General features: G+C 48.6%; 1 protein-coding gene across 2 annotated transcripts; it reads right to left on the bottom strand.

The window, feature by feature from the left end:
* Window positions 1–25,431: 25,431 nt before the first annotated feature.
* CAPN13 (calpain 13) lies at window positions 25,432–105,677 on the bottom strand. 2 transcript variants are annotated; one of them, XM_059188698.1, is made up of 23 exons: window positions 105,499–105,677; window positions 86,437–86,669; window positions 76,525–76,603; window positions 75,854–75,969; window positions 71,085–71,221; window positions 65,651–65,822; window positions 64,705–64,779; window positions 60,717–60,802; window positions 57,046–57,120; window positions 55,706–55,851; window positions 53,923–54,062; window positions 50,225–50,236; window positions 47,852–48,051; window positions 46,810–46,846; window positions 46,389–46,445; window positions 43,073–43,130; window positions 42,912–42,970; window positions 41,320–41,388; window positions 39,643–39,718; window positions 37,561–37,689; window positions 36,503–36,558; window positions 35,883–35,940; window positions 25,432–25,916 (listed from the first exon to the last, which is right to left on the bottom strand). In XM_059188698.1, exons 2-22 carry the CDS (start codon window positions 86,632–86,634, stop codon window positions 35,914–35,916), a joined length of 2,004 nt encoding a protein of 667 aa, XP_059044681.1. In that variant the 5' UTR covers window positions 86,635–86,669; window positions 105,499–105,677; the 3' UTR covers window positions 25,432–25,916; window positions 35,883–35,913. The 2 variants fall into 2 exon arrangements, with proteins under 2 accessions (XP_059044681.1, XP_059044682.1); XM_059188699.1 differs by lacking the exon at window positions 25,432–25,916 and adding an exon at window positions 31,045–31,283.
* Window positions 105,678–106,155: the final 478 nt, after the last annotated feature.

Genomic DNA, 106,155 nt, shown 5'->3' with positions numbered 1-106,155 from the left:
TTCAAACACACATCTACAACAAAGACTTTTATACAGATACGTACAGCAGCATTATTTGTAATAAATGCCCATCAACAAGTGAATGGATAAAGAAAGTATATCCACAAGAGGGACTACTACTCGGCAAGGAAAAGGAATGGACATGAGTCAATCTCAAAATAATCACATGGAATGAAAGAAGCTAATCCATATCAAGTACATGATCTATGATGACATTTACAACAAATTCTAGAAAGCACAAACCAACCTATAGTGATTAAAAAACAGACCAATGGGGAAACTTTCTTAGAGATAGGGATTAGGAAAGGCAAGAAGGAGGAATTACAAACTAGAATGGGGAAACTTTGAAAGTTACGAGGACTCCGGCTTTGGAAATCTCTACAGATGTAGGCCCTAATCCTGGCAGGGGTGGGGACCAGCCATGTACCCTCCTGCTCCCCCACAGTAGGAGATGATCACATCAGTGGGACACATGCTCCCAGAACACACCCCAAGACTCATTTCCTTGCATGGCTCCAGCAGCAGTCAGAGATAGCTTTGGATCTGCTGCTTAGCCAACATCATCCCAGCCTTGGAACAGGCCAGCATCCTTGACCTGATGCAGAAACTCAAGGATCCAGGGAATCTCTGACAATCTCCTAACCAGGGAGCAGGGGATGAACCTCTTATCATTAGCTCCACCCACCCACAGAAGCCTTGCCTCCCCTGCCCTCCCCCAGGCTTCTTCCTACACTGTCTGGAACCCTGGCAGGTTGGACTGGGCAGACCGCATGGTGTTTGGTGGGACACAGTTCTCTTCCTGAGTCCGAGGGAGGGGTTGGCACCACTGCAGGGGGACTTCTGACCCAAGAACATGGGATCCTTAGTGGCTTTGACCCTTAGCTTTGGCCTTCTCATTGCATTGAATAAGCCACCTGACGGCTCTCACACTCCATGGGCAGCATCCGGGCGTTAGTGGAGATCCATTCCCCCCCGCCCCGCCCCCGCTCCCCAGAACCAGCGCGAAGCCTGCCCCGACACACATGTCCCTGGAAGCCACGGGTCTAGGCAGGCCAGAGCTAGACGTGGAGGCAAGGAGGCAGGACCATCTCTGCTTGTCTGAGCCAACAGGACAAATGGTATTCCCTCTCCCTAGTGCCTTCCTTCAGGGGGGAGGAGTCCTGTGAGGGGTTGGGGATGGGTTGGTGGGGGCTGGGGTGCTGGCCCCAGCTCAGCCTCTGAACCCTTGTGCAGGCTTTGGACAGGAGTCTGGGGCCTCTCTAGGCTGCTACTGGGGGGGGTGGTCAGGAGAGGGCTGATTCCAGGAAGCCTCTGGTGCCCATCCTTCCTCTTCTTATTCCAGAGCTCTCTCACGCGTCAGCCTTTCACCTTGAGAGGGTTGTGCTACGAGAGTTTGTCCTTCTCTGGCACAGCCTGGTGTAGTCATTCCTCCTGGATGCACTTCTCTGGGGGCCTGGAGAATGGCAAGGAGATGACATCTCCATGGAAACAGGGGTGGATCCCTCCGTTGCCGAGCGCTGGGTGGCAGGATGATGTAAGCAGGGGCTCCGGTCGGTCTCCTTACGGGCTTCGCGTCCTTTGATGGATCTACTCCAGGAGCCCTGCTCATGAGGTTGCTTCCCTTGCTTCTAGCCTTTTTATGTAAAAGGCAGAAAGAGCTGGAGATGGAGCTGTGCTGGGAGGAATGCTCTTGTAAGGAGAGCACTGTAGGGAGTCAGAGGTAAGATGAGGAAGGTGATGCATTTCCCTGGAGACCCACAGCCTGGGGGGAGCCTTGGATGTTGTGTCCAGGGGGTAGCTGCTAGCCAGGGGCCCGTACTCAGTGCTCCCCTCTGTCCCTCGCCCTGAAGACCTCAAGCAGCCCCTGCTCCCCCCGGAGCAGCCCTAGCATTGGAGGCCCGGAGAAGAGAATGGAACGGAAACCTCCACACCAGATCTCCAGATGCTGACAATTATAAGCCCAACCAGCAGATCGTTAAATAAAAGACATTGATCTCCTGTAACCTTGGCAGTGGCCCTCCAGAGATGCCCACGTCTGAATCCCAGAAACCGGGGGGGCACGCTATTTTGCATTACCCTTGTGGACAGAGTTCAGGATGCTCACGAGCTGACTTTAGGACAAGGAGACTGTAAGAGAGATGATCTTTGTGGGCCCCGTGGGGTCCCAGGGTCCTCAGAAGAGCAGGGCAGATTGGTGCCACATGAGAAACACCTGACGGGGCCCCTGTTGGCCTGGGGACGTTGGTGGCCCTTAGAAGCTGAAGAATACAAGAAAACAGATTCTCCCTGCGAGCCTCCAGAAAGGAACACAGGCCTGTCGACACCCAGTCAGTCTTCTGACCTAGGAACTCTTAAGACCATAGCTCTGAGTCAATTTCAGTCACTGACGTTGTGGCAACATGCTAGAGCCCCAGGGAACTGGTGCCACCATCACGCAGGGGTGGCCTGTGGGGAGAGGCACAGCCAGAGGCTACCTCGCCCCGCTGCTCCCTGGCATGGTCCCAGGCCGGGTCTTCTCACCTAAGCACAGAACCCATTTGACTGCTAGAGGAAGAAAATTCATCTCCTCCCTTTTCCTTCCTTCTGTACAAAACAAAACAAAACAAAACAAAGAAAAAGCCCAAACAAACCCAACTAACTAAAACCGTCACCCTAAAGCCAAAGTCAGCTCTCTATTTAGCAGGAGAAAGGAATGCAGCTCTTTTCTGTTAGGAAAGATCCTGGGGCCTACTGGACTGGCCTGCCCTGGCTCAGTGGACCTCCTAGCCCTGACCTTGTTGTGCCTCAGGGTTTTCACCTGCGCAATGGAATTCAGCCAGTGCAGACCCAAGGCCCAAGCACCTCCTCCAGAAAGTCCTCCCCAAGCAAGCTCATGTGTAGCACTTTCTGGCGGTTTCCCTCTCGCAGCCTTATTTCCTTCTCTGTGTATGGTAGCACAGCACGCATACTTAGGAACACTCATCTGTCCATGACTGTTCCACGTCTCCAATCCCCTAACTGGGGAAGCACAAAGCTAGCTACCTTGCCAGTCTCACCAAAACATTGCTGGCCGGTTGATTATCAGTTAAAGCACTCAGGGCTCAGGACAGCTGGTCACATGTTCAAATCAAAGCCTAAAATAACATGTGGAAATTTGGCTTACCTTCTCTGCAGGGAGCTGTTGGGTTCTGTGTTTTCCTAGCCTCGCAGACTCCTTCCCCAGGACCACTGGATCACCTTCATGGGGGCCCATCCCTGCGGTGGTCTCTGGGTGGATTTTTTCCTAAGGAGGGGAGAAATGAAAGCTGAGTGGCTCGGGGAATTGGCCCTGGAGCCCGCCTGGCTAGGCTCCTTTGCTGGCCTGGGTGTCAGGCCCAAAACCGGCTGTCTTGCCTTGGCTAAGGCCTGCCTCCTGTTCCTGGTCTAGGTACCATCTGGGTGCTCTGAACTTTGACAGCTGGCCTGAGTTCTGTTCCTTCTACAACTCATCCTGGCCAGGGTCTGGAGTTCTGCTCCTGAGGCCCCACATCCCCTGTATGACCTTGACATGTCTCCTGCTCTCGGACATCTACTGACGTGCCTGCCAGGACACTCACTCACCCCCCACTGGTGGCCACGCTGCCCTGTCACAGCCTCCTTCCTGTCCCGTCTTCTCTGAATGCACCCTGACTTTCCAATAGCATTGACCTTGTCCTGCTGCTGGCTCTAGGTCTGCCCCTTGACCTCACCTTACCTAGAGCACATATAGCCTTCAGGTGCAGGCCCCTCTTTGCTTGGCTCCTGTTCATACCTCTTCTCATTCCTTAACTTAGCCGTTCACTCAGCCAGTGAGCCATTCAGCAAATGTGTGCCGATGGCCCACTCCGCCCGAGGCTGGGCTCTGCGCTCTAAGCCCACGCAGGACTGACCCCCAATGCCTCACCCTCTGCCCCTCCCAAGCTCCCACGTGATAAAACGATCTTGACCTTCGGATCTGATTGCGATCACCTGTAGAGCCCTCTGAACAATTATAGTAACAACACAAGGCAGAATACCTTATAATGCTAATCCTGATAGAATTCTTTGATAGAAGCACTGGTAATAATACACAAATTAGCCTGTAAAAGCTACATTAATTAAATTTTTAATATTTAATATTTAATTTCTTGTGTCCCGTGAATATTTCAAGAAGTCCTGGCTGAGACTTCTTTACCTCCAGGAGTTGGAAGAGGAAGCCTTTCTCCAGTTACAGGTGAGGGAAAAGGCTGGCTGCAGGCTCACGGCGAGCAGCCTGGGCAGGCAAAGGGAGCTCCGACGAGTGTGCCCGGTGAGGCTCGTAAGCGTGCATCACAGCGTGAAGGTCAGAGTCATGGCGCAGCAGACGGCGCAGCCGCACTTGCTGTTCCTGCCCTCTAGAGCCCAACGAGAAATCCGAACATTAAACATTTTGTAACAAAAGGACAACGCTAATTGCACATGTAAAATAAAGTTTCCTATTTATGATTGCAGCCCACAGCCCAAATGATGGCAACATTTGGCCCTAGCTCAATGCCTCTTACTTGGCTATTCCGCATTTGGCCCAGATGAAGATGCAGGGCACCTTGGAGAGGATGTAATTGAGCCTTTGTGTTTCTTTCCTTGACAGATATTTTATCCCAGTTAAATTTAGCTCTTCACACAAGAGCTGAAAACCGGCGTCTTCTGTGAGCGCTTTCTCACGCTGGTTCTCAGCCTCCTCCTGAATCCTCATCCCTAATTCACGAAGATCTAGGGGAGAGGCAAGCCAAGAAACCCCACGCTTCCTCTGCGGAAAGTGTCGCAGGTGCCTGTCCAGTGCTGTTGAAGCAGGCCCAGTCACGTCTATGCAGCCTGCTGCCCCTTCCAGAACCACCTCCTTGTCTTCCTCCAGCAAAGAGGAAGGACCACACCTCTTGTTCCGGTTGAAGGAAGCCGGCAGTCGCTCCTGGGTCTTCATGTCCCCATCACCTATCAGCAGCCCAGACTAGTTCCCGAGTCTTCCACTCCACTCCACGCTCTAGGCAGAAAATGGGTTTAGAGGTGTGCCAAGGAGGCAGAGGAGGAAGCGGGAATGGAAATCCAAACCTTTCTCCAAAATTATGGTGAATAGGCAATCTAGGTTTTCAAGTCAGTCTGGATTTCAAACACTCGGGACCATTTGCCCAATGAGTTCCTGGCAGGCTTATAAAGCCCTTAGAAATTCCCAGATGCCTCCACCTGGGAATCAGACAAAGTCATGACGCTCTCTAGAACCATCTAGCGGAGTAAAGGGGACAGGTTCCCGAGCTGACTGAGATAATGAAGATAATCTTCCCCCATGCTGAAGCTAATGATGCCATGAAGAACGTTCTCTCCGTTCTGGAAACCTAAAGGAACGTGTGCATGTTGCCCTGGCCAGCATTCAGCCACACACATACTCCTCATCTTCGGGTCCTGGCACATTTCAGAGAGCACTTTGCAGTGTCATCTACCCAATGGGCTGCCTGAGTTATAGATGATAAATCATTTCTTTCCAGAACTGCAAGACTTTCTTTTTCTTTGGGATTACATTTAATCCTTTCCAGGCAGTTTGCCTTTCTGAGATAATGTTCTCAGGGATGAGTAACTTTGGTTTTTGCCCAGATGGTCTTTCTTTCAACTGCTTTCCATATTTTAATGATCCCGTCTTCATATATATATATATATATTTTTTTTTCAAAGTGATACGTTTGATTTGGGGTTTGAGGCTGAAACCCAGCTTTTTACTACAAATTCCTGAGCACATGCCATGGTACTATCTCATATAGGAGCTGACGGGGTTAAGTGGGGCAGTTACAGAGACCATCGGGCACCATTGCTCACAGTAAGGTCTGTGGGACACCTGTGTGCGCAGTCAGCGTGCTTCCTGAAAATGCAGACTGCTGGGGCTGGTTGCAAATAGAAGAATGAAAATTCTCGTGGGGCAGGGGAGGCCTTACAATCTGCATTTTTCTCAGACACAGTGTGCTGTGGAGTCTGAGAACCACTGTCCCAGCTGAAGGAGCTGGTGTGAGCTGGTGTGACCTTTCCAGAAGTCCTTTCAGGTTGCCTTTCTCCACTGATCTCTTCAAGCTGGGCTTGGTTCTTCTTGCCCGCCCTGTAGCTTTCAGTCACTTTCATATGGTTCAGAATCTTGTTGGCCGTGCTGAAGGCAAGCTGCGCTGTTGAAGTGGGACCCCATGGCATTGACTCTGACCACAGGGCCTACCATGGGTCTGAGTAGGCAGAAGGGAGTCCCTGGGAGATGGATGCTTCCCCCAGGGAAGCAACATACAAAAAAATGACGACATTCGAATTGCACGGTGAGATTAACAAGTGAGATTTCCCACGGCTACAAAGTACTGGCCTGGAGGGTCTGGTCTCCCCCAGCATGGTTGGGCACCCCGAGGGCTGAGGAGATGGAACTCTCAGCACACCCATGGCCCGTTTGTTTGGAAGCCCTGCATTAGATCCTTAGAGCTCTTGTCCAGATAAAACATGAATGGTGGCCTGTAGGATTAGCGAGAAGGGGACCACACAGCGCAGATCGAGGGTAGGGAATTTAGATTTTGACAGCTGATTAGGTGTGGAGAACAAAAGGAAACAAAGAAGGGAAGGTGTCAGGGGGCTGTGGGGTCTGAGCCCAGATGGGATGTTGGGCTGCGGACAGAAGTACTGACAGAGCCCAGCCTTGTGGCTGCAGGAGCTGTCGTTCCCTTCTTACCTCTCACCTCCATGTCCTTACCTGAGCCCACATGCTCTTCCCCGGTCATCTGTTCCAGGCGCTACTCCAGGAGGTCTGAGGCTGCAGAAACAGGAGATCACTGTTTTCCCCTCCTGGCCTCTGGGCTCCTGCTAGTAACGGCAAGGGACCTATGACACATTTCCCCATTTTATTTCTTAGTGGAGTGAGGCACGCACAGGCTATGCACCTGTTCCATGATTTGTCAGGGACTGAGGAGGGATTTATCTCTGGCCTTTCCATCCTTCAATCAATGTCTTGTGTGTTTCTGCAATCATCAAGGACATGGACACCTCCGCCCACTGAGAGATAACAGGTACATGTTGCTCTTTCTACCCATCTCGCCCGCTGTGGGCAGGGCAGGCTTCTTAGCTGCCTTCTACAGAGCCTGACTCCTAGGCTTGGAGCTTCTGGGGCGGCACCAAGCCTCCTGGCCCGCAGCTGGCAGAGCGAGGGAGGAGCTCTGCTTCCCTGAGGAGGCCGTGCCCTTCCGCTCAATGAACCATCAGATTCCTTAGCCCAAAGCGCAATGCCGCCTGGGACTTGCACCCCCAAATCTATTTGCCTGTCCCAAACGGGCAACAATAGGAGGGGGTCCACTTCCAGGCAGGGCAGACCCAGGAGACCACCCAGGGGTGGGTTAGGTTTTGTGGAGCCTGACATGTATACAATTTTGAAGCGCGTCTTTATGAAGGACATGCACGCATGCGCTACTCTTGCAAATTTCGCGGAAAACAAGGGACTGCGATGGAGGGGCCCTGAAGATGATGCTTCGTTATCTCCCCAATAACCTGCCCCCTGCGTAACATGCTGAGCACAGGGCACACACAGCCTCTGTCACTTTTCCTCTCTGTTTGCACCTTGCCAGGCGCAAATGCAAAATTATAGCATCTTTGCATATGAAAACAGGCACCGTAATCCCAGAGCCCCGGGGACTGTTCTACATGTCAGGCTAATTATTAGATGATAAGAGAGTGACTCCAGTGTGTGCTGTCTGGCTGAGGCTGGCCACTGCCAAAACACCCAGGAAGGCCAAGAGACAGGCTTGCAAGGAGGGGAAGAATGAAGGGTTTCAGGTCTGATTGGTAAAAACCAGCTCCAAGCTCCTCGCAGTCAGGAAGCTGCCTCAAAGGCAGAGGACGGGAGGGAGGCCATGGCCGTGGCCGTGGCTGGAGGAGGCCAGGGCAGGTACAGACCTCTTCCCCAGAGAAAACATAACAGTGGGAATTTATGGAGCCAGCTCAACTCAGCATGCATTGCTTCCTTTAATTTCCCAAACCACCTTTTAAACTGGGGGTTATCGGGGCACCTGACTGGCTCAGGCAGTTAAGGGTCTGCCTTTGGCTCAAGTCATGATCCCAGTGTTGTGGGCTTGAGTCCTGCATCGGGCTCCCTGCCGAGTTCCTCCCTCTTTCCTGCTCCTGCTCTCTCTCTCTCTCTCTCAAATAAATAAATAAATACAATCTTTTTAAAGAACAAAGTGGGATTATTTTTATTGATTACCATGTGAAAACTGCAACCCCACAACCTATAAGTGACAGAGCGCCCTGTGGTAGGATCCCCTCTCTCTCCTGTTTCTTACACACACACACACACACACACACACACGCAGAGGCCTCACCTCGAGTTTGCGTAAATGACATCCCCTGACTGCAGTCCAGACCTGCCTTTAGTCAGGACCTCCCTCGGGCCGGCCAGTGTGAGGTCGGCTCGCCCCCCACAAGACGACACCTCGATCATGTTCTTCTGGCCCCCAGAGAAAGGCTGCATGAGGTCAGTAGTTTGCAGGTGTGCTCTGTGGAAACTCAGGACATCCAAGGAGCTTTCTAGAAGGGCGAAAGGAAAGGAAGGGCACCTGACTGGGGAGGTGTGGATGGGAGGGTCGGGCAGCTCTCTAACCTCCCTCCCAAATCCGACCTGCGCAGCTGGCTCCGCCCTCGAGGGATGGCCTGGGCTTCCCCTGTCTGAACAGAGGGCTCTGCACCCTCAAAACACTCCCACGCCCATGTGCATCCTACCAGCCCTGCACACTGGCTGGTTGGGTGGGAGGCTTATGCCAGGTTCCCCGGGGGGAAGTGGGTCCTTCCGTTCTTTCTTGAGGCGGTCTGGTGAAGTTGATGAATTGATCTCCAGAGTCAGATGTTTAAATGCATGGAAGAGAACACATCAGATTACAAAGGAAACCAATTACACTGAAATGCAATTATCAAAATATTTTTTAAAAACCTCAGATTTGTGCTACCGTCTTACATCGGCAAGCTCTAGTGACAGGTCCAAAAACCACGGTCACTCTGGAGAGGGGAGGAGCTGAGACAGCCCCTTCAGCGACCTCCAGCAAGCGTGCTGCCTCCGTGATTTCCACCGCGGACAAATTAGAGACCCTGCGAAAACACCCGAGGTCCCTGGCGAACCCTCGCAAGAGCAGGGAGGCTGAGCTCGTGAACATAAAGATGCAAAAACCTTTCCCATCCAAGTTCCCCGAATCCTTGAATTCTGCCCACGGGCCCCACGAGGGTGGGAAGGGAGGTTGGTATTTTCTTCCGGCCCAGCTGGGCCTGTAGTGCTTAACGCTGGGCTGGAAACCCTGGTGACCAGCACGGGGGAGCATTTCTCCAACTTCTCGCTGGATTCTGATCCTCACGCCTTGATCAGGCCCTGAGCCTGTCCCTTAATCCGTCTTTCCCCAGGGAACACAGCGTTGGGAGGTCCGCAGTGTTCAGTCCATCTGTCTGAGGACAATCGCTCCTGTCCTTGTGTCCTCACGCACACAATGCAAGCTCTCTCCCCAGGAGGGAGATTCCAGAAGGAGCCATCAGGTGGCTCTCTCTGCTCTGTCAAAATACCAGAACATCCCCGCTGCAGGGGTGTGGGGTTAGACAGCTGGTGGAGTTTCAGAGGGCTGTTTTGGGTTGACAGGCTTTTCTCTCCCTCTGATTCTTTGTTTTCATACTCATTCACAGGCCGGCCATGGAGGCCACAGGAGTGGAGGGCGGTGTGGTGCTTCCTTCCCAGGGCCATGGCTGGTGAGGTAGGGGAACAGGGCTTGGCCCGCCTCCCCTACTTCTCAGGAAGGAAGCTGCAGGTTGTTAGCAGCTTCTGGGAACACCCATGGGGGTGCCGGACCCCCTGGAGGGTGGCTCACCCTCTGATGGGCTGTGGCTCGGGCAGGGCCTGGAGAAGCTGGCGTCGAGAATGGCAGAGCTGGAAGGAATCCCAGAGGGCTGCTCGCTCCATGGTGACCAGAGAAGATGTTGGAAGCTGGGTCCCTGGGCGTCTTGGGCAGAGCCAGCACTGTCTGGCCAAATCACCCTGGCCAAATCACCCTGTCTCCTCTGGCTTGGCCGGGCCTGATCCTCCAGTGGCTCCCACTCATGAGGGCTTCGAGAACCCTCAGGTGTGCAATAGCTCCTGCCCTCTGCACCCCCCCACCCCGCCCCCGAGTCTCTCCGTGAAGGGACCAGAGATCTCCAGCCGGCAGCTCTCCCTGCCTCAGGCGCCAGGGCCGTGCTGGAACAACATTCTTCTGGGGCTGGTGCTGGAGGGTCTCCCTCCTTGTCCCATCGCCACCCACAGCCAGGGCCTGAAATGCTGAATCCCAAGGTGACTCCCCCTCACCCCGAGGGGGGTGCTTTAGAGTTCAGAGGTGTCCAGCATGGGCCCCTCCCTCCTGCGGATCATGCTGACCCTGGCTCCAGATTGCTCTCACACAAGACCTCCTTCTCGAGCCATCCATTTGGGGCCACCTGCAGATGTCTGAAATTCTGCTCTCAGTGACTCCTTGAGACACGGAGTCAGCTGCTTATTGGAACTGCCCTGGCAGGCTCCTCCCGGCCATCTCTCTGGCCCTCTCCACGCTCCTCCGGACCCTGCCCTGAGACCTGGGAGTAAAGAGTAAATGACCTTTCTCTCAATTCCCCCCAGCCTCCGGAGCGAGGCTCAGTCTGGTGCCTTATGTCCACTTCCGGCCACACCTCCCCACTCTAAGGTCTGCAACCCTGTGTCACCTGGAGCCATTGTCCGCCCGGGCCCGCGCAGTGAGTGGGGACAGAGCCCTTGGGCTAGCCCACTCCCTCAAGGAGAGCCTCACTCGGCCCCCAGAGAGAGGTGCTTGGGGACCGGAAGGGGTCTCAGCCGAGCCAACCTGGGACAGCAGTCGCCGTGAGAGCAGATGGAATGGTTTCCAGTTCCGCTTCCCACAGAAACCACTTGGAATTGGTGTCCCTGAACATCGCGTTCCATGTGCCTCCTCCAGCTGCCCGAAGCCTTTCCCTCCGCAAGGTGCCCTGCCCAGCGCCAGGGAGGTTGGAGCCGTCCCTCGAGACGGCTGGTTCATTGCAACAGGGATTCTCTGAGCCCCCACTGAGAGCCAGGCCTGGGGATGGGCACTGGGAGTCCCACAGAAAGACACAGGCAGCGAGAAGGGCAGAGGCCACGCTTTTGGCCTTGGCAGACTTTTGGCCCTTCAGCAGACCTGCGAGGTACAGATCATCACCCTGTTTTGCAAATGAAGAAAGAGGTGCGGAAGATGAAATAATGCTCCCTCCCCACCAAAGAGGTCCAGGTCCGAATCCATGAAACCTGCAAACGGTTTCCCATACTTAGCAAAAGGTGCTTTGCATCCGAGATGAAGGATTTCGGGATGGGCAGATTATCCCGGATTATACAGATAGACCCCATGGCCTCACCAGCAACTTTACAAGAGGAAGGCAGGAAGCCAGAGTCAGGGGAAGGGGCCCAGGGAGGGAAGCAGAGGTCCCAGTGGTGCCCAGCCACCAGGGAACATGGGCAGCCTCTAGAAGCTGGAGAAGACACGGAAATGGACCATCCCCTAGAGCCAGAGGGACACAGCCCTGCAGACACCCTGATCTTAGCCCAGTGAGACTGATGTTGACACCTTTCCTCTAGAACCGTAAGGTGATCCACTTGTGTCATTGAAGGCACGAAGTGTGTGGTCATTTCAGGAGCAGTAAAAAACAAATCTACAAAACTGCTTGTCCCCAGCCACAGAGCTGGAAGGGGCGGAGGTGGCGTTTGAACCCAGGTCTGTCTCCCGGGGTTCCAAAGACGCTAAGAAATGCTCGCTAGGAGCCTGGAGCCCAGGATCCACAGGGGCCCTTGCTGGGCTAGGTCAGGGAGGTGCCAGGGCGTATAGCCAGGTGGGCAGGAGGGAGGTTTGGGCCCTGGAGGGGGCTCCAGGCTAAGCCGGGAGGTGAGACGCGGTTAGACCAGAGACGCTCACAGCTTCCAGTGCCTTTCTCCTAGAGGACTCCAGACTCTGTGTTGCCACAGGGATTAAGACCCAGGTGCCAGCTGGAGGGAAACAAGCCCGGCTTCTGACTTCTTTCACATGGGACAGCCACAAAGCATGGAGGCCCTCCCTGACCCGCTCAGAGGAGCAAAGCCCAGCTACTATGGCCGACCACGGGACCTGGGGTAAATCACTCCGTGGCGCCTGTCCTCAGTTTCCCCATTGGAAAAACAGGAAGATAATACCTACCCCAGGGCTGCTGGAAGGGTCTTTTGCATGTGGGTCTCAGGGGCGCCGAGTCTCCACTGGGGTGCAGTTCCGTGGGCCTTGTACCTCCCCTTTGTCAAGTGCGGGAGTCCGTCTTGCTCACAGGTGCCTCTGTTTCACCGGAGGCCCAATGATCTTGACGGCACCCGGGGGTCCAAGTCACATGATCTTAGCTCCAATTACCTGCTCTAGTCACGGAACCTGGTGCCCAGGCTGCTGGGGGCTTCTTTCCTGCTCTGAGCCTCCGTTCCCCTGCAACAGAAAGAAGTAGCCTCTCGAGAGCTTTGTCGTGGGGGAGACCTCTGACAGCCCGGCCCCTCTGGCCAGCAGCCCTTTGGAAAGGGGCACACTGCTCCTGCTACTCCCCTTGGCCAGAAGGCTGCGGTGAGGCCAAGCACAGGTGTCCCTCCCCCCAGGAAGCCCTGGGTGGACGGGGGCCCAAGGCCCGGGGGCTGGGAGAGCCAGGGGACAGAGCCAGCAGGGACAGTCTCTTCAAGTGGCTCGTTCTGGATCGTTTTGAAAGTTGCATTTGGTGACACATCTACTTATGTCGCTATATTTATCTGTGAGAGGGGCAGGGTATTTTTGAACGGATATAATTTCTGCCTCTTTCCCTTGAAAAGAAACTTCTCATTCCCATTCGTCTCTCTCTGCCTCTGCTTCTTGCACACCTCTTCTGTATAAACACACACGGATACGTGTGCACCCACACCCGCAGACACACACACACGTGTACACAGACACGCAGACCCTTGGTTTAATAGCTACTATCCCAGGACTCTCTGTGGTCGACTCATGCGTCTCTAGCGTGACAGAGAGACAGGTAGAAAGGCAGAGAGAGGGAATGGAGAGAAAAGTGTGGAAAAAATTGTGGGTTTGCTCATTTTATTTATTTTTTTCTTCCAACTTGACTGCACACTCACTCAGTATGTGGGAAATGGGCCAAGGGCAGGAGAGAAGGCCCTGAGAGCCACCTGCCCGGCTGGGGACCGGTGGGATCGTTCAGGTCCCAGGGAGCAGTTCGCCCTCTGGCTTCATTCCCACGCTTGCAGCTGACCCAAAGCCGAGCACTGGGGGGAGAGAATTTCAGGAGGAACCAGGATGGCCCGGCAAACTGGAGAAACACAACGGGGCCCAGGTACCAGGGTGACACCTTCACTTTTAAATTCAAATAACCGACAGCCAGGAACTAATCAGGGAGATAGGAGCCCGTACATGTGGCTCTGGCTGCGGCAGCTACACTGCAGATGGGTCCCGGGTGCTGTCTCCCGAGAGCAAAGTCACAAGGTTTTCTTGTACGTGCCTTCTAGAAGTCTTAGAGTTCTGTTTTATGCTTAGGTCTCTGATCCATTTTGAGGTGATTTTTGCATACGGTGGCGGGGGGGAGATACGGCTGGAGGTTTGCTCTTTTTCCCCCGTATATGGATATTCAATTGTTTTCTCCCCGTGCATTCAACAGGATATCCTGTTTCCCAGCGCCGTAGCTTCGTGGTTAAGTCTAGGAAGCCTTGAAACCGATAGTGCGTTTTCTCTGACTTTGCTTTTCTTGTTCAAAACTGGTTTGGCTAGGCAAGTTCTTCTGCATGTCCGTAGAAGTGTTAGCATTAGCTCGTCCATCTCTAGTCACAGTTTTGCAGGGGGGCCTTCCTGGAACGGTACTAAAAGCACGTGTTGACTTGGGGTGACAGGCGGGCACTCCAGGTTAAGCGGAGCTAACTGGTTCTGATTGTCTGTTGGGCTCCAGGCTCTGCTTTAAGCTCATTGCATAAATGACCTTAGTAAATCCTCATAAGTATCCCTAAGAGGCAGGACTATTTCCAGTCCCATGCCCGAGAGGAGGACACCGAGGGCCTAACTTCAAACAAGAGCATCTCTCTGACGGTCGCTCAGCGCGGAGGCGGGGCCTGGCTTCTGGGCAGCTGGCCCGCTGCCTGTCCAGACACCACAGGTACATGCCTGGGGCTTCTCCTCGGCCTGCTCTCACTGGGCCCCAGGAGGGAGGAAAGAAGGTAGACTCCGTGGGGTGGGGGGACACGCTGGTGGTCCCAGGCAAGCTCTGGCCCGGACCCACTGGCCACCAGGCCCCAGCGGGACACACATCCGCACATGTGCCTTCCCGGGGACATTTGGGGATGAAGGGATTAGAGGCCACTCGGCCCAAATGTAATTGCTAAAGGACTTCAGTCAAAGGAGGATTAGCTGAGGATTGGGAGGAAGTTTCCCACAAACCCTCGTGGCGGCCGGGGGCCAAGATTACTTGGGGATAGGAAGAGGCCCTGTTGGATGAGGCAGAGACGAGAGGACGCTGCTTTCCCGGGGTTCTCAGCATCCCTCACAGCGTCCAGGCTGGGCCTCGGGGCCGTGGGGGTCTTGACGGAGAGGAAGCTGAGCTCTGCGCACAGGGTAGCTTCTGGGGTCAGGGCCCCAGCTTCTCCACCCTTCCCTCTCTCACAGTCTGCCACGTGGGCTCCCGGAACACCGGCAGGCCCCTGGCACAGAGGACACTGGCCGGGCAGCTGCTGGGGAGACTGGGTTTGCCCCCAGCTCGGCCCCCACTGCAGACCCTTCCATCTGCACCCACTGTCCCTTCTATGCATGAAGCAGACAGCCATGGCCCCCCACGTGTCCCTACTGCTCCCCATGCACCCAGCATGTAAGAGGTCAATCAACAGCCCTGTGGTGACGGGTGCCAAGGATGCCTGCCCCGGCACACTCGGAGAAGCGACAGCCTAAGGTTCCACGACCCCATGCTGCCCCCTGGTGGTCACAGGGAAGGAAATGACAATGATCCAGGAGGATGAAAGGGTGAGGCAGCGGATGGCTGTGGGACGTGGGGCTCTCCCCTGCACACTGTCCTATAACGCTTTCCACGAGCATCTCCTCTGAGGACAAGACACCTAACGTCTCACATCGAATAAAGTGTTGCTGCTGTTTGTGGACATCACTCATGTTCTTTTACTTAATCCTTACTACAATCCTGACGGGTGAAGATTTAGTGTCTCTACCAAAGAGAAGGCAGTGATTTTCAGAGATGTTAAGTAACTTTCCAAGGTCACACAGCAAGGAAATGGCAGCGCTAGGACTGGCACCATTCATGTTTGTTTGTTTCATGGTTTGTTTGGGCCCTATGTGCTTTCTTTCCCCAGAGAGACTCCTGATGCTCTCACGGGGTCTGGGCCAGGGGAGGGGATCTGGTAGGGAGGACAGGTCCCACCATGAGAGAGACTCAGGGGGATCAAGAGCTGTGGTCGGGAAGCATCTCCTTTTGTCCTCGATCAGCCCTGGAGAGATACTGAGCACGAGGTCACACAGCCCTACAATCTTCAAAGTCAGCCGTGCATTTCCCAAGCAAGTGTCCCATGTACAAAAGGTGGGCACAGAAATGTAGATTCAAAGGCACAGCCTGGGAGGAAATGCACATCTCTGCGAACCGTGATTAAGGAAACCTTTTAATTTTCCCATTTATGCTTTGTCTCTCTGTGTGCGGTATCTCTCGCAGAGCATCTGAACTGCATCGTATGGAAAATAACATCACAAGAAAAGACCTTGGAGGTTGTCTGAATGAGAGTCGGCACTCAGTAGTGTGTTCCTTGAAAGAAAGAAGGAAAGAATCCAGGGAAACTGAGGCACAGAGAGGACGACAGATGTTCCCAAGGTCACAGAGCTACCAGAGCTGGGTCTCAGACTTGGGTCTCCCCACACCTGCCTGTTCTCTTTCCACCCCCGAATGGTACCCCGAGTGGCCACAGGGTCAAGCAGGTGGAGGGGAGACCAGTGTGCCAGGCAAAGGCACTAGGGAGCAAGTGAAGACTTTAGAGCAAGGGTGTTGCCAGCCAGAACTATGCCTTTGCCAAGTTGCCAGGTCCTTTCCTGTTCTTTCCTTTGGCCATGAAAAACCTTTTTTTCTGGCGAGAGGGAGGGAGGAACTAACTGATCTTACAAATCCTAGACCCAGGCCTATTATTATGTTTAGCCCTGGGCTGCCCTTGCTGTCCTGTTTCCTGATTTATTAACAAGGTCACTTGGCCCAGTCTGGGTCTCAATTCCTACACCCGTCCCCAGGCCCCAGAGGTCTCCCGAGGGAGATGAGAGGGTGACGTAAGTGAGTCTGGCCTGCACAGGCTTCAGGCGACCCCCCCCCCCCCCGCCCCCCGCCCAGCTACTGTGGGCCTCACTGTGGGCCCCGCGGGCCTTGCTCTCCGACGTCACTGTCTTACTTCATTCTTACCACAGCCTTAAGGGGAAGTTCCCCCCACCCCCCTTCAAACAGACTTTAGCTTTTTAAGCAGGTTTAGGTTCACAGGAAAACTGAAGGGAAAGGACAGAGTGTTCCCTTCCCACACACGGCTGCCCCCAGGCACGCCCACCCTCCGTGGACAAGCCGACACTGACGTGTTGTCCTCTCTCAGGGTGCACGGCTGATTCGAGGGTTCCCCCTCTGTGTCCGACATTCTGGGTTTGGACCAGAGGTGGTGCTTGTGAGTGCCTATTCCCAGAGGAGGGCGGCTGGGTCCGGAGAGCGAGGGTCTGGCCGCACAGACAAGAGGTGGCAGGAGTCTGGGCCTGCGCTGTCCGGTCCATATGGGGCCACAGGGCTTCCTGCCGAGGGCTGCGGCTGGAGAGAAGGCTGGGGAGGGGGAGCTTCTGAGCAGGCTGAGCGGGTGGGGAAGGGGTAAGAGAGGGGAGGAGGAGAGGACAGGGAGAGGGGAGGGGGCACCCCAGAGGCACCGAAGCTAGTCCTTGCAGTCACAGGCCTCAGTCAGTGCATAGCCACTTCCCTGCATCCCGCTGGTGGGGCAGCGTGGAAGGGTTTAAGCTGTCTTCACCCTTTTGTGGATTCAACAGTCTGGCACTTGAGATGGGTCTGAATTGTTCCCCTTCCTGGAGGTGAGTCGACAGGTGACCATTTCTACAGTGACTGGGGAGGACCGACCAGATGTTGTAACAGCCATGGGCCCCACCTTCTGCCGAACTGAGTTACTGTTCCCTAAGGAGCCTCGTCCTCAGCTTCCTCTCCACATCTCTCACCACCAGGATGTCTGGGTACGCCCCCTTCTCTCCACTGGGGCGCTTCCTGGCCTCCTGCAGGTGACGCCGAACCAGCCCTCCCAGGGCAGCAAACACCCACCCCTCTCCAGGACTGGCCTGGCTCCCCAATCCCCTGCAGCACCCGGACCCAGAACTGCCTCGTCTCCCGAGACCACGTGGGCCCATGGAAAGAGCATGGTTCTGGAGTGACACCCCGGGGGCTGACTCTCAGTTCTGCCTCTTGTGTCCGCATGGGCTTGGGCAGGACCCCCGGTTTCTCAGCCGACAACTGGGGGACCACTCCTCCCGGCCAGGCATAAGGACCAGAGATGGACAGGTGCTCCCAAGAGGATGGTCCTATTCCTGAGCCAGAGGGGATTACCTCTGGCCTGAAACACCTCCCATCTAGACAAAGGGGACAAAGGGGACCGGAGCCCAGCCTTCATTCATCCACCTGACAAACGAATCCGCTCCGTCTGGGTTACAGCGTTGACAACTGCGTCACCCAGGCCACAGATTCGGGCGCCCTATTTGATTTTCATTTCAGAAACCAGGTATCAATAGTGACCTCTCCCCGGGGTGTGGGGGCTGCGAGGAGCTTGTTGGAACGAAGGCCCCCTCCCCCATCAGAGGCCAGGAGACTGCTCCTTGCCCCGTCTCGCCTGGTGGAGACGGTGCTCCTCTCTCGGACCGCATCCGACCTCCGGGGAGTTTGTTGGATGTAGAGTCCAGCGTCCCCCAGTCTATTACATTGGAAAGTGCAGAGGTAGGTCCGGGAGGCTCTGTCCTCACCAGCCCTCCCCGTGTCTCTAGTCTGGGGTTCTCTGCTTTGGAGTGTCCACTGGGCACCTGCCTCGCTAGGGAGACAGTCCAAGTAGCAATGGCTGTGGTGTGAGCTCATGGAGGAGGAGAACAGGACCTTACGGTCCATTATCCCTTACAGGAAGAGGCCATGTTTGTGTGGGAGAAACAGACTCCAGAGCACCCCCCCCCCCACCCTCCTCCGACACATCAGGTTAAACCCCAGCTCCCACCCGAGGCTAGTGGCTTAGCCTTCTCAGATAACTCCTAGCTCTTAGTGCCTTCTCAACATTAATATAGGAGAGCTAATATCTATTTCAAGGAACTATGCTTGAGAGTCTATGAAACTCCCGAGGGCCTGGCACAGAGCAGGTGCTGAACTCCTTATCTTGGCCCTGCTTGGTAACTGGATTCTGTAAAGGTGTCCCCTAGGTCAGCTGGTGCAATGCCAGGTGTGGCCAGAAGAGGGTGGTAGAGGCACACTGCAAGGCATACGGAGCAAGAGCTCCCCCTACTGACCCCTCTCTCTCCAGGGTGACTGCAGGTGGCATCTGGACTCACAGATCCAGGAGGGGCTTAGAGTCTTGCTCAAAACTCTCCATGGAGCTTTCCCGGCACCCAGCAGGGGGACCCCTGTGCTCCACATTGCCCCTGCTGGTGCCCCAGTGAACTTTTCCACCACCCAGTGGGCTGCACTCTCTCCGATGTGGTCTGAATCTCATCCAATTGCTTCGTTGCTTCTTTGGGTACTGTCCCTGTGCCCTGGAGGGGCACCTGTCTTCCTTAGAGTCCTCTGTGGTCCCTGTTAGTAGTGGTTAACTACTAGCTACTAATTCTCTGTATTAAGTTGTCTTTGTTCAAACAGCTGGTGTGATTCTTGTCTCCTGATGGGACCCTGACTAGTCCAGTGGTAGGTGTTGTACACTGACGTTCGCCGACTCTCCATCTCCAACAAAGCATTTTCACGGGACAAGGGAAAATTACCACACACCACCAGAAGCCGTGACAACCCAAGAAATTGCATCGCCCACATGAACTAAAGACATCCTTCTTCTAAGGACGGCAGAGTGCTACCACGTTATACTTCCTGGGGACGGCATGGGGGAAGCTACGAGGAATAAAGGGTCAGCATCGTCTAGCATTTTTTGCAGTTTGCATAGCAGAAGAAAAACCAGTCTTCCATGGAAATCATGCACCACTCGAAGATTATACTTTGAGAAAAACGAATAAGCCAAGGACCAAAAGTTGATGATAAAGGCCATGACTCAGGAGGCAGGGAACCTATCTCTTCCAGCACCAAAATGTTGTGGGACTCAGGAAGGACCCAACGAGCTCAGTGTCGTTGTCCTCAGCCATGCCCCAATGGGGTGACACAATCATGCCCCAATGGTATGACCTGTGGGGTGTCTCTGCACACAACCTGCTTCCCACTATTTGTGGTTTGTGGACTAAGTGTAGGGAGGAAGGTGTTAAAAAGAACCCATTTGTATCATTCTTTGGGGACACATGACCCCTACAGACCCCACCAATAGGGCCAGATTTTGGCACCCAAAGTGGGCAAAGCCAGCTGAACTGCCCCCGACCCCCAACAGAAAGTTAGCTCAACAAAGCTTCCCTTCTGGCTGGTTCTGTTACTTTCCCCCACCTCGGCAGCTGGCCGTCAGGAGGGAGCTGTCCTCAGCTTCTGCAGCCTGGTTGTGCCATCCTGTCTCATGGCTGGGTGGAGGTGGGTGTGTGGCAGGACTGGGCATGACCACATGGGTGGAGCCCCCCGGTTCCAGTGGTGAACTCTGGGCTGTGCCCTCCCAATGGGGATATCCTGCCCTTTGCAGGAGAGCCTGGGATCCCTGCCTAGAAGCCATAAACCACAGGGTCTCGGGATCTCAGAGGACGAAGCACTTGGAAGAAGGTTGTAAAGGCCAAACTCCTGACTGAAGTCAGATGGAGAGACAGTTCCAGAACACTGCTCTACTCACGCTGGGGGTCACTACTGCCCATTTAGAGGTGGGGAGTAGAAGACTTGGCATGTGCAGAACGCAGACCAGGGCTGATTCCTGGAGATGGCCACTAGGTGTCACCATCCCACCGCCCTCCTCCGGGGCGATACCAAGGTCAATGGCCAATGCAGGGCGAATGAAGGGGCTTTGGAATGTCCACGCTCACAAAGTTGTTAGAGGAGCAGCGACTCTCAGGCCGACGGAGGAGAGCACTGTTGGGTTTATTTCTCCAGAGAGTGGATCTCAGGAAGAGCTGCTGCTGCCGGGGCCTTCTCCTGGTTATGTGCTGCCCCTGAATGATGATGGTGGATTGGAAATCCTTAGGAACTGGCTCCTTGAGTCTGTGGTGTGGAAGGGGCCTTAGAGACCTCCAGCTTCAGCCCCTTCATTTTATAGAAGGGGGCCCAGAAAGAGAAGGCTGTTCTTTGAAGCACACACATGCACACGCACACACACACAGCTGGCTGGAGGCCGGACAGGTAGTCTTACATTCTGGAGTCCTTGTGCCCTCCACCATGCTCCCTGTCTCTACATAGGCTCACTCTCTTTAGCATTTACTGAGCACTTACTAGATGCTGTTTTCTCTTCCATCCATCCTTCCTTCCTCTTTCTCTCCTTCCTTTTCTTTCTTTCCTTCTTTCTCTCTCTCTCTCTTTATTTCTCCCTTCTTGTGGCTGAACAGAATTGGATACCCTTAAAGAGGTAAGATGACCTGGCATGTCAGTGACCAAAGCAGGATGTCCCAGCCGGGGTTCTGTTTCCTTCCCCTTGGTTCAGACTGTTTGCCAACATCATCTACTCCTGATGCAAAACAGGCCTAAAGGAGACCGGGATTCAGACAACGATGGAGCCGGACGGACGATGGGACAGTGTCACAGAGGTGGCAGCTCACTCAGGTGAGCCCTGCTCCAGCCGGGCTGGCTGGGAAAGAAAGAGCCTTTGGAAGGTGGATGCTTCCGCGCTGCAGCACCACTGTGACCGCCAGGGGGCAGTGTTTCATCACCTCCGGGGCGGTCAGAGCCTCTTTGCCCAGTACTGAAGAAAGTAAGTCTTTTAGGGGAATAGAGACGGGTGTTTACAATAAGAGTCTAAGTGTGGAAAAGAGAAAGAGATATCGTCTGGGCATGAAATGATCTCTCGAAGGCAGTGATTTATTTCATCGTTCTGCCTGTCTCTGCTCTCAGCAGCAGCTCTGTACTTGACACGGATCTAAAGCTGGAGAATTACGTCTCGGGGTCCAGCCCCCTTCCCACCGGCTCTTCTCCCGTGGTCCAGAATTGTTCACAACAGAGGCACTCTCTGGGGACATTTGAAAGGATGGCGTGGAATCGTTTGAGATGTCCCAGCCTGTGGGGCGTCAGGCCAGTGCCCCTGCCTCTCCTGTGAGCTTCTCCAGGCTGCAAAGTCTGTCCCAAGGACCCACCTGCCTCTGTCTTCTCAGATACGTCCCTTGGCTGCTCGGCTGCCGCCCAGGGCTGCTGTGCCGTTATGGCCCGTCCCGCTGGGAAATGAAGCACTTCTGGCTTGGCTGGGGGATGGTTAATCAACAGCCTTGTCAGAGTGATGGATTCTTCTAGGATTATTGCTTAATTAGCTTGTTTGGAGGTAAAAATAACCCGGGATATCAGTTCTCTGGGAGTGGGGAGGAGCGGGAGGAGGCAGCGGGGAGCGGGCAGGAGGGACTCCAGGAGGTGCCCGGTGTGCAGAGTGTGGCGGGGGTGGGTGTGCAGGTGAGGCTTTGAAGCTGGGATTCATGAGGCATCTTAGGGCTACCGCGGCGGCTGGGGCCAAGAGCACGCACCATTCCCTAGAGTCCCAAAAGCGGTGACATCTGAGATGTTTCCCAAGGACTACAGGCATCATTCGGGGAGCTTTCAATAAAGGCAGATTCCCAGGTCTAGCCCTAGACTTCCTGGATCAGAATCTCTGATGCTTAAAATAAAAATAAAAATAAAAAAAGTCATTCCAGGTGAGGCATCTGGGTGGCACAGTCGGTTAAGTGTCCAGCTTCTGTTGTGATCTCGGGGTCGTGGGATCAAGCCCTGTGTCGGGCTCTGTGCTCAGGGTAGAGTCTGCCTGAGATCCTCCCTCACCCTCTGCCCCTTCCCTGTTTGCACTCTCTCTCTCCCTTTCTCTCATGTAAATCTTTTTGGGGCGCCTGGGTGACTCACTCAGTTAAGCCTCTGCCTTCTACGCAGGTCGCCCTCTCGGGGTCCTGGGATGGAGCCCCGTGTCCTCTACTTCTGCCTGCTACTGCTCTTGCTCGTGCTCTCTCTCCCTTTGTCAAACAAATAAATAAAATATTTTTAAAAAATAATCTCTTTAAAAAAAGTTACTCCAGGTGATTTTTAATGCCCACTAAAGTTTGAGAGTTTACAGGCCTAACCCGGATCCGTGTGGGGCAAGTCCTTTCCGCCGGCAGTGGGCTTCCGATGATTGGGCTCCATCGCCAACACACCAGTCCACACCCACGGCCCCGGTGGTCGTCCTGTTCTGATCTCCTGATTTAGGTCTCGTCCTCTGCGTCTCCCATCTTAGCCGTCTGTCTCTGTTGCTCCCGGCCAAGCCCTGTCAGCCCCACGCCCGGCATCTTCCTGCTCCGGGATCTCCATATCCATCTGCTGGTCTTGCTTTCCTCCTTCCATTTCTCTCTCCCGTTGGCACCTGGCCCTCCTCACACCCACTTCTGTCTCCTCTCCTGTCTGGAAGGGGCTGGAAACCTGACAGTTCCCGAGACACTTTCAGTCCCTCCAGTGAGATGCGCTTACGTGATACTGGGAAGAGAGAGGAGGGGCTGAAGCCTTATTCTTCTGCATCCAGCAGGGCAGGCAGGTACGCAGGCTTCGGGAATTGGGAGCGCCGTAGGGCTGCGGGTCCCTGCAGGGTCTGGCTAGGGGAGGGGCAGCAGCCCCTCGGGGTGCCCTGAAAGTTCGTGATAAACCTGGCAGTCACTGGCCACCTTCTCTGGCCTTTGCTCCTCCTGGTCCCTGTGTTAAATCCTGTTCAAACAGGAACAGAGTGGTTCCTGTTTTCCTGCCTGATGCCACCTGTTACGCTCCGTTCTTCCCACGTAACCTCCCCGTATTCCAGGCCCAGCCCCCTTTCTTATTCCCTCTCCTCCCCCCCAACCGGCTGCTCCGTGGAATGGAAAGTTTAAAATGCTTGGTTCTAGTTAAGTTATATTATCTCCATTCTTTTTCTTTTTTTTTTTTTTTTTTAAGATTTTATTTATTGATGAGAGACCTAGAGAGAGAGGGAGAGGGAGAAACAGGCCCCCTGCTCGCCGGATGCCGGGCTCGATCCCTGGACGCTGGGATCATGACTCGAGCCGAAGGCAGATGCTTAACCCACTGAGTCACCCAGGCGCCCCTATTATCTCCATTCTTAATATCGAACATAGGTGAGTTGACCATTCAAGGTCAAGAACTCCCCACTGAACTGAGCTGCCTCTATGTGAGCTTCTCCAAGGATTCTATCGGAGGAGCTCAGGGCCCTTGAGGGAGCAGCGGGGAGGGAGCAGGCGCCGAGGAGGGAGAGCATGGGCCTGATGAGTTCCCTGTGAGTTCCCACCGTAAATCCTGCCTCTGTCCCCCTGGGGCCTGGAGGTGGCAAGAAGCAAGTCGGCAAAGGGCCCATTTCTGCTCTAGATGGAAGCAAGACTGACATCGCCCCCACGCGCGCGCGTGTGTGTGTGTGTGTGTGTGTGTGTGTACGCACGTGTGTATGCACCCCGTGTCAGAGCTTCCCCCTCACCGGGCTGAGCCCCAGTGCCAAGGAGCAGGCTGTGCTCTCCTGCAGCCCAGGCCCCACAGCCACGAAGTGCAGGGATGAGTGTTCAAGTCTAGCATCTGCTACCTGTAATGGGGCAGCTATCTCTTCTTGGGGCTTTGAGGGTCTCAGTTATGAAATGGCGAGGACAGCCTGGCCACCCTGTGTCCCCCGAGGAGTGGCTGCAGCTGTGCAAGCCCTGGGAGTCGGAGGCTACCCCACTGGCTCCGTGATGGCTCCCGCCCCTCCCCGTCCCTCTGTCTGGTACCAGCTGAGCTCTGTGCCCACTGCCACATTTCCAGAATGTCTTCACCCCTCTTTTGTGGGGGGACTTTCTTGACCTTGGCTGTAGGATGTGGGGAGACCTGAGAAGGTGCAGCCTGGGCACAAGCTAACTGGTCGGCTCTGCACCAGGGCTAAGGATCCAGACCCTTCCCCTCTACTGGGGAGATGGGGACAAATCCCCTCTGCCCCCAGCTCCGGGCAGAGAAGCCAGACCCCCAAGGCCATGCAAGCCCTCCAGCCCTGGTGTGGCCACGAGAGTCAGCTTTCTAATTAATCAACTGAGTAAATTCTCCCCTTCTATCCTGTTAGTTTAAAGAGAAAATTAACGACTGGTTCTTGAGCCGAACCCCATGAGGGAGGAAACGGCTCTGTGTCCTGGGGACACCACTCTGGCGGTGCCTGGGGCCGAGGGGTCATGGCCGCCCCTGGCCTGCTGGCCGCCAAGCCTCCATCTGCAGTTTCCTTCCGTAAGAACTCCAGGGTGACTCACAGTTGGGGCAGCAAAGCACGCAGGTCTGTTGGGTTTTCCACCTGGATGTCCCGGTGAAATCCTGACAGAGGGGGCTCATTCGTTCCTTTGGGAACCAGTTCCCCTCACCCCACTTTTTTTTTTTTTTTTTTTTTAACAGAGTTTGTGTTTATCTGTTGGCACCAGGGTTTTGCACGCAGAAAATCTTACATGAGGGACCAGGCTGACTGCCCAGGACTCGAGTCCTCAGGCATTAGCTCTGTCTGCCTCCTAAGTCCATGCTGAGCACCGTGGCTGGCCATCCTGGGTCACTAAGCAGAGGGCCTGGAGGCCAAATGACCCGACCCACGCTTTGCCATATATGTGGTCCCTGCTGGAGTCGCTGAACTGATCATAAACCCTTTGCAGCAGTCCTCTGGGACACAGGTTAGTGAGTTGCCTCTGTTCTTTGTGCCAGGATGTGTCCACTTGCCAAATGTTGACCTCGACCCTGAGCGCGGGAGTCTGCAATGGCGTACCCCTCCCCAATTCTGTCCGCCTTCTGATTGGGTCTGCTCAGAAAGTCTCCGCCCTCCTGTCCCCCTGACACACGTATATTTGTAAGGATCCCCCCACTGGGGAACAGTTCGGGAATGCATTCTCAAACCCAGAGTCTCCTGAGTGGGGGTCTGGCTTGGTCACTCTCTGGGAACTCTTCTACCCTGGAGGGGGCCATGCTCTTCTGGAGAGACCTTTATGGATAAAGAGGGAGGGGGATACCTGCCTTGCTGGCTGCATTTCTCCTTCCCCAAACTTCTTCTTCTTCTTTTTTTTTTTTTTTTTTTTAAATTCAGAATTATGATCCTACTTGTCACAGAGTCCAAGACCTTTATGGGAACTGTTTTTTTTTTTTTTTTTTTTTTTTTGCCATTTGGCTGTGAAACAATCAGGATACAGACAGGGAGAAGTAGGATTATTTTGTGACACCCAGCAGACGGCTCCCCGATCACCCCCAGCACCCTGTGGGTGGGCAGACTGCCTCATTCTGGCTTTTCCTAGAAATGAATTGGACTGGAGGGAGGGGGTCATGAGGAAGCTGCTCCCCTTCTTTCCCACCGTGGAACATCTCCTGCTTCATCTTCCAGGGCATCCCAGGCTGGTGTCCTGAAGTGGTCAGAGGACCTGCTCTGAGACTTCGAGCTGACTACAGCCTGACTCAGCTGAGGACCAGGCCCAGGTTCCTTGAAGACAGCCTTGACTATGTTTCAGGCAGGGCAGGTTTCAATGTTTCACATGCATGGGAGTTCACCACCCGTGGCAAGGAGAGCCAGATTCTTGAGTGGTCGCTGGGAGCTGGTCCTAGAGAAAGGCACAGATGTTCAACTGCAGAAGGCCAGGGGAGAGTAAAGAGGCTTTTCCCTTCTTGGAGTGACCACAGAGGCCTGGACCTGTTCCCATAGATGCTGTCTGGGACCAGCAGATAACAGACGGAGCACAGGGACCCCGTGCTGGTGAAGGTGGACCTGTTCCAACATACCCAAGGCCACCCAGTGGACAGGAATGTCTCCACCTCCTTCTCCAAAATTCCTTGGAGGCATCTATGCACTTACTCCGCCCTTAGTTCAAGACGGCAGCCCCCTGAGCACCTGAGTGCCTGTGGCAGAGTGGTGCGTAAGTTTGGGAGATCTTTTTCTGAGCCCCTGAGCAGGCTGGAAGGACTGAGACCAGGAGAAGCTGGAATGACAACAGCTTTAGCTTCTGTTCCAGCAGAGGGCTGGTCTGCTGGCTGTGGATTCCTATCGAAGAATGGCTTTTCTCAAGTGCACATCTCTTGGACTAAAGCGATGTTCTTGTATGGACATGTTTTTCCACAACCATAATCACCTAACTTTCCCAGCCACTTGAGAAAGACTTGATCCTTCTTCTCTATCCCCTTCTCTTTTCTTGAGTCTTAAATGCCTGTCTCAGTCTATTTACTAGTTTTGCTTATTTATTTTCATAAAAGTCCAGCCTCCTATATATAATTTTAAACTCCAATAGTATAACAAGACAGGAAGAAAAAACAGCAGTCACCTGTCCCATTCATTCCCTAAATTCTGCTCTCCAGACTCTCCAGACTCTTTTCTTTGATGCCTACCTCCGTATTTCCAAGGATAGGCCTGCAGGTTTCTCCCCAGACTTGTCAACGTCAAATGCCTGACTACTTATACTGGAAGGTTGGGCTGGTGTGCTCCTAACCCATTCCATACCTACACTTCTCCCCTCCTTTCTCCAATATATTTATGTCACATCTTTTGGTTAGATCAATATTCAATTCTTATTTTATTATAATTACATATGTACTGTTCACTGCTGAGTGAAAAAATACTCTAGGATCACTTGTCCTTTTTTCTTCTATAAATCTTTGTTCTTCCAGATGTTAATAGTTATCTCATTAAAAAAATCTGCTTATGGGGTGCGATGGCTCAGTGGGTTAAGCCTCTGACTTTGGCTCAGGTCATGATCTCAGGGTCCTGGGATCGAGCCCTGCATCAGGCTCTCTGCTCAGCAGGGAGTCTGCTTCCTCCTCTCTCTCTGCCTACTTGTGATTTCTCTCTCTCTCTGTCAAATAAATAAAATCTTACAAAAAATCTGCTTAGTCTATGTCATTATCCTAATAATTCTTCCAAAACTCTCCAGAAAAATTTTAAAAATCCTTCTGAGCACATTTTACCCATAATGAAGCAATCAGATAAACTACTGGTTCCATTTTCCCCAAAGACCTCTCTTCCTGGCCCCATTGGTCTTCCTTTCTCTTTCTACGGGACTTCCCTAGCTAGTAAAGGGTCCAGGGCTGGATCTTGTTTCCTGGATATCAACTCTTCCTCCTTCTTGGTTTATGCCCTTGGGGTACTGAAGTCACTTTTTCTAGCTGGATACCATTCTCTTCCAAAGCCAGATCTGGAAGGCTGGACACCCTGGGTTCTACAGTAATTACCACCTGTATGTTGGCCAAAGCAGGTAGGGAGTTTCACCTCTCTAGAGGCAAACCCAGGCTCCTAACTCTCAAAAAGGATGTCTCTGGTCTGCAGGATGGGAGAGATAATTTACTTGGATAGGAGAAAACTGTTGTCGGTAGATCAGAAAGATCAGGATCACTGCTGCTCATTCGTCACCTTCATGCAGAGTGGGAGAATGTGGCCCATTCCTCAAGATAGTTCCCGTCCGTATTAGTGCCAAATTGTTATAAATAATAACTTTGTTAGAATAAGACACTTTATTACCACACTGACAGTAGATCAACGTGAATGTAGATGACATTAGCTAGAAAAACTCTCAGCAGAGTGTGACTTGCAGTACATTAAACCTCTAGACTTGGGGCACCTGGGTGGCTCAGTGGGTTAAGCCTTTGCTTTCGGCTCAGGCCAGGATCCCAGGGTTCTGGGATTGAGTCCCACATCGGGCTCTCTGCTCAGTGGGGAGCCTGCTTCCTCCCCTCTCTCTGCCTGCCTCTCTGCCTACTTGGGATCTCTGTCAAATAAATAAATAAATAAATAAAGTCTTAAAAAAAAAAAAGGAAAAACCCCTCTAGACTTGAAATCGATTAAGATCAACATAGCCTTAATTCTCTAAGCACAATATACCAATTCATTGAGCATTAGCATTTTTTGAAGTATGACCTTGATATTTAAAACAATTTTAATATAAACATGGCCAGCAATAGGACAATGGGGGTGCATGCTTCCTTCAAAATGAATAGGTACAATGGGAGGGGAGGAAGAGGAGTTCTCTGGTTGCGTACTTCTATATCCTACTTCACTAAGTGAGAGCAGAACAGATGGGTTGAAGATGAGAGAGAGAGGAACAGAAGTGTTCTCCCAATGGGAGTACATGCCAGCTTGCCTGGTGGATCCAAGCCGACTGATGAGGGGGCTTTAGCAACACCAAACTCTGGGGAGAAGCTCACTTAGCTCTTCTGACAAGGCCTTCACTTGTTCCAGTGACAGCTTCATTGCCCAGAGGGCCAGATGAACAAGGAGAGGGAATTTTCCTCTGGGTTGGATATTGGCCAATAGTGAGAGTCTCTTTGCTAACGTGGGAGTGGTGGAAATCCTAGAAGAATGTAGCTTTGACTTTGTAGTAGCAAAATAAGGGAATGTTGGGGGGGCATTGAAACGTGCCCTGGGGGATGCCTGGGTAGCGCCAGTTGGTCAACCATCTGCCTTCAGCTCAGGTCGTGATCCCAGGGTCCTGGGATCAAGCCCTGCATTGGGCTCCCCTGCTCAGTCACAAGTCTGCTTCTCCCTCTCCCTCCACCTCCCACCCCTGCTTGCTCTCTTTCTCTCGCTTTCTTATTCTTGCTCTCTCAAATAAATAAATAAAATCTTGGGAAAAAAAAAAAAAAAGGAAAGAGAAGTGTGCCCTGGACTCAAGAAAGCAGATTTCAAAAGGGTGAGAGGATCAACAGGTCAAACAATAAGCCTTTTATAAAAAAAAAAATATAGGTCATGATGTATTAGAGATTTTAACAAGATAATGTTAATTATCTGCTTTCCAGTAATCCTGATGGGCAAGAAACTGCATACATAGTCGATAGCAGGAAGAACTGGGTTGAAGACAACATTTATAAAAATTAGGACGAGAACAAAAAAAAGGAAGACACGAACCTGGAAGGGCAATTTCTCTCAGTCATTTGGAAAACTGTTATTGAGTGGTTCCTTTATGCCAGGCTTTTTGCTACATGCTAAGGAGATAGCAACCAAAGACATACCTAAGCTTACAGTCCAGCAGGGAATATAGACATCAAGCAGGTAATTAAAAGTGTGTTGAATCAGCAAACTACAAATAGAGGGGAACTTCCTCAGCTTGACAAATAATATCTATGAAAATCCCACAGCTAACGTCATACTTATTGGTAAAAGACCATTTTCTCCCAAGGTCGGGAACACCAAGCAGACAGGGATATCTGCTTCCTTCACCTTTAGTTGGCATTGTTCTAGAACTTCTAGCCAAGAAAAGGAGGTAAGAAAAATAAAAAAGGCATCCAGATTGGAATGGAAGAAATAAAACTACTTGCAGTTCCACAGATGACATGACTTTGTAGTTATAAAATCCTAAGGAGCCTCCCATAGACCATTAGAACTAATGAATGAGTTCAGCATGGTGGCAGAGTGTGAGATCAATGTATGAAAATCAGTTTTCTTTCTATACATTAGCAATGAAAAATCTAAAAATAAAATTATTTATAGTAACATAAAAAATATGATACGTAGGAATAAATTTAACAAAGAAAGTACAGGATTCCTACACTGAAAACAATAAAACATTGCTGAAAGAAATTAAAGAAGATCTAAAACAATGGAGATAAACCTCATGTTCATGGATCAAAAAGCTTTAGATTGTGAAGTTGGCAACATTCCCCAAATGATCTACAGATTTATGTAATTTCTATCAAAATCCCAGCTACCCCTTTTTTCCACTGCAGAATTTGTCAGCCTGTCCTAAAATTCATGTGTAAATGCAAGGAACCCAGAATTACCAAAGCAGTCTTTTTTTTTTTTTTTAAGATTTATTTATTTATTTATTTGGCAGAGAGAGAGAGAGAGAGAGAGAGAGAGAGATTGATTCACAAATAGGTGGAGAGGCAGGCAGAGAGAGAGGGGGAAGCGGTCTCCCTGCTGAGCAGAGAGCCTGATGTGGGGCTCGATCCCAGGACCCTGAGATCATGACCTGAGCCAAAGTCACCCACTGAGCCACCCCAAAGCAGTCTTGAAAAAGAAGACCACGCTGGAAGACTCATACTTTCTGATTTCAAGACTTACTACAAAACTATATTAATCAGCACAGTGTGGTACTCAAACAAGGACAGACATATAGATCACTGGAACAGAATGGAAAATTCAGAAATAAATCCTTACATCATGCTAAACGGACTTTTAAAAAGGGTGGTAAGACAATAAAATGGGGCAAAGAGTAGTCTTTTCAACAAGTGGTGCTGGGATAACTGGATATATATTTTCAAAAGAATGAAGCTGGACTTCTATATCACACCACATACAAAAATTCCCTCAGAAAGGATCGAAGACCTTAGTGGAAAAGCTAAAGTATAAAACTCTTAGGAGAAAACCACAAGAGGATTATTCATGATCTCGGATGAGGCAATGATTTCTTGTATATAACACTAAAAGTATAAGTGACACAAGAAATAATAGGTAAATTGGGCTTCAACAAAATAAAAAATTTGTGTTCTATAAATGATATAAGCAAGAAACTTAACAGACAATTTGTAGAATGGAAGAAAATGTTTGCAAATCACATAGGTGAAAAGGGACTTATAACTACAATGAATATTATATATATATATATATATATATATATACATATACACACACATATATATTTACAAATATGTAAAGAACTCTTACAAGTAAGTAACAAAAAAGTTAAACGAACCAATTTAAAAATTTAAAAAGTTAAATAAACCAATTTAAAAATGAACAAAGAACCAAAATAGACATTTCTCCAAAGAAGATATACAAATGGCCAGTAAGCACTGAAAAGATGTTTGCCATCATGAGCAGGGAACTGCAAACCAAACCACAATGAGGTATCACTTCACACTCTCTAGGATGGCTCTAATAAAAATGTCAGACAATAGTAAGTGTTGACAAGGATATGGACAAGTCAGAACTCTCATTCATTGCTGGTGGAAATGCAAAATGATGCAGTGGCTCTGGAAAATAGTCCCTGAAAATGTTAACATAGAGTTACCAAATGACCCAACAGTTCTACTCTTAGGTATACGCACAAGTGAAATGAAAACACACAACCATGCAAAAGCCTGTATACAAACATTCATTGCAGAACTATCCCCAAAAGGTGGAAAGCAGAAACAACCTAAATGAGTGTCCATCAATGGATGAACAGATGAATAAAAGATGGTATATTTACAAAATGAAATGTCATTTGGCATTAAAATGAAGTGAAGTCTTGATACGTACTACCACAGATGAAAGAAACTGATTACAAAAGACTGAATATTGCATGAGTCCAATTACGTTACCTGTCCGGAATCGGCTGATTTATGGATTCAGAAAGCCAATTAGTGGCTTCCCAGGACTAGAAGGATGGGGCTAACATAGGAAGTGACTACTATTGGGCATGGGTTTCTTTGTGTGGTGACAAAAAATGTTCTAAAATTATAATGTGGTGATGGTTGCATGGCTGTGTGACTATACTGAAAACCACTGAACTCTGTATATCAAATGGGTAACTCATTATGATGGGTGAATTACATTTCATAAGACCTTAAGAAAATATAAGGAATGGGCAACAATAACAATAAAGAATTCTGAATGTTATGATCTGGCCAGTGTGACAGTGAGTAAATAATATGAGAACCCAATGAGGTGAAGACACAAAGGATCAGGACTTATGTAACTAAACCCAGGACTGAGCAGACAGTAGAGGCAAAGGACCCAAGGTTTGGGAAAGAATGAAACATTGGAGGGAATAAAGGAAATGCTGGTGTGGTGGGAACAGAGCACAGGAAGGAGGAGAGATACGAGGTATGGTTAGGTAAGTGGGCAGTAGGCAGATGGTACATGCCACATTCTTGACTTTAGACTTTTCCCAAATAGCAACAGGAAGACATTGAAGGGTTTTAACCTGGGGAGGGCAATGATTGGATGTGAATTTTATTTTATTTTATTTTATTTTATTTTATTTTATTTTATTTATTTATTTGACAGATAGAGATCACAAGTAGGCAGAGAGGCAGGCAGAGAGAGAGGAGGAAGCAGGCTCCCCACTGAGCAGAGAGCCCGATGTGGGGCTCGATCCCAGGACTCTGGGATCATGACCTGAGCCAAAGGAAGAGGCTTAACCCACTGAGCCACCCAGGCGCCCCTCGATATGAATTTTTAAAAGTGTGCTTAGACTGCAGGAAATTGACTCGAGTGAAGTGGGTGGATATAGGAAAATCAGATAGGGAGACAGTGCAAAGTCAGGGAGAGAGACGGTGTCTGAAAAATCTAAATTGAAGTAGTTTGAAGGGAACGTGGGAGGTGAGGATGTGGAGACAATGAGCTCTTTTATGAAGTTTGGCTGTAAAGGGAGGAGATGGCATTGTGGCTGGAAGGGAATAGGAGATGGAAGAAATTTAAGAGATAAGCATGTTTCAGTGGGAAGTGGATGACTCCAGGAATGAGAGAGAGAGAGAGAGAAATTGATTTAATATTCAGAACAGAGGAGAGAATTCATTCTATTGGGTCCTTGTGAAGGGGGGAGGTAATGAGATCCAGAACATCCTCAGAGACATATGCCCTCTAACATAACAGGAGGAAGGTGGGAGATGGTTATAGATGAAAGAGAGTTTGTAGATTTGGAGGCAGAACTTCTTCACCCTCCTGCCTCCAGTTCTGCACAGCAACCCATCTGCCAAGAGTGGCTAGATCTACTTTAAGAGTATGATGTCAGAGGACCATGATTAATGAGGAAGACAAGGGAACACTCTTACGGATGATGATAGACATTAATGAAAGAGGCTGAAGCACACATAACCATACATCTTATATTATACTTTCTTCTTACATAATGTTCAGAACAGGAAGTACAGAAAGATTGGTTAAGAGGGACTTGGGACCCTGTGTAGGATGAAGGATAATGAGAAAAAGTCCAGTTATTTCAAAAGTTCAAACTTTAGGTCCTGCATCTTAAATTAGCTCGAAGATACAACTGAAGAATCATTCCTGACATTAGAAATCATGCAGATTAGAATAGGAATTAGGCAGACTGAAAATGGGAAATATTCACATGCCCTAATTTTAGAAAGAAATGAAAGGGGAATTCATGACAATACAGGTAAGTCTAAATAACTTTGATCTCTGCAAGTTATGTTAACTTGTGTTCATTAAGAAGCATCAAGGAAATAGTTATGTTAAAATATTTCTTTTCCTTTTTTTTAAGGATTTTTATTTATTTATTTGATAGACAGAGAGAGATCACAAGTAGGCAGAGAGGCAGGCAGAGAGAGAGGGGGAAGCAGGCTCCCCGCCGAGCAGAGAGCCCGATGTGGGGCTCGATCCCAGAACCCTGAGATCATGACCTGAGCTGAAGGCGGAGGCTTAAACCATTGAGCCACCCAGGCGCCCCGCTAAAATATTTCTTTATGGAGAGATTTTTCTCTTGATTTCAAGGTACAGAGTTGGGAGATTAAAGAAATGCTGTTTATAAAAATTATAGGGTACCCAAATATGTTGATCACAGGACAGCTGTCTAGGAGAACTATGTATTTCAAAGGGACATTGGCATAGAGACATGGTCACCAGTAGGTTTCAGATGAGAATCACCAGGAATAAGTAAAAAGAGAGGCCTCGGTGAGGCAGCAGAGCTATCTGCAAGGATGTGAAGATCTGGCTTGTCCAGTCTTTTTTCTGTAGTGGTCCAGAGTAGAGCTGGATGCATGGGTGGAAAGTTCGAGGGAAGTAGATTGTTGCCTCTTGATAAAATAATACCTAACACCCAGAAATGTCCAATCATGAGGAGCACAAAATATCGAGCACCCCAGTCCTGGAAGATTCCAGCAGACTGTTGGGGCTTCTGCTACAGTAGCATGGGGTATGGGCTATGTATCTCTCGGGTCTATTCCCTGAACATAAACATGTAGAAGAAATGCGACACGGGCATTAACTTTTCAGCACACTCGCTAGATTTACAGATGCTGACAGCTACAGATGTGTGCACAGCTGCAAAATGAGGCAATGGTAGAGCCGAGGCTGGACCCAGCTCTCCTCTCCCCAGGCTCTGGTCATTTCTGTTGTTCCACACATTAGCCTTTCCCGTGATGAGTGATTGCCATTCCTCTTTGGAAATTCAAATAAAAAATTCTAGAATGAAATTGGCCTGCTCTTTTACACCATATACAAAAATCAACTACAAAAGGATTCAAGACTTGAATGTAAGACCTGAAACCATAAAACTCTTAGAAGAAAACTTTAGGGGTAAGCTCCTTGACAGGGATTGTGGCTTGGCATGGATCATGGCAATGATTTTTGGATTTGACACCTAAAGCAGAAGTGACAAAAGAAAAATAATCAACTAAGACTGATAGGCATTTTTTCCGAAGAATGCATACAAATGGCTCACAGGTATATGAAAAGGTGTGGAACATCATTAGTCATCATGGAAGTACAAATCCAAGCCACCATGAGATACCACCTCACACCTGTTAGAATGGCCATTTTAGAAAAGACAAGAGATAGCATGTGTTGGTGAGGAGGTGAAGAAAAGGGACCCTTTGTGCACTGTTGGTGGGAATATAAACTGGTGCAGCCACTCTGGAAAGTAATACGAAGTTTCTTCAAAATATTAACAGTAGAACTACCATATGATCCAAAAACTACTTCTGGGTATTTATTGAAAGAAACAAAAGCACTGACTCAAAAAGATATGTGTGTCCCATGTTCATTACTTACAATAGCCAAGACAAGGAAAGAACCTACATGTCCATCAGTAAACGGATGGATAATGAAAACGTATTTTATATATGAAGGAATATTACTAAGCCATAGAAAAGGACATCCTTGCCATTTGTGACAACATGGAGGGCCCCTGAGGGCATTAAGTAAAGTGAAGTAAATCAGAGAAAGAAAAATACTGTATGATCTTACTTCTATGTGGAATCCAAAAACAAAACAAAACTCAGAGATACAGAGAACAGACTGATGGTTGCCGGGAGTAGAGGGGGGGGATGGTGGGCCAAAGCAGGGAAGATGGTCCAAAGGTACAAACTTCCAGTTATAAGATAATTAAGTCCTGGGGATAGAATAGACCACACTATGGCTATAGTTAACAATACTGTATTGTATATGTATTTGAAAGTTACTGAGAGAGTAAATTACAAAAGTTCTCATCACCAAGGGAAAAAATGTGTAACTGTGTGTGATGGATGTTTCCTAAGCCTTTTGTGGTAATCACTCCATAATATATACATCTATCCGATCATTATATTGTATACCTAAAATGAATACATTATTAAATGTCAATCATAGTTTAATTTAAAAAATAAATGAATTAATAAATAAGAGTTCTAAATCCCTCACTCATGACTTTCGGGCCACACTCTTTCATCAGTGTCCCCTGGTCATTCCATCCATGGTTTGGATGAAGCTTGCACCATTGGCCTTGAAATTCAGGGGCCCTGAGCAGTTGAGCCTTGGCTCGCACAGATGAGGGCTCTGAAATCTCTAGGCAGGCCCCTCTCAAGGCAAGAGTCTTGTGTGCAGTTCCTAGAGGACACAAGGAGTTGTGCTAGAAGGAAACGATTCTAGAGCTGCCATGTCTTACCTGGACTCTGGGGTCTTCTCTACTCCTCGCTTCAGTTGTACATGACCAGGTTCATCCACTGAGAAATAAACATCATCATTATGACATAGCTTAAAACTTGTTTGCTTAATACAGAGCAGGGCAAATGGTACCCCCTTCCTTGAAAGACCTCAGTCTAGTCTCATCAAAACTTTCCAGCTAATTCCAACCCAGCAGGGGGTCCCAAGCCCCCATCGAAACCTATCTTTTGCTACTCCCTGAGGAGCTAGGCAGTGAGAGGGATAGCTGAGGTCGACCAGCTGGCTAGGCCAGGAGGCTCTCTCTAAAGCTCACGGGGAGTAAGTTTAATGCACAGTGAGCTCAGCAGGTGCTCCTCAGTTCCCTCTTGGATTTATGACGCCCACATAATCCTCTGCTTTATTAAGCTATTGGAAAAAAATAAAATCTGTCTGCCAAGATCCTAAAGCAGCCTTGGCAGCCCGTAATATATAAAGGCAGTAATTGGAGGCAGCGGGGCCGGCAGCTTGGCCAGCCTTTGACAGACCAGCCAATATCCTCAGGGAGAAAAATGCCCCCTGGAATCAGGAGAGGAGAGGTGGCCTGGGACTGTGCCCCGTGTCTGGGAAGGGAAGGCACCTCACCTCCATTTCTGTCAGGTACAGTCCTTTCCCATCCTTGGAGAGGTTCTGGAAAGTCTCTAAAGAGGAGGAGAGGAATCAGGATAGGTCAAGGGAGATAAAGGCAAATATGGCGACTCTCTGTAAAGCACTTTCTCTCTCTCCCTCCTTGTCTCTTCCCAGCCAGCTCCGCCCCCGAGGGACAGCTCTCTGTGACCGCTCCGGCCCACACACGCCTCTCCCTCTTCTCGTGCCCTTGCACTCTTCATTCACCCTTCCACACATGGCTGAGGGGATGTGTGGGCCTGTCCTATAAAGTATTCTACGGGCACCCTCTGGAGAACCTCCCTTGTCCAACAGAGAATTCTCTGGAGGTTTATGCCTCACCCGTCTCTCTTCTGCTCCCAGGGCTCTGGTCTCTCAGTCTTCCCTAACTGCCTGGCTCAGAGCTGTGGGATTTACAGTGGTGCGCCATGCCAGCGATAGGGTAAAGATTAGGATGAGGCCAGATGCCACTTCTACCTCAAACACAACTCTTGAGCTATGTTATGGCTTGAGGTTTCACATAGGGTTTTCTTGAAAAATAAAGGGCGGGGTGGCTGCTAAGAAGTGTCCAAATATCTGACCTACATGGTAGAATTTCTGGAGCTTTGGGGAAGTGCCCCTGCCCCGCCCCCATCTATCACTTGTGCATGAATTGGCTTCAGCAGAGACCGCATTCATTGCAAGACTATAGTATAGGTTTAAGCTATAAACAACATGGAGAGGGGACGCAGTGAGTTAAATGAACCTCGCTCCTGAAATAGGCACTAAATAGGGTGGTGAAGAAATGAGAGCCTGGGATAGGGGACTATCCTGGACAGAAGGAGTACAGAAGAGACGCAGGAGATGCAGACAGGGTCTACCATTACGCAGGCTAATGTTGGCTCTGCGTCATGGAGCAAGGGGTCCTCATGCAAGACTCCAGCCCACTCTGTTACTGAGGCCTGGCCTAGGCCTGGGGCAGGGGTGCATTCCTGATCCTCTAAAATATTTTTTGGTCGCTATGATGGTCTCCAGGATGTCGCCCAGGTGACACTTACTTGCCATGGCTTCAAGTCGCAACAGGAGGCAGACCAGGCTAGGGAAGCTGACCCTGCCGCTGCTGTCACCGTACCGGAGGGTCATGAGGTCCAGCAGCTCGTTGCTGACGGAGATCCCTGCAAGGAAGCCTGGACCGCGGGGTGGGTTAGTGAGCAGCAGGAGGCTGGAGCAGGTCCTGTCCTCTCACATGCAAAGTCTAAGCAGCCACTCGGGGTGGTGGCCTTCTACCACTGTTCCCTATTCTGTCTGGCTCAGAGGCTAGTTCACTTCAGTTCGTGTTTTTACTAATTCTCCAGTTGCCCCCCTCATGGCTGCTGGGCCCCGGTGACATTGTTCTGGAGTTTGGCCAGAGACCAACTCCAGAGACTCAAGACACTTGAGGACACTTTGGCCTTCACCATCATCGGATAATTCCCATGTGAAGAGGCAGCTTCCGGGACAGCAGGCGTTTGCTCCCAGCCCCGCCTCCATCAGGCCTCTCTCTCGCTCGGTGATCTTGTGAAACCACATTGTTCCCTGACCCCATGACTGCCTGTGGGTCTCAGGTGTGAGCACTCTTAGTGTGAGCAAGTGCGGTCCCTGGAAGTGGGAGCTTCCATCCTAAGTTGGCAGAGCAGGAAAGAGGCTGGTCCTCTGGGAGTAGACCATAGTCAGAAGGTGGCCACAGGTGGGCGAGACACAGGCACCTTGCTCTTTTTGGGTGTGTCTAATTATGAGCTCTGGGAGGCACCAACCCCATAGCAGACAGCAGCAAACTGGCAAACAGCCGTGCCTATAAGCTTTCAGGGGACAGGAGAACCTTGCAAGCCAAACCATCCATCAATGGGGTGAGCCTGGTGGCCCGTTCTCCAGCATTAATAAAATAGGAATTCGAACGCCATTAGACCTTGCGCTCCCCAGCTCGCCATATGCAGAAATTACCCGCTTTTCTTACGGTACCTCCACTGCCCCATTCAGTTATCTGCTTGGTCCCTGAAGGCGTTTTAGTTGGATCCCAGCCATTTCTATCTGTCTGCCTTTTCTTATTCTGGAGTCATCAGTGTGGTCTCTTATAAAATTTCATTTTTTTCTGTAGCTATCCAGGCGTTCTCAAAGTGTGGTCCCCAGACGAAGAGCTTCGGCCTCATGTAGAAACCTCTTAGAACTACAGACTCTTGAGCCCTACCCAAGCCCTCCTGGATCAGAAGTTTTGGACGAGGGATGAGGTGTTTTCACAAGCTGTGCTTGAACAAGCTTCCAGGGGGTTCCGGTGCTCACTCAAGTTTGAGAACCACTGCTCTTGGGCAGGAAGAATTAAGGGGAGGATAGGTGCTAAGGCAGGGAGATGTTTCTCCCTGCTCTCCAGGCTCAGGCCCCGCGGGAGGGAGAGCCGTGGAGTCTCTCCTTCCAGCATTTACCTGGGGGAATCTGAGCTTACATTTTCTCAAGGAAGGCAGCAATTTTCTGACTTAAACTTCTTGTGATCCATTTCCCCCACTGAGACAGGGCAGATCACGACTCCTAATCACAGAGCAGTGGAGACGATCAAGTGAGAAGACAGGAGTGCAAGTTCTCCCTGAACCTTGAAGCTCTTAGGCAGCCTATGCTGTATCCTTGTCATCATCTGAGGATTGAAAGCTCGGACTGAAAGCTCTGGCCTTCTTGAAGCGGACAGATTTCACTTAGCTCCAACCTCTGGGAGGACAGTGTATCCACCTGCTCATAGGGCTTTAACCCCGACAGCTCAGAGGTTGAGATGGAAGAGTCTCGAAGGCCTTGAGCTCGAGCTCTGGGAGGGGTCAATTATGTGAAGTCATCAATTATGTGGGGGTCATTTTAGCACAGTTAGAGCTGTTTGGAGACAAAAGGCAATTGGGAAAATTGACCGGCACACGAGAACTCAGGTTGGGGAGGACAAGGATTGAGTTGTGAGCCCGGAGGCCCACAGAGGCTGGTGTAAGCCCGGGGCGGGGGGCACAGGAGCTCTGTTCTCTCCTGACCCTCAGCCCCCCTGCAGCAGCCTTGCATACGGCATGCAAGGGGTGTGCTCTCTCTCCCACACACGGCCCCAGTCATGATAGGTCCGAGGGGCCCTGCTTTACCTGCATCCCTTACAGCCTTCCACAGATCCAAACTCAGGAAAACTCCGGAGTGATTCTGGATGTTCTGGAAAACTCTCTGATTCAAGAAAGGAAGTAAGAAGTCCAAATGAGTGCTCTCACCCACCTTAAAGCAGACGTCCTGGGGAGAGATCCTGGAAACCCCTTTCTCATCCCTGGAGACCATTTCAATAAACTTTGGGGGGACCCAGCTCAAAGCAGCTCCTCTAAGGACCAGGGAAGGCAGCAGTGAGCACTGCCTGGTAAAGCCGACCACAGTGGCTGCCCGCTATGGAGCTGTGGGGCTGTGGGCCTCTCTCCCAACCCCCTTTCTGCCCTTCCCCATCCCCCAGACTGGCCTCCTGACGCGTGGCCGCTTGCTGCGTCTGGGAGGTGTAGAGCTCTCTCAAGACTTTACATAGGGTGGTGGTCAAAAGCACAGAATTTGCAACCAAAACAGTGGTTTTAAATAAGCATTGACTATCAGCTGTGCAACCATGGGCAAGTGACTTCGTGCACCCTGGACTTTCTGACCTCTCCCCGTTTCTCACCTGAGCCCTGATCAGCCCTGCCCTTTCGGGGCGAGACAGAAGCTCGGGCAGGTGACTTGTGGGGAGGAAGCGTGCAGCTGCCCCACGACTGCACTCAGGCTCCCTGTCTAGGTCTCTGCTCAGCAGCCCCACAGGAGCTGTTTCAAGGCAAAATACCCCCAGCAGGAGTGCGACCCAGGCGTGTGGAGGCAGCGATTACTGTGAAATAGCAGCCCAAGAATGTTTTCTGGCCTTATTTGGCTTTTGGTGAGTATATAGAAAGACCTCAATTGGGAATCACTCACTCATTAGTAATTCATTAGTTTGGTCATTCCCTGGGCATTTTTGAGTGCCTGCTGTGTACGAGGCACAAAGTAAGGCACTGGGCGAAGCAGAGGAACATGAGGGTGTCCTTGCTCTGCAGTCTAATGGGGGATGGGGGACATATCAGCCATTACAGTGCCCTGTGAGTCCCCCAAGTCAGGGACTAGGGGATAATTCCTGAAATGTCCCACAAGAACACCTTATTATTGTGGGTTCAGGGGGATGTAACCGGGCCTGGGGGCAGGTGAGCCTCCTCATGAAGAGATTCCTGAGGCTGGACAGTCAAGGGGGTCGGTCCTGGCTGGACTCTGAGCCTCCCAGCTGGGGCGGAAGGAGTGAGTGGGAGGAGTCCAAGGGTGCCTCCTGGACCCCAAGGCAGGGTCCCAACTCCAGGGACAGCTCTGATGAGCTTAGACCTTGTCCTGAGAACAATAGGGAAGCCACACTGAGGCCACAGGCCACATGTGTGATCTTGTTGAGTCTGGCCAGTGGACAGGAAGGGAATGAGACGAACAGGTACACTGGGGGAATGTCTCAGGGACAGGGAGCTGGGAGCGGGGAACTCGGGGAGGGAATTCTGGCCAGCGGTCTTAGCTGCCATCCATGGTGACCCTCTCTCCTTCCACCTCCTATAGCACCCTTCACCCTGCCACTAGCTCAGGCATTGCCTCCTGTCTTCTAGTGGGGCGTGCAGTCTCCCCGAACAAAATGCGAAGCCTCCTGAGGGCAGGGCTGGGTAGCTCTTCTTTCGCACCCCCCAACACTTTGCAGGTCGGGCACCGCGTAGATACTTGCTGAACGGGACACAAAGGGAACATGCCTGTACCTGGCAGTGGACGAGCCGGTCCCACAGCCTTGCAAACTCGTCTTGCTCAAGCCGCCCGTTCACCTTCAGCTGGCGGGGAGTTAAGAGCGGATGTGCACATCGCCAGTGCACAGCAGTGAGCAGGCCCCGCCCACGGCGCCTGGAGAAGTCCCGCCATCGGCTAGTAGCGCCATCAGGTCAGCCATCAGCCCGCTGTCCCCTGGGTGTGGCCCCACCCCAGCGGGCCCTCTCTTTGTCTGCAGGGGCCCGGCTTAGCTTCATTTTGCAGAGGAAAATGGAAAAATTGGAAGGAGAAAGAAGCCCTGAGAAAAGGAGCCAGCATCACGTGCACCAAGGGAAGAGAGACCCGGGAACACAGCCTGCACTGGCTGGAGGGGGCCCCAGGCAGGGGGGAATGCGGAGGAGCATACAGGGGTCCCTGCAGCCCCTGAAGCAGCACGAGGGTGCAGATGAGTGGAGGGAACCCGTTAGAGCCAGCCCTGGTCACCCCATAGCAAGGGGATGGGTTTATACAGAGCTAATGCCAGGAAAAGCATCTCTCTCTAAGTTGCTGGAGGGGAGCAGTGGGTGGGCAGAGGGAGAGCAGAGCAGACCTGTCTGCTTTGCAGGGCTCTGGCAGATACCATATCCCCCCCGGGGTGAGCTGCCCTGGGCTGTGCAGGACTGCAGGGCCCTTCTGCTTCATTTGTGGGGGACAGACAGTGCCTCCAGGGACTCCAGACCAGGGCCAGCAGACACAGGGCTTGATTTAGGATTTCAGCAAGAAGGGCTCTTGTTCAACAACGGCGGCCCCTCATTCCCGATCGGGTCTTGTTAAGAGTGAAGGAGCCGGGATCCATCTCACTCCAGGGAGGCCAAGTAGGTCCACTGAGGGGAAGGTCCCAGGGTGCAGCTGGGGGCCAGGCTCTCGGCGGCAGCCAGGGGACAAATGGCTCCTGGGAGGTGGCCATCGGGACCGGAGTCGGGAGCCCTGGGTTTGATCCCCAGCCCAGCTGCTGGTGCCCACGGACAGCTGTGACTGTAGCCGTGGCATGGCAGCGCTAACGGGGTACTGTATAGACCAAGGTGTTTTCTCCAAGTTCTGGGGGTTGTTCTCTTTACTGAATTGGGGCTCATTGAACAAGGGATTTTAGGAAGACTCCCCCAGGGTAAGGGGAGGGGTGGGAGGAAATCGGCCCCACTGGTGCTGCCAGGAGGCCCTGCGGAATGAGGTTAGAACACAGATTGGGTGGTTGTAAACTCTTCAAAACCAGGCACAACTTCAGGCAGGCTGTGGGATTACTAAACAGGCTGCCTAGGCTCTCCAAACTCCTCTCTCTCTCCCCGTGTGATGGATCTAGTCTTGGCATGCCACGATGCTTGATAAGTGCTAACCATTGACACCATTGCTGTGATTGGGAGAGGCAGTGAGTTAGCATAGAATCGGCAGGAACCCAGGCTCTTCTGCCAGCCAAGCCCTTAGAACTGAAGAAAAGAAAACACTGCAAAGCGAAAGCATTCCTAAGTCCTAATGAGACCCCCCCAGGGCAGCCCAAAGAGCAGAGGGACCCTTAGAGCTGCCAGAACAGGGGAGGGGGCACAGCAAAGGATACGTCCATCAGAGCCACGATGCTCCGGCACTCATCCAGAGAGAACGTGTGCCCCGGAGTTCCTGGGGAACAGGAAGGATGGACATGTTGGGGGCGGGGGTGACACTGGACTGGTTCAGCAGTGGGAGGGGTGGGGACAGTGGGCTGGTGGGGTCTGACCTTACCTGTCAGGAGCTCCTGGTTGAGAAGGTTCTGAAGCTGGGTGGCATCCAGGTTCAGTTCCTGATCCACGAGAGAGGAAGAAGAGCCCCCTCAGTGCCCAGGAGCCGAGCGGCACACCTGCCTTACGCTAGAGAAGCGCTCAGACTTCCAAGCCCTCAGTTCCCACCCTGTGCCCATCAAGCCTGCCATGAAGCCTTTCCCAGTTGCTCTGGGTCATGAATGTCTGCAGTGCTCATTGCCCCTGACATTCGACACCACCTGTGGGTCGCCTCGCCTTTCTCTCTTCCTTTGTTATTGGACTGAAAGCAGCAGTTGCCTCCCCCCCACCACACCTGGCACTTGGGAACACCTCAGGACAAGGGTTTTGAAGGAATCCACTCAGCCCCATAGGCGTGTTTTCCCATTTGCTTCCAGAAAGGGATGGAGAGAAAATAGGACTCCTCCGTGTGTGAGTGTGAGCACGGGCATGTGCGTACGTGCATGCGTGGAGGAGATGAAAGTGCCAGGAATCTTGGTGCAAAGGAGCTGCTCTGAGAACATTACTTCTCATGAGCCTTCCTAGCCACTGAGGCAAAGAGAAAGACAAGGGTCTCCTTGGATTAGAAACAGGAAGTAGGGGCGCCTGGGTGGCTCAGTGGGTTAAAGCCTCTGCCTTCAGCTCAGGTCATGACCCCAGGGTTCTGGGATCGAGCCCTGCATCAGGCTTTCTGCTCGATAAGGAGCCTGCTTCCTCCTCTTTCTCTCTGCCTACCTGCCTCTCTGCCTCCTTGTGATCTCTGTCAAATAAATAAATAAAATCTTAAAAAAGAAAGAAAGGAAGGAAGGAAGGAAGGAAGAAAGAAAGAAAGAGGAAGCAATGGAGGCTGAGGGGAGAGACACTTTTCCCAGACTGATCTTCTGAAGTTGTAAACTCCATTCAGTTTTCTCCTAGGGACACTGAGCAGTCTGGTGGGGAAGCGCCTTCCACGATGATCCCACAGAGAAGCCGAGTGCGCGGTGCGCAGCCGTTTCTCCCACACAGGTTGGTGAGAGCTGAAGGGGCGATGTGCCATCCGCACTCCGGGAGGGCTCCCCATGGGAGAAGGAGCCAGAGTGGCTTAGCAGAGCGGGGCTGGGTCAGGTGAAAGAAGGGGTCTTGTTGGGTTCTTCCAAGAACACACATCGCATAGACCCACAGACACACTGTCCCCAGGCTTGGCCTCACCACCTCACTGAAAGCAAAAGCAGTCCCTCAGCCTGTCCTCTGGGGAAGACCCCTTGGAACGTCCCTGAGAAGAACATGTGGCCAGTGTTTGAAATTGGCCTCAGGTCATCCCTCTAACTGGCTGGAGTATGTCAGGAAAGCCAGCATTGTGTGTCCACTATTGACAGAGTTTTTTCCTCAAAAGAATCATGGCACCCAACCTGCAGAGCAGCTGGCAAGGAACTCTGACTTATGTGGAGTCACCTCCTAGAATACAAGTAGCTTTGGGAGATGGACCATGTCTCCTTCCTTCTGCATGTCTCTCCATCCTAGGACACTCCCTGACCTGGACCAAAATGTCCAGGAGATGAGGATAGGAATGGAGATGAAGACTGCCTTAAGCAACTATCCAAAGAATTGCACATCTCTCTCCACCACGTCAACATAAGATCCCTGAGGACTGACGCTTTGTGTTCCCAAAGCTTAGCATGGAACTGGGAACGTCCTAGGTATTTGGTACGTTTGCCATTTGGAAAAATGGATAGACGGGCATGATTCAGCTCAGAGGCTGAACATGTCCTTCCTTTCTCCCAGGCAGACCCTGGGTTATAGGACCGTCACCACTGTCATGGCTGATGAAGGTAACTGATGGCAGTGGTAGCACCTCATCACATTCCCTTAAGGCTAAACAGATACAAGAGATCGGGAGACAGGACTGAGTGGGTGCATACACCAGCATTTGCTTTCAACTTTCCTTCCTTTGAGGATACAACCTCTGAGGGTAGTTCACAGATTGTGCAGAATGATGCCAGCTGGGCCCTGTTCAAGGGTGCTCAGCCAGGGGGTGAAAAGGGGGTGTGGTCCAGTCTATTCCAATTCTGAGCTGTGCACCTTGGCGCAAAGCTGCCTGTGACTTTTATTTTAATTCCTACAAAGGCCCCATCTGGGCTACCAGTTGCCCTCTATGAGGAGACATTTGGTGGTTGTTCAGAAAAACCCTGATTAGAGGGAATCTGTACCATTTGTCATATGACAAATTATATTATTTATTTCAGATGTGCAGGTGCCTGAAACATGCCAAGGACTTTGCCATCTGCCCCTGAAGGAAGCCTGGTCTCAGGTATCCTAATTAGGTCCTGCTGATTGCCTTGGGCAGTAAACTTAGTTTGGACATCTGCTCTGGGGAAGCTAATCTGTCTTAATTCAACGCAGACTGACTGAGCACCTTCTCCGGGCCAAGGACAATGACAGATATTGGGGACAAGGAGTGCATATGATGCCATCCCGGCTTTGGGAGCTCCAGACTGGGGATGATCATCTGGGCAGACCTTGTCTTGCATCAAGTGAAGTGTCTTCTGAATCAGCCCAGATGTGGACCTGAATCCTGGGACCCATATTGATGTCAAGGAGGTCCATATTGAGCGGTTCCTTGAAACATATTCCCCTCACGACAGGCACATTCTTCATTTCTCCTTGTTTTTCCCTCTGGGCTCAGGCTTCCTGAATAATTCTCTTTTAAGCTGCCTCCTAGTTACCCCATTAGCCCTCTGAATGACTGGCATCCTTCCTGTCCTTGGCCTCTGCCTGGCACAAGATTGGCAGCATACACATGGCCACATCTATCTATCACTTTGCTCTTCCCAAACCAACATGACTATTAATGGCAAAAGGCCCATCGTGCAGAGCCCTTGGCAGCTGTTTTTATCCTGGCATGTCAAGGAGTTCTTTATAACGGTTTATTAAACCATTAAGAAAATCCTCTGTGCACATAGGTGGCTTGGCAGGAAAAGCACCGTTGGTGCTTTCTGGAGCTGGCCAGCTCCTGGGAGGAATGATGCCAAGGAAGGTGGCAGAGCAGAAGGAAAGATTTCGGGGGGTATTGACAATTACTTGTTTAAAGATTTCAAAATACCACCACCCCCAGCATGAGCCCCACCCTCACCAAGGTCTGCTTTCCAGCCCCGATGTCACCCAGCTACGGTGCCACTTCTCTCCAGTGTTTGGAAGCCAGATCAGTTCTGGAGACATTCAGGGAGAGAGGCTGATAAAATGAACCACCAAGTGACTTTTCTTCTCTGTATCCTGATAAGGGCCCGGGGTCCCTCCATCACTTGTCCCCGTGCTAGGTACTGTACCTGTTGAGCGTATTTGTGGAAGATGCTTTCCTGGGAGCTATGTTTCGGAAGACTCGCCTGGATCAAAGGAAAAATAGTCAATATCAAATTTGTGGGGAAAGAAGCTATCTGTCTAGGGCAACGAAAGCACGAGAGCCATTCCCCACACCTGGATGTGAGACAGAGGCTTCCTCCAGCAATCAGATAAAACTTGTAGGGGAATGAGAACACCAAAACTTGTGGAAAGAAGATGACTGTGGAAAGAAGTTTCCAGCTCGACCTTGGAGGCTCAGTCTTTTCCACTCTGCCCCGCCCCTTGGAGCCTCATTAGCTCATTATGGTGTGTCTGTTTTCATCGGTCAGTGAGGTAAGAAGGAGACAGAAGTTCTTGGAGATAGGATGCAGCCAATGAAGCCTTCTAGCCAAACCTTCACATACCCACCTTTAGTGCCATAAGGTTGAAATTGCTGTCCAGGTTCCTAGAAAAGCAGGGAAACAGTGGGACTCACTATTTAAAGGAAGACTGCAGTGGAAGACAACCTAGGGTGGCATTGGACATTTACACCAAGGATCTGAGGGAAGGGCCCTCAGCACAGAGGGATGTGAAGGGGGCAGCCATGACAGCAGACAGCTCAGCACCATCACCACGTGACCAGTCTTTTGACCAGCCATCATCAGGTCTGCAAACCGTTTAGCAAATGGTTCTTTGGACAACCGGATACACACGGACAGTAACCCCCACTGCCGAGACAGCAGATAAGCTTGGTCTTATGTTCCAACTTCAGTGGAGCAGTGGCTATCTGGCAGACTGGACTGAGGCACCATCCCCGCTCAGCTGAAAAGATGGCCGTGACTGCAGAGATGTCTGCCTCATGACCAACAGGGACTAAGGTGCCCAGCAGGATGTGTACAGTCTTGACCACTGACTTAGCACTAAAGACTCTCCACCACTGGACTCTGTCTTTCAGGCCCATATTTCACTGTCTCCTGGATGCACCCCGCCCCCGCTCTGGTCACATTTCAGACAACTGCCATGACCGCCACGGACAACCTTCCTGCGCATGTGGCTGATGTTGCCTATACTTCAACAGGTTCAACAGGCTCACCCCCGTCCCTGCTTCTGCTCATGCTTTTTTTCTTCTACCTGCACTACCTTTTCCTTTAAACATCAGAATACATTTTCTATCACGGACTAGCTCAAATGCCATTGTCTCCAAGAGACGTTCCTCAATCCCTCTTGCCTGAGGTGGGTCCCTCTCCTCTGTCCTCCCATGTAACTCTGTACTTCGGCTGAGCAATGGCCCCATCCTGTTCATGGTCTCCTTGTTGGGTCACACTTTCTCGCCACCCTTCGCGGTGAGCGTCTTGCAAACGAGGCCCGTGCCATGTCTCCTGCTGACACAGTACCTGCTTCCCAAGATGATGCCATGGGTTTTTATAAAATTAAGCGAAACCAAACATTTAGAAGCCCAGAGTTTCTGTACCTGTTACCATCTGGCATTTTCAGGAAGATTCGGAGCAAAAACTCAACGGTTTCACTGTGGGCAGAAGTGACCGCCACGTAGGTCCCAGGGCTCAGACTGTAGCGCTTAGTGAGGCTGCCCCTGTTTTTGGAACTTATGCCCTCGATAGCATTTCTGAATTTAGAAAAGAAGGTGGGTGGCAACTTCTGGTAGTGCTGGAACTGGAGGAAAACATGAAGATGGTTAGAAAGCCCCATGGGTTGTATGGACCCAGACCCCAAAAGAGACCCACCACCTTCCAGACCTCTCTCCATTCACCAAAACTGCATTACAGGCCCTGAAAAGGGAGACACTGCTTACCTGGGTTTTTGGAATGCCACAAGATTCAGACTAGTATTTAATATAGATGTTAACACCACAATGAATGCAGAAAAAATATGGTACATGGTTTTATCTCATTAAATCTCACAGAATCCTGGGTTTGGGGTTTCTCTCTCTGCTTATAAAGACTTCCGTGGAATCCAAGGAAATTGTCCCCAAACTGAATTACTTCGGGAACCCCTGACATCCCTTCTCTCCAGAACCTTCTATAGGACCCTTTGGACTATGTAGCTCTGCAGAGCTGGACTCCTTCTTTCTCTCCATTTTGTCTTCCCAGCAGAGCCCTGGAATTCCTTCTCATTGGAGAATAATAGGCTCTGATCATTTTCCTTTTCTTTCAATATTTTCTTAGAGACAAAACAATAAATATAATGCAGTTCCCATTACCAGATGTCACATACATATTACATAATAAAAACCCCTTACTAAATAAATTTTCCCCAATACAATCGAGCGCGGGGATTCCATTTAGAGAGGTTACACAGCGTGAAATGATTATTTGTGAGCTCTGCCTTCGGGAGCAACAGGGAGAAAGGGGGAGTTTCTTTTCAGGGGGTGGGAGCAGGGCTGGTCTACAAGATGAGACAGGAGACCCGTCACTGTCCCACGTAGGCAGCAAGGGCTGGGTGCAGCCTCCAAGGTGATTTTGCTGATGCCAACAGTGGCCCCAGCAGGTTTGGAGTCTGAGTTGTGTGAGCCCTTCTGGCAAAAGCAATGATGGGAATGATTCTTCTCCAGAAAGCCGGCACTGTCCTGTGGCTCTGGGTATGTGTGTGTGTAAGCACATGCATGTGCACGTGGGGAGGCACTATGTGCAGAAGAGTGTGGGCCTCCTACAATCCAGACTTCCCCTGCTTCCCTCCTCTCCTGCCCTCCTCTCTCCATTGGACATCTGCAGCCTTGTCCAGGCTCCCTATCCTCCAGAGCAGGCTTGCTCAGTGGCAGGCAAAAGTGTGAGTATGTGGCACGACGGGAGGCTCTTGGTCTAGCGCACAGAGACCCAGCATCCAATTACTGCATTCCTATTTGCACACCGACTTGACCCTGTAGTTCTAGGGATGGGTCTTGTGCCTTTTCCTGGGTCAAATTCCCACTCCTTCCTCTAGCTCTGGAGATTTGTTCCTTGAACCCAGGCGCCTCCCTCAAAGCCCTTCCAGAAGTTCTATTCCCATGACCCGGCTGCTGGAAGTAAAGATCAGATCCTGAACCCAGCTCTGTGGCAGGGCCACCGGTGTCAGTGGCTGCCTTGCTACCCAGTTTCTTCCTGGGCTTCTGAATTCCTGCTTAGAGAACCCCTGTCCTGGCCTCTGTCTACCTGTTGGGGCACCCCTGGAAAGGTCTAGAGGAACTTCCCTGGATCAGAAGCATGCTATGGGTACCACCTGTTGGCTATGGCTACATCCTTGGTCCCCAGGCACACACACTTCACCTGGCAGCCATAGCCCGGCAGAGCCCGCATCCATTTAACTGGTCTGTGTTCCTGGAGCTACATCTGTCCTTCATCCTTACTCCTAAATCACCCTGTACCAATGTGGAGAATACCAGTTCAGGAGAGGTGGCAATTTGGTTGTAAGAGAAGCTAGCTATGGCCTGCAGGTACAGTTGCAGAGGACTCACCCTATTTGTGGTGGATTCGGGGGCTCACCAGGAATAGGAGGCTCACGTCCCCCCAAGATGCCATTAGCTCTGTTTCTTAGAGAGGAAGGAACTGCCTACATCGGTCTTATCTATCAGAGGCCAAATTCTTGAAGATGGTTTCTTGGTTGCAGCCCCTCTTAGATTTCAAACCAAAGAATAGCTTGAGAGGTCCAACTTTTCGACCAGGACAGCAAAAATATGTCCCTCATGGTTGATCTGTTTGGAGAGTCTAAGTCTGTATCGGTTACAGACAGACCAAGACTAAATTTGCAGCCACGGAATAACAAGAAATGTGCTGAAGATACGGATGTCGGAAGGGGCGTGGAGATTTACCAACACACAAGAACACAGGCGCGAGAAGGCGCTGAGTCATACCTGGGGGTCGACCTGCAGGCAAGAAAAAGAAAGGCAGGTTCAGGAGCCTAAACCAAAACACAAAGGTAAGCAGATTCCAGCTTTCCGGCTCTGGGCCCTGCATTCCTTCTTCCTACAGTCAGCCTGTTCCCTGCACACCCCATGGAATGGGAGCATTACTCATTCCTCGTGCAGAGATGCGAAGAGAACACCTAACCTGTTGTAGGCGGTAGGGAGCTCAAGGGGGAAGGAAATGGAGGGGGAGAGTCTCCCTTTGTCGGCTCAGTCACGTGCGGCTACTCTTTACAGCAACAGCGATAAAATCAAGGGAAGAGTGAGATGTCCATAGGGTGGGGGTAAGACAGATGCGAGATCAGATGTCAGTTTCCCAGCATCAGGAGCTCCAAGGCGAGGAAACTTCTTTTATTCCACCACGCCCCTGTAAAACATGGCAGGAATTTGTTCTAGGCCTCCCGGAGTTTGTAGGGAATGTACGTGTGCGTCTGAGTAGGGAAATACCTACATTCTGTCTTTCCTTGTGGCAGAAGGAAATACGGAGATGCAGGCCCATTTTTAAGCCACCTTGCCACGTGTAAGGTGCTTCCCTGTAACCCCGAAAGCAGACCCTGGGACCCCGTTTTATGGATGTGGAAACATTCCCAGCAGTGTAATGAGTGGAGGTGGGAAGAAAGCAAGCTGCTTTGCTTCCTTGGTGACTAAGACCCACGGCCCAATGCTGTCATCCACTGTTGGTGTGGGTTTTGGTTCTTTTCTCCTACTGATCCTACCCCCCAGCCCCCCAACAACCATGTGCACAAACCGCTTGATTTGCCCTGGCAGAATTTTCTGGAGATGAAGAGTGAGCCGGAAGGGAGGGGGAAAGTTCCAGCCTTGGAGGGGGGAGGTTTGGGGTGAAGATGAATTGGCTTGTCCACCCTTGTCTTTTTTCCCCACCTATTGGTACACTACCCATGTTTGTTATGATGAAAGAATGGTGCTCCCATAGGAGTTGGTAGTCATGGGACCATGCCAGGACCAGAGCGCTGTACATAGCGGTCATACAAGCAGTATGTACCCACAAACACCAGCGGAGCCCTGCAGACTTCTGAGAGCCTGGTGGCTGACATGCACAGAGCGTGTTTCTCAGCTCAACTGTGAAAGAAACCCAAGTGTCTCTTGAGTTACTATAGTCTGGACAGTTCTTTTGTGTTTAACTCAATCAGGATCCTGAAAGCTCCACTGGGACCTCCAGGGAGCCCGAGGAGGCCACAGATCTGAGTGCCTTTTTAGCAAAGAGCACAGCTGAGAAATGCATCTCAGGCTGAAGAGTAGACAAATGGGCTTGGCAGCATTTAAAAATAGGTAGGATTACAATTGTGCCAGGTTCCTGAACTCTAAAGATTTCAGGAAAATCAGTTAACACAAGCCTGTTGTGATGCCCAGCTCTGGGGCACCAGACTCATAGATGGCAATGGGACCAGCATCCCTAGTTGTGCACTGAGGCAGCCCTCTTTCCTTCTCTGGGCTTCTGTCTCTCATCAGAAGAGGGCAGTGGTCCTCATCAGGAGAGAGCAGAGGACTACCCTCTCCTGCTACTCTCTCATCATGAGAGAACTATTCCGTTTTGGCTGGGTAGACCAGATGGCTCAATTCCTCTCCTTCCCCTTTCTTTTGTTCTTCTCAGAAGAGACTCTGAGAATGAGAGTCCTCTCAGAATGCACCTGAATCACTTGGGATTCTTGGCTGGAAGCAAAGGAAACCAACCAGGGTGGGATGAGCAGAAGTCATGTATGAGAAGTCTAGAGAATGCAGCTGGGAAAGCGGGTGGGAAGCAGGGTGGACAGCTATGCCCAGAATCTCCCTGCATGGATGCTGCTGGGTCCCAAGATTTGCTATGGATAATCCTTTGGCTGGTCCCACCTCAAGAGTCCAAACCCAGAATGACTAAGATTCTGGGGATGGGGGAGGTGGGCATGAGAGGAATACCTAATTGGACAAGCCTGGCTCGCATATCTACCCCTTTGCATTCAGGGTCTGGGGAGAGAAAATATTTGGCCTCTTTGGTTGCTGTGGTGGGAAATGAGGCCCTGCCCTCCATCAGGTGGAAGAGTGTTCAGGTGCCTGGTGGTGAGGACAATGACAACCATCCACTGCTGCATCTTTCAGTATTCTTTGGTGGCCTTAGCAGGTTTTAGACACCAAGTACTGTGCCAAACCCCAACCATTTCTTTCCCATTCATTTCATGAAACTGGGAAGTAGAAGCATGGTTAGAAGAGAACCCAAAGAGCTCTACTCCTTCGAGAGCTGGAATCATTGTTTTCCTTCAAGCTGTGAGCATCATGAGAATAGCAAGCGTCTGAGCCCCACTGAGAGGCCGGAACCTGGGACCAGGAGTTCCGGTATCAAGTACTTTCCCATCACCTCCTCACTGTATCTTGGGCGGGTCGCTTACTCTCTCTCAGCTTTGACTTCCACATCTATAAAAATGTTTTTTGAGGCAATGAATGTGAACACACATCAAACTCTGAAACATGGTATCACTGTGAAACCTTCTCACTGGCGTGAACTACAGCCAGGACTCAAGACTGCTCCAGCGTGAGCAGAGCACCCAGGAGCCCTGCCCAGCACACATGGGCTGACCTGGGGTTCTGATTGTTGCCTTCAGCTCAGTGAACAGGAATGGAGATTATTCCCAGAGATGCTAAATTCAGAGCCCCAGCCACAGAGGTGATGGCTATGTTTGACTGAAGGCTTGGGGGCAGCTGGTGCCCAATCCCCAGCTCTGCCATTAATTGAGACCTTGTCCCTCTACTTGCTAAACCTCAGTTCCTTCAGTCCCATCATAAAGACAGGGAACCCCAGCATCTGATGGTTGTGGGACCTTAGTTACCTTAGTCCAGAGAGGGTGCGGACTATATGATTTAAGAACCATTCACTTTATCTTTGGGATGCATTAAATTAACTGGTAAAGGAAGTGGGAGCAGAGGTATCAGATTTTCTTTTGCAACACTTTTAAGTAATATTTTATAAATCAAACTCCCTGATGAGCTCCTTGCAGGGATGTGTGTGAAGACTTGTGGGTGGAAGGATGGTCCCCCAGGAACTGTGAAGCTTGTTGGGAGTGGCACGGGGGGAGGGGAGGCCAGGCGGGGAGGAAAACCTGACCTTGGATGAATGGCCAAGCAAATGCTTGCAAGCCAACCACCAAGCAATGCCTGGATTTTGGTTTAAATACAAGAGAAAAACATGCCTTTTGGTTTTATAGCCAGGATTCGTTTTTTTAGCTTAAACTCCTCCCAAAATGACTGTCAAACTTTCCTGCACATAAACAGCACCCAGGGAACTTGTTACAAGGTGGATTTTCAGACTCTGTTCAGATTCAGAAGGTTTGGGATGGTCCCAGGAATCTGCATTGTTACAACAGCTGGTCTTGGACCGGACTACTTTTTGGCTGACAAGTATCTGAGCGTGCAGCATACCAGAAAATGCTAAGTGACAGCGGAAGGAGGCGTGTACCACTGTAAGCCTGGTCAAGACTGATCTCCTGTTAGGCCCACGTTTTCCTGTAATTTTAGAGTTGAACCAGGTGAACCCTAGGGCCCTTTGGGTTTGATCTCTGAGATAGTTCAGTGAAATCCCCCACACTGGTCAGCTGCTTTCTCTGCCCAAGGAATGCATAACTGTCTGAAAAGGTAAGCCCTTATGCAGGCCGCCTTACCTTGAACACACTGAGGCTTAGTGGAAATTTGTCTTTTGCCTTTAAATTTTGCTGGATGATGTTGATGGACATGATGGCATTGTGGCTTTCCATGCCCTCTGGCACAGAGAAGATGGACTGCGTGTCCCTCGAAAGTCCTTCTGCATGAGAAAGAGCTGTCACTGGAGCTCAGTTTGGCTTCTTTAAGACTCCTAGACCAGGGCCATTACTAGGCCAGGGCCATGCTGGTTCAGAAAATCTGAACCAAATCATCAGGAAATCCGGATTTGGAGCCCAAATACCCACAGTTACCAGTTGTTGCACAAGCTTCTTCACGCTCAGCAAGGAGGGGAAGTATGTTCCCCACTTGGTGAAAATATTTCCTTAACTGTAAAGTTGAGGGCTATTTTTGTCATAAGTGGAATGTTAGAATTCTCAGGTATGTATGAGCTTGTGCATTGGTGATAACCATCAGATCCCCGAAATGCTAATCCCCCAGCACTAATGAAGACAGAAACAAACAGGCAGAGGGATGGCCACTCACGGTACTCTACTACCCAGGTGTGCTCATCAGAGCCAGAGTAAGAGACAGAAGTAAGGTGACTTATTAAGGTAGATTCAAATACATGGAGGAATGAAGACAAGTCAAGATAGAGAGGAATGAATGCATATCAGGAGCATCGCAGGTTGGAAAGCTCTGAGAGGGGAATGGGGAAGCACAGAGGCTCCTCCTTGTGAGGGTTGAACAAGATGATGCATTCAAGGGTACCTAGCAGTGCCCAGTGGGTATTTGCTTGCTGGCTCCCTTCCCTCTTTTCCATGCAAAGAATATCTAAGAATAGCCCCAGTGTATCATTCGTAGTTCATTGATATGTGCTATATCCAGGGAAGGGAACTTTGGCCCCACAGTCAGTTGAAGATCTGGAAGGTCAGTCAATTGCCCAAGTGTGACTGGGAAGTTCCTTAGAGTCCACCCATGGCCTCCTGGTGCCAAGGTTCTCTGACCAACAGGGCGAAGATCCTGGAGTTGAAAAGAGGGACACCTGGGGGTCATTCAAGCAAGCCATTCTCAACAGGCAGGTGCCAAGAAGAGGGAATGGTCATGTCTAGGTGCAAACACATGCATACTCTCTCTCTCTCTCTCACACACACACACACACACACATACACACAAACCTGTTTGCATAGCTTCCCCTCTCAAGGATGTGTAAGAATACTCAGGTTCACGTTCACAGGGAGCTAGTTCATTCATCTGTGTGGCAAATGGGGAGCAGGAGGTGTGGGGAGAACATGTGACCCTCCCAAGGTCACACTCAACAAAATTCATCTCAGGGGAACCCAAGTCCAGGCTCTGAGGTGCCCACCTCTGGGATCTCAGGGTGCGGCAGCAGGATACACCCACCAACATGGAGCAGGAACATTCTCTTATGTCTGGATGGTGCTTTATGGGGTAAAGTGATGGTTTAACCCAAGCCCTGACTTTTGTCTAGTGTTCTTTCCATAGCTCCCCAGTCCTAGGTAATTACTGAAGAGCAGTGAGCCTGTCCTCCTCCTGGGAGGCTGGTGTCGGTGAGTAGGATGGTGGGAGAGCATGACAGGGAAGCGGAGGCCCACGTGAGATTCTCCCACTCAGCCCACCAGCAACTGTTTGCCTTGGAGAACAGCTACTGTCCCTTTAGACTGGAGGATTTCTCTCAAATTCAGGCTGATGGTCTAGAATCAAAGGCCACTGAGACTTGAAGCCAAGGCAAGGCTAGGGCTGACTGCTTCCATCTGTCAGAAGAATTGCCAACACCATAACTACCTGTGGTATTTCCTGGAGTTGCACTGTTCTTGAACATCACCTGGGACCATCTTTCATGAGGCACGTTTCCTTGGTTTAGACTGACTGGAAATTGGTTGCATATATGTAGGCAGGAGAAGTTGTCTCGGAAATCTTGACATGACATCCTGTTATAAGCAGATTATAAACATCATTTTACTGGTTTTGTCCCTAGGGTGGGGGGTGCCCTTCTCTCCAGTCCACCTTTGTCTGTCAGTTCCAGTATTTGTGGACTTACCCCTGTCCCACCCAAAGACCAGAGCCTCAGCCTGCCTCACTCACTGTCAAGGATACTTCTCCCTCCTATGGTCGGGAGGACAACACTGAATAAAATTCCGGGTTCTGCAAGTCCCTCTCATGGCTATGAAGGATGGCTGCCGTCTCTCTCTGCTCTGCATCCCATGTGGTGCCAGGAAGACTACTGTTTCCTCTGACCCTCCACCAAATTCATTGTTGAGATCCTTATCAGAATACAATGGTCTCAACATCTAAAATCCCACCTTGTATTGGTACCCAGCGCTCAATCCGTTATCCGCAACTGACAAATTGTTGGGCACTACACCTGAAACTAGTGATGTGCTTTATTGGCTAATTGAATTTAAATTTTTAAAAATGGCAAAAATATAGGAAAAAAAAAATAAAATCCCCCCTTCTATGGTGATCAAAGTAGAGATATTGGCAATATTTTTCCTTTCTAATTTACATTTGTCTCTCTGCTTCTTGATTCTGTAGACCCAGTCTCCTTTTCACACATGCTAAATCCATTTGAATATGTTACTAAATAAACCAATGTAACCTCTCAGGGAAATGTCTTTATTATCCTTTAAGATATGAGCACATGGCTGAGAATGTGTTTTTTTTTTAAAATCTGGTCCTCCATAGCTGCTGGGGGAGGACACAGATGTCTCACCCAGAGCTCTAGAGTCAGGGCTGGGAGATTAAGACCGAATTGCTCTTTTGGAAGACTGTGGAGCTCCAGGGGGAACACTGTGGGTCCTAACACACAGATGTAATAATCAGGCATCCTGGTTTCCGGGAAACTATTGCTTTCAAAGCTTGGGGGCCAATATTCCCTTTACCATTCACATTTCCTGGAAGTTCCAATATTTCAGAAATGAAATCCCTTTCACACAGAGAGAAAGCACACAAATAATTTCCCATCCAGTGCTTGTGTGTCTTGGTGGAAAAAAAGAAATAGTCTCCTTCTACCTAGGTCTCTGCAAAGCTAATCCCTACTCCCACCAAGGTTTAGGAAAAGGGATAGGGATTGAGGGAGTGGGCAATAGGGAAAGCTTTAAAATGTAGTCTTAAAAGAAAAATACCAAAACTCGCCATCTTCCTTATTCTCATGCAGCTGTCTTCTTTGTTGGTCCGGGATTTTCTGCCATTCCAGAGACCTGAGTGTGGAGACACAGACACAGGGTTGAGAGCTCCTGAAGGACTGCATCTCTGCAAAACGTGCCCCAGCAGGAGGCTTGTCCTCCACGAGTTCTTGGGGTGCAGGGGGAGGGTGTCATTCTACTTAGTGACAGAATCTGTCATTGTCTATATGCTGGTGGCTTCCAAATGGTCTCCAGCCAGATTCTCTTTCCTGAGGGTTAGATGGATACATGCTATGGGCCAAGCCACGTCTCCACCAGAGCCCGTACTGACCTGGAAACCAGCCTATCCCAAACTGCCCTCTGCCTTCTCCCAGTGCCAGAGCGGGACTGCGAGAAGCCACTCCTCCCTTCAACCCGCCACAGGCAAGCAACTGCCAAGCCATGGTGATTGACAATCCCACCTTAGAAATCCCTCCCGAAGCCATCCGCTTACTTCCATCCCTCCCGCTACGAACCCTCATCCCCTTTTTGGACTTCCCACTAGTCTCCCACCATGCAGTCCTGCCCATTTCCCTATCTGCTCTCCACAAGGCCATCCAAATGATCTTTCTAGAACAGAAATCAGATTCTGACATCTCCCCGCTTAAAACACATCAGGGGTTCCCTTGTCCTCTCAGGATGAAGTTCAAGCTCCCAAAACAGAACCTTGGCCTCTGCCTCCCTCTCCAGCTTTCCCCGAGGAGCTCCCCACTTCCCCACACACACCCCACACTGAAATTCCACACTCAGAACACGAATATCTTCATCCCTTTGGAAATACCTGTCCTGGTCTGCCCTGGCCTTCGCAGTGAGGCTCCCTCTGCCTGGGATGTTCTTCCTCCTTTCAGCCCTGTAACTTGAGGATGTCACTCATCTTTCCTCCTAACAGCCATCTCTGTTGGAAACCCTGCTTGTCCCCCCATGGGACTCCCAAACCACCTTGAGAGTCCTTGCCCTTCCTCTGAATGCACATGGCAGCCATACCACTCCTGCCTCAGCACTTGGTACCCCGTGTTTCTGGTGCTTCTTTATTTCTCGCCATCCCTCCCCGGACTCTGAGCTCCATGAGCTCAGCGATGCACTCTCACCATTACGTCATCACAGGAGTGAACCCACTGCCTTGACACTCAGGCATGCAATAGTTCTCAGCATGCCTAATGAAGAAAGTTGCCCAGTTCACTAGGGTAATGTATTCCAGAAGCTAGTCCTAGGGTGTGGGGTAGAGGAGTTGACCCTCACAGGCAGAAGCGAGCAGCTGTCCCTTCTTCAACCTGCTCCCCATAACAGAGACAGGCTCATAAGCAACAGCCCCCAGAGGCACAATGTGTCACCCATCTCTCTCTAGAAGTGGCTTGTGTCTTTCTTGGAGGACCTGGGTCAGCTCTGTGGCGGGAGAGCAAGGAAGGGACCACCACCCACGCTTTGGGCCGTAGGCTGAGCCAGTCAGATGTGTTATTGTAAAATGGCAATTTTATAATTAAGTGATAATTACATTTTCTGCAGTGTGTAAGGGAAAATAAATGTAGTGTAAATCAATATGCCATTGATTCATGCAAGTTTGCCTTTAAGTGTGTGCGTCTGAAATTTCAATTATGGCTGAGATTAGACCAGCCGGCTCTCTCCATCCCTCTCCATTCCTTGGAAAGCAGGGAGACGGTGATCATCTGATCACCTGTCACTTTCTAATGGCTCCGCTTCTGGGGGGACCTGGTGAACCCAAGCACAGCCAGGTATGTGACCCTCAGAGCTAGCATGGCCTGGCCCGCTTCCCCATTCCCTGCTCTGCATGGGTCTCGCCCTCTTGAAGGGCCTTCAGAAATCCCATGCCCATGGGGTAGAAACCCAACTTTCCAAGCTGCCATTGGGCTCTCTGGTCCCAGCTCCCAGCACTTCTCTCCTGGGTTCCTCTGTTGGCCCTGAACACACCATAAGCCTTCCTGGCTCAGCGCAGTGGTCTGTACATCCCCACCCACCCGGTGATACTTTTCTTTTTCCTGCTTGAACTCAAGTTCGATTCTACCTGTGAAGCTTGCCCTGAACATGTCAGCCTGGTGCCCTGCTGCCTTCACCAGTCATGAGACATTTAACACAGGAGGCAAGGCTGAATCTGTGGCCTCATCTCCCGCCCCAGGCAAACGTGTCATTGACATTCGCTCTTCCAGTCTCCAACCCCAGCAACCAGCCCTGAGTCAGGGATTCTGTTAATCACATCGCCCCCTGGGCCATACTGGCAGCTTGGGGTGGTGACTGAGAAAGAGAACCGGCAAAGGCCAGAAGTTGCTAAGATTTGCTTTGGAAGAGGCAAAGGAAGGAAGGAGGCATAGAGGCAAGATAAAAGGAGAAGGGGGAACAGTGAGTGAAAATGCAACACTGTTCATGGTTCATGGTGTTGTAATTTCATTCCCCTTCTGGGGAGGGGTTCAGCTGCTCTGTTCTCCAGGGGGCATCTGAGGTCCCACCAGGTTCATTCTATGAATTCATGTTGCTTGCCCCCCCCTTCTGCCCGCTCCCCCTTTCTACCTCCAGCTTCAATGTATGTTCATGTTCCATTTGACGAGTGTCCACGTTGAGCAGGCACACGCCAGCTGTTGGGGCTCAAAGACGATCAGAGTGGACCCTGCCATAGCCTGACTTGTGGCATCAGGTCAGCTTCTGGGCAGCCTGAAAGTAGGGCAGGGACGCTGGCCAACTCTGCATTTGTCTTCCAGAACTTGCTTCTCCCTGTATTGACCTTCACTGCTGTTGGGTGTCGCTCACCTCTCTGAATGCTCAGCATTTCTTTTCAAGTCTTATTCTCTTTCCACCATTGCTTCTACCTGCTCTGCTGGCTGCCCGAGGAGCAGGTAACCTGTCCCCAGCTGGCCCTCTAGGGATAGCCATCTCATCCTTAGCAAAGGATGGGGACCAGGGATCAGTCTTCTTGGCAGCTGGGAAATGTTAGCCTGGCTCCAGGGAACCACTGATCACACAGCTGTGTCCCCACTTGCCAGCTGGGGCAGAGCGCAGCCGTGTGGCACATGGCCAAGGGGCCTCTGACACTCACTCAGCTCCATTCACTCCTCCTACGCGAGCAAGGTGTGAGTCCAGACACGGGTTATACATCAGAGTCCAGATCAGTAGGGAGGACGGACAACCCAGGTGGCCAGAAATTTGCCTCAGTTCCCCAACTCCCCCGAGAATGAAGTCTTTTCCTGATGGTGTCATCAGGATAAAAATCCCATGGGATCCCTTATGGGATGAGTCTCCTTCTCTCCATCTCTCTCTGCCAAATAGGACTTAACATATGACCTACTCCTTCCCCAATGCTTTACAAAAACAAGTAATTCTGGGTAAGTAGGTTCACAGTGGTTAAACTGTAACCTTCTGGGGGCTAGACACCCGGTCTCGTCATCTGTACATATCCCACAACACCCCTAACACAGTATACTTAGTGCAGGGAGCCCACAGTAGGGATCTAATAGATGCCTGGTGAATGGCATCATGGGAATGGGAGGTGGACTGACAGCCACACATAGGTATGAAATGGACAGTGAGATCTGCAGCAGGTGAGACAGAGACCGCCCTCCTGGGGCAGGGGCTCTCGGCACACCAGGCCCTCGGGAAGGCTGGAGAGAGGTTTTCGGAAGCCATACTCATCACTCCAGCGTCCTCTCCATTCAGTGTGGCCCCAGGGGTTCCACAGGCGGATAAGATCTTCCCATCTTCTCCAGGTCTGAATCTGCAAAGAACAGAAAAAGAAACTGTCAATGTTCTCCAGCAAAAGTCAGCAGAAAGAGGGGATATGAATGCAGCTGCTTTTTACCTCCAAGGACTAATTTAACTTCTGACCTCATTTGGCTGCAGCCAGAAAAAAAATTGAAAGGAAAAAAAAAAAAAATCAATGTCTCTGTGCTGCCAGCACAGAGTTGGAATGAGGGAGGAGAAAACGGCCCCTCCTTCTGCTCAGCACCTCGAAGGGCAGACACAGCTTCATCATTCCGGACAAGACCTCCTGGAACGTGGGTGGGCTGAAATGTAATAGCAGATGCATAGCACAGGACGTTGCTGCAGGCTGCAGAGGGGAGACCTTGATGGGTCCCCAACCTCCTGCAGGCTTTGTTTCCCGCCCCCCACCACCAGCATCTCTGTTCCACAGATGCAGCTGCTCTCCTGCCCACGGCGCACTGGGAGCTGTGCCGGGGTCTCCTACTGCGTGGTCCTGAGCAAGGATATGGAGGAGGCTGATTCAAGACAGCCGAGGTTAGCCCTCCCACACCTGCACCATGGCACTGCCCCAGGCTCCCTGTCACCCTGCCACTATTGGCAGGCAGGCATCTTGATGACCTGAACTTTCCTTCCTTCTCCAGGCACCATCAGCACCGGTCCCCCGATATGGAGGCTGGCTCCTTCAGACCAGGAGGCCAAAGTCCAGGACCGTTGATAAGTTACAACAAAATGAACTCAATCCTTTGAACCCACATTCCCAGATCCAGGAGCCCTCAGCCTGGTGAGAGGAATTAAAGCATGGTTGTGTATTATAGCTGGATGCTGACGGGTGCTGAGGTCATCTGTGGAGGCCAAGTCCTTACAGGGGCCAGGGAAGGGGCCTACTTGCTCCGTGGTTCCAGGCCAGAGGCAGCAGAGACAGCCCCGAGGGCAGTCTCACCACATGGAGGAGTACCCTGCATATGGAGGTGGGGCTCGGAGCCCAGCGTCGCCGGAGCACCTTCTGTCCTTCAAACTGCCAGTGGATGTTTATAGAACCCTTGACTTGCACAGGAGGAAACTGAGCACCAGAGAGGTTAAGCAACCTTCCCAAGGCCACAGTGTAAGTGGCAGAAGAAGAGTTCTCATCCCATGCCAGGCTCTGAAATTGGAGATGGGAGAAGATAAAGGTTACAGCTGCTCCAGGGCCCAGACCACTCTCGGGTGTGGCCACAACCCTGACCTCTGCATCTGACCCCTGGGCCACCAGGCCAAGGCCTGTGTCATCACCAGTAGGGCAATACCATGTAGGAACAATGCAATCAGACAGGCCCAGAGAACTTGGCTTGGGTAAGGCTCTCTTCCATCCACTTCCATCTGGCTGGCCCTATAGGGAAGGCGTTTTGGCTTTTAAAGCTGCATGGGATTGGGCGGGGGTCCTGGCACAGACCCGGGGTTCCCTACCCCCAGGCACTCCAGGTCTCACACCCAGTAGATTTATTAACGGAGCAGGGATGTGAGAAATGGTTGCCCGGTGGCCCAAAAAGCTTAATGAGCCACCCTTAGTGCCCACCAAAGTCGGGGCTAAGATGGGCATAGGGGAGAAGAACAGCCAGCAAGTGAAGGAGCTGAAAGCAGGGCTCAATGAGGCATGCAGATAAACCCTCACCCCCTCGCCCAGGGGAGTCACCGCCCGCGCTAGGTGCGTAATAAAATATGCCAATTTCATTCATCTTCCTGTCTGTGTCCTGCCCAGAGGAGGATAAGCAGATTAAGAAACAGACTGCATTTATGGGCTGGTTTAATCTTAGCACTTGAGGTCAGTTGTGACCTCCTCGTTTGGGAGGAGAAATCTTCAACCAAGTCGAGTTCCTGGGCCTTGGCAGAGAGGTTCAGGGGTCACACTCAAGGCCAAGGTCATGACAACCTTTGAGAACTCACTCTTGCTTCACCTCTCCTGGCCACTCACTGTACCCCTGGCCGTGGCCACGCTCTCAGAAAGGGTCCCCCCAGGAAAAAGTTGATGCAGGTTATCTAGTTCAGGATGATTATTTCCTCTGATGTATTTCCCTTAAACGCTAGTCCCGCAGTTGTGAATGATTAGGCCTAGGAGAAGTGGTTTCAGGGCTCATGGCAGATTAAAACCAAGGGCTGTCTCATTATATAAAGGGCCTTTCCCAGGAAGGGTGGACACATCACACCGGTGCCACGACTCCTTTGTTCCGGCACAGATCACACATCGATCACAGCTCTTTCCCCAAATCTGGAAGCAGTGCCAGAGTCTCGTCGACACAGTCATCCGAGCAGCATTGTCAATGGATCGAGGCTGACACACTAGGAAACCAATCTGTCATCCCTAGCCTGGTCTTTGCACATCTGGGACGGGAGTCGTAGGAAGCGGCGTGTCCCTGTGGGGCCTGGTGCAATGATGGCACTGGCTGCGCCCGTGGAGAATTCTGAGACGGGCTTGGGAGCATTTGGAGGAGGAGAATCTGGGGCCACTGTGACTGGGGTCCTCCCTGCTTAATCAGGGTGATCTCTTCCTTGCTCACGGGCAATGTGTTCTGAGCGCCTCCCCTCCATTCTGTGATGGACGCAGAGGTTCAGTGACGTCATCTTCACAGGCCACAGAGGGACACGTTTACCCACTCACGCAAGTGCACTCCTCCATAATCTCATGAGCATTTATTAGGTGCCTACTGTCTCCCAGGTACTGTGCAGAGGAAAGCATTTTGTGATGCATTTCCTTAAGGACAAAAACAGGAGACAGAAGATATGTCTCTATTTTGTGGAAAATTCACCAAGAGACAAAACGACAGAGCAAGTGTCCTGGGGTCACTAAACGGGAGACAGACTGATACAGAGAGAAGGAAGGCAAAGAGGAGAACCCATGCCAGAAACAGCGCCCGATCGCTCGGCATTCTATGGTCGTAAACATCTGTGGAAAGTGTACCCTGGAGCTTGGGATGGCCTCTCAGGGCCTCAAGGACATGATTAGACCTCAAGAGTGGTGGGAAATAGAGACAGAGGATCTGTGTGGGATATTGTCTCAAGGCCAGAAAGCACGGTTACCACACAGTTGGTGTCCAGGCCCAGCATTTTTAAGTAGCTGTGTTGACCCTGACCTTCCCCTCTCGGGCTTTGGCTTCTCACTTAGGAAAGGAGAAGGCTGCACGTCAGTCATGTTGTCAGGACCGAGTGACACGGCACACAGTGATCACGTACACTTTTGTCTACCCCAGGTCCATGCTTGCATCAAGGGGGAGCGCTGTCCGCCAACAGCTGTCCTGCCCTCTTCCATGGGAATAAAGTCTAGACAGGATGTTTCCCAGACTCCCTTGGGCCTCCGTGTGGCACGTGACTAAGTTCGGAGTAATGGGGTCTGAGACGACATGGTGTGTGTGTTTTCTGATGGGTGCCTTCCATGTGAATATAGAAGCATCCCCTGGCTTCTTTTGCTTTCCCTGGATAGAAGGTGGCCGTCCTCGGAGCAGCTGCCCTGGGCTCACAGGGAGAACCCATGTTGCCGACGGCGGAGTCACCTAACAGCTATCAGCTCTGGGTTTACCTGCTTCCCTGAGATAGCGATGAACTTTATCTTATTTAAGCCCCTGTTTTTTGGAGGGCCTCCGTGGTAGCAGTTTAGCTGATACATAACCAACAAAACCCTTCCAGGGCTTGCCCTAGTCGTCTGGGTGGTTCTTTCTTCTTTTTTTTCTGGGCTAACCCCACAGTCTAGCGGGACACTCAGCCCATCTGTGATCAGCACAAGGACCGCAAGAGCTCTGGTGGGTCCCTGGGGGAGGAAGATGCTGGGCACCAGAATTTCTGGATGAGTGGAAGGAATGAGGCCAGGTGGGGGCCTGCTGAAGGCGTGGGATGCTGACTCCTGTTTTGAGGAATAAGAAAGCCAGATACTCCCCACGGGAGACTTACCCGCTGGGCTCCAGTCACGGTGTACGCGTGCTGACTCACCAGGCCATTCTTCAGGCTCCTGGCCACACCTGTCGGCTTCAGAGGAGGAAAGCAGACCAAGCATTACACATTCACAGGTTCCTCAGAGGAACAGAGAAGCACGGTTCAATCAGCAGCTAAACTGTGGCACTGGAAAGGCACAGGCTCTTGGGAGTCTTTTCTACAGGGACCGGGTTTGTAGGCTGCTGGGTGGTTGAGGCCCCAGGCGTGTCATACCTCCGGAGACTACCCCGTTTCTGACAGAACCCCAGAGTCCCAAGGCCAATGTGGACTGCTTCCTTCGCTAGTCCCTCCTCCTTAATGACACGCAGCACAAAACATGACTGCTGGGTGTCTTGTAGGAGCCCGGAACACCCAGCACCCATACACTGTGAGAAACTAAAGTGCATGCTAGTTTTGGGGGGGGTGTTTCAGATTGGGGGTGTCACCCAAAACCCACATGTTTAGAGAGCGCAGGAAATATTCTCATGGATAAGGAGCTGGCTGTCTCAGAATAGACTCCAAAATAATTTGGAGGGTCATCCTAGCTTTTCAGAATAGGACATACTGACCTTGGGATGCCACCCTTGGAGCCAGTGAGAATCAAAGGGCTGCCCAGTCCCTCCAGACCCCATTATGCCTGGTCACACGGCTGTGCTAGGCAAAGGCTGCAGGGTCAGGCCATAAGCATTCGAACCCAGCTCAGCTACTTACTGGCTGTGTGAGGCTGAGAGTTTTCCTCAGCCTCTCTGAGCCCATCTCCTCTTCTGTAAGTGAATTCTGCAGCCCCTGTCTCAGAGGGAGGGCTGCTGTGAGGATGGTATCAGGCATAGTGCCAGCACCCCATGGCGCCCGCTTGACCATGCCCCTTACTAGCTGAACTGGCTGGTGGTTAGATACTCCTGGATGAGGAGTCGAGTCTGCTCACCTCGGCCAGCGTGGCGCAGGTAATCAGGGAGCCTGCCTTGGCCGCTGTCTTCACCATCATCACCAGGTCAGAAGGAAGGTTCAGGTCGATGTTGGTGACCACTCCTCCCGTGAGGTCCACCAGGGCGTCAGGGAGGAAGCCGTAGTGCAGGTTGGCATAGGACCCATGGAATCTAGAAGAGAGAAGTCATGTCAGCCCCTCTAAGGCCTTTGGTGAGACACTCCGGGAAGGGAGCTTGCACACCTGATCGCTGCGTATCGCCCAGTGAAGGATCGCCCAGTCCAGCTCCGGACCATGGCCACCTGCCATCTATTCGCCTGGATGAAGGTTCTGCCGCTGTCCTTCCCCTGGTCTCCTGGGGCTGGGCAGCCCCATAAGCAGCAGTATCGTGCAGGGGTTAGGAGTGCAGGTGCTGGAGCCTCAGGCCAGAGGTCGAATCCCAACCTCTCCACGTGTTGAGCTGCCTGACCTTGCACGTGGCAAGCCCTTAATAGACATCAGATATTAGGATGATGAATATCCACTGTTTCCTGTTGTGCTTAACAATAGTGACAAATCCTTGCTGTGTGAGGGGTCCCGTGCTAGGCACGGAGTGTTCAAAGGTGGGCAAGACCTCCCCTCCAGGAGCTCAGCCAACAGCCTGGTGCCCACTGTGGCCACGAGCAGCCTCTGTTCTGCAGTGCAAAGCGTGATCCAGATCGTCTGCTCTCAGAACTAACCCCCTCATCCCAGGACGGTCAGGGAGGTCAGGCGACTGTCCTGAAGGTAACGAAGGGGAGGACAAGTCTTACCTAACACATGGACCTAATACATGGTCCAAGCAAGCCACGTGGAACCTCATCTGTGTCCTCTACCGCACCTCTTCCCACTCTTGCGTGAGGTTTCTGCTCCCCTCTAGGGTGGCTGAGAGATCCCAGATTCAAGAGCCAAACTGCTCCGGTTCAGCTCCCGCTTTCCCTCTCATGAGCTCCCAGTCATAGGCGGGAGGCTGAGATGTTCTATGGCTCCCTTGGCCGGCAAGGGAAGGGGCACTGGACAGTCCCCACCTCCACGGGCGGCTGTGGCGGGTATGCTGGTCCTGGCACGTGTGGCTCACAGGGGGTGGGCTCGTGGCTGTCCCTGTTGGGCACAGCAGATAGACGCTCCCCCTGCTCCTGCCTGCACTTGTCGCTCCTTCCCAACGGCACCCTGCCACAGGGACACTCTCCTTAGAATAACTCATCTAGTTTCTTCGCATCCCTTGAGGATCTATTTGCTCTGAAAGCATGTGGATCCTCTTGGAGCAAAGAGGAACTGCCTGTCGGTCTGGGGGGCTCTCGGAGGGGCACAGGTCTGAGCTGAGTTTATGCGGGTAACGCCAGCGGGGCGTGTGTTCCAGGCAGGAAGGATCCCCGGAGCCGGAAGAGCATGGCGGACCGGGGTCTTGTGATGGTGCTCCCGGGAGAGAGGCTATGCTGACCACTGATGCAGGGCCAGACAACAGCAGATTTGTTTTTAAGTTCCTGTCAGCGGGGTGAACTGGAAAGGCTCCCAGGGAACCCCAAGATTCAGACAGGGGAAACCCATGAAGATCTGAATCTGAGGCCAGACAGGGAGAAGACTCTGCCCCCTGGAGTCATCCTGCCCAGTGGGAGTCCTCCCCACCACTGCCGCAGTCACTCAGGCTTCTCATCTGTGACCTTCTCATCTGGCCCCAGCCAAGGCTGCGCCCCTCACAGGCCAGGGGCAGTAGGGAAGCTCTGACCAGGGCTTACTTTCTGGTAACGCAAATCCTGTGGGGCTCTGGGCTCGAGTTCCTCCCTGCGGCTCCTCTAGGCGGCCCGCGACCCTCCCTTCTGGGTCTTTCCCCTGAGAACAGCGAGGTGGACTGGGTAGGTTCCTGGGGCCCCCTCAGTCCTTTCTCCCATAGTCCCACCCCTGCCACTTTCTCCTCCTGGGCACCGCCCAGCAGTCACATAAATTCATGTCAGCAAATATAGGTCAAATAGCCACTGAAAGCAGGACAACCACCCAGGCACAAATGCCACGAATGCTTATAAGTCCTTTATAACAGGAAGCTAAGGATACACAAAAGGCCATTCTGCAGAAACTGCCATGTGACAGGTTGATCTCAGCTTGTTTTTAAAATTGGTTCTAGGGGCGCCTGGGTGGCTGTGGGTTAAAGCCTCTGCTTTGGCTCAGGTCATGATCCCAGAGTCCTGAGATCGAGCCCCACATGGGGCTCTCTGCTTAGCAGGGAGCCTGCTTCCTCCTCTCTCTCTCTCTCTGCCTAATTCTCTGCCTACTTGTGATCTCTGTCAAATAAAAAATAAATAAAAATCTTTAACCAAAAAAAAAAAAAAACAAAAACAAAACTGGTTCTAAATCTTATCTTCCTGTCTTTCCCTCTCCCTGACTTAGGGTTATGCCCTGACTGACTCTTATCTCTGGGGTATTTACTTAGTCAAAGGCAAAGCCTGCCTTTGATAATGGTCATGCCCAATTGGGTCTGAACGTCTGACTCCTGATTTCCCACAGGTTATTCTGGCTCTCGTCCTAGAGTAGGAGGGGCATTGCCGAAGTTCACAAAGACTGGGGTTCTGGAACCCATTCCGGAGCCCACCAGCATGACATCCCCAACTGTAAGAGCCCCTTCTTGGTGAGGCACTTAGGGGCCCTCCCTAGATTTCAAGAGGGCAGCCCTGGAGCCATTCCAGAAAAGAGCCAGGACCTGGCTCGGCAACTTCAGGCCCACTGCCTCAGTGTCTGGGGGCACCGTCTGAGGTCCTGGATTCACAGCACCCCACAGTTGCCACAGAGAGACCCAATGCATGGGGAAGGCCAGCAGCCTCTCTCTCGCCATCTCTCCACGATGCCCACAAACCTGTCTCAGCAGCAGCTGGGTATTTGACAAGGAGCTATCTCTCTGCTTCACAAACATGAGCTCACAAATCCTGCTGATGCTTCAGGAACATGGCAGCTATTCTTAGCCCCCTTTGCTGACAGGAAACAGAAAGGGAAGGAAAGATAGAGACAACTGTGTTCACCACACCTGTCACTATACCTTGTCACCTGAGCCCAGGAATTCGGAGATGCCTTGTTCTCATCTCTAGGCTGCGGCCTCATTTGGGGGAAGTGTCTATCTGCCCAGCTATGCGAAGAAAGAGGGAAGAATTCAGACGTCTACATCAGAATCCGAAAGGACACTAAAATGCTGGGATTCTTAATTGCCCAGATTCTGCGCAGGGTGATACGCAACCTGACAGATGTTGTCCTGCGATCTCCTATGTTAGTCCTCTGGAGGAGGGGTGTGTGAAAACGGGCTGATGTAGATCTGACAGACCCAACCAATTCATTTCCAGACTTCCCAGTTGCCAGGAGAGTTGAAAGTTTGGGATGCATGTGTTCATTGGCCTACATTGGTGGGTGGGGAGGCTGGTCATCTCCATAGGGATGGAGGGGTTCTCCATGTTTGTGCCTGACTCTGAGTTCCAAAGAAGCAAGAACACAAATCTTTTTAACATAAAACTGACAGCATTAAGGGATGATGGAAAAACCTGGGGCGAGGGGAACGGTTCTCATCCCAGCTTGGTCCCAAACACCACATGACCTTGGGGTGCTCTGCATATATCAGTTTCTTCATCTTTCAAAGGAGGAGGCAGGACTTGAGGATGACAGAGCCCCCTTCTAGCCCTGAGAGCTCTCATTCCATTGCACTCACTCCTTCATTCTATGGTTCCCTTCTTCGGATAGAGGGGAAAGCTTTTAAACAGCTTACTAGTTTGAAACATTTTATCCTCCACTAGATTTCTTTAGGCGGTGGAATGTGGATTCCGGGTCCAGTTTCCCATTTTCTTTTCAAGCTGAATGATGGCTTTAGGTCGACTGTTAACAAAATGGGGTCAAAGTCATCATTTCATTCCATGAGGTTTCTAATTCTCCAAGTGAACTGGCACGCTCCCCTTTTAACAGAAGGAAAAAAAAAAAAAAAAAAAAAACCGAAGCCCTGAAGTAGTGAGAGCTGAATCCATACTGGAAAGAAATGGCAGTGTTTGGGTAAGTAGCTTAGAAGCAAATTAACCTCCCCGAACATATGGATCGGTTCAACAACCTGGCCTGCTAGCTAGGCTTCCTTCTCAAATGCTAATGAACAGCTCTTCTTGACACTGGAAATGAGCAATAGCTTTAGTTTTCTACAAATAGGCTCAACAGACAGAACGGAAAAAAAAAAAAAAAAGAGCTCTCAAGATACATGGATGTTCAGATCATGATCTCTAGAAGGACAGGGACTGGAGTGCTAGCATGGTCTATGGGGTTTTTAACATCCTTCGGGCCCAGGACTGGACCCAGCAGGGTCTTCAGTCTTACTAAATCATGTCCCTGGGCAAATCACTGAAAACCAGAGCAGATTCAGGCTAGCGATCACCATCACGTGACTACCGAGAGTCTTGGCTTCCCGTCCTGTAAAATTTGGTTGGTGTTAATGATCTTTAGAGAACCTGATTTGGTGATACTCCACTAATACCCTTTTCTCCTGAAAGGGATGGTCCCTTTGTCTCTTAGCATTGACTTCTAGCTCTGATGTGTCCTGCACAGTTCTCTGTGACATTGACCATTTCCACTTAACACATCCTCTTGCTCACACCTACTTAAGCCAGTCTCAGAATCTTTGTCCCCGTGCCAAGCACCATGCCTGACCTGTGGTTAAATACTTAGTACACATCTTCTGAATACATGCAACTCAAAGAGTCTAAATAAAACATATGAATTGGGGTGAACTTGAGCTTGTTAACACTAGAAGGTAGTCCTTGCATCATGACACTTGGACCATAGAGCAACCAGCGAAACCTGCACTGCCTACCCCACCCCCAGCACAGATACCATCTCATAGTAGTCATACCGGCCCCCAACTGCCGGGCCTCACTTTGAGCTGTCTTGCCCCTAGGTCTTTGCTTGAATCAATCCCGTGGTTGGGAAGAACTCTCCAACACATCCCCTTTCTTCTTACTGAAATTCTTCAAGGCCTCACTCAATGCCCCGTCCTCTATACAACCTCAGCCTGACTCTCTGTGAGTCAGAAAGTCAAGAATGTTCTCTCTCTCTGTCCTTCCCTCAGATTTTGACCATCAGCGATGCTATTATATTTTACCTGGGCTCTTATCCCAGCCCGTGCAATAACATTATTAGTACATACCTCTGTTCAGTCCTGCCCTGCCCACCCCTTGCTATGTGTCTCTGGGTTCCTCCCTTGGCCCCAACACAGCCTTGCAGGCAGTGATTTTTTTATGGGGGATGCCCAGCCCGGTGGCAATGGCTCTGATGCTCCCAGGGCATCACATGCATGGAGAGTTGCCAAAAATCCTAGGGCGAGCTGCTATGCCGCATCCATCAGGGCCAGCAGCGGAGCAGGCAAGGCAGCACTGAGGCCCTGGTCAGAGGGGTGGGCTACACTTACTTGGCATAAGCTTTCTCCAGCAGGCAGGGCCAGAACTCTTGGTTGTTGCTGCGAGGACGCACAAAGAGGTACTCCGTTTTCAGGACAGGCAGGCGATCATCAACCACCACTTCCACCCACTGGCCACACTGCCAGAACTGGAAGAGAGATGAAATATATGCCTTAGTGGAACCGGGGCCAAAGGGAGCTTCTGGACCCCCAGCCCATGCCAAATGATAACCACTGTCATGACATGACCTCATCAGTGTCACAACAAACTCTATCCAAAACAAAGTCCTGGCCCAGGTCAGTGGACAGGGGCCAGGCATGTCAACTGCACTGGACAGATGAGTCACAGATCGAGTGAGTCAAGGAAAATACAGGCTGCGCGGAGAGAGACTTGGGTTTCAGTTATGCTTTGCTGCTAATTCTGGCCTCACTTTGGCAAGTCCTCTAGGAGCTTCAGACACATGAGAGACTTTCCAGGTATACCTTGGGCACAGAATGGCAATAGACGGAACAGATGCCGAATAATGAGGAGACTGGTAGATACAGAGTGTCATCACAGGGGAGAGGAAAGCCTATTGGGAGCCAAAGCCTCGAAGGAAGAGGCAGAACTTAAACAGGTGGCAAGGAGGTAGGAAAGGCATCCCAGATGGCAGGGACAGTGTGGGCAAGGGCCTGAAGGCTGGATGATGAGGATTGCTCAGGAGGACTGAGCAGTGACAGGCTCGCTCTGGCCCCCTTCAGCTCATGTGAAGCTGGCCCAGCCTTCAGAGCAGCAGAAATGAAACTGAGTGGCGCCGCTACCACTAAGAGTGCAAATGAACCAGATGTTCCTCTCCGAAACAGACCGCTTTAATCTTCAGTGTTCAGCTCTTAATGGTTCACCGGGGGACATCACCAAATGAGGAAAATTCCTAACAAAGCCAGCCTTTTGGAGTTTCTTCATTGGTCTCCCCTGTGCCGGATAAGCAGCTGGCCTTCTAGCTTCAGGTCTGAGCCTTGATAAAGGCAAGTCTCTGACAGGTGGGCTCAGAGTAAAGCTGGGTGGATGTGATCTCTCATCTGTTGGAGAGTGACGGGAAGCCATCCGCATGGCCTTTTCCACAGCTGGATATCCCAGATGCTGGGCCACTGCATCCAGCTGAGGACGCACTTTCTAAGTAGAGTTGGAGACAGAGACAGAGATGTCAGTGGAGACCAAGCAAAGATGTTTTTGTGGTCATTAATGAGCTCAGTACGCTGCAGCTGGTTCTGGCACAGCTGTGATTTGGGTCCCTAATGCAGTCAATTGTGTAGAAAGGTGAGGTTAAGAGCCAACAGGGGTGTTACCAGGAGGGAGACCAGGAAACATGTTTGAGATACCAAGGAAAACTAGAAGTGGGGAAAAGTACTGGAAAAGTACTGGAAAAACAGTGTGATCTGGATAGCAAATTGTAGCAGACAGTGGCCAATCACTGGAACTGTGCTTGAGTCCTGGTTTTCCCTTTAGTTATCTGAACAACTGGATATTGCATAAGACACTTAATTCTCTGAGTCTCAGTTTCTCTGTGTTCTCAGTTTCTCATCTGTCAAATAGTGATAAAGAACATCCTCCTAGGGCCATGATTGGGGTCAGATGAGATGGTGAACGTGAGATCCAGCTTTGAACGGAGAAACTATTTTTCCATAGCTTCTTTGTTCAGCACCTAGGATAGTGGCTGGTGCAGCACAGACAATCAGGAATGAGTGAGTTCTGACTTGAATGAGCTCCTCTGGTTGGTTTTCACTGAGAAGTCCCCTCCACCCCAGTATTCCCACATGAGTAATGCTGACCAAATTTGCTATCCTTATACAAAGGGAGCACCGGATAAGATCTTGTTCCCAGAACGGGTCGAGAATGAGGCCTCCGATGTGCATTTCCTGGTTCACCCCGTTAGGTGAGGAGGGCTGGCATATGAATAATGTCTGGACCCTCAAGGAGGCATGCTGGTGCCATTTTGTCAGCACCCACGCGTCTGAGGGATGCCAGAAGTGTTTTGGGCAAAGCAGCCATGCTGCCTGGGCGTTGGATTTTTTTTTTTTAATTTAATTTTAATTTTTATTTTTATTATTTTGGGGGGCATTGGATTCTTTCCAGAGTGTAGCACCCAAGCTCAGAGTGATGAGAACAGATGTATAGAAGTCAACACCTCAGCTTTTTCTGGAGAACTGTGGAAATTTCTCATCATTCAGAAGGGCAGAGAGAGTTCCGTCTGGGCCTCAGTTTCTCCTAACCATGTGTTACTACCAATACTTGCAGGCTGAAGTGAGCTCCAACAGTAAACCTTGTATCTTTTAGGTTACTCCTTGTTTAGTTCCTTGGACCACCAGGATCAGCATCCCCCGGGAACTTGTTAGAAGCTCTAGTATGCAAATAGTTGAACTTCAGGAAGAGAGATCAAAATAATGGAGGACACCCAGAGATAATGAAGGGATGTTTAGTTGAGCAGGAAAAGGAGGTAGGTCTTCAGAATGAGAGGGCTCACTGAATTCCAGACAAGATTAATTTCAAAAAGGCACACATTGGGACACATTCCAGAGAAATTTCTGAACACCAAGGAGAGAGAGTACCTCTCCTAAGCTCACAGTTTGAAAAAGCATGTTGCAAACAAAGCCAAGAGCGTAGATTAGCATTGGATTTTTCTTTTGCAACATTGGAACTAGGAGACAAAGGAAGAGTTTACAGATATTTGAGGAAAGGGAATGGGATCCAAGAATCCCAAACCCAACTGGCATATTATTAATAAGTAAGAGCAAACAAAAAACACCCATGTGACTGGAAGAAATCATTCAAGGAACTACTTACTTAACGAGGATGAAATTAGAACAAAAAACTTAAAAGGGAATGAAGGGTGAAAGCAGTGATGGCGGCCGGTGAGGTTTAAATATGCTTTGTATAAGAAACATGGTGGCAGAGAAATTGAGGATGAACAAAGAGGTAACAGGAAAACATAAGTGACAGGAAGCTGAAGTAGCAATGCGGATATCAGATAAAAAGGAATTCAAAGCCCAATACATTAAATACAAAAAAGAGGGATAGCGTGTGGACTTTACTCCAACCACAGGATAGCAAGAACATAAACCTTTAGGCATCACAGAATAGAACAGGAAAAGTTTAAAGCCTAAACATCTGAAAACATAAGAGAAACCCTCCAAGGTAGAGCTTTGGGGAAGAACTTCAATTCACCTCTTTTAGGACTTGATTAAATCAAGCAGACAAAAAAATTAAGCCAAGATAAAAAAAAAAAAAAGTTAATTGCAGAAACAACAATCTGCAAATTGGAAAGCTTGAGTCCATATGTAAAACTTTTGCCCACCAGATATTCTCATATGTCCATGAAGCATTTGCAAAAACTGTTGTAGAATTGACATAAATAAAACCTTAATAAGCCCCCCAAATGTAGAGATTTTATGAATATATTCTCTGATCATAATTTAAATAATCTAAAACTCTACTACCAAAACTTAACAAATACCAAAAGTATATTATCTTACAATTAATACAGGTAGTTCCAGATGATTTAACTATTGTCTGTTTTACTTTGAAAGAACAGATAAGCAATGATTAACAACCAATTGTTCAAATTATCTCAGATCGAGGTATGTAAAAGTCAATGGACACAGTGTAAAAAGCCAGCCTAACTCCAACATAGTCAAAATAACTAGAAAACAATTCTAGATAAGATATTGATGCGAAAATTCTAATAAAAATTTTATCAAATTGAATCCCACAGTGCATCAAAAAAAAATAGCACAGCAGGAGAGAACATCACTAAAATCAGGAGAACATAGGACTTTGCTCTTGTCATTCTTATTTAAGATTGTGACCCTCTAACTAATACAACAGAGCAAAGAGAGTTCTAGAAATATTAAAAATAGAGACAAAATTATCTTTATTTGCAGAGAATATCAGTTAATTAAAAAAACACATACAAAAAATGAAACTAATCAAGGAACTTGGTAAGGTGGTTAGATATCATTTAATATATAATAAGGAGTGGCTTTCCTCTTGTCAGCAACATCTAGTTAGAAATGAAGGGGGAAAATCTCATTCATACTAGCTACAAAATTGTAAAATATTTGGGTATATATTTAATGAGAAGGCTGTCACACCAATATGGAAACATAACTATAACATTTTATTGAAGGGCTTAAAAACATTTTATTGAGGTTCTAAATAGATAGAAAGATAGACCACGTTTCTGGGAAGGAATAATTAAAATAATAAAAATGTGATGTTTCCAAATTAGTACATAAATTTAGTGCTGCTCCACTCTGCATCACAGTGGCATCTCTTTTTAATTAGACACAACAATTTTAATATTCTCATGGAAAAATAAATGTGTAAGAATTACCAAGATATTTTTGAGGAAAGAATAATGAAGGAAAACTTATTCTACCAGATGTTGCATCTGATTCTAAAGCTCCTGTAATCCAAATAGCAAAATATGTATGGCACAGGGATCAACAGAGACAAAGGCTCAATGATGTACAGGGTTCTTGATTAATGACTTTTTTTTTTTTTTTTGCTAATTGTTTCTGCCATTTCTATTTATTTACATGAAAACATTTATTTTTTACTCTCATGCTTCCTCTCTGCTGCCAGATGTTGAGCTCAAGTCCTTTAATAGAGAGAGACAAAGTAATTAACACATAGGTGACTGTTCCATCTTAAGCTAGCAGACCACAAGGGTGTTCAAGATGCTCGCCTCCCTGTGCTTTCAGAGAACCCATCCACCTAAGGAGCATCCCAGCAGTGCACATACCCGGAAACGGAAGATCCCTGCATACTGGTGTGAAAAGCTTTGGTCCATCAGGATCTTCTGCAGATGCTGCTGGTTCAGAGTCAAGGAGCCCAGTGCTGCCAGGAACCAGCAATCTCCTGCAAGGGAATGTAAGCCATGAGAGTTCTACCGAAGCCCCACCCCACACATTCCACAGGTCTCCATATGCCTCCTTCTGAATAATGCTTTTTTTTTTTTTTTTTCCCTATCTGAGTGGTGAGAACTGGGGAAGGTCTCACTAGGGCCAGATCCAAACAAGATAGAGAAGGAGCTGGTGGTGATGGGGTTTAGTGGTGTGGGGATGATGGAGGTGGGCATGGCTGGAACGAAGGTAAAGGGGACTCGAGGGATGGAAATGTCAATGATGAGGAAAGTGAGGAGAGACCCAGCCAGGCTTCCGCAGGGCGGGTGGCCAACCTGCCTCTGATTCTCATTCTGCCAGAGATGCCCAGAGCTGAAGTTTTAGGATATGTTGTTGCCAGAGTGAACAGTCCATCCACACCAGCACCAAGGATGATGCTCTTGCCTCCTCAGAAGCTGGGGTAGAACTCTGAGGTCTGGGTAGGCACCACCCTTTGTCTCTCCCTACTTGGAGGCTGACTTCAGGCAGCCTGCTTATTCCAGGGCCCGGAGCAAAGCTGTTGAGTCCTTACCAGCTTCTCCTTGTTGGATGTCAAATCTGCTTGCACCTTCCAAGATGAAGTGAGGCTCTGATTTCCCGTTTAATATATCCTTAGGCAAGAGGGAGAAAAGCCATGATCATCTTTCATTCCTCGGTGTCTCCAGGTGGTACCTAAGACATCACTCACTTTGTCTTTGAGGGGTAGAGGTTAATTCTTAAATAGGTGCCTAAAATTTGAGTTAGGAACGTTTCCCTCATTCTTCTGGTTTGATGGCTATCAGCAAGGCAGGTGTCAAAGGGGTGGCGCATGTAACTGACTAGACAGGCAAGACATGCAATAATAAGCAAAATGCATGAGGAGAGGAACATAAATAAGGACTCGGGATCCTTACATCAAAGAGCCCTCCCAGTTCCAACAAGCAGTGTTTTAGTAACAGCTTATAAATAACCCGCCCAAAAGAGATATATTTATTACAGGACACTTTTATAAGCATAATAAAACTTTCCTTGTGGAATGCCCCCTCTCAGAAGTCAGTATAGGCTTTCTGGGATCCAGGTTCAAGTCTAGCCACGTGCTCTACAGGATAGATATAAGACGTGTTACTCAGACCCTCGCCTACTCCCTGGCTAACTCAGAGACTGATTCTGGAAGACCCCCAATCCCTGGTCTTGGATGCTGTTACACCGCGCCCAGTCGTGTCCTGAATTCTGACACTCAGAGACCCTGGCAGCCTTAGAAAGGGGTTTGCCAGAGGGATCTGCAGGGCTACCATGTCTGGGGAGAATCTGCAGGAACTCTCAGGAGACACAAGGATTGTGAGAGCTCCTGAAGGGACTTGCTTGGGCCCAGGGTCCCCAGGCACTCCCCAGCTTTCCCCTCCTGGAAGTCTGCAGGATTACCTTCAGCGCCCTCTCTGTGCCTGGGGCTCTTCTTGCATTTCCACTGCATAATTTTGCATTTGCATACTCTGGTAATTGTTCCTGTATCATTTTTTCTCACATTGACAAATAAGTCCCCAGAGAACAGGGCCACAAAGTGGACATAGATTTATTTCCTCAACAGCCGTGAATGTGCAGAGCCCTGTGCCTTGAGACACCTGCCAGCCCTTTATAAACTGCCAGTTTCCTGGTGGGGATGCCAAAAGGCAAACAAAGGTGTGCATGTCTGCAAACACCTCAGCCCAGCTTGCCCCACCCTGAACATGCTCCCACTGCCTTCCCTACAAAAAACTGGCCTCTTGGGAGAGCCCAGGAGAAATGCACTCATGCCCAGACCCTCCCCAGGTGGAGATGCATAGGTGCCCACCATCTACTTACATCTGGGCTCCAAGCCCTCCCCGGGAAAATACCCATGCCTGGGCAGACGCGGGGACTCCCCCAACACAAATGAGCAGGGCAGACTACTGCAGGGCCAGAGAGGGAGCAACTTGCCCAGTTCTAAACAATTCGGGGCACTTCTACTAGCTGTCCCCCCCCCCCTTTCTCCTGCAAAATGGAAGTGAAAGTCTCTCTGGGGTTTGCTGTCAGGGAGCAGATGCTCAAGATTTTCCACTGGTGGGAATTAGAGAGAGCAGAGGCCACTGGGCCTGGGACTGGGAGCAAATACAGCTTTGCTCAGCTTCCCTGACCTGCCAATAGTCCCATCTCTCCTCTGCTGTTTGTTACTGGTTTCTGGTCAGGGACTGCAGAGGGGGAATGGGTGTGCTGAGAGGCATTCACACAGACCTGGTGTGGCATCCTGCCGCTCATTCTTTCTGAGTAACCTTGAACAACTCCCTTGACTTTGCTGAGACTCAGTTTCCTCATGTGCAAAATGGAGACGCGATCGAGGCACTGGTTGCCTTGCTGGGGTCCGGGGGCTTTATACACCCACCGTCTCCCATTAGCCTTGCAAAGCAGGAGTCTTTCCATTTTACAAATGAGGAAGGATGTGAATACTTAGCAGAACATCAGACAAGGTACATGGTCAATAAATATTGATTCCCTTCTTCTGTAATATTTGCAAAATTAAAAAGGCCATACTCCGAGGCAAACCCAGAGCCGCAAATGCATTCATTATTAAACATGATAGAATAAAAACCTGAATTAAACAGTCAATTCATAGATGCTAGAAGGATGAAAAGGGACTCAAATATAGGCAGAAAAAAATGATAAAAGAGACAGTTAGCAAATTCTAATATAGAAAAACAGCAAGATTAAGAAAGCAAATAACTCATTCCATTTGGGGGAGAAGGTTTACATAGACCCCACCTTTGGCAAAGATGGTAAAGAAACCCAACTAAAATTAGAAATACAAATGAGGTTTTAGCAGTATAAAAACATGATGTAAAATTCTATATGAATGAATTTTAAAAGAGCGATGATTTTCTGACTAAAAGGAACACGATCAAAAACGAGTCCAGTTTGTAAATAAACTGAAAAAATAATCAATAACCTTATGACAGTATTTTCAGATGATAAAGAATATACCCCTAACAGCTCTGTAAAGGCTTCTAAAGGCGTATGATTTCCTACAGAATTCTCTCAAACTTTCAGGGAATAGACAATTCCTATGTCACTTAAATTTTCAATATAAGAAAGAAGGCAAAAAGAAAGTCATGGCCACCATTTATTTTAAGAAGCCAGTATAGCCTGAGACAGCGAAAGCACAACACACCTACACACACACACTACTGATTTAGGATACCAGGATGGTTTCATATCAGGATATTTATTAATATAAAGTAGCATTTACACGGGCTAAAGGAGAAATAATTTATATCCTTCTAAGAAATGCACCACAACTTTCTCTGACTCACTAAAATGATAAAAATTTAAATTAAAAAAGTGTAACTAATCAGGGGCAAAAGGACATCCTAATGCTGTGAAAATGAAGTGGCAATTACTACAAATCAATATTCAGTAGCAAGTCTGGGGGCAAACCCTGGAATCGTCTGCATCAAAGTTGGGCACAAGATCTTCGTTTGTGTCTCCTGTTCTCTGAGGGGACTGTTTCTTCCCCAGCCTGGGCTTTAGAGTGGTGTTGGGTGATCTAACAAGAGCTCAGTGTGCAAAATGGAGACTCGAGGTGGCTCAGTGGGTTGAGCATCTGACTTCGGTTCAGGTCGTGATCTCGGGATCTTGTATGGAGCTCCTCATCAGGCTCCCCGCTCAGCAAGGGGTCTATTTGTCTCTCTCCCTCTGCCCCTTCCTCTGCTCATGCTCTCTCTTTCTCTCTCAAATGAATACAACCTTTTTTTTTTTTTTTTTTTTTTTTTTAAAGAGAAGTAAGGGGGCACCTGGGTGGCTCAGTCAGTTAAGTGTCTGCCTTTGGCTCAGGTTATGATCTCAGGATCCTGCGATTGAGCTCCACATCAGGCTCCCTGCTCGGTGGGAAGCCTGGTTCTCCCTCCCCCTTTCCCCCTGCTTATATTCCCTCTCCTGCTCACTCTCTCTCTCTGTCAAATAAATAACTAAAATCCTAAAAAAAAAAAAAAAAAAAAGAAAGAAAAGTAGGGGGGCGCCTTGGTGGCTCAGTGGGTTAAGCCTCTGCCTTTGGCTCAGATCATGATCTCAGGGTCCTGGGATAGAGTCCCGCATCTGGCTGTCTGCTCCACAGGGAGCCTGTTTCCTCCTCTCTCTCTCTGCCTGCCTCTCTGCTTACTTGTGATCTCTCGTTCTCTGTCAAATAAATAAATAAAATCTTAAAAAAAGGAGAAGTAGAAAGAGATGGAAATTATACCCAGAAGCATTTTCATCTCTGGGCTGACTTGCTGAGAGAATAGGTAAAGATGAACGGATAGAGATGTGAGAGAGATGTATATACCTCACAATATTACTCAGCCTTCAAAAAGAATGAAATCCTGCCATCTGCAGAAACATGGATGGAGCTGGAGAATATTATGCTAAGCAAAATAAGTCAGAGGGAAAAAAGGGGAGAAAAAAAGAGAGAGAGAGAGAGAAAGGCGAACCAAGAAACAGACTCTTCACTATCGAGAACAAACTGATAGTCACTGGGGGAGGGGATGGAGCGATGGGTGAAGCAGGTGATGGTGATGAAGGAGGACACCTGCTGTGAGGACCACCACAGGATGTGGTCTGGAAGTGTTGAGTCATTAAATCGTACACCCAAAGCTAATATCACACCAGGTTAACTAGCTGGAATTTAAATTCAAACTTAAAAAAATAGAGAGAGAAATGGCCGTGCTCTGTGGGTGTCACCAGGGGGGACGAGCACACCAGGGCAGTGAAGTGTGACAAGAATGGCAAGAAGCAGTGTCCTCCCTGAGCATGACTCGGTCTCCTGGGACCTTCACAGACAGGCAGACTGCTGGGTGCTGCCTCCCACAGCCAGGATTCAGTGGGTCGGCAGGGGTTGGGTTCAGGTCGTACACAGCAACACCAAGGATTCAGAGGCCCCACCAAGGGCCAGGGACAGGTTCAGGGAAGCTGAGCACTTTGTTCCAGAAGCCACAGGAATGGGCTGTGAAGCAGGCAATGGGGCTCCACAGCGCCTAGCTCTTCCCCACTGACCTCACCAGCAGACAGGGGCTTCTCCCTGTTAGGGTTTTCTGATTCTGTGAGATGGGCTCTTCAGGGGCTCTGAGACATCACTTGTATGGAAAGCAGTCGCAATGGTTACTTTTATGACCTGACTGGATCATGGAGTCCCCAGATACTCAGCTAAACATTGTTTCTAAGTGTGTCTGTGTTTCCAGATGAGATTAGCATTTATTTGAATCAGAATTAAGGAAAGCAGGTTGTGTTCCCCAGTGCCCAGGAGCACCACCCAATTCACTGAGGACCACAATAAAACAAAAGGGAGAGGAAGGGAGCATTTGTCCCTTCTCTGCCTGACTGTAAGATGGGACATTAGTCTTTTCCTGGTCTTGGACAGGGAATGACACCATCAGCCCCCAGTCAGACTAAACTACACCACTGTCTTGATTGGGTCTCCAGGTTGCACAAGGCAGACGTGTGGAACTTCTCAGCCCCCATAACCACGTGGGTCAGTTCCTCACAGTAAAAACATCAATGGGCTGGGGCGCCTGGGTGGCTCAGGGGGTTGAGCCGCTGCCTTCGGCTCGGGTCATGATCTCAGAGTCCTGGGATCGAGTCCCGCATCTGCTGAGCAGAGAGCCTGCTTCCCCGCCCCCCTCTCTCTGCCTCTCCATCTACTTGTGATTTCTCTCTGTCAAATAAATAAATAAAATCTTAAAAAAAAAACATTAATGGGCTAAGTCTAGGTATTTTTTATATAATAGATGGATGCACACACACATACACGCACAAATCTTATTATTACTGTTCCTTTGGAGAACCTTGATTATTACAGAAGCCATCAGAAACAGTCATACAAGTAATCTTAGAAACTTCCACATTGAGAAGTCCTTTCTCAAGGCAAACTTTTTGGGGCAATCTGTGTTATATCAGGTATATCAGAAGCACATGTAAGGCAAGAACGCCTAGAATCTTAGAAAATACTCTCTCAGGTGGTACCAGACCAGGCATTCTCCTGTGATCGCTTCTGGACATGTCTTTTCCTACAACCTCCCTTGGTATACTTTGGAGCGATTCTTGCATTCATCGGAGGCTGCTAATGCACAGTCCCAGAGGGTATGCTGCCTCCTGGATGAGGGAACACCAGGTTTATCATCTTGGCATTCAGAAACAGGCTAAATGTATCTTTCAGAGGGTGGCCATAGTTCAACCTGGGCCAGATGGCAGTGTTACTCCTTTTCTACTTTTGCTAGAGAGCTTTGTTTTATTGGTGTCAAAGTTCTTTGGCTCAACGACATTTGGTTCGGGCATGATTACTTTATCACTTTCAGTTACCTGCTGCCTTTGTAATCTACACTTATATGCCTATTTTGTTAATCTCTTCCTTTTCTGAAGAGCTCATTTTGGTCCCAAGGTGAATCATTTCTAGTGAATGATCCTTTTAGAAACTCCACTCTGGCTACTTAAAAGTTGAAAAGTTGTTACCTGGGTAGGTGATACTTCATTCTGGGGTGGCCACGAGCCAGAAACCATAATGGGGTTGGGTTTGGAGCTCTAAGCACCCATCAGAGAACGTGTTTTGGGCCCACGGATCCTTCTTCAGTTGAGAAGTGAAATGTTTGTCATGAAAGAATGGGGGCAAAAATGAAACTGCAGCCTCTCAGTCTGATATGTGTTGGTGACTCTGCTGTGAAGATATATACCCATAATTCTGTGCTGTCCAATATGCTAGCCACAAGTCATATGTGACTACTTTACATTCAATTTAATCTGCAATCCCTCAGTTGCACTAGCCACATTCTAAGTAGCCAATAGCTACATATAACTAGTGGTTACTGTATTGAATGGCACCAAAAGACTCTGCCATCATGGAAGTTCTACTGGACAGTGATCATCTATTGAATAAGGATAATAATATTAGCTACCTTACAGTACTATGATGGTAATTAAATGAAATGTCATATGTAAAGTGTTTAGATTAATACTTAATGTATGTATATACTTGATAAATGGGATTTGTTATTATTTATGAAATTAAAATTCTAAAAGGAAGTCATTCTAATGTCAACTTTCATTCAGGGAAATTAACAAATAGATACCCCATGTACAAGTCTAATTCTCAGCATTGTCTCTTGCTGTCATGGGGGGTTACAGGCAGTGCTGAGGCTGATGAGGAGTTGAGTCTCATCAGTGCCATTGGCTCAGCACAGGGTCCCAGGCTGTTCTAGAACCTGATCACCTGCCAGTGGAGACAGTGTGAGGGGTGGGTTGGAAATTTCTTAAACAAAGAGAAGTTGAATGAAGCAGGATATGAAGGAACTTCTATTTCAAAATTCCAGCAGCAAAGTGGATTAGGTTGACTCTTGGAGGGAGGGAAGGATGGAAGGAAAGACAGAGATAGAGAGAAAAAAAGAGGGAGAGGACATTATTGGACATCAAACAACTTTTTTTGTATAAGGCATAAAAAACTGAGTCTAGTTTTATGCCCCTGACTGTTGGGCTACTAGTGAATCTACCAAGCCCAAGTGAGTACTCAATTTCAATGATATCCATGATGGCTTAACAATTGCCTAGAGGATGGAAGGTCCCCATTTTCTGGAAAAGCCGAGGATGTGAAGATGGCCTCAGGAGCCTTGGTACCATCTCAGTCATTACATTTGTTGAACTTGAAGGAGTGCCAGGCAGACCTCTGGACAGTGACTGGACAAACTCTAGATTGGGAGGCAACCTCTGAAAGTAGCAAGAGTTAGCAGAACACAAGAAGAAAGTCATTCTCCACACTCCCTGCCAGGCTCCCCTAGGTTCTCAAATGGTTTCATCTGACCTACATTTCTCCCCTTAAAGTGTTTGTTGAAACTATTTGAGGGAAGAAGCTGACTGTAGTGTGAAAACCCAAGGGATCCAAAAGGACAGCCCCTGAGGTTGCTTCCCTATGACATCCTTCCCAAATTATTTGTAGTAACAATAGCTAGTGTTTGGTAAGTGTTTACAATGTGCTAGACACTCTTCTGAGTATTGTCTTCATTCCTTAAAATAACCATATGAGGAACGCATACAACATTTCATTTTTACCCCCATTCTTTCTCACCTAAAAAATGGAAAGTAGGACATGACACAGACATTGATTCTTGGTTACCAGACAAGCAAGGAATCTACTGATGCACAAAATATTTGTGGCCAACAGGAGCCCAGAACACAACATGAGCTTATGATGAGGCCTAATGGAAAACAGAATAGTGTGGTGATAGAAGGACAGGTCTTGGAGACAGAGCCCAGGGTTCAAATCCCAGCTATACCACTTTGGGCATGTCACTTAAGTCTGTTTCTATTTCACATCCATAAAATGGGGTTAATAATTATACCTCCTTATAACATCACTGTGAGGATTCAATGAGTCAAATCCTCTAAAGCCAGGCCTGCCATATAGTCAGCAGTGTGTAAGTACTGGCTTTTACAACTAGAATTGAGCCACACTGACCATGGCTCCTCTTCCAAGGCTCCTTCCAGGAACAACTATAAGTTTTGGCAGTTGGGGTGTCACCATCTTGAAAGGGTGAGTTCACTGGCCTTCTCATCTACCATACTACTTGTTAAACAAGTCAACCTACGGATTCTCAATTGCACATATGGAGCTTGAAACCCACATCAAGGACCTGTAGATAGAGTCATTCCTTCATTCACTCACACACTTATTCATTCATGCAAATCCTAACAGAGCCCTATTGGGTACACAATCCCCTGTGAAGAAAAGTGCACCGTGTGGAATGAAGAATCTTAATTTAAATCCCAGGTCCTTCCCTCACTAACTGCCACCTTATGCAAGTTGCATCACCTGTCTAAATCTGTGTTCTTCTTAATGTAACAGAGAAAGAACAAAAGACACAAAGCAAGAGAAGACACATGAAAAACTCAGGGAAATAGAAATGTAAATGTTGTGATGAGGGACAGGAAGGCATTTGTCTCAGCTTTCTGCTGAGAAGAAGAATGGAAGTAAGACATAGCTGCCTCTGTATGCCCCTATTTCAGGTCCCTGGCAGGATTCTCAGGAAGTCAACTCACTTCCGTTTGCCTCAATTTCTCCTTGCCCCCAAAATACAAAATTTGAGATGCTGCTAGAATCATATAATAAGAAACTCCCAACTCTTCCTCTGAAACCCTTCCATTTCAACATAGAAATGTTATAAATTCTTTAACACTATAAATATGATCTCACATCTATTACTCAGCACCTTGGGGGAAAAAAATCTTTCTAAAAGAATCTCAGCTCCTAAAAATAACAAAGGGAAAAAATATAACCCTTCCAAACTTTAAATAGAGTTCTCTGTTCAGCTCTCTGTAGGAGGGGAAGGCCAGAAGAAGAGAATCGTTGCTGGGAACTTCATGCCTCTCCTGGTGAGATAGATCCTGGAAGCCTGATGTACCACCATTTAATGCTGAGTGCTACCTGATCCCCACACACCCTCCCCTCCCCGGAACTCAAATCTGTCTCAGGTTAGGGCAAGACTTGACAACTCCAGAGTTCAATGTCTTATTGTATGTCATCAGAAAATGCCCTTTCTGTATAACCTAACCTGGGTTTACTGAAAGTAGAGTGCTTGGAATTTAATCAGTGCTTGGTAGCACTTGCTGATATTGTAATTATTAGCTTACTAGACATTATATTATTTTCTCTTGTTCTACATCCTGCTGGCTGCTTTTGGAAGCAAGAACAGCAGAGTTGGGCTTTAAGGCCCCCAGAGTGGTCCTCACCTGAGTCCTTTGCATCAACTTAGCCACTGATGAGATTATAAGAATGTTAAGTGGGCTGAGAAATCTTTCCTGGGGATTCATGCCCTGAATATTGTTTAGAAAAACCCAGAGGGCTCATCTCACTACAGAGCTGAGTTAGCAGCCGTCTGCTATACTAGGGGAAGAGGGGGTTTTGAATGTTGCCCTGAAATATCTCCCTAATTGTATAGCTGATATCTGAATTCTTTTATAAGTGATCAAGCCTTTGCAAGATTGAAAATACAAATTTAAATGAGAGAGGTGAGGCAATTATTTAAATTAATCCTATTGTACAAGTGATGGATGTGATATCTTGCCTTTAAGTTCCAACAGGGAAAAAGAAAAAAATAAGGACATTGATAAGGAAGAGAATAAGGAGTGATGGAGACAAACGGGCTCAATTATGGAGATGAGACCAACTATTACAATCTTCCTACCCATGGTTTCCCATTTTACAGATGAGAACATGAGGCATGCAATACAGTGATGTGCTCAGTGATAGAAATGGGTTAGAATGCAAGGGTCTTGGTTCCTGGTACAGGGTCCTTCTGTCCCACTGAGGATACAATACTGTAGCTGAGGGACCTGATAAATCTCATTCTCCTTCCCATTTGGTTTGGGCCATCCTTCTTTCAGTGAGAGGTACCATGGGACGCAGCTCAGTGGTGCTGAATGTGTTCTGGAGAGGCTCACTCACCTTTGGCCGCACCCACCTCAGGCTGGAGAGGTCTTTTCCCTGGAGAAGCTGCAGACCTATGGAAGAAGGCTCTGCAGGGAATGTCTCATCCTCAAATGGTAGGCCTCTGCTTAGGCAACGATCCCGCAGGGAGGTGAAGTCCTGGCCGTTGAATTTGATGACAGGGGTCTTGGCTAGAGGCTCTTGGTTGTATGCCATGACTCTCCTTAGAAGATAGGTAAGGCCTTTTCCTTCTGGCAAGAGAGAGAGATTTTTTAGGAATAAATTGTCAAGTCCTTTGCATCATGAGATGTGAGCCTTGGAAGGGCACTCATATGTCCCCCGCCCCTTTTTACAAGTGACAGTACTGAGACCCAAAACACTTCTGTCCCCAGTGACAGAGCCAATTGGTGGGTGAGCCCAGACTAGAATTTAAGCATTCTTTCTCCCAGTTCAAGTCTCAATCTGCTGTACCAGAGAGCTGCTCAGTATGCTGTTATGTGCATGAGAGACTATGGGGGGTATTTGTACATTAATGAACATTTATTGAGTGCTGACCTTGTGACAGGCACTTTTCTGAACGCTGGCAATCCATAGATAAATACGACATGAACCTTATCCCTAAGGGGTTCATTATCAAGTGGGAAAGATAGTGAAGACATTTTGACAATTTGCTATCATTCAGCAGAAACTGTCTAATTAAAAATGTGTACAAAGTGTTGTGGCTATAAAGGGGAGGAGTTATGAACTTCCAGGGAAAGTCTGGGATGACTCTCCCACAGGCAGTGACATTTGAAGGGGGTCTTGAAGGAAGAAGACTATGCCAGGTGGAGAAGTGGTGGGTGTATATGTATAAATTATTATAAATCTGTCCAGGTTCCCTTAGTAGCAACAGCGTGGAGGCCCAGGAATTGGATTGGAAAGATCATGGGTGTTAGAGAGAATGAGGGGGCCAATCTGGAGGGGTCAGTGAGGTAGAAGCTGGGGATAAGCAATGTTGGCAGAAATGGCCAGGAAAGTAGGTTGGAAAGCTGGACTGTGACACGTTTTATGCCCTGCAAGCACTACAGGGATGTTGAAGAGGTCAGTCATGATCAGATCTGTGTAAAAGATTGTGGAGCAAGCCAGAGGCCACATGAAGGGAATAGGTAGGGACTGAGACAAGGAGAAGATTAGGATGCTGCTACATGTGTTCATGGTAGAGATAGTGTTAGACCATTAGTAGTGAAAATGTCGGAAAACAGATCCTAGTGTCATTTTACAGGTAGAACTAATAGGGTTCCATGATGAATCAAATATGGGGGCTGTGGAAGGAGATGTGGGATGGGAAAAAAAAAGGCAGTATGGTGAACAAATGAGTTTTAAAGTTTGCCTTCGGCTCTCACCACCTACCTACTACCTACTCCCTAATACGGAGTAGTATTCAAGCCTGTGAACCTACTTCTCCATCTGTACAGATTAATGGTACCAACCTCACAGGGTCTGTTGTGGTATTAAATGAGAAGAATGGCTGGCATACAATGGGCACTCAATAAAAGTCAGCATCCTAATTTCCCTAAAGAGATGTCAGGGAAGTCTGAGATTTCTTGTTCAGGAAGCCATAAGTGTGTAACTGATGCCATTCACAAAAATGTATATCACATCCTCCATCTGTGAGGGAAGCTGACTTGCATCTGAATTCTTATTGACTGTTGGACTGAAAAAGCTTCTTTAGCCCTTAAAGTGTACATGTCAAGCTTCTCAGACTATTGCACAGAAGACCCTGAAGTCTATAGGTCCTATCCATTCCCACTGCACCGGGAAAAAGGAATCAGGTGATGACAAAGAACTAAAGAGGGACATAAATGAACAACTCATGAAGAAAGAAATTGAACTTCCAATCAAGATCTTGGATCATTAAAAAAACATGCAAACTTAAAATGACTTAGCAATGTTCTTACAGTTAAGAACTAAGACTTAGCAATGTTCTTACAGTATGTTGTGAATTATTTAGATAATACAGATTCATAGAATATCATCTATAAAGTGTCACTGTACACACATATTTGGAGGGAATAACACACACAAATGTCTAATGAATGAGGTAAAAATAATTTATATTTGAATTTGAATAACTTGAAATTTGAATAATTCATATTAGGTTGGACCATATGAGACTGTCATCTTTTAGGTCAAAAATTTATCGAATATAGTCCATTTCATATGGCTTTGTCTAAAGTAAAAATGTTTGAATGTAGGCCATTTCATTTGGTTTAGCCCAATTTGTATGCATTTCTTTAATCTAGCTCTTGGAAAATAACAGTGAAAATATGTCAATGTACCTTACCACTCACTATAGGGTTAAGACGAGAGCCCACAACAAATTATATAGAAAACCAAAATAACAGTAAGGTATCATTCAAGAGCAAAAAACAGTAATAGACATTGATTGCCAATTCAAGAAAAAGGCAATGACACCTGATAATGGAGAGTTGTGAAAATTATGGGTCTCCCAACTCCACACATGCTCAAGGACAGTGGAACCAATATAGCATTGCCGAGCCACCTACCTTTCAGTAAAATATTGAATTAGAGTGTATGATAAATTCCAGCAATGAGATAATTTTAGTTTAGGGAAACCAAATAGTAGTTACTCTTAATAACACAATTGAGGGATGTAAGAGGGAGTCTGCATATACAAGTAAGTGTGAAGAATTTGGCTTGACCTTTTCTTCAGAATCTTGCAAAGGCTTAACTTACCTTCGAGAGTCAGTTCCCAGGCCATCTGTAGGGCCCTCACTGCTCATCATTGGGTAGTGGACAGTTAGGAGTCTGCATATAATATCTGCTTTCCTCATTTGTGAAATGATGACAATAATGTGCATGTTGTAGAACTCTTTTAAGACTCAGATGAAACCATGCTTGTCAAGTACTTAGCACAGTGACTAGTACACAGAGAGTGTCACTAAGTAATGATTATTAGCAATATTATCATTTTGATTATGAAAGGACTGTGTAGAACGTCCTACACCTTCTAAGATGAGGGCTGTTCTTAGGAATGACAGCTAGTCTCAGATGGACCTGCAGGGGTGAGGGCCAGGGATAAGACATCACACCCATGTCCTCAGCTCTACTACTGCTCTGTACTTGCTAACTGACAGCCTGGGAAGGAAAGTAAAGACTCTGGTGACAGGTGGCAGGTCTGGGTGTCTGTTGGTGGAGGAGGTGGTCCACTGCTCTGAGAGAGAAGAGAATCTTGATGAGGAAAAGAGAAGGTAGACAGGAAGGGGAGGGAGCCTCCCCACTCCACACACTGACCTCACACCTACCATGTTCACCCTGTTGCCCTTTGAATTGCTTATGGCTTTGCCAGGAAACAGCCTGTAGACTCACTTTCTCAGGCAGGAAGTTTCTACAGAACTTGACATTTCACTTTTGTGTGCAGCAGAAAAGGCCAACCAACTCTCCTGTCTGTCATTTTAGGGAGGGCTTTTTGGCTTATTTCTTTTTCTGTCTTGCTTCACTGTGAAAGGTAAATAAAGGCAAGAGAAGACTCAACTGCTTAGGTTAAAAAAAGAGAGAGAGGAAGAGAGATTAGACCTTCCTGATACTTAGGATAAAAAGCTGTTTCACTACTGGGGTATGTCTTGAATCTGGCAAGAAAAATGGCAAAAGAGGAGCTAAAAAATGGCAAAAGGGTTTGTGTAAACTTTTTGTGAAGTTTTTTTTGTAAAGTTTTTATGTAACTTTTGTAAAGTTTTGTAAAAGGGACTTATGTAAAGTCCCTAATGGTGTGAGCTGATGCATCAAGCCTCAGAACTAGGATGAGAAGGAGACAAGAGATGCACTTGGTTATGAAACCTGTCCTGCTCCCCACAATGTCTATAAAGTGAGTTTGATTCAGTCCTCTGCTGAGCTGAGTGACTGTCTTAGACTGTTCAGCCCACAACAAAATACCACAGAGTGAGGGCTTAGGCAACACACATGTATCTCCTCACCGTTTTGGGGGCTGAAAGTCCAAGATCAGGAGACCAGCATGGCCAGGTTCTGGGAAGGATTCTCTGCCTTACAGTTTTGATGTGTCCTCCCATGGAAGAGAGAGAGAAAGAAAGAGAGAGAGGGAAGGAGGAAGAGGGAGAGAGATATCTTTCTCTCCTTATAAGACCACAGTCTTGTTGCTGGATTTGAACTTTACCTTATGACCTTATTTAACCTTAATCATCTCCTTTCTGAAACTCTCTCCTGAAAGAGTCACAGTGGGGATTAGGGCTTCAAAATGTTAATTTGGTGGGGGGAACACAATTCAGTCCATAGTAGTGACTAACCCCCGGCTGTTCCAATAACTCCCCTAGCACTGGGTGCATATTTTAGGCAGCGTGCAATCAAAAAGGAGTGGTTAACTAATGAATCATTGACTACTACAACAAAAACTTATGACATATACTATATGCTGGCTAACTGAATGTATTAAAAAAAATTTTTAAATGATGAAAATGTGGATAAAAACCTTAAAAAAAAAAAAAAAAGGAACGGGGACATATCAATAAGGACCTCAGGAAGAAGGCAAAGGATGTCAGTAAACACAAATGAAAATGACCCAACAGTGTTGAGTATGTAAACATTATTGAAATTCATGGAAAGATGATGAAGGCTTTCAAATGGCAGAAAGGTCTTGGATACTTAGACGATAATATCTTTGGTCTGGTAGCACCTAGTGTCAGGCCCAGCATATAGTAGGTATTCTATAAAATTCTTACAAGTGTTGGTGGGATGAATGCTGCAAATCAGCTATTTTCAAGTATGTTCTGTGGAGCAGAAGTCTCCATAAATAACAGATTATGAGGTCAAATGGTTTGGAAAATATTTCACATCAAATAGTCTTTATGGAGATTCACAAAAGCTTCCAAGAAGGCCTCAATTTAAAAAAAAAAAAAAAAGTTTGCTTTCAGGGTTTCACACACATATATAACCAGCAAGTCCTTTAATGAAAAATTCTTATTAACATATGGGAAAGATGCACAGAAGTTAAATGACTCTAGGGAAAAGAAAGAAAGAAAGAAAGAAAAGCCCCAATGTTAAATGGCTTTAGAAGATCCCAACTCAAGTCTTCATTCTGCCTCTTAGACACATGATCCTGAGAAAATTGTTTAAGCACTTAGCACCTTACAGAAGGTGTACTTGAATGCATAGTCTGAACTTAATCATAATGATTCCTGCTTTTTTTTAAAAATCAATGTTCTCCAGAGGATATACTAGAACACAGATTCTATGTAACACTCACTTTGCCCAGGATAGAATCATAAACTACTCAAAATTAAAGAACTGTGACACAATGATCTATTCTCAGGAGAAAACACAATTGACAGGTGCCAGCTTTGCAATGATCTAGATGTAGAAATTATCTGAAAAAAATTTTTAAGGAAGCTATTATAAAATAAAGGAAACACACTTGAAATGAATGAGAGGATAGTCTCAATGGAGAGATGGGAGTTATAAAAAAAAAATGGGAACTTTAGAGTTGCAAAATACAAAACTTAAAACAAAAATTCACTGGATGGGCCTAAGAGCAGAGTGAAGATGACAGAGGAAAGAATAAGTGAAAAAAGAGGAAAGAATAAGAAAGGATCCAAAAGAAAAGAAAAGAGCCATAGGTGGACACATGATATAATACCAAAAGGTATGACTTACATGTAGTTGCAGAACCAGGAAGATGAGGATCAAGACATTAAAGCAGAAAAAGTATTTTAGAAATGGCCAATTACTTCCCAAATTTGGTGACAAATTTATGAATTCAAGAAGCTTGAAAAGTCAAGAAAACCATGACTGGCATATCATAATCAAGATGTTGAAAAACCAAAGATAAGGAAAAAAATCTTGAAGAAGCTAGAGAAAAATGACATGTGAAATCAAAGGGAACAATGATGTGAAAGACTACAGATTTGTCACCAGAAGACATGAAGGACAGAAAGCAGTGGAAAAACTTTAAAATTGCTGAAAGTAGGGCCTCTGGGTGGCTCAGTTGGTTGGGTGTCCAACTCTTGACTTCAGCTCAGGTCATGATCTCAGGGCACATGATCGAGCTTTGGGTTCAGTGGGGAATCTGCTTAAGGATCCTCTCTCTCCCTCTCTCTCTAAAATAAATAAGCCCTTAAAAAATAATAAAATTGTTGAAAGAAAGACATGCCAAACCAGAATTCTGTATCCAGTGGAAATATATTTCAGGAATAGTAGTGAAATAAAGACATTTCAGATGAACAAAATCTAACAGAATTCATCATCCAAAGACATGTTTCAGAAGAAATGATAAAGGAAGTTCTTCAATTTGGAGGGCAAGAATAACAGAGAAAACTGAATTTGCAGGAACAGTATACAGTAAATATATGAAAAATACACAAGACTGGTTTTTTTCCTCTTAAATTCTTTCAAACACATATGTGTGTTTAAAGCAAAAATTATAACATTGTCTGGAGAGATTTCAAAGTACACAGATATAATTCATACAACAACTATAACATAAGGAAGAGTAGCAGGGAATTAAAGGAAGCTATATGGCTGCAACTGTTCTGTATTTTACATCAAGTGGTACAATAGAATTAGGAAGATTGAGTATGTGTATTATAATCTCTAGACAACTACTAACAAAATAATAAAAAGTGATATAGCCCCAAAGACAATAGAGAAGTTAAAATGGGATACTAAAACATATTCACGTAATCAAGCGAAGTCAATAAAGGGGGAACAGTGGATAAATATATAAGAAATAGACATAACTCTAACTATATCAATAATTACACGTTAAATTCAATTAAAAGGCAGAGATTTACAAAGGAGATAAAATAGTGAAACTCAACTACATGCTGCCTTTAAGAGACACTCTAAATAAAGGCAGAGATAACTTGACAATAATGACAATAAATGGCTGAAAAGAAATATGCCATACAAACAGTAAGCATAAGCAGGCTGGGTGAATATTAATAGACTGATCAAATAAACTTCATGGGGCACCTGGGTGACTCAGTGGGTTAAACCTCTGCCTTTGGCTCAGGTCATGATCTCAGGGTCCTGGAATCGAGCCCAACATGGGGTTCTCTGCTCAGCTTGCTTCCCACCACCCCCCACGCCTGCCTCTCTGCCTACTTATGATCTGTCAAATAAATAAATAAAGTCAGTGAAAATGTAAAATATCTGAATGACACTGTCAATCACTTTGATGTAATTGGTACATATACTGTACTATATCTAAAAACTACAGTGTATACATTCTTTTCAGATGTATGAGATATAGTCACACAAACAGACAATACACAGGGCCATAAAACCATTTATTTCCAAGGACTGAATCATACAGAATATTCTCTAACCACAACAAAACAAAGATTAGAAGTTAATATTCCGGGGCATATTCCGGGGCACCTGGGTGGCTCAGTGGGTTAAGCCTCTGCCTTTGGCTCAGGTCATGATCTCAGGGTTCTGGGATTGAGCCCCACATTGGGCTCTCTGCTCAGCAGTGAGCCTGCTTCCTCCTCTCTCTGCCTGCCTCCCTGCCTGCTTATGATCTCTCTTTCTCTCTCTCTCTCTGTCAAATAAATAAATAAATAATTTTAAAAAAAGAAGTTAATATTCCTAGAAGGATAGTTAGGAAACTCCCAAATACCTAGAATTAAACATATTTTTAAATAATTCCTGAGTCCAAGATGATCTAATGGGAAATAAGAAAACCCAACACAAGTAGGAGGAAGTAAATAATACAGACAAGAGAAGACAATCATAACAGAGAAAACTGTAGAGAAAAGTAGCAAAGCAAAAACTGCTCCTTTGAGAAGATCAACAAAACGGACAAATCCAGAATTGAGTTAAGTCGAGGACAAAAGAGTGTGAACACACATCATCAATATCATCATCATCATAAATCTTATAAATATTAAAATGTTCATAAGAGGCTATTGTGAAGAAACTAAATGTCAAAAAAAATTGCTGTAGATGGGATCAGGAGGGAGACAAACCATAAGAGACTCTTAATCTCACAAAACAAACTGAGGGTTGCTGAGGGGAGGGGGTTTGGGAGAGGGGAATGGGGTTATGGACATTGGAGAGGGTATGTGCTATGGTGAGTGCTGTGAAGTGTATAAACCTGGCGATTCACAGACCTGTACCACTGGTGTTAAAAATACATTATACGTTTATAAAAAAAATTTAAAAATTAAAAAAAAATTTGCTGTGACATGAAATGGATGAATTTCTTGAAAAATACCATGTATCAAAGTTGACACAAGAAGAAGTAGAAAATCTGAATAATTCTGTATCTAATCAAGGAATTGAATTTGTTAGTAAAAGCTCTCCCCAAAAGAAACCCCCAGGCCCTTAGGGTTTTACTGGCAAATTCTCTTATTTTTTCCAGGTCAAAAGAGCACCAATCTTACACAAACTTCTTCAGAAATTGGAGGAGAAGGGAAGCACTGCTGAACTTATTTCATCAATTCAACATAACATTAATAACAAAATCTCATGAAAGAATCCACACCACAGGAAGAAAAATTATGGATCACTATCCCTCTTGAATAGAGACAGCAAAGATTCTTCACAAAATTTCAGCAAATCAAATCCAACAATGTAATATAAAAAAGAAAGAACAGTAACATCAAGGTTAAGTGGGGTTTATTTTAGGAATGTAAGTTTTGTTTTAACATGAAAAAATCATCAGTGTAATTAACCATATTAAAAATATTTTTTACAAAGCCAATAATTAAACTTATTTGGACAAGATTCAACATTTATGGTTAAAAATTCTCAAAGGAGAGTTACATAGAAAAAGTAAACAACATTCCCAAACTAATGATAGGCATCTATAAAAAAAAAAAATCGACAGCTAAAATAATTCTTAGTGATGGGAAGGTATTTTTTCCCACTTATAATCATATTTATGGCACGAATGCCCATTGTCAGTTTTTTTTTAGTGTCTTCACTTTTATTTAACATTGTACTGGAGGTCCTAGACAGCTCAATAAGAAAATAATTCTAGAATTATTTTATATGTTTATATCTAGAAAGATACAAGATTGATATAAGAAAATCACTTATAATATTATACACTAGCAGCAAATAATAGGAAAACAATAGCATTCTATTACAAATACTTGGGAGAAAACGTCTAATTAAAAACATCCATGCTCTCTACGTCAAAAACTACAAATCTTTGCTGAGAAAAGCTAAAGACCTAAATTAATTGGAATTTTCAGTATTACCAAGATGGCAATTCTTTCCAAATGTATCTACAGATTCAATACCATTGCACCTAAAATTGTAGAATGCCTTTTTGTTGTTAAAGAAATTGACAAACTTATTCTAAAATTTATACTTAAGTACAAGGGACCTAGAACAACCAAAGAAGTGGGTTTTTGTTTGTTTGTTTGTTTGTTTTTAAGAAAATGTTGGGGCTCCTGGGTGCCTCAGTTGGTTAAATGTCTGACTCCTAATCTTGGCTCAGATCTTGATCTCAGAGTCATGGATACAGGCCCTGCAATGGGCTGGATGTGGAGTCTACTTAAAAAAAAAAGAAAGAAAAGAAAATATTAGAGGACCTAGCCAACCTGACTTCTATTGGTAAAAAGATATACAATTAGATCAATAGTGCACAGTGGAGAATCCAGAAACAGACCGCAACATAAATGGTCAATAGATTTTTGACAAACTTTCCAAGGTGATTCAATGGAGATAGAAACACCTTTAAAAAAATAAGGCCGATCGGGCGCCTGGGTGGCTCAGTGGGTTAAGCCGCTGCCTTTGGCTCAGGTCATGATCTCAGGGTCCTGGGATCGAGTCCCACATCAGGCTCTCTGCTCAGCAGGGAGCCTGCTTCCCTTCCTCTCTCTCTGCCTGCCTCTCTGCCTACTTGTGATCTCTCTCTGTCAAATAAATAAATAAAAATCTTTAAAAAAAATAATGCCGATCAATTCCATATGGAAAAAGGTACAAAACAAAACAAAAAAATGGACTCTCACTTCATACCATATACAGAAATCAAATCGAAATGATCACAAATCTAAAAATAAAACTTAAAATTATAACACTTTAAGAAGAAAACAGAAGAAAATACTTGCATAGAGGAAAACAGGAAAAAAATGCAAAGTTAGGGGTAAGAAAATGTATCTTTTACAGAATGCAAGAATATGAGCCTTACAAGGAAAAATATAAGGGGATCAATTAGACTTCATCCAAAATAGGAAAGACACCATTAAGAAAACAAAAATGCAAATCACAGACCAGGAGAAAATACATGTAACACAAAGATCAGGGAAATGACTTATATCCAGAATACATAAAGAACTCTTTTAAATCAATCAGAGAAAAAGAACTCATTAAAAATGCTCAAAAGATATGAACACTTTACCAGAAAACAAAAACAGACAATTACCAACATGAAAAAATGCTTTACATGTTAAGTCCCCAGTAAAATGCAAATTGTTACTGCAATGAGATAATCACCACTCACCCACTAGAAAGGCTAAAATTTTAAATGCTGACCATACTAAGTGTTGGTAGGGAGATGGAACAATTGAAACTTTTATAGGTATTGGTGTGTATGTGAGGTGGAGGTGGTAGGACCACTGAGTGGAATTTCTGGGTTGAGTCTATGCATATGTTCAACTTCACTAAATATACCAAATTATTTTCCAACATTGTACCAATTTATAATCTCACCTGCAATGCAAGAGTTCCCATCTCTCTATCTCCGCACTAGGACTTGGTATTGGCCATCATCTTATTTGTACCCACATGGTAGGAGTAAAACGCCAACTCCTTGCAGCTGCAATTTATGTTTCCCGATTAAAGGTAGGATTGAGCATCTTTCTATATGTTTACTTGTTGTTCGTCGTCCCTCTTGTGTGAGATGAATATCCATATCTTATGCCCATTTATCTACTGCATTGTCTTTTTCTTATTCATTTGTGGGAATTCTTTATTTATTGTGGATAGTCATCTTTTGTTGGTCCTATGTGTTGCACATATCTTCTCCTAGTTGGTGGCTTACCTTTTTACTTCCTTGACAGTGTCTTTGGATGAACACAGATATTCCTTACTTTATACAGATAGAAATGTGTTATGACTGTTTGCTTGGAAGTCTAAATTTTATAAATTGAGCCAAATGTTAATTCTTTTGGGAACTTAATTTAAGAATCTTCAGGAGAGATGCTCTTTTTAAAAGAGAAGTTTATTTGTAATTAACACGGTCATTCCCCTGAAGCATTTCCTTAAAAATTGTTTATAGCTCTATAATAAGATTTTTAAGAAGTAGGATTCTGAAATGGACTTGCAGAGAAACACTTTGAACTCTGAACACTTAGGAAATAATGGTTGGGTTTCCAGAAGCAAATATAGTCTTATCAAAACCAATTACTTCACTTTCCTTCTCTTTTTTCTTTTTTCCCTTCCAGAAAAAAGTTCTGACTTTAGAGGAACAGAAGAATCCCACATCTATGTGGTCCTATGTATTGAGATATGTATAGAACATACCTTGATTTTAAAAAAGTATTTGATATAATTTACCTTTATTCTCTATATATAAGATGGTGAAACAGGATGAGACTGCAAGACTGGGTAGGTTGTATCCTATGTTATGGTAGGATAGAAATCTAGTGTTGTATATAGTACAGGAAGAGTATACAGAATTCAGAGTCTGAGCCAGACATTGTGGATGAATGATTTTGGATTATCTCAAAATCACTGTGCTGTAATAGCCACAGAACTCCAGCCCTTGTCCTGTCCCGTTTAACATTTTTATCTTGATCCTGGATGAAGACGTTGAAATGAAAATGAAGCTACTTCTTAACTTTTTCATCATTTTTAATGATATAAAGGAAGAACAATTATCCAAGCAGATGGCAGAATTAAAATTCTAAAGGACCTCAAAACCGAGAGGATGGAAGTTACCCAAGGAAACTGCGAATCTGTCTTCTCATTTAAAAGTTAACCATGCAAGTAAACAGTGAGTGGGATTTGCCTTGGCTCAGTTTCATTTTGAAAAGATTTTGTACGGCTTACTTGGCTTCCTGTTGTAAAGGGACAACGTGGTGAGATGTCTCCGCTCTGAGCTGCTGTCCCTCCAGGAAGGCGCTGTTGTACAGACCACTGTAGCTACCTGCTGCCTCCCCTACTCCCTCATAAAGCTGCTCCTGAGCCTGCTGGACATCCAGTCCACTAGTATTCAGTTCTGGGGCCACGTTGCAAGCAGCACATCTGTGGTAGCCAAAGCAGGGTGTTAGGGTAGCCCAGGATACCTGGCCAGGACAGAGCCCTTTGCGTGTGAGTAAAGTTTCCTGGTGGGTGGTTTTATCTGCTGGGAAAAAGTGGGGATTTTTTTTCAATGGCACGAAAATGCCATCAGCTAAACATATAAGGAAACTAGAGATCACTTTCTGGGAAATTGGAAATCGAAAAATGTTTCCTGGGAGAAAGACAGACCAACAGACCTAATAGTGACTGTCAGACCCAGCCCAGAAGTCCTATTTCCAGCCCTCCAGAGAAAGCAGGGATTTAACCATTGTGGTCCCATGATCAGGATCCCGCCTGCTGCTTTTCTGACTTCCCAGGATCATGTTCCTGTTCAGAAAACTGGGCTCTGCCTCGTCCCTTTAAAAATTTAAAAAAATTAAAAAAAAAAGAAAAGACATCATAGGATGGTGGTCAAGAACATGGAGAATCAGCTTGAAACTATAAACTTAAGCTTGACATCAGATGCTGCTTTGGGGTTGAGTGATCTTTAGCGATGCTCTTACTATCGGAGCCTCCTTTCCCTATAAATAAAATGGGCTGGAGGTAGTAATGCACCAGCCTCAGAGCACGAGGTGGGTATCAAGCATGATTCCTATAAAGGGCTTGGATGGGACATAAGTGAAGCTATGTGGTAGGTCTCCTGATGATCAGCCTGTCAGGATCTCCCACTGCCCTAGTCCCGAACCTGTGCCCCGGGGACCAGTGCCCTGTAACCAGGAACGGGCATGCCAGCCACTGGTCAGTTGCCTCCTGGACTTCCCGTGGGTCTCTCCTGATCTGCAGAGTTGTTCCCAAGAGCCTAGCACACATGGCTATTGAGCACTGGAAATACAGCGAGTGCAACTAAGGAACTGAATTTTGAATTTCATCTTATTTTAATTAATTTACATTTAAGCATGGGTATCTACACACGCCAGTGGTTGCCTCAGTGGATAGTGCCAAAGAAAAGATCCAACGGTGGCTTGAATGGCCATGGGCATCCTTCAGTGGCAATGGTCAAGTTGAGGTTGAATGCTCTTAAAGGGGTTGGGGTGCAGAGGACTCCTTGCGTTGGATGGATCCTTTCAACTTTGACCTGCTGGGCTTCTCTCCACCGCTTTTCCTCCACATCCAAGCTTTGCCACTAAACCACGCTGTCACCGGCCAGCGGATCATGGGCTTCCCAGTGACAGGTGCAGAGCCTGCGCTGGCTGTCTGTGCCTCCAGGAGGAGCTTAGCAAGCCCCAGCAACAAAGGCCGATGCTGTTTGCATTTTGTTTTCAAACAGGAAGCCTGAGTTCAATTGTTCCCTGCCCGGGAGTGATGCACGCAGCTCTCTCCTGGCTGGTGTTTTTCAGAACAATGGAAATAAATCTGATGTAATGTAGCAGAACATGACAAGGGATGGTTTTCCTCTTAACAAATACTCATTTGAAATGGTGCCCAAACCCTGCACGAGGAGCGATCTATTTCCCACAACAGTGTTCCAGCAAAACCCATTACTAATTCCACAACTCAAATTAAAACTAACAGAGCTTGAAGGCGGGGGCTGACACTCTCTGTGCTGACAAGGAGCAAGGAAGGGGGGTGGGGGACGGGGCCCGGCGCACTCGCGTGTGTATCTGTTTAATTACACTGTTTAACACATTGAGAATAATTTAGCCACCGGAGTGGAGAAAATAAGCCACTTAACGGCTCTCTAGCGGAAAAAAGCCCCGTGCAAACCACTTTCAGCTATCTGACACCTAGGCACACCTCAGGGCTTTGGAGAGGCAGAGGGGGAGGGAGGAGGGAGGAGGAGGAGGGGAAAGGGAGAGATGAAGGCAGGGGAAAACAGAGAGGGGGAGAGAAGGAGGGAAAGGGGGGAGGTAAATGGAAAAAGAGGAAAAGCGAATTCTGAACGTACACAAATTGACTATGAGTTGGGAAGGCATCGGATGATTTCTCAAGGAGACCTCGTCTGAGGTGGCATAAGGTCAACATGGACATGAATTTTAGGGTTTAGAGAAGAACCTAACATCTAGGCCCATGCCTCCCCCACTTCAGAATCAGCTCAGTGAGTCTCCGGCCTTTGAGGCCTGAAAGCCATGAGGGTGGTGGTGTATGGCCCCGAGAAAGGCAGGCCTCAGAGGAAGACTCTGTGGGCTCACTATGCAGAAGGAGAAACTGAGGCTTATGGTCAGAGAAGTCTGGCCAGCACTTGGAAGAGACTCCTGTCCAACCCCCAGCTTCGTGGCAGATGGTCTGGTCTACAGGCCAAGCAGGTCACTGTCCCTGCTAAGGGGCGTCTTCTTTTCTGTGTCATTAGGGTTGAGAGGGGTCGGAGGTCACCTCTCACCCACCAAGGGCCATGGGAACCAGAGAAATGGAAGAAGGTTCTAGCATGGCTTCAGATTTGGAAAGCCCCCAGACCTGGAACCGGCAAAGAAGTAAGTATGCAGAACAGAACCACGCCTTGCCTTCCAGGGACTCCGGGCTGACAGCCTGGGAGATGCTGGAGATGCGGGGCCTGGTGTGGGAGAGGCAGGAAGCCAAAACCACCCTCTGTGGCCCAGAGACAGTGCAGCCCCATCCTGCTCACTCCCTGGTGCCCGCACCAAGTGGACGCAGCTTCTCCTGGGACCTAGGGTCTCAGCGAGCTCTGAGACCTTAGCTGATGTGTCCCTCGCAGAAGCCCCTGGGGGATAACAAACAATCCTTGCCAAGCAGGGGGAGTCAGTGCCACTCCACTGAGGTTGTGAACCGCAGGCACGCCACCCCCCTCCCCTTACCCTTTGGAACTCTGGGAAGGCTGGACTTTCTAGTAGCTGTAATGTTATGTAATGTTCTGTTTCTGGAACAGAGAATGTGGGTTATGTACCCTAACGGATATTGCTGGGCAGAAAATGAAATAGCAGCCCACTGAATATATTATTCCTTTCAGTTAAATTGGGTTCATCGTGTGCAAACATAAAAAAAAAAAAATGGACTTTGCCTTTGCATGGAAAGTATGTACTTCCCATCCCCAAAGTTCTCCAGTAGGTGTCATTTAACCACAGAGGAAGCCTAGAAAGTTCCTGAGTAGACTGGTGATGTATTCTGAGGACAAGATGGAACGTTCTTTCTGGGTTCTAGATCATTTGGCATGATCTTGGATTTTAGGGCACGGGTTTGTTTTTTTTTTCTTTTTCCCCCACCCATCAAAAGAAAATATACTTTCTACTTAGCTAATTCCAGCTCCTTATTAAGCAAATTAGGGGGCTTTAGGACACTGGAGCCTGTTATCTATAATCCAGGTCTTACGAGCTGCTATTTCTGACCCATTCTCCCTGGGTAGCCCAGGCTCCAGACGGCTCACCTCCCAAAGGCAGGAACCAGAGCAGGAACCAGGCAGGCCCTGCGGGTTTAGGGCCTTTTCTCTTTTTTAAGATTCTTTGGAAGTTGTTACCACATTTAGATAATCCATTCCTTTGAAAACAGAGGAGATAGAGACAGGGAAGGGAGAGAGCACCCTGATGGAGAGGGGCAGGGAGACAGAAATACAGACAGCCTGTGGGTCGGTGGAGATGGAGATCCTGAGGAAGAACAGGAGAGCAAGAAGGCCAAAACCTGCTAGGGAAAGTCATTCTCATGCAAGCCCTGCATCTTGTGGTGTTGAATCAGAGCCCGAACATCTCTGGCTCTCTTACCTCTCAGATGTGAGCACTTAGGTGTCCAATGGCAGAGACACCCTTCCTGTCCCGGGGACCGCTCTGAAATCCCCACCTATGACAACTGGTCCATAGGGTGAGATCCAGGGCACGGCTCCGGCCACAGCCCAGGGGTGCCAGCAGTTGGAGCTTGGGCATCCCCGTGTGCACCTGGCATTTCTGGGCATCTCAGGCCTGGGGAGGCCACAGAGGCAATAGGGCAGAGTGTGGGACTGGGAGCCTGGTGCTGGCTCTGCCCGTGGCTGCTCCCCACCGCGGTGTGGGGATGGCAGGGGAGGAGAGAGCGTCAGTAGCACCAGCAGCCAAGCACTCTAAGGGAGACACTCCTTTGGCCAAGCCAGCTCCAGGACTTAGGACAATGGTGTCTCCCAAGAAGGCGCAGGCCAAGTTGCTTGCTCAGAGCCTTTTCTGGAATCAAGTGGATTTCAGACCCCGTTGGATGTGGTCATGCTTATGGGGATAGGGATAAGGCATGGGCTCAGTGGGAAACGAAAATCTTTTGAGACTATCTTCTGGATTAAGTATGTCGAAGAGCACCATGAAAGAAAATGCATGTGTGTGTGAGAAGGTGAGTGAGGCAGAGAGAAGCAGGCTGAGGGGGGTTTAGGCCTCTGAGATTTCCCATGCCCCTTCCTTCATTCTTTCTCATTCCACCCTTAAAAAAAATACCAAGAAGGCCGGAGCATGTGAGGAGGGCTTCAGTAGGCAGAGCAGACTGGAGAAAGAGGAGCAAAGGGTCTAGGAACCTGCCTGCTCGGGGTATGAAAAGGCCCTGGTGGGAAGGGGAAGGGCAGGCCAGGAGAGTGAGGGACGGTGCCTGCAGACCCTCGGTTTGAGCCAGGAGGAGATGCTGCCCCAGGAAGCCTCCACCTGCCCTGGGCTAGGTGTCAGAACAGGCGAGGCCCCAAGGGAGTTGGGGTGGGGTGGGTGGGGTAGGGGGGAAAGCCTGTACCCATCTGGAGAAAGTGACTTGGTTCCAGGAAGAACACAGTGTTTGTAGACAATATCAGGCAGACAGCAGGGCTCAGAATGGCCTCAGAGTTGAAGGGATGTACCCGCGGTGGCCGGCAGTCCAGAATCCTGGGAGCCAGCCCGTCCTGAAAGCCTCTGCCCAGAGTTTCTCCCCAAGGTAAGGCCATCTAAAAGTTTCTTTAGAACTTAAGAGGATGCTGGGCATTTGGGAGATGGAGCATAACAATGTAGGTTACTGGTTGGAAGCCACTTCTGGGTAAGGATTAGACTGGGGACAAGATGTGATGTTTGGTGAGGAGAACCAAGGAAACGGTCCTAGGACCTCCCCGGTGCCTAGCAGTGATCCAGATGGGGGTCACTGGCTGCGTCTCCGGAAGCAGGTGTGTGGTTACTCCCGATGGAGACGGCCCACGGGGGCTTCGGCTCCAATCTTGGAGCTGCGGGAGATCCTGGTCAGGCCTGATCAACAGTTATGGGGGGCCAGCTAGCGGGGCTGACCCAGCCGGGGATTGGAAGGCAGAGTATCGCCCAAGGGACCATCGTTTCAGAGAGAAATGAACCAAAGGTCCTGGCCACTCTCAGTTTTTAATGTCCCTCGTGGCTATTGAGCAGAGTGAGAATGTGAATCCCAGAGCGCAGGGGCCGAGAGGCAGCCCCTCCCGTGTCACTCCACACTCGGTACAGGACACAGAGCATCCTCCCTATGACTCCAGCAGAGGCGGCCGCAGCGGCACCAGCGTTCATTGCCACACCCCTATACCAGCTCTTAAAAACTGGCATTTGTTTATCAGCTCATTAGATGGCCTCTGAGCAGGACCAGACAACCAGTAGATGCCTTTCAGCAGGAAGGGCTCTGCTCCCAAGGAGCTGGAAGACCCCCTTTAGGATCACCTTGTTCAACTAACTTACTTATTAAAATGACGAAATCAGGTCTGGCCATGCTCTCCTGGTTGCTTATTGGGGGAACCAGCTTTGCAGACTGGTGGGCGCGCACAGCCTTTCCATTAGATCACAGAATTCTTTCTTCAAAATGGTTTGTGCAAAGCAAAAAGCAGTGCATGGTAGAGAACAGTCCCCTGAGAATTCAAGGACCAAGACAGAAGCCAGCTGGAACCCAGGATGGGGGGACCTGAAGCCTGGCGTTGGGGATGGGAAGCGCAGGCCTGCTCAGTTTGACCAGTTTCTCTGTTTTGGCCCTTTTCAGAACCTTCCTAGGAGAATCTGCATCAGAGGGAGGGGACTGTAGGAGGCACAAACACCTGTGGGGGGGTTCGACTCTCATCTGGTGAATATGGAGTCCTCCTGAAGCTATCACCCAGCAAAAACAGAAAAGAAAGAAAATGGAGAGAAGGAAGAAAAGAAAGAAAGGGTTTCGTTCTAGCCGGGACAGGTGAGTGGGACAGTTGGAACCATTCAAGAAGATCAGCTGAATCACTCAGTTTATGCCACCTGGGGGTCAGTGAAGTTTGATTTCTATCCCAGGACGAGTCATAGCCCCACTGTAACCACAGAGGGAAAATATCTGCACTTACTCTAGTCTGGTTAACTTGGGTTCAAGTCAAATAGCGAGAGCTATCTCCCTAAGCACAGAATCGCATCTCTAGGAGGACCCGGCCTGAGCAGCCCAAGAGGCACAGGCATCGACCGTCCACAGCTCTAGGGTCAGTGGAGCCACCTTGATCTCTGACGCGGTGATCAGTGTTGTGGTTAACCCAGATTTCTCAACTTTGTTCCCGTAATTTTGAAGCTAGATCATTTGAAAACAAAAGGCAAGCCCTGAGCCCCTTTCCTTCCTTCAGCAAATATGAAACATGTACTACGTGTCAGAAATTGAACATGGGTGAACAAGGAGACAGGATTCCTCCCATCGGGGTGTCCCTTATGGTCAGTGTAGCCCTTGAGGTTGGGACGTGGAGCACAAAAGCTAAGGTGACTTGCTGTGAGGGGACATAGGCCAAGCGTGAATGATCTCTTATCAAGGCAACTCATCCTTTGCTCTAGCGTTCCTTCAAGCCTAACATTGGACCCTTTGGGCCAGAAGTCCTGAGTTTTTGGAGCTTCGGCAGACACCTCTCTGGAGGGTAGACGTAGAATCTACATGATTAAGATGCTCTTTGGGGGAATTCATTTGCTCACTGAAGTTTGGACCACTACCTTGGTCCAAAGCCCAGAGAGGTTACCGCGCACATCCTACCTGCTTCCTAACGGGTGTATCTGATGTCAGCGGTATTCTCGCGGGAGCCAGGGGACAGCTGGCCAGGTACCCCACACTCAGCAGCAGCAGCTTTGTAGGAGGGAAAGTGGCCGTGGTAGACGAGGGTCGCGTCTCCAGGGAACATGCAGACCGGCAATGTTGGTAGAGTCCGGAGTCCGGGTTTCTTCCCGCAGTAGGCTCCTCCTTATATGTGCTCGTTGGGGAGTGTCCCACCTTGGTTAAACAATGATTCTTGGACGAGGGAGGGTACTGTGTGCCACTCAACCGTCTTCCAGTCCCCTCCTAGTCTCAGCTCACTTCCTGGAGCCCCTAGCGGAGCGGCTGATGTCTTGGTTGCCTGCGCTGTGGTTTTTTTCATTGTTTCCAAGTGTTTACACTGGGAATCAGGAACGGTGAATGTGTGCTTCTACAGATGCCTTCTCAGAGCCTTCTCGGTCAGGGAAGAGTGGTGGCCAGGTGTTGCGTATCAAGAGGAGCCCCTCCAAGTAAATCACATCACATGGGCCTTCTGCTGGAGAGCACATCTACTTTCAGCAAACAGGTCGAGGAACACATTAACCCTTGGGCTTGGTGAGCCCCCCTAGTGGGGGGCAAGGTCCACATCCTCGCCCCCTTAATGGATCTGGGAGAAAGAGA

The sequence above is a fragment of the Mustela lutreola genome, chromosome 9 (genome assembly GCF_030435805.1).
Source record: "Mustela lutreola isolate mMusLut2 chromosome 9, mMusLut2.pri, whole genome shotgun sequence".
NCBI lineage: Eukaryota > Metazoa > Chordata > Mammalia > Carnivora > Mustelidae > Mustela > Mustela lutreola.
Note: the sequence above shows the minus strand (reverse complement) of the source record. Positions and strands in the feature narration are given on the sequence as shown.

Bases quoted from the DNA above. Each gene is read 5' to 3' on its own strand.
- CAPN13 (XM_059188698.1), bottom strand. From the start codon at position 86,634: ATGGCATACAACCAAGAGCCTCTAGCCAAGACCCCTGTCATCAAATTC. The intron at 54,063-55,705 runs GTAGTTATGGTG...TTTCTCATGCAG, and splicing joins AACTCCAGGAAATACCACAG to AAGGACTTTCGAGGGACACG. The intron at 36,559-37,560 runs GTAAGTGTCACC...CCTCCTCTTTAG, and splicing joins GCGACTTGAAGCCATGGCAA to AGACTTTCCAGAACCTCTCC.